Here is a 142,062-nt window from a genome sequence, read left to right as displayed (position 1 = left end):
TGAAGGGGACCCCTAGCATTAGCTTATTTCCATGGGGACAAAAATCATTGTACATAGTTTCTCTCACAAAATTCCAAATCAAACCCTTCTTCCCATAGCCCCAAAACAAAAGCTTCCAAACTTCCAGCTTTGATTCTATTCTAGTACATGCTCAGCAGCTGTCACCAGCTCTTCAACTCGGCTCCCCATTAGTTATTGCCTCACGCGTTACTCTTAGCCTATATAAATACCATCTCTTTGAACAACAAAACTCAACATTCATAAAAAAAAATCCTCTCTTTTCTCTTTTTATCACCCATCCTTGGTTTCCACTTGAAAGAAAAAATGGGTTCTTGTTCTAATGTTGTTTCGATGTCTTTAATGGCTTGTTTGGTCATGAACTCCTTGGTATCCGTCGCCTACGGTGGCGACTTTTACCAGGATTTCGACCTGACATGGGGTGACAGAAGGGGCAAGATTTTTAACGGCGGTAAGCTCTTGTCCTTGTCCTTGGACAGGGTTTCGGGGTCTGGTTTTCAGTCCAAGAAAGAGTATTTGTTCGGGAGAATCGACATGCAGCTCAAGCTCGTCTCCGGCAACTCCGCTGGCACGGTCACGGCTTACTACGTAAGTTGACATTACTGTTGGAACTCGAGAATGAATTCGAATATTACTATATGTAAATCTTTTTTTTTTGGGTTGCAGTTGTCTTCTCAAGGGCCAACCCACGATGAGATCGACTTCGAATTCTTGGGGAATCTTAGTGGTGACCCCTACATATTGCACACAAATGTGTACACACAAGGCAAAGGGAACAGAGAACAACAATTTTATCTATGGTTTGACCCGTCAAGGAACTTCCACACCTATTCCATCATTTGGAAGCCACAGCACATCATGTAAGAGCATCAATTGTCTTCCAATTTGTCTAAAACAAAACACAACTAATAATAACATTAATCTTTGTTGTTGTTCTGTTTTGTCAGATTCTTGGTGGACAACACTCCCATCCGAGTGTTCAAAAACGCCGAGGCGATCGGAGTGCCGTTCCCCAAGAGCCAGCCCATGAGGATCTACTCGAGCTTGTGGAACGCCGACGATTGGGCCACGAGGGGCGGGTTGGTGAAGACCGATTGGACGAAGGCACCCTTCACCGCATACTACCGGAACTTCAATGCCAACAAGGCTTGTGTTTGGTCGGGGACAGGTTCGTCTTGCGGCAAGACGAACTCGGTCTCCGACGGTGCTTGGGAAACGACCGAGCTCGATGCCCCCGGGAGGCGGAGATTGAGATGGGTTCAAAAATACTTCATGATTTACAACTATTGCACCGATTTGAAGCGTTTCCCTCAGGGTGTTCCGCCCGAGTGTAAACGGAGGGCCTAAAAGGAACTTTTGTCATATTCTTTTATGTTTTCTTCTACGTGATCAAGTTGAACTCAACTTGATGCTTGGGGGTCGAATAAGTTATTAATATTCTTTGTTTTCATCCATCTTTTTTTTTCCTTTCAATTTCTGGTTCTAATTTAATGATTTTGTGGTGTTGAAAATAGCTGTAAATCCTCTGTTTCTGGTAATAAATTCTTCATGCTTCGAATATCAAAATAGCTGTTCTTTAATGGGGGCATATGGAAGCATGTTTGAAAAGGCAATTCTTCCCCTGGCACATAGGTAATCTTCCGTGACAAATGCAATGCTACACTTTGATCACATTTCCTCTGTATAGAAAAATCGAATATAATCTCAAACGATTATTATATCACAACACAGTCAGTAGATTAACGTACAACTTAAACTACCATCAATTTTTAACGAAATGGGACGAGTTAAAAATACAATAAACAGTCGGGTGATCATTTTGTAACTTTTAATAGTTAAAAGATTAAAAAAAACGTCTTATAATCAGAGATCATTTATAACTTTTAATAGTCGAAATACTCAATAAAATAATATTCTATAGTCGATGGATCATTTATGTATCTTATCCTAAAATTTATTAACTTTATTATAATTAATTGATTTAGTTGTAACAAATAATATAAAGGGTAAGTTATATAGTTCATTGATTATAGGTTTGTATTTTGTTAAATTTCTCGACTATTACAAATTATAAAATGATCTCTTAATTATAAAGCATTGTTTTGTTGAGTATACTAACTATTAGAAGTTATAAAATGACCACTCGACTATTTATATCTTTCAAACTCATTATTTCCTATTAAAAATTAAAGATTATTCGAGTTGGACTTAACCCACATACCGATATATGATAAAATTATATTTTAATAAAATTTATTAATATCATTGTTACTTTCAAGCATTGAATCGATAATATAATCTTTTAAGCATTAACTAAAAAATATAATGTAAATGAAGAATTGATCTATAAAATACAACTCAAACTATTACGAGATATTATACTTAGAAGAGGCATGGCATGACAAGTGTCAAAAGAAGGTGGTACAAATAATGGGCAAATTTATGGAAGTAGAGAGTCAGAGCCTGTGAAAGGATAAGGGTTTCCTGTCCCAAGGGAAGTGAAGTGAAGAGGATGGCCATGGCCATGCCGATGCATGCATCAACTTTCATCAACTTTATAAAATATACATTACAAGTCCTTCACCCACACTGCAGCTACAGTCCAAAACAATAACTCTATAATAATAATAATCTTACAAGTAGCAATCGCGTCACGTGAAGAGAGCGTGGTGTGTCAATTTCATCCAATATTTGCATGTTTAAAACTTTAGTCAAATTCTTTTACTAGTCCTTATACTACATGTAGGTTGTACTTTTAATTTCTTATACTGTAGGTTATAAATTAAGATTGATATTTCAAATTTTATCAAGTACAATAACATATTAATCAAATTAGAGTATAAACAGGCATGTAAACGAACCAGACGAACACGAATAAAGATATGTTCAAGTTCGTTCGTTTAATTTTAATCGAACAAAAGAACGAATACGAACAATTAAACGAACATAATTATCACGTTCGATCGCTAATGGAATTTAGCTTATTCATATTCATTTTGTTTAACAGTAAACAAGCACAAACGAACGTAAACGAATATAAAATGTAACTTTCTTTTAAATCAAGAAAAAATATTGGGTAAATTATTAATACCTAAACTATCAATTTTGGTACGTTTTAGTACCTAAACTTTCAATTTTTTAAAATCATACCTGAAATTTAGCTTTTGTTTTATTTTAGTACTCGTCATTAAAAACTTCAGTTTTTGTTTCATTTTAGTACCCTGTTCAAAATTGAACGTTAAATTTTAAAAATTGAAAGTTTAGGTAAAAAAAAGGACCTAAATTGGTATTTTAGGTACTAAACACATTAATTTTTTTATATGTCAGGTATTCAAATGAATTGAAAACTAAACGTTATGTATGATTTTGAAAAAAATTAAAGTTTAAGTACTAAAATGAATAAAAATTAATAGTTTAGGTACTAAACGAGTAATTTATCCAAAAATCTTAAAAGAATGTAAATGAAGGCAAATATAAACTTAATTAACAAACAAACATAATCAACAAATTAATAAACATAAACAAACGTCAACGAACGAATTATTGTACATAAACAAACGAATTATCGAACATTAACAAATGTAAATAAACAAATAAACCCTTTGTTCGTATTCATTCACTTATTTAAACGAACAAAAAAATCATATTTATTCATTTATTAAATAAACGAATTTTTCACGAACGATTCACAAAACAATTCATCAAAACATTTGATTCGTTTACAACCTTTACGTATAAATATAAATATCAAATTTATGAGTTTAAACGTACTTGAATCCAATAACGCCTACTATGTGGACAAAAATGTATACATCGATATCAGTCCAAGACCAACTGCTATTCGATACAAATACTCACACTCTCACACCGAATCCAAGTAACATAGCTACTTAGCTAATTACGGAACAACAATCACAAAGAAAGCACTGCAGCTACCATTGCAGTAATGTAAAACTATTTATTTGATGAATCGGCTATCAGAATGATTTGTTCTTCGACATAATTGGCGAATCTCACGCTCGGTCGCAGCCCACACTACATGAGCAACAACTTTGAATTGTTAGACTAGCCATTCTTAAAGTACAAGATGAGTAAACTGTTCAGAGGTGTTGTATGGAGAGCAAAAGCACAAACTATACTCACTGGGATTCTGCAATGAATGTTTAGATCGTAGTTCATTTCGCCGAGACGAGCTTTGGCACGTTCTTCGGCTTCAGAGGCTTTCTTGCAAGCATCTGTAACCTGAACACAGCATATTAGAGATTCGGCACAAGTTTCTGCAAGTATATTGGATTGTATGTGGTATATGTCATTTACCTCATTGATGGATATACTGGGGTGATCATTAGAACCAGAAGCGGATTTCTCCAAGACATTCCGCAGGAACGATAACTCTTTAATCAAATCCAAGGCCACTTCTTCAGCATCTTGCATCTGGTTTCTTGAGAATTCGAATGCTCTCTCCGCGTGAAGCCGGAAAGAAGTGCAATTCAGACAAGAACATATACCTCTGCATCCAGGAGGATTTCTTTTAAGGATCCCCTTTTCGAGACTGACAATAGGAAGTCCTATAGGAAGAGATGCTTCTCCTGAGCAATCAGCTTCGATTAGCTTTACATGATTTGCAAATTTTGCACTAGACTTTGTGGTATCCCCTTCGGTTTCAAAGGTTAGCCGACAAGACACTGACTTAGATTCTTCTTCTCTTTGGAACGGTCCAGAACTGATGAGAGTCAACCACATGATTGGGGCTAGTTTCTAACTTTTGGTTTGCGTCCAATGCAGCATGTTTAATAACCGATGCATGTTCCTGTTGTGAATCCGGTATCAGCAAGGAACCAGCAAGTTGTTTAGGTGGAGATCGTGTCAGTTTATCGTTAGATGAACATCCTATAGCAGTTGCTTCAGTCACAGGCACCCAAATACCATCACCGGTATACTGCTCTACAGAGCAAGTTCTGCCAGAAGCACCTAGTAAAACATCCAAGTAACAGATTACAAATACTTAGGCTCCAAACTAATTCATAAACAATGGAACCATTCGAAAGCAACAAGGGTTCGGCAAGTGGGAGATAGTCAAGGAAGTAAAGGACTCGCAGGAGTTATCATTAGTTAAGTCTATCAGAAACGGAAGCAACCTTCGATAACTGAAAGAACCCGGGATTTTACATAGCTTCGGACGCAACTGCTGGTTTGGGACCTATTCAACATTACAAAGACCAATTACATTAGCATGAAATATGTCTAAGTTTCGCCATTAACTAGTATAGCTGCATATGAACTTATCAGCAAAGTATGCACTGTGAAAATGATCTACCATTATTGAAAATAGTCTGAAAGGTTGATAGCATCTTACCAACTTGTTCTTAGGACTTGAGTGACCACCGTTTCTGTGAAAGGCTCCATTCTTCAACTTTTCACCATCTAGATTCGTTCCTTGAGAAAGGCAATCCACTCCGATGCCTCTGCTATCATCAGTCTCCATTTTAGAAATCATGCCGGAGTCTGGTGGTGTCACTGGCATGCATTGTACATTCAAGTCTTCGACTTTTTCCACAACTTCAGTATCATTGTCTTCAATCTCAGACTGCTTCATTTCCTCGTTGTAATTTTTGGTAACTTCATTATAATCGTTAACCGGAGAAAATTTCCAGTCCAAAACTTGAACATTGCAAGGAGATTCAACATTAGTTTTTGCAACCTCACCATCATCTGCCAACGTTTTATCATTAGACAACACACCAGCTGAATTTTCCCCGTTGAAATGAGAATCCTCAATAGTCGAAGATGAATAATTTTTCAAGCAATTCGAGTTCTGGTCTTCAGTAGAAACTTGCAACTCAAATTTCTTAATCCCTCCATTAACAAGTGAGGTGAAGGAGCCAGTCGCCATAGATTTATCTCCCAGTGCTTCTTCAACATATGAACCCAACAATTGCTTCTCTTCTAAACCCTTTTCAGTTTTCGGACAATGGACCATTATCGGGGAGCCTGTAAAGATCATATGCAAGAATGTTGTAATGCCATGGTTTCTTGTACAACCAATGCTTGAAAGTGGAACAAAATCAAAGCAGGGGAATTACCAGGACACTCTTTTTTTATATCCGTCAAATAAGGAAGCAATCTTTTTAAGCTGAATGAGACTGGCGCTTTGAAAAGCTTCACTCGATAACATGGTCTAAGAACCTACACAAACCCACATATACAATCGCCATTGAATGAAAATTAACTTATTCAGCATCATTGTTAGAGAAATTGGAAACAAAACGACATTAAAATCTTACCGATTTCTTTGAGTAGTTCGTTTCATTTCTATCTTCAGGAGAGCCCTTTTCTTTCTTGATCTTTTCACCTTCATTTCTCACACCCACTTGCTCAACTCCAACGATCTCAACATCAGGTGGAGTTGACTGAAAAAGTTCCTCATTCGACATCTCTGACTTTCTAAAATCCCCATTTCCAGATTCTTCTTTCCTTCCATCCAAACAATTCCCAGAAAGCTCACCTTTTCCCAGATTCTCAGCATCGTCCAAACAATCCCCAGCAAGCTCACTTTTTCCCAGATTATCAGCATCATCCAAACAATTCCCAGCAAGCCCACTTTTTCCCAGATTCTCAGCATCACCCAAAATTTTCACAGCAAGCTCACTTTTTCCCAGATTATGAGCATCAACCAAACAGTTAGGAATAACCCCATCAGTGGAAGAAGGGGAAAAGACCCGTCTTAACCGGAGATCCTTGATGGAAACGGAAGATAAATCGCACCCCACCGAATCTTCAAGTGGAGAGCTTTTTCTGGGCTTCTTGGAAAGCGATCGCAGATCTTGGTGTTTTCCGCCGCCGATGGAGTGGGTTCGAGATTTACCTGACCGATTGCGGTGAACATGGATCTGGGATTTGCTACGAGTTATGATTCCCCTTAAGGAATGGCTAAGTGAACGAGATGACCGCTTCCTTTTCTTAGTGATTCTCTTAGAGCCCGCCATTGTAAACCCTCTCAAAGAAACTGTGTGCGTGTAAGAGAGAGAGAGAGAGTATGAATGGGTTTTGGCGGGGAAAAGAGAGACGATTAGTATAAATGTATATGGTGTCTGAGTTTAGCGGGAAATAATATGTATTTTACGAGCTACATTCAAATATATTCTAAAATTTTCAGAAGTTGTTCTGAGTATAAAGTATTATTTTATTAAATTCTTTAATTATTAAAAATTATAAAATATTCACTAGATTTTTTTAGTTCTAAAATAGTATTTTTTATTAAAATATTAATGATATTTTGAGTTGAACGTTAACTTGTTAATTTTGATATGAGAAAATATGATCTCAGAATTTCAAATAACCATTATATCTTAGTCATCGTATTAACATACGGTTTAAACAATTGCTATTTTTTTAGTGTAAAAAGATTAGTTTGAAACATAATATATAATCGGATGATCATTTTGTAACTTTTAATAATAAAAGACTTAACAAAGTAATATTTTATAGTTAAAGATTTTTTTTGTTGTAAATTTTAATAATCAAAATACTTAATAAAATAATATTCTATAATTAAATATCATTTATGTAATATATTTATAATTTATTTATTTTCAACCTATTAATCGAGAAAAAATATTATTATCAGTAGTATTTTTTTACTAAAATCTTGATGAATTCATTTTCATTATTTTTTTAATTATTTGTCGATTTTTGTAATTTTAGACAAAACTATTTTTGAATATTCTTTATATTAGTATATTTGTAGTACAATTTTTTTAAATTAAATAACTAATTATTTGAAATAAATAATTATTAAATATTTTTATTTCATGTTATTTTAATATTTAAACATTATTTCATATATTTAAATATTTTTATTATTTAATGTGTTTTCAATAACATTATATTTATGATATTTTAAGATTATATTTTAATATATCATCTAAGTATTCAATTTATAGTGTAAATCTTAATCAACCTTAATAATAAAGAAGAGTGTTATTTTTTCTAAAAATTTTAAATTCTAATAATTTTATTTGTATAATATAAATAATCACTTTACATTATTTTAAAAGTTATAAAATAGTCCTTTGACAATAGAGAGTTGCTTTGTTGAGCCCATCGACTATTAAAAGTTACAAAATGGTCATCTGACTATTAAAAGTTATAAAATAGTCCATTGACTATAGAGTGTTGCTTTGTTGAATCCACCGACTATTAAAAGTTACAAAATGGTCACTCGGTTATTCATTATATTCCAAAATCATCTTTTTTGGTTAAAAAATTTGATAGTATTTTGAGCTGAATGTTAACTGATAATTGTGATATGATAAAATATGGCCTTAGAATCTTAAATAACTATCATATCTCAGCCACCATGTTAATGTCCAGCTTAAACAACCACCAAAATTTTAACGGAAATATGATGAGTTTGAAACATAATAAATAGTCGCATAACCATTTTGTAACTTTTAATAGTCGGGTGGCTTAACAAAATAACATTTTATAGTCAAATGATCATTTTATAACTTTCAGTAATCAAAAGACTTAATAAAACACTACCTTATAGTTGGAGACTATTTATGTAATAATAATATATCATTACATATAACTATATAAATATTAATCTAATTTTAATTTCATCCAAATAGATGAGATTTCGGGTATTAAAAAGGAAAGATTTATATCACAAATAAGTAATTAATGTATATAATATTTTCATCTAAATATTTTTTATCAAAAAAATATTTAAAGCTATCCTTTTGGTTAAAATAAGTAATTAAAGATTTTTATGCCAAAATAGATATCTAAATTACTTAAATTTTATTATCTAAATTTTAAAAAAAAATTACATGTGACATTAATTAAAGAAAATTTTATGTATTTAAATAAAAAAATGAATATTTTAAGTATTCAAACAAAATCAACTAATCTAATCACAAATCATCTCCATCTTCTTCGCATTCCGATGATCCTAGATGACCAAAGGCTTGGTCGTCCTGTAAATGAAATCAATCGATTTAAACCTCTTTTTTCTTGGCCGAAGATCTTCGTCTTCTTCCTCGTCAAACGGGTACCGATTGTTCCATCTTCGATTGCTTCTGATTTCGTCGGTTTCTTCTTTCGTCTGCTTCGACCCGTTGTCGTCGATGTATTTATCGCAGAGCTGAATCAGCTGGCGAGCCACGTCTAGTTCCATATCCGAGAAAATCATTGCTTTTGTGGGTTTCGCCGTTATTGTATTGTGTTTAGAGCTTGGAAGGGGATTGATTTCCTTTTTATAGTTGAACTTAAACCGACTTGGCTCTTTAAGCCGACATTGATGATGTTATTTGTGCACGTGTGTTGATACCATTGGACGTAGTTTAGAACAAGACTTTATTCAAAATATCCTGGCGTCCCCGGGGAGAGCTCGGAGGCTATGGGTAACTCTTTGACTCTGGACATAGAAGATTTTAGCTCCATAGTGGGCTTGTTGGGTCATGTTTTTTAGAGGTCTTGTCTTGTCTTGGACTAATCGGTAATGATAGTGATATTTGAGCATGGAAATTAGATAAGGTGATGGTCTCTATTTCTTGGATGTTGACGTTTCCGTATAAGCAGGTTGAGTTCCTTGCGTCCGGCTTATCGGATCATTGTCCAGGAATACAATGTATTGTATGATGTTGAGAGCTTTTTGAAATAGAAATCTAGAGCTCATTGGATTCAGGAAGGAGATCGAAACTCTCGGTTATTCCATTCCATGGTGACGGTTAATTAAAATAGGCAATCGATTCTTACTCTCTCGAATGACCAGGGGTAGATTTTAGAATCGCAAGACCAAAATTCTACAGAAGCTATTGCTTTCTTTGATAGTATGCTTGGTATGCGTGATATTTCAGTTACTGGGGTGGACATTTGATCACTAAAAGAGATTTTTTGGGTCACTTTTTCGGAAGGTACCCAAGACTCTAACGAGGTCCCTGAGCTTGATGGCTATACCTCTACCCTTTTCAAGGTGGCTTGGGACATGTTGGAGAAGATTTGATTCATGTTGTGTTGTATTTCTTTGAGGGTTTATAGCTGCTCTCTGCTTTCAATGCAACCACTCTCGTGTTGGTTCCCAAGAAATTGAACCCTAATCATATGCATGATTTTAGACCCATTTCTTGTTGTAACGTTGTTTACAAGTGTATTTCCCTTATTATGGCTGCGAGGCTCCATAGGTTCTTACCTGAGGTCATTTTGAGCAGTTAAAGTGCTTTTATTTCTGAAAGAAACATTATATATAATATTTTAATGGCCCAGGAGTTGGTGAAGGGTTACAATCGCTCCTCTCTGTCCCCCAGATGTGCTTTAAAGTTGGATCTGTTAAAAAACCTTTTGACTCGATCGATTGGAGGATTTTACTTATTGTGTTTGAGGCCCTTGAAACTCCTAAAGTGATGAATGACTTGATAAGACGATGTTTCCCCACTACTTTTTTGTCTCTCAATGGAGGAGACTAAGGTGGCGAGGGTTAGTTGGACTCAAATATGCAACCTTAAAGTAGAGGCAGGCCTCGGTTTCAAGGACCTCAAAACTTGGAATCAAACTTGCATGGTTAGCTCGATTAGAAAGATGTTATTTAATAATGACCCTATTTCGATGGCCTGGATACATGCTTATATTGTTAAGAACAACTCCTTTTGGGATCTATCTTGTCCTCAAAGTTACAGTTGAACTTGGAGGTATTTGCTGCAACTTTGGGTGAAAGCAGCAAGCATTCAAAGAGGTTGCATGGTCTTGTTTTTACATCAACTCGTGGAATTTGGGACGAGTTGAGAGAGACTATAGTAAAGGTGCCTTGGGAGAGGCTTATGTAGCACTCGGGTCACATTCCTAAGCATTCAGAGTTTTTTTACCTTCCATTTGAACCCGACTCGACTGCACTCCTTAAAAAAACTGGCCCAACCCGAACCTAATTTCTTTTTTTTTAAATCGACCTGATCAGATCGGAACAAATCGAAACTCATCGAATTCGGGTAAAATTATCATCTCTTAGTACCAAGTATGAAGTGTCTACACCAATAGTTCACTCGGAAGAGCATAATATATATATTTTTTGGATAAGAATAACGGTAAGAAATGAATAATATTTTAAACATTTTAATCTTAACTATTAAATCTAGTTAAGCCAACCATCTAAAATAAATACTAAAATTTTAAAATTATATATTGTGTAAATGAATTATAACCTAGGTGGATTTACAATATAAAATTTATTAATTTTATACAACTATAATTATATTAAAGTACATAAATGATCCATCGACTATAGGATACGACTATTAAAAGTTATAAAATGGTCATTCGACTATCGAGTATTACTTTGTTGAGTCAATTGACTATTAAAAGTTACAAAATGATCACATGACTATTCATTATATTCCAAACCCATCCTTTTTCGTTAAAAATTGACAGTATTATGAGTTGAACGTTATAATGTTGACTGTGATATGATAAAATATTATTCCGGAATATCAAACAACTATCATATCTTAGTCATCATTCTAACGTCGAACTTGGACAACCGCTAATTTTTTAACGGAAAATGACTTTGGAACATAATGAATAGTTGAGTAACAATTTTATAACTTTTAATAGTCGATAGATTCAATAAAGTAACATTCTATAGTTGAAAGACCATTTTATAACTTTTAATAGTTGAATGAGTTAATGAAATAATACACTATAATCGAGAAACCATATGTACACTTTACTTTTATAATTATGAGATGAAATTAAATAGATAAATGAAATTATAATTTTATTAATTGACCAACAATAATCATTTTATCAATTATAATTTTTTACTTAAATTAAAATTAAAAAAAATAAATCAATCGACGATATAAACTTATTTATAATAATCATACCGGTCAGATATAAATCAACAAAGTGGCACGTTGTTTTCCTAGCTTGTGACAATACTATTTAATTCCATCTTGCCATGTAACAAACATTGGTCAAAGCTTCATAATTCCATCAGCAAGAGAATATTTTAAATATACACATGTTTATCAATTATAATTTTAAATATACACAAGTTCGAGTAATTGTAGAAAATCCACGCTGGGAGACTCACCTTGATAGATTTATCCGCCAAAACAAGGTGTTAGATCTGGGTCGATCTGAATTAGTCAAGACGAAACCTTGAAAACCAGAAAAACAACAAAAAATAAAAATATTTTCAATAACATTACGATGAACGCGTCTAATATATTTTTCTATTAATCCAATCTGATTTATTTATTTTTCTAAAAAAACTTAATTATTTAATAATAAATGTTTAAATATCATATAATCATTGATTTTCGAACCCGAAGCTTCTAAAAATAAAAATAATATCTTTTATTATTAAAATTGAATAAATATAGTAGTTTAAATGTAAAAAAACCCAAAATATAATCAATGTATAAATATAGATCGACACAAAATTTTATATAAAATAATATAATTTTTTAAAATATACAAAATATAAAATTAAATATATTCTCTTGTATATGTAGATTGCAGTTTAATTACAAAATATAAAATATAAAATTAAAGTATATGCATTTAAAAAATAATAATATAGCCCTCGTACTATTTTTTTTATTTTAATGTGATTTTTTAACATAAAAAAGAATTTAATGTGATTTTTTATCAATATTTTTTTGTCATTGACCAATATTAGTATAAGTCTTTCATCAGTAGGATGTTTTAAGTTAACTATAAATTTATGCAAAAACTATCTCCATGATTCTTTTCATTCCCTTCAACAACTTCTCATGCAACTGAAATCTGATTATTTCTGTCTCTATGAACGGTCACAAGCAGTATTTCCTTTGTAATAAATTTGAGCTTCAGCAGGAATTAACAGGACCATTGGTCAATGACAAAAAAATGTTAATCGAAGAGTCAAATTGAGTTTTTTTTAGTTGAATGATTAAATTGAAAGAAAAAGTAGTAAAGGACCACATCAATTTTTTTTTAAATATAGGGACTTCGTATACCCTTTTGCTGAAATTAAAATATACAAACTTATATATATTTTTAAAAATTGTAATTAAATTATTATTAAAAATATAAAAATTATTTAATTACACCATATGAAAAAATAATAATAATAATAAAAAGGAGAAACACGGTTATCCACAAAAAGGGAATATCACTATAATGGTATCAGCTAATCAACAGCTGTATCTTTTGGTGATATTCCCATTTATTTATTTTAGGACAAAATATATTGGATGTCTCTAAATTATTCTCAAATATTTATTTAATAACTAAACTTTTAAACTTTATAAAATAGTCATTATATTTACCAAAGTGTTATAAAATAATTATTAAGTTTTTTGAATTATTATAAGATGGTCATTCATTTTATCAAACTGTTTCAATATGATCACTAAAACTATAAAATTTCATGGTGACAAAAATGTTGTGATGATCATTTTGAAACAATTCAATAAATTTAACAATTTTTATAATTTTATAAAAATAATGATGAAAAAGATTATTTAAACATAGTTTAGATACTTCTAATTTACTATATCCTTTATTTATAAAATCGAGTATCGATATGTTTATGAATCGATAAAAGTTAAGAAATAAAATAAATTTTTGTAACAATTAGTTGAAATGAATCAAATATATTGATATATAATAAATTTAAAACCAAAATCTAATAGTCCATAGATGTAATAATTTTTAATATTAAAATTCATATAATATTTATTGAATATATATTATATAATATTTACTGAATATATATTTTTAAATAAAGTACATTATCACTTAATTATACTCAAATAATCATTTTCGTCAATAAAATTTAAAAATTAATAAAATAATTATTAGTTTTTCAAAAAAAATACAAAATAATCATTAAACTTTATCTAAATATTGTAAAATAATTATTAAATTTATTGAACTTTTATAATTTATTACAATATTATAGTGACTATTTTGTAATTATTTATTAATTTAATTGCAAAAATGGTATTTGAGTATAGTTTAGTGACATCTGATTTCATTTACTCTTTTTTTTGTTTTCTCTTCTCCTCCCACTAATGACTCTTTATGTTGAAACGGTTTGCTTAATTCTTTGGTTTCATTCCAGCAATGGAAAACATCAACCACCACCGCCACTTCCTCTTCCTACATTTTCTCCTCCTTTCCGCCGTCCTCGCTGCCGCAGACGAAGGCGGTGCTATTCTGAAACTTGCTTCGGCCTTCCGTCCACCTCCCACCGGGTGGTCTTCCACCTCTTCCGACAACTACTGCAGCTGGCCGGGCATCAATTGCGACAAATCCAGCCGCGTAACAGCCATTAACTTAGCTTCCAAATCCCTGTCCGGTTCACTTCCTCCAGAGATGGCTACCTTATCGGAACTTCGCACCGTGTCTCTTCAACACAACTCCTTATCTGGGTCCGTCCCATCTTTCGCCAATCTCTCGAACTTGCAAACGATTTTCCTCGACGACAATGCGTTCACATCGGTGTCCTCCGACGCTTTCTCCGGTTTAACCAGTCTTCAGACGCTGAGTTTAAGTGAAAACACGAAGCTGAGTGCATGGACTTTCCCAGATTTGTCCCAATCGACGAGCCTCGTCCAAGTTCAACTCGACAACACCAATTTGTACGGCGCCTTACCCGATGTTTTCGAATCTTTGAACAGTTTAGAGAGTATAAGGCTGTCTTACAACAACTTGAGCGGCACATTGCCGGCTTCTCTCGGCGGCTCGATGATTAAGAATCTCTGGATCAACAATCAGATCGGTGGGTTCACAGGTACTTTAGATGTTTTATCCAGCATGACACAGTTGTCTCAGGTCTGGGTTCACAAGAACATGTTCACCGGTCAGATCCCAGATTTGTCTAAATGTGTGGGTCTTTTCGATCTTCAGCTTAGAGAAAACCAGTTGACTGGGCCTGTCCCGGGATCTTTGATTAATCTTCCCGGTTTGAAGAATGTTTCATTGTCTAATAACAAATTGCAAGGTCCTTTTCCAAAGTTTCCTAGCTCAGTTGAGAGCGTTGCCGTTAATGGGACCAATAATTTCTGTAATGATAATGGGAATCCTTGTGATCCTCAAGTTACCACATTGATCGAGATTGCTGGTGGTTTTGGGTACCCTGTTTTCCTTTCTGATGATTGGGATGGCAATGATGCTTGCCAAATGGTTTTCGTTACTTGTGATTCGAAAAAAGCTGTGATTACCGTCAATCTCGCGAAGAAAAATCTGGTCGGGACGATTTCTCCGGCGTTTGCGAATCTAACAATGTTGAAGAACTTGAATCTGAATGATAATAATTTAACAGGTCCCATCCCTTATGGTCTTACCAAGCTGAGTAGTTTGCAGCTTCTCGATGTGTCTAATAACAATCTTACCGGAGACATGCCGAAATTTTCGGATAAGGTGACATTTACTTACTCGGGGAATAGTTTACTAGGAAAACCGACGGATTCTGGTGACAGAGGAACTCCAGGTTCTGGAGGATTGAAAGGAGGTTCGGATGGTAACTTGAAAAATGGTGCCAATGGTAAGAATTCCGTACCTTTGATTGTCGGTGTTGTCATTGGTGTATTGGTTTTCGTTGCTGTTGTTTGCTTTGTTTCTTACAAGTATGTGATGAACAAGAAGTATGAGAAATTCGGTAAGATGGATGGCAATGCCAGTGATGCCGAGAAGGGCGTAGTAATGAATGGGGTGATCGGTAAAGCAACGAGTGGCTACGGAGGATTGCCTGGTGAAATGCAAAGCCAGAGTAGCAGTGATCATAGTGATCGTCATTTCTTCGAGGGTGGAAACGTTAGTACCTCGATACAAGTCCTGAGAGAGGTGACTGATAATTTCAATGAGGCTAATGTATTAGGACGAGGGGGTTTCGGGGTTGTGTATAAAGGTGAAATGCCCGACGGCATGCAGATTGCTGTCAAGAGAATGGAGTGTGCGGCGAAAGGTACTAAAGGAATGAATGAGTTTCAAGCCGAAATCGCAGTGCTTACAAAGGTTAGGCACAGGCATTTGGTTGCACTTTTGGGTTACTGTGTTAACGGCAACGAGAGGCTCTTGGTTTACGAGTATATGCCTCAAGGTACCCTCAGTCAGCATCTCTTTGAATGGCGAGAAAAGGGCTTTTCTCCGCTCACCTGGAAGCAAAGGGTCACCATTGCTCTGGATGTCGCAAGAGGGGTTGAGTATTTGCACTCTTTGGCACAACAAAGTTTCATTCACCGAGATTTGAAGCCTTCGAACATACTTCTCGGCAATGACATGAGAGCAAAGGTTGCGGATTTCGGCCTTGTTAAGAATGCACCCGAGGGTAAGCACTCCTTGGAGACAAAACTGGCAGGAACATTTGGATATCTTGCTCCTGAATATGCTGGTAAATTGATTATCTTGAAATTTGTTGAGACTTAATATGATCTGCTTAGCTCTATATTTTCTCTTTCTAAACATATGCTCAATTTTTCTTTCGATCTCGATAGCAACTGGTAGGGTGACGACGAAGGTGGATGTGTTTGCATTTGGAGTGGTGTTGATGGAGATAATCACCGGCCGACAAGCTCTAGACGTAACGTTACCTGACGAGAAATCACATTTGGTGACATGGTTCCGCAGGGTTCTAATCAACAAAGACAACATTCTCAAAGTAGTCGATGAAACAATCAACTGCGACGATGAAGAGACGATGGCGATGATCTTCAAGGTAGCCGAGTTGGCCGGTCACTGCACGGCTCGTGAGCCGTATCAGAGACCCGAGATGGGGCATGCTGTCAACGTGCTTTGTCCTCTCGTCGAGCAGTGGAAACCCACAACCCAAGAGGATGATGGAAACTCTGGTGTTGACCTTCACATGAGCCTCCCTCAGTTCCTACAGAAATGGCAAGCAGATGAAGGTACTTCGACGATGTTTGGTGATTTTTCTTACTCCGAAACCCAGTCGAGCATTCCCGCGAAGCCCTCGGGATTCTCGGCTACATTTAGCTTGTCTGATGGCCGGTGATGGAAATGCAATACCGGACATGATTTCGGAAAGGTATGGGCACAAAAAAGAACCATTTTGAGCTGCTGTCTGAGATGATAGCCAGCAATGACTTTATTGTCATATTATGTTTATCTTTGTTCTTGTTGTTTCTTCAAAAGCTAGCCAATTGATTTGTTTTGTTTAATGGAACATTCACATAGGGGAGAGAGAATTGTGTAATATATTCGAATTCGTTTTATTGTTTCGAAATTTCATGTATCAGATCGAACCGAATCGGTTTCATTTATACCATATATATATATATATATATATATATATATTCATTGAAGGAGACAAGAAGACCTACCATATATAATACTTCATAATCTTTAGGCTTTTCATGTACATTACCAGTAACATAAAATCTTGTTTCATGATCTTCTTGATTGTAATAAACTAAAGAACCTCACCAACATCGTTGAACTAATCTCAGCTACTTCTCACTTAAATTTACCCAAATTTTCATCTTTATAAAGCAAACAACTCTTTAGGGGGCCATATCCATCGCATTACAGAAGACAAAACCTGTTCGGTAATGTCGACAATGGCGGCTCTTCTTGCAACAATCCTCTTCTCCTCTCTCATTGCTGTGTTCTGTAAGTTTTTCAAAGTCACAAATGCTGTCCTTTTATCACACTTTGATTGAGTTTAACCCTGTTGTTTTCCCATGGTGGAACAGCGGCTGATATCTCGAGCAAGATAGGGGTGAACTATGGTCGAAAGGGGGTCAATTTGCCTTCGCCATATCGAACAATCGAGACCGTGAGATCGATGAATGTAGGCCGGATGAAGCTCTATGATTCAGACCATGAAATATTGAAGCTTCTTTCAGGGACCAACATTCATGTGTCCACTATGATTCCAAACAATGATATAATCCGCATTGCGTCGAGCCAAGCAGCTGCTGAACAATGGGTTCAAAGCAATGTCTTGAATTTCTACCCCGACACGATGATCCGGTTCGTGTTGGTCGGCAACGAAGTCCTCAGCCATGACCGGAGAATTTGGCCTAGTCTTGTGCCTGCGATGCGTAGGATTAAGAACTCTCTGAATGCTCATGATATTAAGAACATCAAGGTCAGTACCCCACTAGCGATGGACGTATTGCAATCAACTTTTCCGCCGTCGAGTGGTGAATTCCGGTCTGATATCAGGGATACAGTGATGGCACCGTTTCTGGGGTTTTTGAATGGAACCAAATCATTTTTCTTCATCGATGCTTACCCTTATTTAGCATGGTCTACTAATTCGAGGAACATCAGCTTAGATTTTGCTCTTTTTAGAGGGAGAGTGAACCAAACTGACCATAAAACTGGCTTAGTTTACACAAATCTGTTAGACCAAATGCTCGACTCAGTCATTTTCGCGATGAGAAAACTCGGATATCCCGGTATCAGGCTCACGATTGGCGAAACAGGTTGGCCTACTGCAGGGGATGCCGATCAAGTAGGGGCTAACATCAACAATGCAGCCACTTATAACCGAAAACTGATTCAAAAAATGACTGCTAAGCCAGCATTAGGGACCCCTGCTAGACCTGGTGCAGTCATACCAACATTCATTTTCTCCTTATACGACGAAAACCAAAAGCCAGGTCCAACAACCGAGAGGCATTGGGGGCTGCTGCGTTCGAACGGGATGTTGGTATACGATATCGATATCACCGGCAGGCGGCCACTCTCCAGTTACAAACCACTGCCTGCTGCAAGAAACAATGTAGCATACAGGGGTAAGCTTTGGTGTGAGGTCGCTCCAGGTGCCGATGCGTCGAACTTGACATCGGCATTGGCGTATGCTTGCAGACAAGGCAACCAAACTTGTGCTGCATTGAGCCCCGGGCAACCGTGTTATGAGCCGGTATCGGTGTTCTGGCACGCGAGTTATGCATTCAGCTCGTACTGGTCTAAGTTTCGGAAACAAGGTGCAACCTGCTACTTCAATGGCTTAGCTAGACAAACCAGAAGTAACCCAAGTAAGATCTTTTGATAGTCTGGTTATTACAAGCGATTTGGTCTTAAATGTACCTAATTTGGTTCCTTTTTCTGTCAGGCCGTGGACACTGCAATTTCCCTAGTGTGACTCTCTGAAGAAGATGATCAGCCATGAATTCAGACACCATGGAGTTATATATATATATATATATATAGGAATTTATGTTTCTTGTTAGAATATTGTTAACTCATACTTCTGTAAGGAAATAACAGTGTTTTATGGCTGAAATCGGGTCACGACAACAAGGGTCTGAGTTTCTTTTAATAGGGTGGAAAAAAAAAGTTTAAATATGTGATAACTTTTTTATGGGTAAAGTACATAAATGGTCCCCCGACTATAGGGTGTTATTTTACTGAGTCCTCGGACTATTAAATGTTATAAAATGGTCTCCCAATTATAAAACATTGTTTTTTAAGTCCCCTGACAATTAAAAGTTATAAAATAGTCATTCGAATATTTATTGTATTCCAAACTCATCCTTTTTAATTAAAAAATTGATAGTAGTTTGAGTTGGACGTTAACCTATTGATTGATATATGATAGTCGTTTGAGATTCTGAGATTATATTATATCATGTCTCAGTTAATAGGTTAACATTCAACTCAAATTGCCATCAATTTTTAACAGAAAGGATGAGTTTGGAATGCAATGAATAGACCAGTGGCTATTTTGTAATTTTTAATAGTCAGGGGACTTAAAAATAGTCTTATAATTAAATGATCATTTTATAACTTTCAATAGTCAGATGACTCAATAAAGTAATATCCTTTAATTAAAGGACCATTTATGAACTTTACCCTTTTTTAATTAACGTGTCACTTTATAAAATTATCAAGAAATAATGTCTATTATTTTTACCCCTATCGTATTATTTTAAAATTAAGGATTAAGGATAATCACCTTTTCCCCTTATAGTAGACTTAATTTATTATTTTTATCCCTATAGTATTTTCGTATGAATTTAACCCTCAAATTTATTTAATTGCACAATTTTATACTTTACACCTAACTTAAAACCTTAAATTATAAATCTTAAATTAAGGTTTAGGGTTTATGATTTAGAGATTATGGGTTATGATTTAGAGTTTAGGGTTTATAATTTAAGGTTTTAGGGTATGATATAGAATTAAATTGACACGAAAAAACGATAAGTACGAAAATGATAAATTGAGTTTATTACAAATATAAAAGTTACCCTTTTATCTAAAATCAACTAATAAAATTAAATCGAAAATGATTATTTTTACAATTTACCTTATTTTTATACAAAAATCTTGATCACTCTCTTAATTTTGTAATGCATATTTCTATTTTTTATTAATTTAATATTTAATCTTTAAAAATATAAAGAGAAAATAACCTTAGTAACCAAAAATCCCATATAATATACGATTTTAACCAACTTTTTCCGGATTTGCCAAAATGACCAACAAAATCGCAATGCGATCGCTAATTCGCAACGCGATCTCCATTATCGCAAATTCGCGTTGCATTTCGCGTTGCGATAGTTGGAAATCGCGTTGCGATGGTATACAGTGTCGTTGCGATTTTCCCAATTCGCAATGCGAATAAGTAAATCGCAACGCGAATTGGGAAAATCGCAATGCGATACTGACTATCGCAATGCGATACTGACTATCGTAATGCGATAATACAAAATCGCAACGAGATACTGACTTTCGCAACGCGATTCTGACTTTCGCAACGCGATTTACATAGCGCCATTCGTATTAACGCGTATTTTTTTTTCAAATTCCAAACACGAATTTTTTCTTAATAAATCGGAAACTGAACCGTCCACAGTAATCGCAACTCATAACCTCAAACCCAAAATCACAACACTCAGTCCCATCTCCATCTCTCACTTTCTACGGCGAAATCCATCCCCATCTCCGAAGATTTCCGTCCCCATCACCGGCGAAATCCCTCACAACCATTCACAGTCAAAAATCCCTCACAATCATTCAGAAATGGAAAATCAACCTCCGATGGTTAGTTTTTTTTTTTTTTTAATTTTTGCATTATTTTAGGTTTTTCATATTGAGATTGATGATAAGTTTACTGGTAATTTCAATAATAGATTAACCATTTCACTTAGATTTCTTATTAAATTCATTCGATTGCTGCCAATACTGCTAAACTGTTTAGCCTGTGAAGTTAGTATTTGTCTTTGTTTTGTCTTTTGGTTGAAGTAATGCAGAAGAAGAATAGTTTCGAGAATGAAAATCGCAACGCGGAAATAACTATCGCAACGAGAGAATCGCAACGCGAAATAAAAAACGCAACGCGAAACAAAAATTGCGATTTTCATTTCGCGTTGCGATTTTCATTTCGCGTTGCGATTGTCTGGTCGCGATAGTCATTTCGCGTTGCGGTTCTCTCGTTGCGATTCTATCGTTGCGATAGTCATTTCCGTGTTGCGATTCTCATTATCTCGTTGCGATTTTCATTTCAACCAAAAGACAAAAACAGTGTTACAAATTTTAGTTTCAAGAATAAACTACTATTTATGTTTATTGTTTTGTTTTTGGTATATCTTGACAGTGTAGTTTTTGGTATATCTAACTTGGTATGTTTATTGTTTTTTTGTAGAAATTTTTTTCGGCTTCATTGACATTAAGGAATAAAGTTAGCCTAGCCACTACAATTGCTTCGAAGCTTTCACCTGCACAAAGAAAATTGTTTGAAGAAACCTGCTTCGGGCCATGGCTGAGAGTACAGCATCCGGGTGGAGATGCTAGTTTGATCCATTTGTGGCTTCATACCATGACTAGCGATCTACCCGACAGTATACAACGTGGTGAGGAAGAGATATGGTTTTGGGCGGAAGGAGTTCTGCTTAATCACTGGTCTACGATTCGGACACGATGATGTAGGCCGGTACACTCGTCATATCACCCGCCCATCATGGTTATCCAGGGTTTTTCATGATGAGTCAATAGAGAAGCCGAACTTACACGTCGACGACATGAAGAAATTGTTTAATAAGAAAGATGGTTTTACTCGGATGAATGACGTCGATGTTGTCTGAGTATGCCTTCTACTACTTTTGTATGCCGGCTTTTTAGGCAGAGAGGCCAGACAACCTATTCCTCAGGAGCTAATATTATTGGTAGAGGACCTAAATGCATGGAATCTGTTTCCGTGGGGTTCGTATATATGGAAAGCTACCTGGACTAAGTTGTCGTCTGCCTTTGATGACCGCAAAAGTTTGCGGGGCGATGGGTCGAAATACACTTTATCAGGCTTTGTTTGGGCCTTTAAGGTAAGAATTTCTATATAATGTTTTCAAAATTATAATTAATTATTTAACAATTACTAATGTTTGTTATTATATTGTTTGTAGATTTGGATATTCGAGGCCTTTCCCGCCATGAAGACATATGCAATAAAAACTTCAAATGATATTCCCAGGGCTATTTCCTGGAAGAGGAAACGTCTGTTGGATTGGGAAGACTTAATACCATATGCGACAATAAATAATGTAAGTTAACACAAATACTATCATATATAAACAAGTTATTAATAGTAGACGTTTAACTTTGTTTGAGTTTTTATATTTTTAGGAGGCCAACATTCCATTAATGAGACTGACACCCACGGAGGCTGAGCTTGCCACTGATTGGTGGCAAGCTAGTCAGCGTTTTCTTGATGGCACGAATGATGAGCAGCCTTCACTTCCTCCACTTCGAGAGCCATCACCTCACCTAGAGCCATCACCTGATCGACCCGACTATACACCTCTACAACGAGAGCCATCACCTATCCCGTCACATCATCGAGCCTCTTCTCCACCATCACCTCATGATAGGCGACCGGCAAAGATGCCACGACTTCTATCTCCCTATTCTCCACCTCCACGGGATGAGTCAAGGGAGTTACGTGATGAGGTCAATGTCTAGCGTGAGGAGATCGGTACTCTACTTGATAACGATGGTGCATGGCGTGTGGAGGTGTCTACTTTACGTTGTGAGGTTGCCGCTCTACGTGAGATGGTAGTATCGTTGCAGAATGAGGTTCATACTCTACGCAATGAGGTAAGTTTAAGATTTTCCATATTTAACTTGATGATAAATTTACTCGTAATTTCACTTAAATTAACCATTTCACTTAGATTGCTTAGTAAATTTATTCGGTTGCTGCCAAAACTGCTAAACTTTTTACTTTAACACTGTGAAGTTAGTATTTGTCTTTGTTTTGTCTTTTGGTTGAAAGTTTGAAATATATTTATCTTTGTTTTCACTGTTTAAATATCATGTCTGTTTATTTACTGATATTTGTATTTAATTATTTAGCGGACCGATAAGGTGGATGCTTTACGTCGGGTTTTTCTTGCACGACAGAGTTCACACATCAGACGGCGTGCACGTGCTATTAAGTCTCCGTATACCCCAATAGTGCGAAGACACCGCAAGAAGAAGCCCGACTCGCCTGTCATCCCTCAAGAGTCCACTCCTATCGTTGAAGAGGCCCCTATCATTCCTCGAGAGTCCCCTCCCACCGTTCAAGAGGCCACTGTCATCGTTGAAGAGGTCCCTCCCACCATTCAAGAGCCCGATTCACATGGCGTCATATGTAGGATTCTTGAGAAACCCTCTGACGTGCCGGACATGATGGATTCAAGTTGGCTCTCGTATGAGTTACCGGCCAGTACCATACCGGTATCTGAAGAGGAGAGGAAACAACTACCGGACACAATTCTGGATAACACCCTTTGGGCTAAGACCGCAGTTGATTTTTATCTACATGAGCGAAGCCAGGGGGTGTTTCACTGACATATGCAAGCTCAATGATGATATCTATTTGTTGCTTGATCGGTCTTGGTGGGGAGTATTATTAGGGGTCGAAGACAATGGCTATTTCGATGGAGGGGTAAGTCTTATATTTTTCTTATATTTTCATTTGATTAGTTTTTTTGTAAATTTATGTAAGTTACTAATATATATCTTTTTTTTGTAAAACAGCATATCGATGCGTGGGTGTCACGTCTTCTAATAATTAGGAAACTTAAGGAAAATAAAATAAATACACGATATACAATTATGCCGACGTCTTTTAACGCCGTTCACTTGAAGAATCAACGAGATGAATCATTTGCGTTGGGCAATGGACAAGCTAAACTTTATCTTATATAGTGGGAGGTCGATAAGGTTAGTGTTTATTTTAGATTGAGTTTAAAGGTATTCATAAATAAGTGCGCAAATGAATGAATTATTACTTATGATTGCAGGTGTTTATCCCTGTTTTGGAACGTAACCATTGGCTTCTCGTCGAGCTTCAGATCCCATCCCTTAAGGCAATAGTATATGACAGCATGATAAATTACATATCATTGGCTGATTTAAGAGATATTATTAAGGGATGGAGCTCTTATTTGGCTAAATTCTTGGATGCGATAAATTATTGGACTCGTTCTGGAAACAAGAAGCCAAAGAAGCTCAATATTACAGTTAGCAGAGACGAGACCGCACCACAACAAACGAAAGGACCCAGAGGGGATTGTGGTCCTCTCGTATGCTTGGCGTTGGACCGTTTGATCACAGGAAGTATAAAGTATCTACCTCTCACCGATATAGATAGAGCTGCAGTAGGCTTGTGGTTTCGACATTATATGGCTAGATCGATATATACGAGACGCTGCCTACCTGCATCCGCGTTATAAAAATGTCCATAAACAATTGGTATGTTTATAGGCTTGTGGTTTGAAAATGTTTGGTTAAGTACCTAGAATTCAATAATTTGTTGTTTGTAGGTTTTAGATGTGTAGAAAGTGTTGTTTGAGAAAATGTTTGGTTTATGCAGGCTAATCTCATAAGTGAGCTGCGTGAAAATGATGTATGGCTGCAAAAGTTGATTCAATAGTAGAAGTGTTATTTTCTCTAATAATTATTGCTTATTTTTTGATTGTTTAATTGATTTGTAAAAGGTGATTTATAAAAGTTGATTTGTTTAATTGATGTTAACATAATTCTTATTTGTGCTTGTTTAATTGATTGAAATGTAATGGTTGATTTTGTTGATTTCAATCTGCATTATGTTGAAGGAAAAAAATATTATCGCAATGCGAAATGAAAATCGCAACGAGAGAATCGCAACGCGAAAATGAAAATCGCAACGCGAAATTAAATTCGCATTGCGATTTTCATTTCGCATTGCGATTCCCTCGTTGCGATTTTCATTTCGCATTGCGAAATTAGCGTTGCGATTTTCATTTCGCATTGCGATTCTCTCGTTGCGATAGTAATTTCCGCGTTGCGATAGACATTAAGATGATTGCCTATTAAGTGATAACAACTGAACAGATCATAGCAATTTTCAAACTCAAGTTACTAATACATGCCTAACTGAAAATGTTAAAAGTTCACACATAAAATCTACATAATACAACGTTTGCATTTAAAAATCACCTAAGTTAACAGTCCCAAAAGGTGATGCCAGTTGTGATTGGGATTTTAAAGATGATTACGATTTTGATTGCCTTTGATTTACTAATTAACAATGGACACTTTCATAACGCGGATGCAGGTAGGCAGCGTCTCGTATATATTGCTCTAGCCATATAATGCCGAAACCACAAGCCTACTGCAGCTCTATCTTTATCGGTGGGAGGTAAAAACTCTGTGCTTCCCGTCGTCAAACGTGCCAAGCAAAGGCATACGAGAGGAGCACAATCCCCTCTGGCTCCCGGCGATTGCTGTGGCGCGGTCTCGTCTCTGACAACTGTGACATTGAATTTCTTTGGCTTCTTGTGTCCAAAATGACTCCAATACTTAATCTCATCCAAGAATTTAGCCAAATGAGAGCTCCATCCCTTGAAAATATCTCTCAAATCAGACAGTGATATGTAATTGATCATGCTGTCATACACTATTATCTTCAGGGATGGGAGCTGAAGTTGGACGAGAAGCCAGTTACGACGTTCCAAAACAGGGATAAACACCTGCGATCATAAGTAATAATTCATTTATTTGCGCACTTATTTATGAACACCTTTAAAAAATTTAAAAAATAAACACTAACCTTATCGACCTCCCACCATGCAGGATAAAGTTTAGCTTGTCCATTGCCCAACAAAAATGATTCATCTCGTTGATTCTTCAAGTGAACTGCGTGAAAAGCCGTCGGCATTATTGTATATAGCGAATTTTTTTTATTTTTTCTAAGCTTCCTTATTATTAGTAGACGTGACACCCACGCATCGATATGCTGTTTTACAAAAAAATACATATATTAGTGAATTACATTAATTTTTAAACAAATTAATCAAAATCATATATAAGACAAATATAAGACTTACCTCCCCATCCAAATAGCCACTGTCTTCAACCCCTAATAGCACACCCCACCAAGACCGATCAAGCAACAAAAACATTTCATCGTTGAGTTTGCTGATTTTAGTGTAACACCCTTGGCTCCGCTCATGTAGATAAAAATCAACTACGGTCTTAGCCCAAAGGGTATTATCCATAATTGTTTCCGGTAGCTGTCTCCTCTCCACTTCAGATACCGGAAGGGTACTAGCCGGTAACTCATATGAGAGCTAACTCTCATCCATCATGTCCGGAACCGGTGGGGGTTTCTCAATACTTCGATATATTACCCCATGTGAATCGGGCTCTGGAATGGTGGGAGGGACCTCTTCAACGATGACAGTGGCCTCTTGAACGGTGGGGGGGAATCTTGAGGGAGAATAGGGGCCTCTTGAACGATTGGAGGGGACTCTTGAGGGATGACCGGTGAGTCGGGCTTCTTCTTGCGGAGTCTTCGCACCATTGGGGTGAACGGAGACGTAATAGCACGTCCACGCCGTCTGATGCGTGAACTCCGTCGTGCAAGGAAAACCCGACGTAAAGTATCCACCTTATCGGGCCGCTAAAAAAAATTAATACATAAATCAGTAAATAAACAGACATAATATTAAACAAAGACAAATATGTTTCAAACTAGCATTGTATTCACCCAAATCATTATTCTATCATAGTTCACAAAATGCTCAGATAACATTCCAGAAGTAAGAACTTATATAAACATTTAAAAGGACAATATATATAAACATTCCAGAAGAAGAATAGTTTACTTTCGCAACACGAAACTTAAAATCGCAACGCGAAATGACTATCGCAACGCGGAAATGGCTATCGCAATGCGAAATGAAAATCGCAACGACAAAATCGCAACGCAAAATGAAATCGCAACGACAAAATCACAACGCGAAACACAAATCGCGTATACTCGGACAAATCGAAATGAAAATCGCAACGACGAAGCCGGCATGCAAAAGAATTACAAGGCATACTCGGACAACGTCGACGTCATCCATCCGAGTAAAACCATCTTTATTATTCAACAATCTTGTCAGGTCTTCTACGTGTAGACTCGGCCTCTCCAGCTCAGGAAAAACCCGGGATAGCCATGATGGGCGGGTAATGTGTCTAGTGTACCGACCTACATCATCGTGTCCGAAGCGTAGACCGGTGATTAAGCAAAACTCCTCCCGCCCAAAACACGTATACGCTGGTGGAAAATCAAACCATATCTCTTCATCACGACGTTGTATAGTCTCTGGTAGATCGCTAGTCATGGTTTGAAGAAACAGGTGTGTCAACATCGCATCTCCACCGGGATGTTGTACTTTCAGCCATGGCCCGAAGCATGTATCCTCAAACATTTTTCTTTGTGCAGGTGAAAGCTTCGACACAATTGTTTTGGCCAGGCTGACTTTATTTCTCAAGGTCAATTGAGCCGAATAAAAGTTCTACAAAAACAATAAACATACTAAATTAGATATACCAAAAACTACACTGTGAAGATATACCAAAAACAATAATAAACATAAAGAGTAGTAGTTTATTCTTCAAACTTAAATTTGCAAAACTGTGAATTTCGTATTTGTCTTTGTTTTTTGGTTGAAGTAATGCAATTCATTCAAGTTTCAATTTGCAGAAGAAGAATAGTTTCTGAAAATGAAAATCGCAACATGAAAATGACTATCGCAACGCGAATTTGACTATCGCAACGAGATAATCGCAACGCGAAACTAAAATCGCTTTGCGATTCGCATTTCGCGTTGCGATTCTCGGTTGATTTAATAAGCAATCTAAGTGAAATGGTTAATCTATTATTGAAATTACCAGTAAACTTATCATCAATTTCAATATGAAAAACCTAATAATAATGCAAAAATTTCAAAAAGAAAATAATTAAAAAAACTAACCATCGTTGGTTGATTTGGTTGATTTTCCATTTCTGATTGTGAGGGTGGCTCTGAGAGATGGAGATAGACGGATTTCGCCGGAGATGGGGACGGATTTCATCGGAGATGGGTGAGAGAGTGAGAGATGGAGATGGGACTGAGTTGTGATTTTAGGTTTTAGGTTATGAGTTGCGATTACGGGATATACTGTGGACGGTTCAGTGTTCCAATATATTAATATTCGTGTTTGGAATTTAAAAATAAAATATTTGGCCAGGATACTAATGGCGCTTTGAAAATCGCATTGCGATTATGTATTATCGCGTTGCGAAAGTCAGAATCGCGTTGCGAAAGTCAGTATCGCGTTGCAAAAGTAAGTATCTCGTTGCGATTTTGTATTATCGCATTGCGATAGTCAGTATCGCATTGCGATTTTCCCAATTCGCGTTGCGATTTACTTATTCGCATTGCTATTTTCCCAATTCGCGTTGCGATTTACTTATTCGCATTGCGAATTGGGAAAATCGCAACGACACTGTAGACCATCGCAACGCGATTTTCAACTATCGCATTGCGAAAATGCAACGCGAATTTGCGATAATGGAGACCGCGTTGCGAATTAGCGATCGCATTGCGATTTTGTTGGTCATTTTGGCAAATCCGGAAAAAAAGTTGGTTAAAATCGTATATTATATGGGATTTTTGGTCACTGAGGTTATTTTCTCAAAAATAAAAGATAATTCTTCAATTCTATACATTATTTTTCAAAGATTACACTAATAGAAACTATAAATATATATGCTTAAAAATTCATTTTACTTTTTGGGTAAATTACACATTTAGTACTTAAACTATTAGTTTTAATTCATTTTAATACTTAAACTTTTATTTTTTTTAAAATCATACCTAAAATTTAGATTTTATTTCATTTTAGTACACAGTCGTTAAAAACTTTAGTTTTTAAGTGTTAAAAAGATTGAAAGTTTAGGTACTAAAACAGACCAATACTGATAGTTTAGGTACTAAACAAGTTAAGCTTTTAACGGCGGGTAGTAAAATGAAATGAAAACTAAACGTTAAGTATGGTTTTGAAAAAATTGAAAGTTTAGATACTAAAAATGGATCAAAATTGATAGTTTAGATACTAAATGCGTAGTTTACCTTATTTTTTTATAGCTACTACTAGGTTGTAAAATTGAACAAAGTAGTGAATGATAAAAAAAATTCAAATGAAAATACTATAAGGATTCAATATCACAATATTAAAGTATGAGGACTATATTTTAAATTTTGAAATAATGTATGTACTCTTGTCATATTTAAACCTCAAATAAATAAATAAAACCGAGAGAGAGAGAACGATTCTTTAAAGTTTAAACCGGGTATGCCAATTCTTCATCATCTTCACCAGCTCAAAAACTGTGCCTAGCACCGTTTCATCGTCTCCACCACGCAGCTTCATGCTCATTTCATCAAACTCGGCTCGACTCAGTTTATCCATTTAACCAATACTCTTTTAAATGTTTATGCAAAATGCAACCTCCTTGAAGTTGCTCTCCAACTGTTCTATGAAATGCCCCAAAGAGACCATGTTTCATGGACTACCATTCTTACTGCTCAAAATCAATGCAATTTACCCAAAAAGGCCCTCTCTTTGTTCCCTTCAATGTTGTCATTTGACAGGTTGTTGCCTGATGATTTTGGTTTTTCTAGCCTCGTTAAGGCTTGTGGTAGCTTGGGAGGTAAGCAAGTTCACGGCAACTTTTTAGTATCGCCTTTTTTTGATGATGATGTTGTTAAGTTATCTTTGGTTGATATGTATGCAAAATGTGGATTACCCGATAATGGTCGTTTAGTTTTGGATTCTAATAAGTTGAAAAATATGGCTTCTTGGACTGCTATGATATATGGCTATGCTAGAAAAGGGAGAAAAGAAGAGGCTTTGGAGTTGTTTTCGAGGGTTCCTGTGAAAGATTTGTTTGCTTGGACTGCTTTGATATCCGGGTTAGTACAGAGTGGCGATGCGGTTGATGCATTTGGTTTGTTTGTTGAGATGAGAAGGAAAGGGATTAGCATAATCGACCCTCTTGTCCTTTCGAGCATAGTTGGTGCTTCTGCTAATTTAGCAATGTTGGAACTGGGAAAACAGGTGCATGGTTTCGTTATAAGGCTTGGGCATGAATCTTGCGTGTTTATAAGCAATGATCTTGTGGATATGTATGCAAAATGTAGTGATATATTGGCAGCAAGAGATGTTTTTAGTAGGATGTCACGAAGAGATATTGTTTCCTCAACGTCGATAATGGTTGGGGCCGCTCAGCATGGACAGGCTGAGGAAGCATTGTCTCTGTTCGATAAGATGGTTTTGAGTGGAGTAAAACCAATGAAGTGACCTTCGTTGGATTGATTATGCTTGTAGCCATGTCGGTTTAGTGAGAGGCCACGAACTTTCTAAGTCTATGGTTGAGGATTACGGTATGCATCCTTCCTTGCAGCATTACACATGTTTGCTGGATCTTCTTGGTCAATCCGGATACCTCGAGGAGGCCGAAGCTCTCATAAACTCAATGCCATTTAAGCCCGATGAACCTACATGGGCAGCATTGTTAAGTGCATGTAAACAATACGGAAATGCCAAAATGGCCATTAGGTCTGCTGACCATCTACTTAGCTTTAAACCTGAAGAACCTTCGACCTATATTCTGTTATCCAACGTCTATGCTAGTTCCAGTGCATGGGAACATGCTTCAAAAGCAAGGCACATGTTGGAATCCCTGGAAGTTAGAAAAGAACCCGGTTATAGCTACGTCTATTTCGGCAAAGAAAGCCAAACGTTTTACGCAGGCGAATCATCTCATCCAATGAAGGACGAGATTTTTGGTTTGTTGAATGAGTTGGACATCGAGATGAGAAGAAGAGGTTATGTTCCTGATACCAGCTGGATCCTGCATAACACGGAACATCAAGAGAAGGAGAGGCAACTGTTCTGGCACAGTGAGAGGTTGGCCGTTTCTTATGGGTTTCTTAACTCTTTTCCGGGGACTGTCACACGGATTGTGAAGAATCTCCGCGTGTGCGGAGACTGTCACGCCATCTTAAAACTCATCAGTGATATAGTGAGACGAGAAATCATTGTCCGGGATGCTTAAAGATATCACCATTTTATGGATGGGAAATGTTCATGCAATGACTTGGTGAGTTCCTCATCCGTGTTCATTTCCATTGTTGCCTGTTTAGTTTTACATCCTCTTTTCAATTGCATACGGCGGTATGCTTATTGCATTATAAAAATAAAATGAAAACTAAAAGTTAGGTATGTTTTTTACGGACCCCGTAAACTAACGTTAAAGCCTATCATGCTTTCATTAGTATAAAGGATCAAATTTGATTTCTACACGGTAAAATTATCAATTAGAGTAAAATATTGCAACTTGATTGATTATCGGTGCTTGTAAATCTGAGTAAGACATGTCCAAATATTTTTCAAATGTTAAAATGTAGATCAAAAGATAATTTTTTTTAATAAAATTAACCGGTCGATAAATCTAAAATCGAGTACTATTTTTTCGATGTATTCAAAAAGAGGGGGCGGCTTTTTGCATGTCACTCTCAGCTACACTTGATTCCCAAGAAGCCTATAATCACAGCGGATGTTCTCAATGTTTTTTACAAGCAATCGCCATTAGAGGAACTTTTTGTAAGAAAAAGAAAAGATGGGTGAAGAAAGTGGGTGTTGCAAGATAGCCGGAGGACCAGGAGATGCAAATCCATTGGAAGGCATGTCTTTTACTAGAGAAGCTCTTCTCTATGTTACTTGTGTTTATAATGGTACTTTCCTTTACGTTCTCGATCGGTGACGGATCCATCCTGAATCTAATTTTTTTTTTTGCATGGAATTTTTATAAATGCAGGAACCGGGAGGGAGAAGCCTGATTTCTGGCAACGGCCGACGTCGATCCCAACTCACCCACTTATTCGAAAGTTATACACAGGCTGTCTTTGCCGTATACTGGCGATGAACTTCATCACACCGGGTGGAATTCATGCAGTTCTTGCCATGGTGATCCCTCCGTGACTCGACTTTTCTTCATCTTGCCCGGATTGCTGTAAGATAACATACTCTATATTTGTGGTAAAATGTGTATATATCTTATATTCGTATTTGGACGTGTCACATTCTTTGAGTGTCATGTTTTCGTGTACGATCAGATCTGGTCATGTTTATGTGATCGACACACAGAAGAGTCCGAAGGCTCCGCCGTTGCACAAAGTTGTGGAGCCGGCAGACATCGTTGAAAAAACCAGCTTAGTGTATCCCCATACGTCTCACTGCCTTGCCACCGGAGACATAATTATTTCGTTTCTAGGAGACAAAGATGGACACTCCAAAGGCAATAGATTTCTCCTCCTCGATTCCCAATTCAACATCAAAGGAAGGTAAAAGCAATGAACCCCGAACAACAACACGATATCGTCGATTGAGTCTTAATTCGATTGACAAGAATATCCTAATAACCGTCGCTTGTTGTAGTCTTTCAGGTGGGAGAAACCGGGACCTAAAACTGAGTTTAGCTATGATTTTTGGTACCAACCTCGACATAAAACAATGATTTGTACATCATTTGGGGCACCTTACGCTTTCACACAAGGTTTCAACCTTAAACATGTCGAAGATGGTCTTTAAGGAAGACAACTCTTCGTTTATGACTGGTCTGATGGTCATCTCAAACAAACATTGGATCTCGGTGACAACGGTCTCATCCCCGGAGAGGTTTAATCTTAGTTTCCGACACTAGATTTTGCTCATGTTTATGTTATAATAACATGTTATTGAAAGGACAGACGCATGATTTTATGTTTTTGTTTCTTTGCAGATAAGATTCTTGCATGAACCATCCAAAAACACGGGGTACGTTGAGTGTGTCTTACCAAGCAACGTGGTACGTTTTTTCAAGACACAAGATGGATCATGGGGCCACGAGGCGGCTATCCAAGTTCAACCATTGAAAGTGGAGAATTGGACCCTCCCCGAAATGCCCGGACTTATAATCGGGCTTTTGATCTCGCTCGATGACCAGTTCTTGTATTTCGTCAACTGGTTTCACGGAGATGTCCGACAATACAACATCGAGTACCCTAAAAACCCAGTCTTTGTCGGACAAGTATATGTTGGAGGATTGCTTCAAAATGGAAGCCCTATAGTCGCCGTTGCAGAAGATGGTACAACATGGCAAGCAGATGTTCCTACCATCCAGGTATGTTGCCGGTCTCATACGACTACCAACAAGACTCGAATCCCGGTTTATTACCGTAATGACAAAACATCGATGTTACCTTGTTGGACTGATCATTCATAATGTTGTTCCTAGGGACATAACTACATAAGTTAAGAGGGCGACCTCATATGACACAATTGAGCTAGGATGGTAAAAGGCTATATGTGACGAACTCGTTGTTCAGCACATGGGATCGGCAGTTCTACCCGGATGTCATAGAGAAGGGTTCCCACGTGCTGCTGATCGACGTCGACACCAAGAAAGGTGGTCTTAAGATAAACCCGGATTTTTTTTGTCGATTTCGGAGCCGAACCCGATGGACCTTGCCTGGCTCATGAGATGAGATACCCGAGTGGTGATTGCTCGTCAGACATTTGGATTAAGCATCTCTAAAACCAGTTTAGCCATGAAGAAATCATCCATGGTAGGGCCAATATATTATTTAAAATGTTCGAATAGGATTAAAAAAAACCATTGTTCTTTAATCTCTAAAAGAAATACCCTTATTTGTTTTAATAAAAAAAAATAGATTACAATTTTTCATTCCTTAAAATTATGCGTAAACTATACATTTAATACCTCGACTATTATTTTTGTTTCATTTGTTCACTCAACTATATATTTTTTAAAAGCATACTAAGCGTTATGTTTTAATTTTGTGGTCACTCATTGTTAAAAAAGTAATACAACTGTTGACGTGACATTTTAAAAAAAATAAAGGATGGGGTTGCATTATCTTATGATAATACGTTAGCGTTATCGTTACTATTTTAATAGTGAGTAACTGAAATAAAATTAAAATTATATATTAAATATGATTTAAAAAAAAATAATGGTTGAGATAGACAAATAATTTACCATAAAATTATATATCTTTTTGATAAAGTAGATTTGTTATCCTTTATTTTGACTTACATTTATATTACATTTTGGAAAATGTAATGTAATATCATCTATTAAAATTAATCTCCAATATTTACTACAATGTTTATTTTGTATCATATTCTATTTTTTTGATATATTTTAGCCCAACGTTTTATTTTATAGAAAAAAAAACTTCTAATATTTGGTAGAATAATCCTTGTTTTTTTTACGAGACCCTTAACATTTTATTTTAGGTTAAAGATGTCATATTTTACAACGTTAATAATTTGTTAATTAATATTTTTTTTATCTATAAAGAGAGTTTTTTACTCGAAAGTGAAACGTCGGGAGATCAAAAAAACTTTAAAAAAAATAGAATCCAAAATAACTATTTTGGTAAACATTATGCCTAAAAAAATGTTGAAATTTGTTCATTAGAAGTAATACTTAAAGGAGATGATAATGGCTTCTTGAATTTGGCTGAAGAAGACAGATAACAACAAAAGAAAACAACCCCAATCGAAAACATAGCACCAGCCCCAATCATCGACCCCGAGAGCTTCTCTCTCGCAACGAACCATCTTCCGACCAAAGCAATCCCGTTCGCCGTGAACGAAACCGAGATCTCCACGAGCACACCCATTTTCTCCTTCGAACCACTTCTTTTCCGACCATAAAACCAGACGTAAACGGCGTAAACCAAAAGAACCAAGACCACAATGAAAAACAGAAACCTCCCGAGCCACAAATCGTCCCCATTTTGACCACAAACAGATGCAAGAACAGCGGACACGAACAAAGTATGGTTCCAGAAAAGAGTACCAAATGAGTCCGCCATTGTTAGGAACTTACAGATGATGAAGAAACAGCATGGCATCGAAGCGTAAGATGCCAGCAATGTCGAAGTGTAGGAGAGGCCGAGGGGTTGACAGATGAGAATGACAGAGTGAACGTAGAACACCATGGAAATGAGCAAAGAAAGCTCTGATGGATTGAGTTTGAGGGTTTGCCATGGTTTTGCCATCATTGATGCTGAGAAAGCGAGAGATTGGGGAGCTTTTTGTTTCTGGGTTTTAGATTTATATGAAACCTCATATCTGGATCGGTTGAGTTTTGATTAGTAAATTGTTTTCTGTCAATGGAAGGTGAGATTCGAGGAACAAGTTGGATAAAGATTAGGACAAGTTGACATGTTACATGTTCCACCAGTATGGTGGGAACATGGGAAAATTTTAATACATATTTGTTTTCAAGTCTGGAAAGTATGTTATATGGGTTCAATAGTCAAACATCTACATTATTGTTTTTTTGACATTTATTTTCAATTTTAAATTTAAGATTTTATGCACAAACTAAAGGATCTCGTAAGCAATTATTGATATCTTTCGATGTCTTAGATTCGAACTTTTTAGAGATCGAAAGATGAAGAAATCGAAGAGATCATTATCGATTTGGAGGGATTGAGGTATTTCCCAGTGAAACGGAAGCCGAAATCACATTCATGGTATTGAAAAGGTATAGGCTAGAAAGTTTAGGTTTCGTCGGCCGACGAATGCGATGATCGAGAAATTCATTAACTACTTATTGAATCACTCCTTAATTATTTACTTTTTATTTTGGTCATATAACTATTATTTATTTTAAATCACACTTAATTTACGTTTTGGTCACTAATCTTTAAAAATTTTAACAATGATGTCGACGTGTCATCATAAGATAATGTCATATCATGATTAAAAAATAATTAAAAAAATTCCATTTTAACATTGTTAATTTTTTAAATTGTGAGAGATCAAAATATAACCAAAATGCAAGATTAGCTATGACTTTGGGAAAAAAATCGTAAAGTGACCAAAACATAAATGAAGTGATAGACAAGTGACCAAATAGTTAGTTTACCTTAAATAAAAAAACATGTATGAATTATGTTAAAAATTATATCGATCCACTTAATTTTTTTTTCAGGATTTAATATATATATATATATAATTGTTATATTTTAAATTTTAAAAACACTAATATACAAATTATTTTAGATTTGAGAACAAGTTGGATAAAGATGAAGACAAGTTACAGGTTCCACCTAAACATGTGGAAAAAGAATCTCATATATTTTGACCCAAGTAAATTTTAGTAATTTTTAATTGAAGGAGAGTGTACTAAAGATTTACGGATGAATATTCAACCCACAGCCTAGATAAATTATTTAATGGGTTCGATTTATTACATTATCTATGATCTTAGTGAATGAAAAACGTATATTTTAAAATAATTTTCAAATAACTATATACTTCTTATTTATACCAACGAAGGTTGGCCTGAGTGGAAGGGGCTCTAGTCGCTTAAGCAAGTGGTCTCTAGTTCGAGCCCTTGTAGATGCAATAAACTTTCTTGGGAGAGATCCCCACCTTTAGTGTCCGACAGTACCTCGGAGGATTAGTCTCAAGCGAAGCCTGGGGATACTTTGGGGTTCCCTAAAAAAAAATATACTTCTTATTTATATGTAGAAAAAAAATAAAGATTCACCCTTAGAAAATGATATAGACAAATATTATTAAATGAGATTACAGATGACTTGGTGAGTCGAAACCTTCTAATAATTTCTCCACAATCAAGATGAGAGAGGAAATGTCAATCGAAAGTTTTTAAGCAGATGTAAGAATTTAGTGTAAATTATATGTTTAGCACCTAAATTATTAGTTTTGGTTTGATTTAGTACTTAAACTTTTAATTTTTTTAAAATCATACATAAAGTTTAGTTTTTGTTCTATTTTAGTACCCCATAGTTAAAAATTTTATTTTTTGTTTCATTTTAGTACCCCGTTCAAATTTTAACATTAAGTTTTGAAAAGATTGATAGTTTCTAACGGTGGGGTACTAAAAAAATGAAAAATAAATGTTACGTATAGTTTTGAAAAAAATTAGAATTTAAATACTAAAACAAACCAAAATTTATAATTTAGATACACGTTAATTGTCTTGTTAGATTAGATTAATTTACATATTCTATTAAATTCATAATGAATTCAATAGAACGTGTAAGTTTTGTGGATTAAAATGTTATTATTTTAATATCACATAATCAGTTTATTAAGTTAGTAGTCAAATTTAACATATTGAATTTGTTTAGTGGTCTCAGTGGTTAAAGGGAGCGTTATTCTCCCTGGATATTAACATGTTGATTGAGATCTAATAAAATTTGATCTCAGAATAGTTTAAGTTGTATAGTTGTTTAAGATCTTAAGATTAGATTTTATCATATCTCAGTAAACAGGTGTCGAACTCATACTACCATCTAATTTTTAACAAAAAGAACGAGTTTGAAACATATGAATAGTTAGGTGACCATTTCGTAACTTCTAATAGTTAAATAACTCAATAAAGCAACGGTCTATAATTTAGAAACTATTTTATAAATTTTAATAATTAAAGGACTCAAAAAAGTATCATCCTATAATTCGAGTACCATTTGTGTATTTTACCCTATTATGTTCTTTATAGTGAAAAGTCAAAATTGTCAAATTTCTCCGTTAGGCAACTCGACGACTCTTCCCTTAAAGCTCCCTTCTTCACCAAACAAAAGCGTGGAAATTCGATAAATGGACTCTGCTGCACCCTCCGCATCTGCCGTCGGCGGCGCTGGTGGCGGAGGAGGACCTGCACCTTTCCTTGTAAAGACATACGACATGGTGGACGATTCCTCGACGGACGGCATCGTTTCGTGGAGCTCCAACAAAAAGAGCTTTGTGGTTTGGAACCCTCCTGAATTTGCCCGCCTTTTACTTCCCACCTATTTCAAGCACAATAACTTCTCCAGCTTCATCAGGCAGCTTAATACCTACGTGGGTTTCTTTTTTTTTCTGGGTTTTTTTCTCTAATTATTGAATTCTGTGGTAATTGGGCGAAATTATGTGTTCTTTTTTAGCATTTAACTTCATTTTGCAAAGATTTGGAGTGATTTTAGTTGTATATGATTGTTCCTTGGGAATGGGAAATTTATCCATTTTTTTGTTCATTTCTGATGAGTAAACAACTTCGATTTCATTCTATCAATGCCTTCTGCTGTGATTCATAACGTAAAATATATTAGAATTGAGGTGTTTTCTTAGTCAAAGAACCATGGAGTTTAAGAATCTTCAGCGTAGTTGTTTGACATTTCATTTGTCTTTTTTGTGCATTCCTCAACCAAAATATACTTAATTTCCGCTTGTTTTTGTAATTTGAGGGTATTTAGTCTTGATACCGTATTGTTTGTGTGTTTATCTTCGATGAATGGGGCGGTTGAAAGGAGAACTAAATAGTTTTCTATTAATTATAGTTTGCTTAGTTTAGATGTATGATAATTGAGTGCCTAAGCTTGATCTGGGTGCATATGAATTTAATTCGGTGACAGGGGTTCCGAAAGATTGATCCTGAAAAGTGGGAATTCGCCAATGAAGATTTTGTGAAAGATCAAAGGCATCTTCTTAAGAACATTCACCGCAGAAAGCCTATTCACAGCCATAGTAATCCACCAGGTTCTTTGATAGATCCAGAAAGAGTTGGATACGAAGAAGAAATCGAAAAGCTTTTACGGGAAAAAGCTGCATTGGAGGCTGACGTTTTGAAGTCCAGACAAGAGCGATCGACTTTGAAGCAACAGGTGGAAGAGCTGACACTGCAGGTTGATCAAATGGAGCAGAGGCAGGAGACTTTGTTTAACTTCTTAGAAAAGGCTTTACAAGACCCTTCTTTTGTCGAACACCTTACTCGTAAGATTGAATCTATGGATGATTTTGCTGCATATAATAAGAAAAGAAGACTGCCTGAAAATGATCGAACCAAGCCAGTTGGACAACATAGTCTTTTGGACAACAAAAGCAGTTCTACACCTGAGTTTGGAAATTTTGTCCACCTCGATTTCTCGAACAAGCTAAGACTAGAACTATCATCAACTGTTTCGGATATTAATTTGGTTTCTCAGAGCACACAGAGTTCTAACGAAGATGGAGAAAGTCTGACGAGAAGGAGATCTCAAGGAGAACCAAATGATGTTAATATCAGGCCCGAGGGCATTTCATTCACTCCCGAAACATTAGACCTTTCAGATACGGGCACATCTTTTACATTCAACATGGATTCGTCTTTCACTAAAAGAGTATCAACAAATGAAAGCCCAACAGTGCATTCGCTGCAACAGAGATTAAGTTCCAATGAAGAACCTGATAGTAATATTTCCTGTCAATTGAATCTAACTCTAGCATCTTCGTCATTGCTAGTCAATAAAAGTCCTAGCTTAACAAGGATGTCACAACTAAATTGGGAAGTCGGAAAAGTCCCAGAGTCAAGGTCCAACGCCAACAGTAAGGACACTGATCCCACTCCCAGAGCTTTCGAGAACAGCAGAAACATGATTGATCGGGAAACAACATTGTCTTTGTCAAAAGAAGGCTCTAACAGAAATCAAGAGCCTGCAGCTCCTCCGGTTAGAGTGAATGATGTATTTTGGGAACAGTTCCTCACTGAAAGACCAGGTTCCTCTGACAATGAAGAGGCCAGCTCAAATTATCGAGCAAATCCGTATGAAGAGCAAGAAGACAAAAGGTCAACCCATGGACTAGCCAGGAATCTGAAGAACATTGAGCAGCTTAGTCTATGAGTAGAAAAGTTGTCTTTCCTGGTGACTGGTGAGAAGTCTACAAAGGTATCTTTCATTCCTTTTTTTCTCTTTGTGATATGTATAGTTACTTCATTTATAGGATACAATTTTATATACAACTGCCCAAAATTAGCTTGAATATAATCATGTTGAATTCCATTTGTTAGTGTCATGTTACTATAAGTTCTCAAATTCGAGTGGTGGCAACCTTTTTTCAGTTGTAAAATAGGAAGTTATGTAGCTCTACTTTCTAGTTTTTAAGGTTTCAGTAACTAAGTGACTTTGTTTATCTGCGAAAACGACCTAAACTGCTTTTTCCCCCTATATCAAAACTGTAGTCCACTCTTAAGTGTTTTCAGTGCCTATAACTTTCCTTTTTTGCAAACTGAAACAGAATTGTTGTTTCTGTCTTCTGATGTTCATCTAACAACTTATCCAATACATCTTGGTAATGTTATTTTCTAACATCGGTGTTGAGTTATGACATCGTTTTGTTCATTTCGGCCTATTGTTTCATAGATTGTTCATTAGTTTGTGTAGTGAATGTCATGCGTGATTTTAAGATCTTCTGTCTGTCTCGGACGTCAAGCATTCTTCATCAATGGGGTTTGCCCTCACAAGTCCCATTAATCAATGGATATCGAGAGGTTCATTTTGGTTATATACTTTTATTTATTGAGAATGTTGAGCCCTATTTAAATCCCACATTGCTAATTCTTGATGATGTAAAAAATGTCATTAATGTCATGAAAAATTATTTTTGTCTTATAGATAACAATTTAGAGGTACTTATAGATTTGGTCTAATCAAATTTTATTTAAGGGTTCTTGTAAAAAAAGGCAAATAGTCTCTCCACTGTTACAAAATGGTCATTTGATTATAAAATAGTCCTTTGATTATAGAGTGTTGTTTTCTTGAGTTCTTCAACTATTAAAAGTTACAAAATTGTCACTCAACTATTCATTATGTTTCAGACTCATCCTTTTTCATTAAAGAATTGGTGGTTGTTTAAGCTAGATGTTAACATGATGACTGGGATTTGATAATCATTTGAGACTTTGAGATCACATTTTATCATATCACAGTCAACAAGTTGACGTTCAACTCAAAATATTGTCTATTTTTTAACGAAAAATGATGAGTTTTGAGCATAATGAATAATTGAGTGATTATTTTATAAATTTTAATAGTCGATGAACTCAACAAAACAACACTCTATAGTCTAACTTTTAATAGTTGATAGACTTAATAAAGTAATACCCTATAGTCAGGGACCATTTGCGTTCTTTACCCTTCATTTAACTACTTTGAAATTTTTGAATAAAGCATTGTAGTTTCTCTTAAGTTTTTTTTGGCGTTACTATTTTAAATATTGATTAAGGTTTATTAAATTATTGTATTAGGTTACTATATATTTTTTTGTATTGGACTTTAAGATAGCATTAAATTGGGAGGAGGAGTCTTGTAACTGCACCACTTCAATTCCATGATGAATTAATCAATAATTTAATAAAAAAATGAAAATAATTTCTTAGCTAAGTTCATTAAAATGAGAAATAATATTATATTATTAATTTATATTATATATGTGGCACCTGCAATTATTATGCTACTTATAAGCCAACTGCCAAGCACTCCCAAAATTAAAGGTGTTGACCTAATTCAACTGGCAAATTGAGCACCATCCCAAATAAAAATTACCAATATTTATTCTTGAAATAAATCACAAAGTGTCATATATATATATATTTTTTAAAATAAATAATAAAATGCATATTTTGAGTTTTAAAAATATATTTTCCCATTAATTTACATGAAAATTAAGAAAGAAAGAAATAAAACTCATTTTTCTAATTTCAAAGATGAATTTATCATTTATAATTTATAATCAACGAATTTATTTTGAAACATTTAATTTAATTAAATAAAATTTCAGTCAAATATATTTAAAGATACTATTTTTTTTTTGTATTTGATAAGTTCTAATTTTGTTTGATCGGATAAATGAAAAATTGGTAAATTAAGTGTTAAGTACTTAAACTATCAGTTTTGGTTTGTTTTAGTACTTAAATTTTAAATTTTTCAAAATCATTCCTAAAGTTTAATTTTTATTTTATTTTAGTATTTATGTTCAAAATTTGATGCTATGTTTTAAAAAAATTAAAAATTTAGGTACTAAATGAGTTAAATTTTTAATAGGATACTAAAATGAAATAAAAACTAAATATTAAGTATAGTTTGAAAAAAAAAAGTTTGGATACTCAAATATATTAAAACTAATCATTTAAATACTAAATTCGTAGTTTACCAATAAAAAATTTTATGTTTTGGTTACAAAAATATCCCTTTATTTCAAAGCATAGTGGGATAATTTGGGAGGGAACATAAACATAAGGAAAGCTTGTTCTGTTTCAATGTCTTGTCCTCATTTATCACACCCCTTCATCTACCCTAAACTGTCTTTACTTTCAATACCCCATGAAAGACCCCTAAACTCCAACCTAACTCGTCCAATCCCCAAAAATCCCTAAAAATGGCCCTTCCCAAACTCATATTCACTACTCTTTTTTCTATCCCTCCTTTGCCTCCATACTTATGATGCAGTCTCAGTTCAAGAGCTCCAAGATGCACTGAAATCCAGTGAAGTTGATGCCATGGTAAAAAGGGTTTGCACCAAAAAGCTTGAAGATTGCCTTGGAGAGGAAGAAATGGAGTCCGAGAGCCAAAGGAGGCTGCTTTTGATGCAGAGAAGGTACATTAGTTATGAGACACTGAGGAGGGACATGGTCCCTTGTGAGAAGCCTGGTGCTTCTTATTATGACTGTCATGCTGGTCAAGCTCATCCTTATAGTAGGGGTTGTGAGATTATTACAAGATGTGCTAGAGGGATCCAAGGTGTTGGAACTTAGAACATTAGAAAAAAGACCCAAATTTGATTATTTTTTTTGTAAATGTGACAGCTTTCTGCAAGTGACAAATGGGTTTCTTGAGCTGTTTATGTTGACATTTTTGGGTTATTATTGTATATTTTAGAGATAAACTACCTTGAAACTTCTACGTATAAATGCATGTTTTTTAACTTCAATCTCCAGTACATTTGAGGCTTGCTTGTTAGATTAGATTGGGGGGGGGATAAACTGAGTATTTACTTGCAAAATCTGGGTTTTCAAGATGTTCTATGCTTGAATCAGATGTTTCACTTTTCATGGTTAAAAGTGAAATTCCCCAATAATTGTCTAAAATGTAAGTTTTCTCCACTATTTGTTTTACCTTTTCTGTTGAATAATTCGACTCTTGAGTGGAAAACAGAAGGAAAATGCTGATTTACATTTAAATCTGAGCTGTCCTTTTCTGATGATCAAACTTCAAGGTAAATCCATGGCTTCTCTCAATCCTAACCCTATTTCATTCAATGCATCAATAGTCTCACATGGTTTAGTCTAAGATTATTTGTTTCTTATTTGTATGTGTTATAAGGGTTGTCTGTTAAACCCTATGCCCCGACCGACCTATATTGCCATCACTTCTTTCTCTAGGAAGTTATCCTCTTGATACGCAGCATGTGGGAACTTTTCTTCTCAAGTTCCAGATAGAATTGTCGATTCCATGCGCTGAATAGCAGGCTCTTCATGTATAGTCTCGCTTTCCCGTCTAAGCTCAACCGGATCATCCGCAGTCTCCCTCTCAGACGATTCCCCTGTAAAGAACGTAACAATGTTCATTGATCGCCATTGATATGATTAATCCAACAAGTTGATATGCATGTTAAAACATACCTGGATTTCCGGAACATGTGATTGCCATCGTGTTTCACCATTTTCTGTCACAGCAAGTACAGGGCTTTTGTTTTGAATTAATCCTCCAACCCTTGCTTGGCCAGCCAAGACCAGACTGTTAGGGTCCCCACCTCCTCAGTGTTACACCGATGGACATCTCTGAAAACGATGGTCGAGAAATTAAGAAGTCGGTTTTAAGTCCAGGCAATCTGTGAAGAATCCAGTTCCACTCCTTAAATTTTTTCACTGAGATTGTCATCTGCAGAATTTAAATAAGACATGTAAAAAACCCGAAGACTTGAAAATCTTATCACCAATGGTAATACAAGATTATATGTGCGCACCTTACGGCTCCAATGGTTGAAGTTGTTGCCTACCGTCAACGATCTCAGATACAAACATATACAGTACCAAAAACATGTCACCTGTATGTACCATTATGATCTTGATTCTTGAGTTTGGCAGCCAGGACACTAGGGAGTTTGGCCCTTGCAACGAAACCGAGAGGAAGACGGAAACGATCTTGTCATTCGGATTACTAAACATAAGTCAAACTACCGATGATGTAACTTCTCAAACATAAGCCAAGACACTTACTGCTCATCACGTTTACCAGTTAAGGTACTGCAATGTTATATGATCCTCAGATGAATTCAGCCAAACCCTATCCCATATGAACATTGAAAGTAACTGCAAAATAAAGCATTAGAAACAAAAGTAAATAAGCTTTCAACTTCACAGAAATTCTTGGGAATAAGGGAGAAGGGGCCGAAAATACCTGTTTAACATTGCTGCATCTGTTTCAGTTCCCCCATCTCCCCAACCGGCAATTCCTAATCCGTTTATCATTGTTATGTGAGTCTGTATCAGCAGCATGAGCCGGCTTGAAGAGGATTTCAACTTGCTTCGGAGATGTATTCTCCCAATCAATGATCATTTCAACATCATTCACAATAACTTGAAAGTTATCACAATTTCATATTGCAGATTCCACCCTGCAAGAAGAAAAAAAGGGTCAGGGACCTGAATTCAAAAGAAAATGTACATGCATTGTACTTTACAACAACTATCTTTCAATTAATGCACCTGATGATTTTAAAACATGGATTCTGATGGAGAGCCACCTTGTTCTTCTTCTATTTCTTTTCCATACATTCTGAACTTGTACACCCATTTGTTCCCCAACTCATTCAGCGTTGTATATCCAACACATATACCAACGAACAAACCACTACCATAGCCTACCAAAGCAATTTGCCAACCAGACATAGCATCCAACCATGAATCTTCTTCATCTTCCCCTGAATTAGGTTGCATTTCCTTGACAATGGTGGCCCACATAATTTTGGGTTCCCCTGGTAAGAATCATTTGTAAATGTACTGAATTGGTTGCTTTGTGGTATGCTCCCTTCAAGTTGATTGTAAGACAAATCTAGAGCTGCCAAGAAAGTTAGACTTGCAAGCTGTGGAGGAATCTCCCTAGAGAGCTTGTTCTGTGAGAGATCCAAGGACTCAAGGTCTTTTAGGTTGTCAAGTGCTGATGGGATTTTTCCGGAGAAGCTATTATGGGACAAGTTTAGCACTCTAAGTGACATGAGAACTTGTATTTCTTCTGGTATTCTCCCATGGAAACTGTTGTTGGAGAGGTCAAGACAAGTGAGAATGGTCAAGACTTTCTGATAAAACATTTCAACCCCTTTGTTGACAATTGTCACAGAGTCTTGATAGTACTGCCCTCCAATGTACTCCCTTTGTGCTTTGTCACCATTAGTCATCTGCATCATTGCCTTCAAACTTTGAAAAAATTCAATGCACAAGTCGCCTGAAAAGTTGTTAGAAGCTGTCGAAACGATTTTTTCTTGAAGGTGAAAAACGGTGAGATTTTAAAAACCACATTAATTCTTAATTATCTCTTTCAATTGATTTTTAATTTAAAAACAAATGTGATTTAAAGACCTCTCGTTTCGAAAAATTTTTAGATTTCCTTTACGATCAAAAAAATACAATTCAAAGAGTCGCCACCAATCTTTGATTAGGATGTGATTGGGCACCCAAAAATGATGTCATTTTAAATAAAAGTTAATTTTAATTAAAACAACAAATTGAGGTCTGCGTCACCAAAATCCGAGTTCGGGAGTCGGTTACGTGTGGGGAAGGATTAGCACCCCACAACGCCCTAAATCGGTACCTAGTCGATTAATTAATGTCTTTGCAATGAACTTTACAAATTCGAATTTATTTTGATTTTTGATCTCATAAAACAAAGATATAAATTTAAAAACATTCAAAAGCACTCAAACAAATTAAATTAAAATTACCAAGTCATTTTAGAAAGATAAAGAATTGGAGAAGACGACGAGATTCCTTCTTTTTTATGCTCGAGCAGTATAAGTAAGTCCCAATTCCTTTCAACATTTTAATTTTAAGAACAATCACACATGCATACAACAAAAGAACGAACTGAAAAAAATTAAGAAAATTGGAGAAGAACCCCTAGGAGAAATGTACCTTTATTGCTTTATCTATTTTTGAATTGTATGATTACACTGTGATTTCCTTTCGTATTCTCTCAATACTGCAAAATCGATGATAGTTAATCCAATTTTCTGCTTCCCCCTCGTTTCTGGTAGTTTTCCCCCTTTCTTTGTGTTTTTCGTTGGTTTTCTTTTCACTGTTTTTTTCCTTTTTGATTGTGTTCCCCCCTGTTCTTAATTGTCAATCCAAAAAACTGCCCATACCTCCTCCATTTACAGTTTATTTCCCCCACGTAAAAACTGCACATTTCAGTTTTGATTACCCACGATGAAAAAAATAAAGAAATGGCCTCCCCATTTTCTTTTCTGGTTTTTAACCCCCAAAACTGTTTTCATTTGCAAGTGATATGGGCCCCGGACAAATCAAACATCTACAGCTGCCCCTCTTTGCTTATTGTCGTGTAACGAGAATAGAGCAAAGATTAAAAGATGGTCAAATTTGTCCGGCCATGAGAACTTCAAAAGATTAAAGCACTTTACTGTTACTTCGGGATAAATGAAACTTGAAAAATCTTCAAATGACGAGTCTGCTCCCTATTCCTTCAGGAAGTTTAAGACTCGAACCATCATCATAAAATGTGTCTGCTCTCTATTCATTCAGAGAGTATAAGACTTGAACAATCTTCAATAAAACGGGTCCGCTCTCTATTCCTTCAGAGAGTATAGAACTCGGAAAATCTTCAATAAACAGGTCCGCTCCCTATTCTTTCAGAGAGTATAGGACTCAATCTTTAACAAACGTGTTCGCTCCCTATTCCTTCAGAGAGTATAGAACTCGAGCAATCTTCATAAAACGGGTCCGCTCTCTATTCCTTCAGAGAGTATAGAACTCGAACAATCTTCAATAAACGGGTCCGCTCCCTATTCGTTCAGGGAGTATAGAACTCGAACAATCTTCAACAAAATGGGTCCGCTCTCTATTCCTTCAGAGAGTATAGAACTCGAACAATCTTTATAAAACGGGTCCGCTCCCTATTCGTTCAGGGAGTATAGAACTCGAACAATCTTCAACAAAACGGGTCCGCTCTCTATTCCTTCAGAGAGTATAGAACTCGAACAATCTTCAACGAACTTGTCCGCTCCCTATTCCTTCAGAGAGTATAGGACTCAATCTTCAACAAAACTTGTCCACTCCCTATTCCTTCAGAGAGTATAGGACTCAATCTTCAACGAACTAATTTGCTTCACAACTCTTTCGTGAAGGCTTATAGATGATTTGCTTCAAAGGTCAAACATGAAAATCAAACATTATTCATCATGAATGTATATTTGAAAAATATTATACTAAAAAATTTAGAAGTAGAGAAATTTTTTGAAAATCCATCTCCATCGTGAAAACTTGTCTGGAGCCATTGGATATTTGAATCTGCTTTGACTCAATTTTCGTATAAACATCATTCTTGTCAAAATCTCAAGACCAGTTATCTTCATCTCGATGCTTTCATATCTTCAATCTTCAACTATTCCTGGGAAACCTGTAGATATTTAAGCCATCATGCGATTATGAATGCCATGATCCTACTCATGCCTAAAATGTATGCAATTATGCAATTCAATGCGTTTTCTTCTTTGAAGGAACTCTATCTCCTTTTGATCTCGATGGAACTCGACTTCATCTTGGGCACAGAACGTTTGACCAGTTCACCCCAGTTGATAATCTCAATTCCATATCTCTCGGCTTAACATGACCTTGACTCCTTTCTTTCTTGAAACCCGCCAGTATCCATGACCAACTTCTTGATTAATGGTAACCTCATTGGGTCATCTTTTAATGGCTGAGATTTTCTTTGAATTTGAGGATTTTAGTTTCCTATGGCCACACAAGCTTACATGCTTAAACCATTGTCAACTTCAGAATACCTGCATTTTCCAAAACCTTTTGCACAATAATACAAAATGATCTCATGTACTTCAAGTTAAGCCATATGTTTTGACCTTTCAAAATAAGATGTTTGTAAGAGGGAAATTAACAAGAAACTACATCTCTTTATTTATAAAATGCAGAGAATTTTTAGGTAATTTTATGGCAAACTTTTAACTGGAAACAGTAAAAGAACAAAAGAGTAGGCGTCTTCAAATATCAATAATGCAAATGCTTTTGAACTGGCACGCCGTTAGAATGTCTCGAGTGTAGCTTCTGTCAAAAAGATCTCCAAAATTGTGATGCTTACGAGTATGAAGCTACTTCTAAACTCCCAAATCTCTATCATTGGATGCCCTAAACCAGTATTGAATCTCATATGCATTCAATTTCTCTTGGTTATTTCAATCGAGACTCATTAATCTTTAGTCTCATTCCTGATCACCAACTGTCATTGTTACTATCCATATCAGGAGCTCTTTCCACTTCCAAAATTGATTCAGAACCTTCCACCATGCACGAATTCTGAATTTCAAACTCAACTCAAGTCGCCCTTTGCGGGTTTTCAACTTGAGACCTCATTTGGTTCCAAGACCCCCTTTTCGGGTTTTCATCTTGAACCCTCCTTTTATTTCTTTTTTTTTCTTTTTGTTTTTTATACGTTTTCTTCCCTTTTCCATTTTTTCTTCTTTTTCTTTCTTTTTGTTTTTTCCATCATTTTTCTTTTTTCTCATTTTTCATTTTTTCTCTTTTATTTCTTCTTCAAGCAAAATATCTCTTAACAGCGTCGGAATTCACTGGATATAGTAATTCTGATCCGTCCATTTCAGTTAGGACTAGAGCTCCCCCAGAAAAGGCCTTCTTGACAACATAAGGTCCTTCCCAATTGGGCATCCATTTTCCTCTGAAATCCTTCTGAATAGGCAAAATCCTTTTAAGCACCAAATCTCCCTCATGGAATTCTCGAAGGCGAACTTTCTTACCATGTGCCCGTATCATACGTTTTTGGTACATCTGACCATGACAAATAGCTTTCAATCTCTTTTCTTCAATCAAATTCAACTGGTCATACCTAGCTTGGACCCATTCTGCCTCATCAAGCTTTACCTCTGACAAAATCCGAAGTGATTTTAAAAAGCTTTCTCAAATTCCCAATATGTTCTTCCTCTGTCTTGGCTTTGACGATCATATCATCGACATAAACTTCTATCTCTTTATGTATCATGTCATGAAATAACGTCACCATGGCCCTTTGATATGTTGCCCCAGCATTCTTCAATCCAAACGGCATTACTTTATAGCAAAACGTTCCCCACATGGTAACGAACGTCGTTTTTTCCATATCTTCAGGGTTCATCTTAATTTGATTATAGCCAGAGAAACCATCCATAAAAGAGAACAAAGAATTTCCAGCAGTATTATCCACTAGAGTGTCTATATGTGGCAAAGGAAAATTATCTTTTGGACTAGCTCGGTTGAGATCCCTATAGTCAACACACATTCGAACTTTCCCATCCTTCTTCGGTACTGGGACAATATTAGCTACCCATTCAGGATATTTGGCCACTTTAAGAAACCCGGCATCAAATTGTTTTTTCACTTCCTCTTTAATCTTGAGCAGCATCTCAGGTCTCATTCTTCTCAGTTTTTGCTGTACCGGTTTATATTCAGGCTTTATTGGCAGTTTGTGAACAACCAACTCTGTATCTAAACCCGGCATATCTTCGTATGACCAAGCAAACACATCTTTGTATTCTTGAAGCAATTCTATCAAATCATGTCGACCTCCAACTGACAGAGTGGTACCAATCTTTATTTCTCTCTTATCCTCATCTGTCCCCAAATTCAAAATCTCAGTAGGCTCTGTATGAGGTAGAATCTGCTTATCTTCATTCTCCACCATTTTCAGCAATTCAGAAGGTAATTCACATCCCTCATCATCATCACAATCTTCAATTTCCCCTTGACATATAGGCTTCTCGAAATCAATCTCCGGGTCAGAGTCATTGGCATTCATATTATTGATATTTGAGCTCCTGAAAAAAAATAATGAAAGAGAAGATATATATACATATATACATATGGGAGGATCTTTTCCCATATAAATAAATAGAATGAAATAAATACATACATATATACAACAAAGAATGAATGAATGAAATGAATGGGAAAATGTTTGCCATTTGGAACTAATAGAATGCATCTTTTATTGAAAGCAAGAAAAAACAAACAGCTTAACCCTTTACATAAAATCACCTATTGCCCCAGGGTATGAACAACAGGGAGAAAGTTCCAGTGCATTACTCTGTAAAAGATTTGTAAACTACAGGCAGTTCTTCTGCAGTCCAATTGTTCAACACGAAGCCCGGTGGTGCAGGATAAATGCCCATAGCTCTCATTTCCTCAAATTCATCATCAGTTATAACATTAATGCCTAAATCTCCCAAGGAATTCTCAACCATCACCTCAGTATTCCTCAAATTCCCTTGAAACATATGCCCCCCAGACATGAAAATGCTACTCAACGGCGGGAAAGTCATGGGTTCCCAGCTAAGGTCTTCACCAGCTAATCTGGCCTTTCTGATTTCTTGGCCTTTCTTAATTCCCCTTATCTTATCCCTCGAAGTTGGCTGATATCCCAAACCAAATCGATCTTTTTTAGTAATAGGGCATATGGGATTCACCGGTCCTTGCAACTGTCGGCCTAAACCCTTTCCAACTTTTGCTCCTCTTCCAAGAGTCAATTTAAGCCCCATCTTGGTACAGTTTGACAATCGAGGCTTTGGTATCTTCTTGCCTTCGGCCACAAACGTAGTATTGACAAACTCCAACGATCTGAAAGAACACTCGACGGCTTGCTCATCAACTTCAATATACGGAGCAGTAGTAGAAACAGAAGCAATAATGTCCTCTTCAGCATGAATACATACCAACCTTCCATCAATCACAAATTTCAGTCTCTGGTGTAATGTGGACGGAACTGCACCGGCCTGATGAATCCAAGGCCTTCCCAACAAACAATTGTACGTAGGCATAATGTCTATTACGAGAAATTCCACTTCATAAGTTGCTGGACCAATATTCAGAGGAACATCAATCTTACCCAACACTTCTCTTTTAGTCCCATCGAAAGCTCGAACCACACTTTGACATGTTCTCATAAGTGTACTATCTAATGGAAGCTTCTTTAGAGTCACTAAGGGCATCACATTCAAAGCTGAACCATTATCAACCAAGACCCGAGACAACACATGCCATTTACATTTAACTGTAATGTGAAAAGCCTTCTGACTACCCATCATCCCAGAAGGGATTTCATCCTCAGAAAAAGATAAAAAATTATCAGCTTGTACATTGGAAACTAACTGATCCAACTTTTCAATGGGCAGCTCTTTCGGAACAAAAGTCTGGTTCAAAACCTTTAACAGAGCATTCCTATGGGCCTCTGAACTCAAAAGTAATGATAAAACAGAAATACGGGCAGACAACTTGTGTAACTGTTCCACAACACTGTATTCACTGTGTTTCAGAAACTTCAAAAATTCTACCGCTTCACTCTCGGTTACTGGTTCATTGATAACAGGCTTATCCTCTTCTATCTGCACATCAACCTTTTTCCCCTTATCAACTGCAACCTTCTTCTCAGACTCTTTAGGTGGATTAAGAGAATAACACCTACCACTTCTAGTAAAGCGTCCCACCTCATCTATTTCCTCATTCTCTTTTGTTACATCTCCCATCTGGCAATCATATCTCCAAGGCACTTGTTTATTATCCCGATATGGGAATGGAGATGGAGGTGTAATAACCACTTTCGGGGCTACCTTCTCAGCAACTCGATTTTTGGGAGTAATAATTAGGGGACAACTGGCATTGTATACCCCTTTAGACGATCCTTCTGAAGCGCAAACTTCCGCTTCCTCTTCTTCAGCAATCTCTCTAAAGAACTCAATTTCTTTACTGTCCATCATGTCTTGTACCAAAGATAGGAAGTCAGGACATTGCTGAATATTGTGTCCCTCACTGTTATGATACAGACATACCTCTCCACTGTTAAACTGTTCACCCATCAAACTGGGCTTCAACAATCCTACCTTGACCATCTGGCACCACACCCAACTCATGGGTGATAACACCTCACCAACATTCCTTACAATTCTCTTTCCTTTCTCTTCAGTAATCGCGTTAACTCCTGCCCCTGCATGGCTTGGCAACGGATTCTGAGCTATATTCGGCTGCTCACTGTCACCAAAGTTGATGACATTCCTCGTTCTCAAAGCTTGGACAACCTTCTTAAAAGCAGTACAATTCTCAATGGAATGCCCAGGGTTCCCTGCATGGTAGTCACACTGAGCACTAGCATCATACCATTTGGGAAAAGGAGGTTGCATTGGTGTCACGTGATACGGCGAAACCACATGTCGATCATACAAAATCTGAAACAATTCCTTATAAGTCATCGGAATTGGATCAAATTAAGGCCTCTCTCTCCTCTGGTCCCTTGCCCCTTGTCTATTATCATTTTGTGTTGACGACCCTGCTCCTTGAGGACGGGAAACAGTGATGTTATTAGAATCGTACTGCCTCACATTACTAACTTCGCCTTCCTTTTTCCTCGTTGGTGGCCTCTTACTAGACTCTCCTCCCTCGAGCTTCCCACTCTTAACAGCCATTTCAATCATTTCTCCCGCCGTAACTACATCAGCAAAACTTCGATAAGGATTACCGATAAGATGCGAGAAAAAAGGAGCCTTTAAGGTGTTGACAAAAAGCATATTTGTTTCCTCCTCTTCCAATGGCGGGTGGACTTGCACTGCTACATCTCTCCATCTTTGAGCATATTGTCTAAAACTCTCGTTAGACTTCTTTTCCATTCCTTGCAACATCATCCTGTTGGGCCTAACATCCTTCACATGTTTGCATTGCTCAAGAAAGGACTTAGCCAAGTCTTTCCACGATTTAATATTAGCTCTACTCAGCTGGTTATACCATCGGATTGCCGAGCCAGTTAAGCTTTCCTGAAAGCAGTGTATCAACAATTGATCGTCCCCTATGTATCCGGTCATCTTCCTACAAAACATTGTGATATGTGCAGAGGGGCACTTGGTACCATCAAACTTTTCAAAGTCAGGAACTTTAAACTTTGGAGGCAAGACCAGATCAGGAACTAGACTTAACTCCTTTGCGTCGAATCCATAGACACTGGTATATTCCTTAATGGCTCTGACCTCTCTTTCTAACTGCTTCCATTTCTCTTCCAACAGATCCTTCTTGGCTTCTTCATCAAGGTCCGAAACTTGATGATATTGATGTTCTTCCTGATACGAACTAGATCCAGGCTGTACGTTAACAGAAGCACCGACCGGATTAATGTGTACCTTCCCGACATGAACAGGGGTCACTTGAACATTCTGAGATTATTCTGGGGTTAACCCTGGATGATGAAGTGGGTCTTCAGTTACACCTTCTAGCATAGGGCTTTTCCCATGTTCTGGATTTCTTCCATCCAACATACTCGCAAACTTGGCAAACATCTCCTTTTGGGCATTCATCATATCTTCTTGCATTTTCTTGATATTATCTTTATAAATCCAACTGAGCCTTCTCAATTTGGGCAAGTTTGTCTTCCATAACTTTCTTCCTGGTTCTGTAGATATACTTGGGATTTTCCAGTATTACTCTGTCACAGAGTCATTTTGTTATCGCTGATATTTATTAATGAATATGAAATATATGATTATGAATGAATAAAATGCGATGCAAAAATTAAATGCATTAAAAATGCATATGCAAAATGCAGGGTGTTGATCCTGGAACGACTCCTTAGAACAACTCTTTATATTAGAACGACGTTCAAGTACAAAGTTGTAACACATCACAAATAAATCTGCACCATCTCTCCTATTTGCTGTACATGTGCTAGTAACTCTACAATCTTCTGGTTTTCTTCAGCCTCAGGATCCAGTTCTTCAGTCACATCAGCGGCTTCCTCAGATAGAATGACCAAATATTGAGCTATTCCCTGCGCGTGTTCTAGGTAACAAGCAATAAAGTCTTCTCTTTGCTTAACTCTCGCCTGAGCTCGCTCCCATCGAAAACGCCATTGTATATCCCCCTCATAAGGAACTATCGATAGCTCACTTGCTTGCCTCTGAAAATCTCGAACCATGGCTTCAAGCTCACTCACTTGTTTTTTCAGACTTTCAACCTCCCCTTGGCTCGAGCTACCTTCCCTGTTTCGGTATCGTTGTAGTGCGGTCTCTAAACTTGAAATTTTCTCCTTCAACTTTTCATTCTGGGCTTGACTCTTTTGTAACCGCCGCTCTAAAGAATCCTTTTCTTTCGATAAAATTTTCACTTGGTGCTTGCTTTGCATGAGCTCTTCTTGACTCTCTCCGGCTACCCTTTTGAAGCTCGCCACCTCTTGCCTCAATTCAACAGACTTACTCGAGCTAGAATCTGTCTGAGCTTTTACCATTCGCTGATAAGTTGACCGAAGATCGTCAAAGTCTAGCCGAAGTTGCTTCTCTACTTTTTCAATTCGATCTGCTCTACTCTTCTGAATGTCAATCTCCAATCCCTTTTGATACACATCATCTTCTAGCTTCTGCAAAGTCATTCTCCATTGTCTCAGTTCTGCTTCGAAATCACGCTTGGCTAACTCTAATGGAGATGGCACCACTCTCAACTGTTCCTCCACCGGCTGAATATTTTCAGGATTCACCATCGGGATATTGTCATTTACTCGACCGCTTCTCCACTGCTCGTACTCTTGAGACAACTCGAGATCATAGGTAAACAAATTCACGCGACGAGTTTGCTTCCAGGCCTCAGCAACCCCTTTAACTTTACCCTTATACTGATCTCCTTTGAATGCAAAATCCGATCCTACCAAGTCCCACGTGGCTGGGATGAACTGCCTCGATCCATACTGTCTGGAAACTAGTAGCGGTGCATACCCAACAGAACCCCATATACCTGGCAAAGGAACCCAATCTCGCTCTCCACATCGGTAAAGTATATTCGAAGAGGTATTCCACGAAGCTCGCCACAAAACATCTCCATCTCTGATATCCTTGAAGATGACCATCCATTTTTCTTCAGTAAAACCCCCAGGCCACTCTTTAGAAAGAAAATCTTTCAAAGGCGAAAACCCCTCTAGAAACACTCGCCCTGGTGCTCTTTCAACATGTTTATGATGATTCAGAATCCACACTAGCAGCAAAGGCGCACATCCTATAAAGCGTCCTTCTCCCTCGCGCCTACAAGAACTCAAACACCGGAACGTCTCAGCTAGAATAGCTGGAACAGGATCCACGTGCTTGTCTAATCTTTCAAACAGGTCAACAACTGATACGTCTACATATCCTAGCACTTTTGGAAAAATAACAAGCCCATAAATCCCTAAAGCAAACAAGTCAAGCTTCTTTCTCTTATCAGGATGATGAGCAATTACTTCTTTCAGAGCAGCCCAAGAGATGCACTCACTGTCTCCCTTCTTCTTAATGTTTCTGATTACCCAATCTTCACTCATTCCGGTCATCAATAGTAATTTCTTCTTAAACGAAGGAGTGACTGGCAGCTTGGTATATACTCTATCCATCTGTGACCTCGAACAACGGACCAAAGCTTGATACTCCTCTATTGTTGGTGTTAGATCCACTCTACCAAATGTGAAACAGCTGTAAGCCGGGTTCCAGAACTGTGCCAATGCTCTAAACAGATTTCGGTCAATAGAAACATCCAGAAGATAAGGAATATCGCCGTACAACTGATAAAACATCTCCTTATCGGCTACTGTCCATCTTCCCCATATCTCCTTTAGCTCACTTAGATCATTCTGACGCACGTTGATGTGAGTGTAACCAAATAACTCTGACACATATCCAGGCATCACGCTATCTCCATTGGTCAATTGGGACTGTTCCGACCACCTCAGAACATCTGCATTGTCTTCAACCTCTTTCTGAACCGTTCGTTCCATATTACTGGCCTTCTATATGGACATCGATCCCAAATCAACACCATGTAATAGACAATGCAATGCAAAACAAAAAAGAAACAAGGCAAAAACAACAAAAGATCGGTTAGTAAACATGAAGCAATTAAGTCAGGATAATAATTTATTCAAAAATTCTACCCACATATGTTGACTACCCCATCATGCTTTATCAGATCCTACCCAACATGATATCTACCCCCATGCTTTGTTATCCACAAAAAGAAATCCTAACCGCATGATATCTAATTCGCATGCTTATTCAAAAATAAACCTAACCGCATGATATCTAGTTCGCATGCTTGTTCGAAAAATGAAAATAAATGACTCAAAAAAGATTTTCCTTGTGTACCCTCCTCACGGGATTCTTAAGATTCAGGTTTGGTTCAACCTAAGTTCGGGCTCTACGTTCACTATATGCCGGGTTAGGTTCTAAAGCAATAGGTTCTCGAATTGTCCTTGCCGGTGCCCCCTTTGGCTGCCGAACCCTCAATCCTGGCCCATCACAGGCTTTAGGGGATCGAGTTCAATTTCGAGGGAACACACCTCCTTATGTCCATGCGGAGGTGATTACCATCACGAGGACCATAAGGCATGAGCTCCAGGAGCGATCCACTATCCCATGCGGAGGTGAAAACCACACGAGGGAATAGTCTCTCACTCCTACTTAAATAGGACGGAGCGGGGTTTTAGCTCATGTTATGACAATGCAGCTGTGCAGTGTGTGAGGAAAAGCGAAAAAACAAACAATAAAAACACTCAAAATCAATTCCTAAATTCACACAATTACTCTGAAATCATTAACAAACAAATTAGTACAACTATTTAATTGTCAATCAAATCAAATTAGAAAAATCAAAATACAAACAAAACTTATTAAAAACCAAACAAGGGATCAAAAATCAAATTAAAACGAATTTGTAATTTTCAATTGCAAAGACAATTAATTAATCGACTATCGGCTTGACTCTCTAAAAAAAGTCCCCAGTGGAGTCGCCAAGCTGTCGAAACGATTTTTTCTTGAAGGTGAAAAACGGTGAGATTTTAAAAACCACATTAATTCTTAATTATCTCTTTCAATTGATTTTTAATTTAAAAACAAATGTGATTTAAAAGACCTCTCGTTTCGAAAAAATTTTAGATTTCCTTTACGATCGAAAAAATACAATTCAAAGAGTCGCCACCAATCTTTGATTAGGGTGTGATTGGGCACCCAAAAATGATGTCATTTTAAATAAAAGTTAATTTTAATTAAAACAACAAATTGAGGTCTGCGTCACCAAAATCCGAGTTCGGGAGTCGGTTACGTGTGGGGAAGGATTAGCACCCCACAACGCCCTAAATCGATACCTAGTCGATTAATTAATGTCTTTGCAATGAACTTTACAAATTCGAATTTATTTTGATTTTTGATCTCATAAAACAAAGATATAAATTTAAAAACATTCAAAAGCACTCAAACAAATTAAATTAAAATTACCAAGTCGTTTTAGAAAGATAAAGAATGTTTGATTATTTACAAATATCGAGACCAGATCTTAAAGATATAACAACCTTTTCTCGATATATTTAAATAAACGAACATTTCTTTTTCTCTCGTTCCCAAATTTTAGAGTGATGGATCAATTTTTAGGTTTCACTTTCGGGATACACTTTTATTTTAAAATCATTAAAAGCGGACCTCAAATCAGTTATGACTGCCCACTTCAACAATTTTAAATTAAAAGGGTATTACCCTTAGTCCGATTATGTAATAGGTCGAGTTATGCAAATAAGGCTATCATGCAAATTATACCAAAATGATGTCATGTAAAGACAAAATTAACTAAAATATGCCATGCACTCAAACAAACTTCTAACTCTTATAGATAAAAAAAACAATAAAATTCATATGTATTTACGACACTAACATACATTAGAATAAAACAATATATACAATAAAACATACTATTAATAACTCGACTTCACATTCAAACTTACCATGAAGGACCATAATAAAATAAAATTAAACTAAACATGCAAAATAGGAATTAACTATTAAATTAGAAAAAAAACATGCTAAGTGACTAAATGGTCAAACAACCAAAATTACAAATTACATTTCAAAAATAAAACATAAAAACATTTCAAGACTAAAATGAAAAGCACTCATAAATATGAAGACAAAATTAATAAGGTGCAAAAGATTCGTTCAAGGACCAAAATAAAAGTTCCGTAAATTACATAACCAATGTAAGAATAGTGCAAAAATGGCCCTAATATGGAATTGGACTAAAATATAAAACGTTTAAAATTAAGAGACAATATTAAAATAACAATAAAGCTCGAAATGCCTGATTTTGGGGACCGAAATGGAATGCGCGTATAATACTGGGTCAGAAATAGAAACTAGGAAAGTATCAGCTGAAACGACGGCGTTTAACCTTTAGACACAACCCTAATATCTAACCCAACAAATTCATCGCCGTTCTCTATCACTCTCAACTGTCTAACTCTCATTCTTCCTCACTCACGACCCTCTCTGCTCGCTCGATTCCGGTGACATCTAAACCCGACGAGGGTTTAGCCGCACACAACTCTAGCCGAGAACCAAAATCTTTAAACTTACCTTTGATCCATGAACGCCGCCGAGCCTTTCACCCTATCCTACGAACCCACAACCACACAAAGCCGTCGCATACTCCGATGAAGATTAAATCTACCCTAGTCACTAATCTTGACATAGACGAACCTCAAACAAACTTAAACTCCCAACCCCAAGACCCTTACACTCTGATCTTTACTGCTCGATCCTAAGGTACTGCCTTGCTTCCTTTCTTTATTTTTTATTTTGGTATTATTAAACTAAATCTCACACTTTTTATTTACTACCGAACCCACACAGTGAACAAATGAAGCCGACGAGATTCCTTCTTTTTTATGCTCGAGCAGTATAAGTAAGTCCCAATTCCTTTCAACATTTTAATTTTAAGAACAATCACACATGCATACAACAAAAGAACGAACTGAAAAAAATTAAGAAAATTGGAGAAGAACCCCTAGGAGAAATGTACCTTTATTGCTTTATCTATTTTTGAATTGTATGATTACACTGTGATTTCCTTTCGTATTCTCTCAATACTGCAAAATCGATGATAGTTAATCCAATTTTCTGCTTCCCCCTCGTTTCTGGTAGTTTTCCCCCTTTCTTTGTGTTTTTCGTTGGTTTTCTTTTCACTGTTTTTTTTCTTTTTGATTGTGTTCCCCCTGTTCTTAATTGTCAATCCAAAAAACTGCCCATACCTCCTCCATTTACAGTTTATTTCCCCCACGTAAAAACTGCACATTTCAGTTTTGATTACCCACGATGAAAAAAATAAAGAAATGGCCTCCCCATTTTCTTTTCTGGTTTTTAACCCCCAAAACTGTTTTCATTTGCAAGTGATATGGGCCCCGGACAAATCAAACATCTACAGAAGCAATGTCTAAAATGCGTAGCTTTGGAAAACCACGTTTAGTGTCAAATTTTGCAATTGAACCATAAAATCCGTTGCCTCGTAGAATGAGAACCTTCAAGGAAGGCAACTTCTCCAATTGAAACGGGAATGTATCATGAATCATATTGTTCCTAAGGTCCAGAACCTGAAGTTTTGTGCAATGGGCTAATGATGTTGGCTGCTTCCCTTCCAATTTATTCCCATCGATCTTGAGCGACCTTAGTTAAGTGGCATTAAGGAAATCGATGGATAATTCACCATAAAATTGGTTAGAAGCAATGTCTAACACATCTAAAGTTTGGAAACCAATTTTATGGTTCAACTGATTAATTTGACCATAAAATCTATTTTCCCGTGGTATCAAAACCGCCAAGAAAGGCAATTTCTCCAGCCAAAAAGGGAAGGTATCACGCATCATGTTGTATCACGCATCATGTTGTTTCCCACATCCAAAACTTTAGGAAAGTTTGCTAAGATTCTGCTGAAGTTATTTCCATGAAGATCCAAATATCAGAGCACACTCAAATTACCTAAGCAATTTGGAATTGGGCCACTCAAATTGTTAAGAGATGCATCGAAACTGTCAAGTCGACTCAAATTGCAAACAGGAAGGTAAGGAGGCTTTCAAAGAAGTTAAACTGTGGTTGGGTAAAAGTTGGTCCAAAGATGAGAAATGATTATTAGAAAGATTCAAAACACTCAAACTTTTCTTCCACACCCAGTTTGGTATCTCACCACTTATTTTATTATTTGAAAGGTCGAGAAATTCTACATTTTCTAGACTCCTTAGGAACTCTGGAAATGCACTTATGTTACAGGATTTCAAATATAATTCAAACATATTGGGAAAAGAGGTTGTTAGTGTTAGGTATGGCTCATGCGGAATTGAGCGGAGTTTTGGTAATTATACCGAAGTTTCTTTTATAATATGTAATTGTAACTTAATTGTTATCATTATTGCTAATAATAAGAAAATAGTCGCTCATCACTCCCGAGGACGTAGGCACCTTGCCAAACCTCGTTAAATATTGTGTTCTTTATTTTCTTTATTGTTCGTTTATTTTCTACGTAACTTAGTCTGATTTCCCAACAATTGATATCAGAGCGTGTTGAGATGGCTATGTTAGGTGTGAAATTCGAAGTGATGAAATTTAATGGTCATGTCAACTTCGGATTATGGCAAACGAGAGTAAATGATTTGTTGGCGTAGCAAGGGACTTTGAAAGCTCTACGATCTCAAAAGCTGGAATCGATAAGGAGGAAGATTGGAAATAACTGCAATAACGAGTGACAGGAACCATAAGATTATTTTTGACAGACAAGGTTATGTGTCACGTAATGAATCTGTCGTATCCAGGAGAAATATCAAAAAGAAATTGGAAAGTCAATTTATGTCCATATCTCTAATGAATAAACTGTATCTAAAGCAGATGTTGTATGGGCTGAAGATGCAAGAAGGTCATGATTTGGTGCAACACGTGAATGTCTTCAATCAAATAATTTTAGATTTGACTTAACTTGATGTAAAGATTGAGGATGAAGATAGAGCAATGATTCAGTTGTGTTCATTGCTTTCTTCTTACGAACGCATGGTGACTGCTCTTACATATGGAAAAGAAACAATCAAAGTTGAAGAGATTACTGCAGCCTTGTTGCCTCACAACCAACAGAAGCAAAATACAGGGGAAAGCTCTCATGCTGATAATTTATATATTAAGGGTAATCAAGACGTGGAAGAAAGTCAGAGAAGGAGTTGTCTGAAAAATGAAATTTCATATCAAAGTCTAGGGGCAAAAAGACAATTCATTGCTACAAGTGCAAGGAACCGAGACATATAAAGAGAGACTGTCCAAAGTGGAAAAAGCAAACTGATGAGAAACGTGATGAATCATCCAAGTCTGTGAATGTGGTGTAGGATGACAATACATATTACAGTGATGGTGATATGCTTTGTATTTCAACAACTCAGTTGACAGATGAATGGATTCTTGATTTAGGATGCTCTTATCATATAACGCCTAACAGAGAGTGGTTTTCGACATACATATTAGTTAATTCTGGTTCTGTCTATTTAGGTGATAACAGATGTTGCAATATAGTTGGTATTGGTGAAGTCATAATTAAGATGTATGATGGTACTGTTAGGACATTATGTGATGTTAGACATATACCAGATTTGAAAATGAATCTAATTTCCTTAGGCACTTTGCATAAGAATGGTTTTATTCTTAATGCAGTTGAGGATAGGAAAACCATTATAATTATTAAAGGTGCATTGACTATGATGAAAGGAAAGATGATTGCAGGGAATATCTATAAATTGTTAGGGAGTACAGCTGTAGGTGAAGTTCATTCTGTTGAGTCAAATGATGATAATACAAAACTATGGCACATTCGTCTTGCTATCTTAGAGAACGTGGAATGGTTGAATTTCATAAAAGAAATTTATTGCATGGTGTTAAAAGTTGTAAGCTCGATTTTTGCAAGTTTTGTGTTCTTGGTAAACAGATTAGAGTTAGTTTCACGACTGGAAAGCACAAAACTGAAGGGATTCTTGACTATGTGCATTTTGATGTATGGGGCTACTAGAAAATCATCATTGGGTGGGGCTACCACAAAACTGAACAGGAGTTCTAATCCATTTGGAAGAGCAAGAGATGCAAAACCATTTCGAGTTAATGCGGGCTGAATAATTTGCGAAATAAAGCATTAGCAACAGAAGTAAATTAGCTTTTCAACCACACAACAGTTTATGGGAATAAGGGGCAAAGGGGCTGAAAATACCTGTCTAACATTGCTGCATTTGTTTCAGTCCCCCCAACAGGCAGCAATTTAATCCACTTAGCATTGTTATGTGAATCTGTATCAACCGCATAAGCTGGCTTGAAGAGGATTTCAACTTGCTTCGGAGATGTATTCTCCCAATCAATGATCTTTTCAACATCATTCACAGTAGCTTGAAAGTTGTCATAATTTCATATTGCAGATTCCATGTCCTGTTTCAAATTCATCCTGCAAGGAAAAAAAGGACAGGGACCAAAATTCAAAAGAAAATGTACATCTATCACACTTTACAACAACTATCTTTCAGTTTATAGAGACTCTAGTTTCAAAAGGAAATGCTTACCTGATGATTTTAAAACATGGATTCTGATAGGGTCACCTTGTTCTTCTTCTATTTCTTTTACCATGCCTTTTCAACTTGTAAACCCATCTGTTTCCCAACTCATTCAGCGCTGTATATCAAATACATAGCCCACCTACCAAACCACTACCGTAGCCCACCAAAGCAACTTGCCAAGTAGACATAGCAATTTAATCCACTTAGCATTGTTATGTGAATCTGTATCAACCGCTGGCTTGAAGAGGATTTCAACTTGCTTCGGAGATGTATTCTCCCAATCAATGATCTTTTCAACATCATTCACAGTAACTTGAAAGTTGTCATAATTTCATATTGCAGATTCTGTGTCCTGTTTCAAATTCATCCTGCAAGGAAAAAAAGATCAGGGACCAAAATTCAAAAGAAAATGTACATCTATCACACTTTACAACAACTATCTTTCAGTTTATAGAGACTCTAGTTTCAAAAGGAAATGCTTACCTGATGATTTTAAAACATGGATTCTGATAGGGTCACCTTGTTCTTCTTCTATTTCTTTTACCATGCCTTTTCAACTTGTAAACCCATCTGTTTCCCAACTCATTCAGCGCTGTATATCAAATACATAGCCCAACTACCAAACCACTACCGTAACCCACCAAAGCAACTTGCCAAGTAGACATAGCATCTAACCATGAATCTAATTCATCTTCCCTTAGAGGAGGTGGCATTCGAAGACCAACTTCATTGCATTTCCTTGACAATGGTGACCCACATAATTTTGGGTTCCCCCTGTAAGAATCATTTGAAAACGTATTCAATTGATTGCTTTGTGGTTTGCTACCTTCAAGTTGGTTGCAAGACATGTTCAATGCTGCTAAGAAAGCTAGACTTGCAAGTTGTGGGGGAATCTTCCCTGAGAGCTTGTTGAGTGAGAGATCCAAAGACTCGAGTTCTTTTAGGTTGTCAAGTGCTGATGGGATTTCGCCGGAGAAACTATTATGTGACAAGTTTAGCATTTCGAGTAATATGAGAATTTGTATTTCTTCAGGTATTCTCCCATGAAAACTGTTGTTGGAAAGGTCAAGACAAGTGAAAAGTTGTCAAGATTTTCTTGTAAAGCACATAATGGACCTTCTAAACCACAGTATCCCAAGCTTAAAACTCGTAGGTGGGGAAGTACTAGAGATGTGGTTTCACACCATTTATTACTTTGAGATGAAATGTCCACTCCATCCAAATAAAGTTCTCTAGTTTCAGAGTAGCTACATCATCATAACCATTTCTCCGATAGCAATCATCTTGATAAGAGAGATCAAGAGAAATTAACCTTGTTAAGTATGAGATCTCCGTTGGAATTTGGCCATGGAAACATGAGCTGGAAAGGTTGAGATGAGTTAGATTTGGAAGTTCATCAAACCCATAGGAAAGCAGAGTGGTGCTGAACTTGTTTCCAGCGAGGTTAAGGCGCTGAAGATGATGGTGATCGAAAATAGAGTGAAAGCTACCTGAAAGCTTTTTGTAGCAAAGATCAAGTCCAACGACACGACCAAGAGCATCACAGGTAACTCCTTCCCAAGTGCAACAATCAATGTTGAGATCCCACAGCTCAAATTTGGAAGAGAAAGTAGAATTTGGGGCATAGTACAGATGACGCTGCAACTGCAACTGCAACAACAAGGCAATGTTGTTTTGGGAGGTGAGCTAGAGAAGAGGAAAAGGAAAACACAAGGGAAAGGAAGAGTGAAATGAGGAAATGGAGATTCTTCATGTTTGCTGGCTATGGCTGTGAAGGAAGACTATATGTATATGCTACATATTTATACACAAATCTCTGTGTGAATCTATTGGTACGAGTCTATGGCCCTGCATGCAAATGTAAAAGTCTTTTTCTTCAACAAGTTGGGTAGAACTAGAATGAGAAGGTAGACTTTTTCTTCAAAAGGTTGGGTAGGATTAGAATGAGAACTCAAATTTCATGGATTGTTTAACTTTGTCCTTTTGCTTTTGTCTGCCTCTGTTTTTTGAATTTTTTTTAGACGGTTTGCCTTTTCGAATAAAATACAAATCCATCAACAAACAAAATTGAAGTAAAAAGAGGATGAAACCCTAATAATAAATAAATATTTAAGGTCACAAATATTTAAGTAAATTTTTATTTTTATCATTGATATTTCGAAATTCACAAATCGATTATTAACATTATTATTTATTACAAATTAATCCCTTAATGTTGAACGAAATAGTGATGCGGCACTTTAATATGATTTTTTTTGTCATTTAACCAAATTAGACCATTTTGACCGACCCTTTGTCTTCAACCCAACCCTTTCTTCTTCCTCCGTCGCCATCCGCCGCTTCTTCCCCTTTTGGGCTACGCTTCCACGAAAAGAGTTACCATTTATAAACACAAAAGGTTGATATAAAAACAAAGGCAGACAAGCAATGGAACAAAAACATGTACTGTTATTGGCTTTGGGTGTGGGTGTTGGGGAAGGGATGGGCCTGGGTTTGGCTTCGGGTCAGACCAGATGGACCGGAAGCGGTTCCACCTATTCAACGGGCATCACTTTGGAGAGGATTGAGAAAGAATTGCTTCGCCAAGTCACCTTTGATCAGTTCCCTTACTATCTCAGGTAATGTTTCAATTTTTTTCTCATATTAGCAAAAATAAAAAGGTACATATATGATTGCTTTGAGCTAAGATATAGCTTGGGTTTTGAGCTAAAAGACCAGAGTTTTCCTCAATCACCAATATGAATGCTTAAACTCTTAAGCTGCTTGTTCAAGGCTTGATGCAAATGATTAGCTTTTCATTGTTATTTGTTCGAATGGTGTTTTATTTTATTTGGCAGTGAGAAAACTCAAGCATTGCTAACCAGAGAGCTTGGATTTTCTGGTTTGTATTATCCCAGTTCCATTGTTCTTTCATTTTTTATCTTCTATGGTTGAAGAAGAAGGGGTTAGGTTAAAGAAGGTCATATCAAAATGGTTCAATTTGGTCGAATGATGTAAAAAAAATCATATTAACTTGTCACAGCTTTCGTTACTCTAATAAACGGCTGTTAATGTGGAGGGGTGAATTTATAACAAACGAAAACGTTAGTGACTGATTTGTAATTTTTGAAACATTAGTGGTGAAAATGAAAATTTACTCAAACATTAGTGACCATTTGAGTAGTTTACCCTATTTAAAAATATTATGAGAAAATTAAAAACACATATATAAACATAAGGAAACTGAAAAATCTAGTTTTTAAACTTTTGTAGAATCTCTTCTCATCCGCCAATGCCAAATAAAAAGCATTCTATCTTAAGCATCTCCCTTTGTTTTTTGTTTTTTGTTTTTCCCTCACTTGCATGAAACTAAAAGCAATATCTGAAACAAGAGGGCGCAGAATTAGAATCTGAATTCGAATTTCGAACCTGTTGGGCTGACTATCTTGAACTAGAGATGGGGATAGGATCAGAAGTTGTATACACAGGGAGTATGCCATTGGAACTGTTTCCCATATCTTTGGTTTTGTGGAGGAGGAATGTTCCTGATATTATTGTAATAAATCCACATAGCTCCGTTGCAATCTCTGTCCCACCTTGTGAATCCCAATCCTTTTTTAATCAAAAACAAAAACACAAATTTCCGTGAGTAGGATTGTAAACGAACCGAGTTCGAATTGTCTGTTCATTTATTTCTAGGTTCGTTTGTGTTTGTTAATGAACTTGTTCACGATGTTCATGAAAAATAATCCAACATATTGCTAAGCATGTTCATTTGATGTTAACAAGTTCATTTAATTTATATAAACAGACATAAACAAGCTCAAACATAAACAGGGATCTGGTAAAAATGTTTTAAGAAAACATACCTTAAACATGATCATGCTGACAAAAATGGTGAGTGTTGTGAACATGACATAGTAAACAGGACATACAACAGCAGTGTTAAAGGTGTCCAGAGCCTGCAAAAATCTTAAGCTTTTAGCAGCAACAAGAAAAACAACAATACTTGAACCTAGAGCCAATAGGCATATAAGTTTGAAAAATATGATTTGAAAGAACTCTTTTAAGTATTTTTATCCTATAAGTAACTGGTAAAACAACTCCAATGGTATATGGGGGAGTTGGACAGCACAAATTCTCATCCTCTGTCCACCAAGTCCATTGTTTATCAGCAATTCAAGTGATCCTATTAGATTAACTTATGCTACTCCCACTCTTCATACACTTCTTTTTTCTTAAATACTCATGTCAAACATATAGCAAAACATGTGAATGGGGATATGATTTTTCAAAAATCCTTCCGGTGCATGGAAAAGCTTTTAGAAATAAACATACTCGTGTCAGATAAATACCCATATTTGATAGTGACATCTGATTATGAGTAATAGAGAATTTAACCCTAAAAAATAAAAAAGGAAAAGATATGCAATTATTTACGTCAACTGACAAAAAGGTTAGAGTATCATGCATAATATAATAATAGGCATTGAAATCTAAGTCTCAACACTTACCTTGTTCAAGTAATTTACTTGCAGAAGACAGCAAAAGATCACAATTGCTGTGAATATCCAGGTTTCATAGTATTTAAATTGATCCATGCCTCCAAACGACAGCTTCAGTGCGATTCCTACTGCTTTAACACCCATTACCTATGAGAATGAAAAAGAAGGTTCACAAGAAGTGTTGTTAAAGCCATGGTTAAAATCATTGCTATTTAGATTCTAGTGAGTATCAAATATGGATATATAGTCAACAAAGTCATTTTCCTAAATTTTTCATATATTTAAAGGATCTTTGGACGAACATACAACCGTACCAATATCCATGTGCAAGATGTGGTAAATTAAAAAAAAAAAAAATAAAAGAAGACTCCTTAGAAGTAATCAACAAACCGTAAGAGATCCCATGAGGGAGCAGATCCCGATATAAACTATCAAATGGGTTTGGCCATAGCGTGGAACATATCGAAAAATGATCACTGCTACAACAACCAAAACGACCCAAAAGTATACAATGAATCCTGTCAACGTAAAAATGTATATATTAGATAAATATCGGCGTTGAAAATGGATACTTCAAGAAAAATGAAAAGTTGGACCACATAAATTCTTTTAATGTGAAATCTTAATGTACAAGTAACTAGATTGGAAAGTTCTCACATACCTGGCTCTGTTGCAAGCTGCCAAACTTGTTTGACAGATTCAATATTTCTTTCCTTTGGAGCATGTAAGACAATGGTTGTAGAGCCAACCACACAAAGAGCACATCCAAGCATACCAAAGATGTGTAATCTCTCATTCAAATTAAAATGAGCTAGCACTGCACTGCATAATAATGTTTATCTAGTAAAATTAGTCAAGTCCACAAGCGAAGCCAAGCCAAGCCCAAGCCAAGCCCATAAGTTAGTGAAGTCCACTGAAAAATATGCTATGGTAAACATGTAGCATAAGAAGAAGACAACTAATGTCGTTCAGGCTCTTCATATTCTTTTTATCCATGTTTGACCCTCTTGTCCAAGACTTCTATATAACGGTACGTGTATATAGTCCTTCAAAGTACTTATCTAGCCATATGCTCATTTAATACTCGCAGAAAAGTCTGAGTAACATAATCATAACAACCTAATACAAAGCTCACCATTGCTCAATGGCATTGCATGCAAAGATTTGTTCTTGCTTTTCTCTTTCTTGTAACTTCTTCTGTAGCAGATTTGGTATTATCTTTCAAGTAAAATGTATACAGTAAAACTTGAACATAACACGTAAATTCTCCCATTCCACTTCAGTTCAAAGCACATCTAAAAGTAAATGTATACAGTAAAACTTGAACATAACACGTAAATTCTCTCAAAAGGCTAAGATGTATGTTACTTGGACTTGAAGATAAGTGTAGGATAAAAATATTAATACAACGTATCTATTTATAATCCTTTTTTAAGTTTCTTCAAGTGATCATCTACCTTTTGCTACTCCAATAAGGGCAGAAACAAAGCAATTCTTTGCCTATATTACTTAGATTCTTGTTTTAGAGAAATTACCTTATCAATTAATCTCCTTTACAAGTTTCAACTAATTCTCGTCATTTATAGTTTAAGATTTACAACTTATCAATTAACCTTATAATTAAAACGAAAGAACAAAGAAATGGAACTACAAGAAACCAACAGATTTGAGGTGGGTTTTTAAACTTACTGGTAATCATTCCTGCCCACCACAAAGGTTCATGCAAATAGGAGTGCCCTCCTTGCCCTAACATCAAATTCCAAATATCCATAAACAATAAGAAAAGAGAACACTTGAAATTGAACTCTAATGCAAGTTTTCAACAGATTGAATCAACGAGAATTAAGAGAAAGCAAGAAAGACACCGGCTCTTGGTCCCGATGCTCCAGCTTTCTTCAAGCCCTGCTTTTTGATAATGAAGCTGGATCCAATGAAAATACTCGATGAAACAGCCAAAACGAGACCACGAACATTGTCCGGTGACATTCCTTTTATCATTTTTATACCGAAAAAAGTTAATCTTCTTGCGCAGGGCCAAGATTTTCAATCCGGATGTACCTAAACCCAAATCAAAACATCACTAAGCAATTAAACAAAAAAGTCGGGGAAAAAAACTAAAATTCTTTCCTAATTTGTGTAGAAATCAGTTTTTGTCCGGGTTTTAAATAATAATAATAATATATTTATTATTATTATTATTATTATTTATTATTATATTATTATTATTATTATTAGTATTATTATTATTACTTCTAATAATATTTTATTTTTATTTTACAAGTTATAAAATTGGCTCAAATTACAGATTCAAAATACAAGCCCCAAGCCCAATAGAGATCCAGACTCAACTCGAAGCTCAATCGAAGCCCACCCAGACTACAACAGACCTGAACTGGGCCTAATCAGTAGGCCCAAACCCGATTAGGTTTCATCTTAGCAGCCAGCTGCCTCCCATCTCCAGCCATTGAATCTGGACCCATCCAACGGTCCAGATGCATCCAAAGCTTAGGGTTTGTACCTTTAATATCATCTAGTTGCCGCTGCCGACCAAGAAAGACTGTCCAACCGCCGATTAGTGGCAATTCCTCGAACCATATGTTTTATATTTTAAAAGGAATTCCAAATTTTTCGAAACGAGATGTTTTTGAAACCATATTCACTTTTAATTAAAATTTAATCATAAAGAGATAATTAAAAATATGTGGTTTTTTAAAAATCTCACATTTAAGGAAAAATCGTTTCGACATAAAATACATAGTAAAATCTAAAATATAAGATAATTTTAAATTTTTAACGGGGGCGGCTGCCCTCCATCCACACCCCACTCGATCATAAAAGTTTACAATTGATAAATAGAGTGACATGATTATTACAATTGATAAATAGAGTGATTTAGTTATGATGCTATGAAATATGAAATTTTAATTGTAAACTTAATCATAATACAATGACATATAGTGCAATTTATCCTTGATTTAACGAATTGGCTTAATATAAAATTAAGTACTTAAACTATACTCAAAAATAACTTTTGGTGCTTAAAGAATTTTTCGTTAAAAATCGGTGCATAATACATGTCACATTCAGATTTTTCTAAAGGATATTTTTAAATATATTTTATCTTTTGGAAAAAAAATAAAAAATATAAATGTGAATGTGTTATTTAACATTTTTTTAACGGTAAACACCTAAAAGTGTACCGAAAAAACATTAGTCATCTATTTTTAATAAAAAATTATTTAGAAACTAAAAATAAATTTTAAATATAATTTAGACACTTATTTTTGTATTAAGCCTAACCAATTTTACGACTCCTGCTCCATCGTAATCTAAATTTTAAAATTTGAAAAATAAAAGACAAAATTGATCGAATTACATTAACAATATTAAATTTACAACGTAAACATAACGGAAGGGACTAATAAGAGAATTTAACCTTTTATTTATTTAAAATTTCAATAATCAAATCCCGGTTTTGCCCCGTCTCGTAGCTCTCAACCCTATATATATGAACGTGTGGTTATCCTCCCGGTTTTGCCGTCGGATACCAAGTTAACAGCATAAGGTAACAACGCGCTTTTCCCTTGCATTTTCTTCCCTGTTCCTTCATTTTCTTTGCATCCAAACATGGTCCAATGGAATCCAAAAGATATCAAATCACGAAAAGTAGAATCTCAAATGCTTAATGTTTACGCACTTTCCCCCCTTTTTAGCTTCGAGTTTAAGGACTTGCTTTACCAGTTTGGTTTAGGGTTGCATTTGAATCGTAAATTGAAATTGGTGTAGTTTTTAGCTCTGGAGTCGTCTAGGTTTATTGGAGTAAAATCGATGTATTTTTTCAATATTTGAAATTGATCTATCGTATTTCGCGTTTGGATTTTGAATGGTTGATGATTTTATCTCTCATTTATTCGCTTTTAGAATTTTAGGTGTTTTAGTTTGATGGCCGATCGAAGCTCTGCTGCCACAAAGCCTATATGGATGAAACAAGCGGAAGAGGCCAAGCTGAAGAGTGAAGCAGAAAAAACTGCGGCCGCTAAAGCGGCTTTTGAAGCCACGTTCAAAGATGTTGATAAGAGTCGTAACATGGATGTGGTGGCAGCTTCATCGGATAGTGAGTCTGAGGACGAGACCAGTGACTTGGTGGACAAGCCAATTGGACCTGTGGATCCTGCCAAGTGCATGGCAGCAGGGCCCGGAATAGCGGGTGGCACAGCCTGTGCAGCCTCAACATTTATGGTTGTAACTAAGGATGCAGATGGGAGGAAAGTACAGAGTGGGGGTGCACAGGTTAAGGTGATAGTTTCTCCAGGTGTTGGTGTTGGGGGATCAGATCAGGAGGGCATTGTGAAGGATGTGGGAGATGGGACCTACACTGTGACTTATGTGGTGCCGAAGAGAGGGAACTATATGGTAAACATCGAGTGCAATGGGAAACCCATCATGGGTAGCCCATTCCCTGTGTTCTTCAGTTCAGGTAACATTGTTAAATCTTTGTCTGTTCATTTTTAATTGTCTCTTATGTTGTCACTTGTCATGTAAATTTCTTAATGTTCAGGTATTTGGAGTAGTTGTTGCTTTTCATATGAATTTCAATCTTTAAACCGTAGTATTATTTTCCTTGTTCTGTGTGAAGAAGGCTCGCAAAGTGGAATGAGAAAAGTTCCCGATGTGACTCCCCTTCATATTAGTGCTCATGTGAAGATGTTGAATTTGTTGTATTGCAGGTGCTTCTACTGGAGCTGTACTAGGTGTGGCTCCTTCATCCACATATCCAAATCTAGTAAATCAAACAATGCCCAACATGCCAAATTATACAGGATCTGTTTCTGGAGCTTTCCCTGGCTTGTTGGGAATGATCCCAGGCATTGTATCTGGTGCTTCAGGTGGTGCTATTTTGCCAGGAATGGGAGCATCTCTTGGGGAAGTTTGTCGGGAATACCTCAGTGGCAGTTGTGCTAAAACCGATTGCAAATTGAACCATCCACCCCACAATTTGCTGATGACTGCTTTGGCAGCAACAACCAGCATGGGAACTCTCAGTCAGGTTCCTATGGCACCTTCTGCAGCTGCAATGGCTGCAGCTCAGGCTATTGTTGCTGCTCAGGCCCTTCAAGCTCATGCTGCTCAGGTGCAATCACAAGCTCAGTCAACCAAAGATTCATCGGGTACCTTTTACACTATCTTGTTTTCCACTGCCCTTTTTCTTTTATTTTTTTCTAAGTGCTATTTATTTCAGTTGAGTGCCCAACCTAACAGTAATCTGCTTCTTTTCAGATTCTCCCGACAAAGCTGCTAAGGGTGATTCGTTAAAAAAAACCTTACAAGTTAGCAATCTTAACCCACTTCTCACCGTGGAGCAGTTGAAACAACTTTTTAGCTTCTGTGGTACAGTTGTTGAGTGTACAATCACTGACTCAAAGCATTTTGCTTACATAGAATATTCAAAACCTGAGGAAACAACAGCTGCTTTGGCATTGAACAATATGGATATCGGTGGTCGGCCATTAAATGTGGAGATGGCCAAAACTCTTCCTCCGAAGCCAGCTATTTCGTCAACGACTTCTTCTTCTCTGCCTTTAATGATGCAGCAAGCTGTTGCCATGCAACAGATGCAATTTCAACAGGCTTTGCTTATGCAACAAACATTGACTGCTCAGCAGGCAGCCAACCGAGCTGCAAGCATGAAGTCTGCAACAGAGTTAGCTGCAGCAAGAGCTGCAGAAATAAGTAAGAAGCTAAAAGCTGATGGGTTTGTTACTGAAGAGAATGAAACCAAGAGTAAATCTAGGTATGTCTCCCCATCAGGACTAGTTTACTTCCTTGTATACATGTATAGTTTCTTAAAGTTTAATTTTAATTGAGTCTTTGCTTCCATATTGTTAAAGAACAGAGTTACTTTCATTCGCCATTAAGTTTATTTTATCGTTAGCGGAACAGGTATCTGTTTGCAATGATTCTCTCATGTTTTTGTTTTAAGATGATATTTTTCATATTAGGAACAAAAGGAAATCAAAGTCTCCCCTTGTTTGTCTGTCTGTTAGACTTCAAACCTTATGATAGATCTGAATTCTACTGATTTGTAACTCCTGTTTATAGGTCACCATCCATTTCCCGTGCAAGGCCAAGATCCAAATCAAAATCACCCCTTAGTTACCGGAGAAGATCAAGATCCAAGTCAAGATCACCAATTGTTTATAGGCAAAGGTCAAGGTCCAAGTCAAGATCACCAATCAGTTATAGACGAAGGAAGAGGTCTAGCTCTTATTCACCTCTGCCTCGTTTCCGACGTGATTGTAGGTCCCGATCACCTGTGCGATCTCATCATCGTTCAAGATATGAAAGTGAACGGCGTTCTTATAGAGATAGAGATGACAATGGAAGGCGTAGCAGGCGAGATACAGAGAGATCACGTGATAGTCATTTGTCTATTTCAAGGAGAGATAGGAGTACTAGTCCTCAAACTAGAAAATCTCCTATTGTAGATTCAGACTTCCCAAAACAGAGCAGAGAAAGTTCACCTAAGCTTAGGAAATCATCCCGTCCTGGTTCAACGTCACCAGGGCGTCAGAGAAGAAACAAGTCATCACCTAAGAATGATGATGAAAGAAAATCGAAATACAGAAAGCGCTCTAGGTCAAACTCTTCTGATTCGGATAACAAAAAGAATGAAATACTGGATGAAAAAACAAAACACAGCACTAGAAGGCGATCCAGGTCATTATCTTTGGAAGGTAGGCATCAAAGAAGAAGCAGGTCTTCAAGTTCAGATGAAAACAATTCAAAACACAGAAGGCAGTCCAGATCAGTTTCTGTAGAAGGCAAGGTTCGCTCAAACAGTAAAATTGATGAAGTGAGAAAAGATGAATCGAGACATAGTGAGAGAAGGAGGTCCCGATCAGGATCTGTTGAAGGTAGGCATTATGCCAAAGAGAGGAGTGACAGAAATCGAGATAAGAAATCTAAGCATCGAAATAGAAGGCATTCGAGGTCAAGATCTGCTGACGGCAAGCATCGAGATAGAAGGCGGTCGAGGTCAAGATCTGCTGAAGGAAAGCATCGGGATAGAAAGCGGTCAAGATCAAGATCTGCTGATGGAAAGCATCACAGAGGAAGCAGGCAACCGCCTCAAGGTTCTGATGAAAATAGATTGAAACACCGAAGGCGTTCCAGGTCAAAGTCTACTGAGGGCAAACATCTTTCTGTTGATGAAACAGATGAAAGATCAAAACGCCGTGACAAAAAGCATTTATTATCTGCTGAAGCAAGGCCTGCTAGAGGAAGCAAATCTTCTCCGAGAAGTTCTGAAGACAATGATTCAAGGTCCAGAAGCCGTTCAAGGTCAAAGTCAGCTGAAGGTAAGTAGTATTTTGATGGTAACAATAAGTTCACATTTTGGCAGAACAATAGGAAAAATTGGATATGTTAATGGATGTGCTGCTTACTTCTGTTGTGGATGATTAATAAAATACAGGGGATGGCGGAATTTTGGTTTCAAAAGGGGAGGCTTATGATTCAAAACTTTCAGGAAATGATGATCAGGGACTGAAAAGCAAATATTTACCAAAGTTTGGCAGTGATAAACAACTCTCTCCAAATAGCAGATTGAATGCAAATGAGCAAAACGAACTTGAAAGATCAAGTAGTAAGCAATGGCTTGATAATGGTAATGTAACAATCACTGAAAATTAAATAACATTAATAAAGAAGATATACAGTTGGTGACTAATAGCAACTCCCATATGTTCTTTGCAGGATCAGAAGATCATTCCATTTCACCTCGGCAGAATTGAGCCATGGGCTCTGTGTGCTACTGAACCTTGGGGATTTTCGAGACTAAAGCTGTTCCAAGTTGTCTGAGTGCTCAGTCTCCACTTTAGCCTTGGTTCAATCCAATCTTGTTCAGATATGAACAAGTTATTTAAGTTTAATGAGAGATTTTCGCTCCCATATGAATAGCAGAGCTCACTTAAGACATTGCTTAGTGTTTCTTTTGGTGCTTGGATTTTTCAGACATTTGTTGTTTCTTCATAAATGTATGCCATTGTGCTCTTTTATCCTTTGCAGGCATGTGGAACTGATTGGAATTGAAGTCTTTGAGCTCACGTTTAGAATGGATAAAGTATTTCAAGCAGTGTTCTGCTTTCTTCTGCAATCAACCGTGCAATGTTTGTAGCAAGCTTCTTTTACTGCTATGTGTATGTTGAACCATTATCTCTACTGCTGATCAGTAATTTATTAAGTGTTTATTTGAAAGTTCGCAGCCTGTTTTAGATTTCTCCTCTCTACCTCTATTATGTTTGTGTATGTGTTAGCAAGTGTGCATCCTTGTTTAGATTCAATACTTGGCCCTTGATTGATGTGCTTGATCATGGGTCCACCTTTCTGTTACATCCAACTCATGCAGGTTTATACATGGTGTTCCTGTTGGACCTATCATTGATCAGTTTGGAGGGTTGATTTTTACTTGATCTATGTGGAGGTATGCAGTTGCTTTGTGGCAGTGAGCTAGTGCTATAAAATTTATATTTTGCTTAAATTCCTTTAGTGTTGATTTGTCATATAAGGTGACCGCTTAGGCTTGGTTCTATCTTTTCACTTTGCTTGTATTTTTTCTTCTTTTTCTTTTTCCATTTTTTCTTCTTTTTCCCCCTCATTTCCAAGGAAAGTTAATATCCGAAGCTACTTTAAGGTCCTGTGTAACCAGACTCCATGGGGATGAATAGCATCTATTTTTGAGCCCCATAGCCAGATCGGTTGATCACTTACAAAAATTTCATGGTTTTTTCACAGGTAATCTTTCATGACACCACTTGGCTGAGTTCTTTATATGGTAGTAATTGTTAAGTTACAATTGGTTGCATTTGTACCCTAGATATTAATGCTCTGGCTGTAGTGAAATGAATTTTTTGTTGGCTAAGGCATCGAAAAACACCATGAACTATGTCACTTTTCTCAAATAAGTGGTAAAATTCAAGGAATTTAAACTGTTTTAGCCATTTTTGTTTTTCACTCAATTCAATTGGTAGACAGTTTGATGCTTTGTTTGGGTTGTTGATTATCAGTGGACTCTAACGGCATCGACCAAAACTCACCCTTTTTTGTCTTCCGTCTTTTTTTTCATTTTTTCATTTTTTCAAGTTTCCTTTTTCTTTTTCCTCCCCTACCCTTTTGGGTGTTTTTTTCTTGCCTTGTTTCTTTTCTAGGATCCATGGATATGGTGTCAAACTCTCTGGAAATGGTTTAGCATGCGGCACTATGTTACTTGGATTGGCCATGTGCGAGTGTCGGATACAAATACGTGTTTAACACGAGTATATTACCTCGGTTCGGGTAGCGAGTGTCGAATAGTGCGTCGGGATTATTTTAAAGATTTTTCACGTTTCACTAGAGGATGTGGGGATATTTAGAGGAAGCAAACGTCAAAATGATGTCGCATTTCTGATACTTTAGGTACTCTTTTCCAAACCCTAATTCCCTAACCCTGCAATGAATAGGTAATGAGCTTAGTAGAGATGGATGTCATGCTTTACTTCTTTATAATATCTGACCATTTCTTAACTTCTTTATCTATAGATGGACCTTATACATGCTTTATTAGACTTCTATATGTTTTCGACTTCTAATTTGAATTTAGTTAACTTCTCAATTCTTTTAGGAACGCTTTAATATAAAATCAGTCTATCATTTGAATTTATTTAGTATTTTAAATATTTTTTAGGCAAAAAGATATTAGATTTCCCTATACTTTTTTTTAAAAAAAATAACATGATTCTTATATTATATTTCTCTCAATGTGGCTCTCCAAGTCAGAATATAAGTCTATGGTCATTTGATCAATTTTTTTCGTTATTGATTGTTATAGTGTTGTAACAGTTCATGGTGTCGATATGGTGGTCTACGATGTTAATGTGACAGTCCATTTTAGTTAATAACGTGACAGCTAACATAGTAGATGAACTAAATTGGTAACTCAAACATTGTAGATGGAAATGTTAGTACTGTGGATTGTCGTGTTAGCATTGTGAATTGTCACGTCATCACAGTAACAAACAAACAGCGAAAAATGTTGGTCAAATGATCACATTAGGTTTATTTTATGAGTTAAAAGATCATATTAAAAAAAATACGAGAATCATATTGATTTTTTTAATATTTTTTAAAAAGTAATCTTTTGTCTATTTTTTATTACAAGATACAACTGGTAGAAGTTGGCGAGTTCTATCAAAGTTGCCGACGATTTTTTATATAGTAGCATTTGAGGTAGTTTGTTAAATCATTTAAAAGTTGGTGTAATTTGTTAAAATTTAGGGTTATTTAAGAGAAATAAAGGTGTATAAAAATTATTTATATATATAAGAAAATTTTTGTTTTTATAAAAGTTATTTTCCATTTAGGTTATAAAATAAATTTATTTTAAAAGTCGTCAATTGAGTTGATCTCTTTACTTCTCACAAGCGGCCTTTGTCTGCCCATTGATCGTGTCGTTTAGTTGATTGTGGATTTACAAAGTAGAATTAACAATTATAATATACAATCAATTTTATAATAGAGTAAATTACACTAATCATTATTATTAAATTTTACTTTCTTTTTTATTTAACTTATTGTACTTTAAATTCGTTCAATTTTCTTATTGAATTAATACAATTAGCATTCTTGGTTACTCAATTGTTTCTCACTAAACAACATTATAAATGAGTAGTTATATAAATGTAAAATGAGATCGTTTTGGTGAAAATTTTATTTTTTTCAAAACGAAGTCATTTTAATGTTGTTAAATATTTAATGGTCGAGTGATCAAAAATATTAGGGTAAAGTATAGTAATGGTCACTGAACATTTTTGAAGCTTGCATTTAGGTTCCCCAACTTTTAAAACTTGCAATACAGTTTCAAATATTTATTCCGTTTGCAATATGGTCCCCCAACTTAAACCACCGTTAGAAAATTATGGTAAATTATATAAACGGTCATTGAACTTTTCAGGCACTTGAATTTAGGTCTCCCAACTTTTAAAACTTGCAAAACAATCCTCAATTTCATTCTAAACCCAATTTTCAAAGTAATTCAATTTCATTCTAAACCCTAAATTCCAAAATAATTCAATTAAATTCTAAACCCTAAATTCTAAAATGCTTCAATTTAAGGTTTAGAAAATAAATTTATTAATTATTTCAAATAAACACATTGATATAATATATAATTTATAAAAATTCAGAATATTATTTTACCAGGTCATATTGAACCTAGATCCACCTATTTATAATAACATTTCAATAGAAAGACGTTTCAAAATATTTTAAAAATATATATTATTTTTTACTAAACACGTGACTTTATGGAATTATGAAAGTGGCGTTGTCTTGATGGAATAATTTTTGTCAATGCGTTAAGTGAGTTCGTAAAACATTTGACAGAAAAATATAATCACGTGACAAGGTTGGCCTCTTTGATGACTGCAACTTTTTTTCTTAGTTGTCCTCCTGCATTCTTTTGACATCCTTAATTCACATAGGTTATGCATGGAGTAGACCGGGATATTGTGTGGCTTCAACAGGACTTTGACATATATATATATATGCAATCTCTTTGACACTGGACATGTTTGTATTGTCAACTTGTCACTTCTCTGAACTTGAGGATTTAATTTGATAATTTTCTGTTAAACTCTTAGTGTTTCTATGAAGCTATTTATTGGGGTTATTAGCACTTATCAATAAATTAGGGGGAAGGAAATTGGTATCTCAGACTATACATGACAACTCTGGACTTGTGGTATAGTAACACAAATTTTGGATGATTAAGAAGATGCTAATCTCATTGGAACTCATTGAAGATGCTAAATATATTATAGGCTTGGGAATGTTACTGCTTACTGCATATTAAAGAGCCTAATTACTGTACTTTAAATGCCATTGTCTTTATGGAAATGCTTAGGCATAGTTTTGAGTGCAATTAGATATACATGAATTACTTGCTTGAATTGAAGTGAAAATTTGTGTCGGATACCTACCAATTTGTTGACTCATGCTTTCATTGTTTTAGTCTCCTAATTGCTTTGCTTTTATTATATGTTTTGTGATGACAGATATGCTAGAGAAGACACGCACTATTTGTTGTACATTTATGATTTAATGAGAATCAAATTGCTATAAATACCTATGGAACCTGAACAGTGTGATGCTCCTTTACATATTCCTCTGGCTTTTGACATTCTATTTTGTTCAAGCTTCAATGCATAATCTACAGCTGAGGCTATGTATTCAAAATGTTTAATGCATGTGTAATTTTGTTGATTTCCCCCCTTGAAATTAGCTTCTTGGTCATTGGTTCTCCTATTTTTCAAATAAATTTACATGGATGTATGAATTGAGAACTTTATTGCTTTCGGTATTTATTTTGACCGTTATCTTACTGGCAAAGGTTTTCCTACTAGCAGGTCTACAAGCGTAGTTCTGATGTATGCATACAATATATTTTTCTGTCAAATGTTTTACAAACTCACTTAACGCATTGACAAAAATTATTCCATCAAGACAACGCCACTTTCATAATTCCATAAAGTCATGTGTTTAGTAAAAAATAATATATATTTTTAAAATATTTTGAAACGTCTTTCTATTGAAATGTTATTATAAATAGGTGGATCTAGGTTCAATATGACCTGGTAAAATAATATTATGAATTTTTATAAATTATATATTATATCAATATGTGTTTATTTGAAATAATTAATAAATTTATTTTCTAAACCTTAAATTGAAGTATTTTAGAATTTGGGGTTTAGAATTTAATTGAATTATTTTGGAATTTAGGGTTTAGAATGAAATTGAAATACTTTGGAAATTGGGGTTTAGAATGAAATTGAGGACTGTTTTGCAAGTTTTAAAAGTTGGGGGACCTAAATTTAAGTGCCTAAAAAGTTCAATGACTGTTTATATAATTTACCCTAATTTTCTAACGGTGGTTTAAGTTGGGGACCCTATTGCAAACGGAATAAATGTTTGGGGACTGTATTGCAAGTTTTAAAAGTTGGGGGACCTAAATGCAAGTTTCAGAAATGTTCAGTGACCATTACTATACTTTACCCAAAATATTAATTATATTAAATTTAGTGAAAAAAATTAAAACGAATTTAAAATACAATAAATGAAATAAGAAAAAAAAATTTAGTGATGATTAATATAATTTATCGTTTATAATATAAGCACACTATCATATTTAAAAGCCGCCTCCGATTCGAGGAGTAAATGTAAGGCAAAAAGAAAAGATCAGAGTTAATTTTTATTATTTAAAATTAAAATTACTTTTGAATAATGTATCATCAAATGCAAAATTGGGAATATTTATTTATACACGTTTGAATTCAAGTCGTCCAAATTTATAAAATTCAGACATATAATATCTAAATTTAAAAGTCAGAATTCACTTGAAGGTTAACAATAATCTCTTAACCAAAGTCAGAGTTCACTTGATTCATACTAGATGTTAGATTTTGATTCTATAATTTGTGATATTTCAAATTTACGCACAAACAATCTTATTATTTAGAAAATAATAACAATAATTAAGTAATCTCGGTGGTAGAGAAATTGGTATTATTCCTTCATGTTTTAAGGTGACATTTGGTTCGCTGGAATGTTTATGAGGGAATTGGAATATGGAAGGAATTGGAATCTGTAGAAATTGGAATCCAATTCCATATTCTGTTTGGTTCGCAGACATGTCAGATGAATTTGATTTCAGTAATGTAAAATGACAGAATTGCCCTTCTTATTTTTTTGGCTTTATTTTGGTTTATTTTACAACTTACATGTAGTAATATATTATAAAAAAAATTAAAAATATTAAATTTTCATTTTATTGATTGATTATTCATTTCAATAAATTATAAAAATCATGCAAATAAAATCATAAGTTAAAATTATCGCAATCAAAATATGTTAATAAGTTACCAAAAGATAGAACAATATTTCGATACATTCCAATCGGAGTATGTTAATTAGTTACCAAAAAATATACCAAAAACTATTTTTATTCAATATATGAATTAGAAACTCGACCCGACACGACTCAAAATAATAAAAAATTTATTTTTATTCAATAAAAACATTGACTTAATTGAAAAAATTAAATATAGAGGGATATTATTATAATTATTCCTAAATATATAAGGTAAAATTATATATTTTTTTCGGATCAGTCTGGTTTTTTTCACCCTAACCCCGAACCCGACCCGAACTGACCCGAATATCACACTTAAAAAAACCAACCTGACTCGACTCGAATATCACACTTAAAAAACTCGACCCGAACAGAATAAAGTTTCATCCGACCCGAAAATATGAATTAGAAATCCGACCGACCCGAAATAATAAAAAATTATTTTTATTTAATAAAAACAGTGATTTAATCCGACCTGACCCGAATTATATATATTTTCGGGTCGGTCCGGTTTTTTCAGCCTAAACCCGAACCTAACCCGATCCAACCCGAATATCACACTTAAAAGAACCCGACCCGACTCGACCCGAATATCACACTTAAAAAGCCCGATTCGACCCGGACAAAATAAAGTTTCATCCGACCCGACCCAAAATAATAAAAAATTATTTTTATTTAATAAAAACAGTGACTTAATCCGACCTGACTCGAATTATATATATTTTCAGATCGGTCCGGTTTTTTTCACCCTAAACCCAAACCGACCCGAATATCACACTTAAAAAAACCCGACCCGACTCGACCCAAATATCACACTTAAAAAACCCAATCCGATCCGAACAAAATAAAGTTTCATCCGACCCGACCCGAATATATGAATTAGAAATCCAACCCGACCGACCCGAAATAATAAAAAAATATTTTTATTTAATAAAAACAGTGACTTAATCCGACCCGACCCGAATTATATATATTTTCGGGCGATCCGGTTTTTTTCACCCTAAACCCAAGCCTGACTCGACCCGAACAAAATAAAGTTTCATCCGACCTGACTCGAATATATGAATTAGAAATCCAACCCGACCCGACCCGAAATAATAAAAAAATATTTTTATTTAATAAAAACAATGACTTAATCCGACCCGACCTGAATTATATATATTTTCGGGTCGGTCCGATTTTTTTCACCCTAAACCCGAACCCGACCCGACCCGACCCAAAATAATAAAAAATATTTTTATTCAATATATGAATAAGTTACAAAAGGATTGATGAGAGTAGATTCCCTCCAACCAAACGCCACCTAAGTTTGAACACCAAGATCATCACCAAGAACATCAAGGGAAGAGCGTTCGAGCGTTCAATATCCTCATTTCCTCCAAACAAATCACTTTCATCCATAAACCAAACGGTCTACGTGATAAAAGAATTATTATTATTTTTTAAGGTCTCATGTTCGAGCACAAGAAATTTCAGGACAAAATAGTAAGTGATTAATATCAAATAGTAAAAATTATCTATAAACATATATTACCTTGTATTTACATAAATTAGTAAAAAATTAATTTTATAGAATTATTAAATGAATATTATTTTCATAAAATTATCTAATAATAATTAGGTTTTAGTTCAAATTCGGAATCAACACGTGTCCTCATTCCCTCCAAACAAAATCCCTTTCGTTTTCAGCACCCAACAAATATCATTTTCCTTGCTAATATCCATTTGTTAGAACCTTTCTCCCCTCTCCACACAATCACATTTCCCCTTTTTCTTTTACCATTTTTGCTTCCAAATTTTGTTTCAGTTTTTGCAAATCTCCAACAACAATAAAAAAAATGAACAAAATTCACTTATAATTAGCAAATAAATCGTTTCCAGGGTCTCCTAAGATGCGTTGCGGTTATGGGTTGGCGGGGTTACCGGGTACCGACGCCCGTTTCTTTTCGCCGGAAACTTCCTTCCTCAAACTACCTAGATAAAATTTGGGTCGTTCAAAATCAGGGCGAAGATCGATGAAGCGAGGAAAGGGCTGAGCTTTTACGAGCTGCTGGGGATTCCCGAGAAGGGTACTTTGCTGGAGTTAACGCAGGCGTATAAGCAGCTGGCTAGGAAGTGCCACCCGGACGTGTCGCCGCCGGATCGGATCGAGGAGTATGAGGAGCGATTCATTCGGGTCCAGGAAGCTTATGAGACTTTGTCGGATCCGAGGAGGAGAGCTTTGTATGATAAGAATTTGGCTTTCGGGCTTCACCTTGCTTTCTATGCTAGACGGCGTTACCAATACGATGAGGTATTTTTTATACGTTTTTGTTTCTATTTTTGTATTAATATTAGCTTTGGGGTTCACCCCCCCCCCTGTGGGAGTATTTCGCATCTGGGTTTTGCTTAACTTTCGTAACTTTTAAGTTGGAATCTCAAAATTTTAATCATTTGGGTGTCAATTTGGGGGACTGGATTGATGCTTTGACGAAGTTCTCAAGCTAAATTGTTTTGACTGTTGTTGAAGATAGGAAAGCTCAAAACTGATGGTCAAGTGTTGAAGTTCACATAAGTTTCTTTGATCTTCTTTTGCTTCTTATTTGTGCTTGACTAAAACACAGACAACATATTGTATCTGCTAAGCTTCATGGATATGAAAGGTGTTGACTCAGTACTTCATCCCGTGACTTACTTTACGATTGTTTTGAGGAAATTGAATTTTTCAAACAAAGGATTTTTATGTGAAAATTGATATTTTGTGTTGTTGTGATCATCCTGTAAAATATCTTCGGTCGTTTTTTTTCGTATCTCAAAGCTTGAATTCAATGATTGATCCTTTTTCGCTTTGATTTTAGAAGAGATCGGTCCCTACACGTAAGGAATCTTCCCTTTTTCTACTTTGCTTCATCATGATTTTCAGAAGTGCGACACATTTTCACACACGCACAGGGAAAAAAAGGGCTAATTTTTTTGTTGACCAAGTTATCTCTTGTGAAAGAAATACAAGTAAATACCGAAATTGTTTTCAAGAAATCGTTTTCTTCTGAACAGGTTAACCTTATTGTCTTCGCCTGTAGATTATATCTTTGAGTCTAAGATGAAAGTGAGTAGCTCAGCTGTCTGTTCAAGTTATGTTTGCTTCTTGAATCCATATGAAGTTCCTGTGTAGTTACCGGTACGTGGAATAATAAGCAATCAACTCTATTTCACTATATTCTTTTTATCAATAGGTTGAACTGTACTTTTCTTTGTATGGTTTCCAAGTATGATGAAATTTGCTTTGTTTGTTTCCTTTGCAAATGATAAATTGGTTGTTAGTCATCCTTCTTTGCTATGGTACTTCTTAGTCGGTTCAGTCAGTTCATGATTCGTCGTCTAATCATCGCACTTGTATCATTGTATGCTTAAGATCCCCGGTTTGCAATGGTTATGAGGGAAACAAAAAGGCCTTGTTTGTTACTGCTCTTGCAAATAGGATTTGCCTGGTGTGATTTAATGCTAATGATGAAATCATTAGGTTTTGTCTGGCCTCTTAATTTGGAAAATCTTTATTCCGAATCTTTTACTTTTGGATTGCTTTATTTTCCTGTGAAAGTTGCTTTCCCTTTTCAATCTTGAGCCGGCAAGTGTTTGTTTTGTGCTGAGAAATATGCCTAGTAATCTGGTTAGGAGTTGTCGGACATTCCTATCATATTTTGTTCTTTCGATCCGTTGACAGAATCCGTTACGTTTGCTTTGAATTCTTACATTTCTCTTCACAACCAGAAACTAGAAGATCGGAGTGAGTGGAAAAATCTATGGCAATCTCAGCTATCAGAGCTGAAGAGAAGAAGCATGAACAATGATGCCGGAGGGAGAATGTCATGCGCAGGCAAAGGAAGAAATGTCTAAAGAACTATAAACGAGACTTCCTTTTCACCCTCAAATGTATACACAAAAATCTGGTAGCTTTTTTTGGTCTTTCTTTTGTACAGAAATCTTCCTCGTCTCTCTATATATAGTGGTGATTTGATCATCAGCTCAAGTGCTAATCTGAGAACCAAATGCCACCACTTGTCTTTCAATGTTGTACATAAATCCATTCGAGTTTTACTTGTGTTAAATTTGACTGTTTTCATATATATTTTGGTCTTGGAGCCTCTGTGATTTTCATTTTTTTGGGTCATTCCATAGATTCATAAAGGCGAATGACAAAACGTTCAATAAAACCATATTGTTCACTGGCCGGCAATTCAAAAAGGGCCGACGACTAACTTTCCCGAGAATTTAATCATACTTTTCAATGGATACCAAACGATGCGAAATAACTTTCTTAATAACAACATTCCATCAATCACATTCCATTAAAATGCCCCATAGGAGACAATGCAATAGTCATTCCTCCCAATCAAATGCTTACACAAGGAGAAAGGGATAAGGATTTACAAACTTTATACCTTATTGCATGCATACAAATAATGTCTCCAAAAATGCTTTGCCATACTTGATTTTCCAACAACAGTATAAAAGAGAAGCGATATATACTCGGAAGCTGTTCCTTAAACCGACGTGTGTTCTAGATACGAATATATACCTGCTAATATTGAGGATCTTTGAAAAAGCAGAGGATGTCATATAAGAAAGATTTGAGAACAGGATGTTTCAGACAGAAAAATGGTGTGGTTAATTTCAAGGCCTAGACAAAGCTTTGAAATGGAGCAACAAGGAAACAAGGGGCAAAGGAACACAAAACTCGAATCTGATAAAAACACTAACAGGAGAGGTGAATAAATGAATGCCACTACTTTCCTTTCCCCCTATCTTACATTTATTGTAAATATAAGAGTTCTATGTTACAAATCAAAATTGCAGTGGAATTGCAAAGGCCCACAGCTAGTTCCTCTCACAATCTCAATTAGAAAGAGCATCTCAGCTTTAAGCAATTCAGATAAGAATGCACAAGCTTATACATTACCTTTTCCTAAGGATGGTTGCTTTCATTGCTTCGTGTGATTTGAATGAATTAGTAGTCTCAAACCAGGACGCAAATACACAGCCTACACTTCCAGGAGGTGGAATGACCTGATAAGAGCAAAGTGATGGTTGCCGTGACAGAGCGGTTTGGCAGCCAGTCATTCAAAAACATTCACTGCAACACTCCAGATCGACAACAAAAGAATGCTGAATAGAAAACCAAAGAATCCGCCCCCAAAGGGAAAAACCCAGCTCCAGTGTAGGAAGGTTAACCATGTGCCCACCAATAAAGATAATCAGTATGGAATAACGTATGGAAGAGCATAAATATCAGCTGACTCTATTTGCAGAGCCCCTGCCCATACTTGTGGTGGCTCATCAATCTCCGAAAATCCCACCTTGGGTTTCTTTGATTGAGGATCAGTACTGTGAAATAGCCATGATTGGTCATCAACACCGGACCATTCTTCCATTTTAGGCACAGAAAGTACCTGGCTCAAATACTTCGAATCCGGATGAGGTGACTTGATAGACACTTCATCAATTTGACTAGCTTGTGCACTTGATGATAAATGCTTTGTCGGGGTGACAGATGACAGCTGAGCTTCAACAATATCATTCAACTTGCGTTCTTTATGCTCAACTTTAAGACTGGTTCCTGGTCCCTTGCTATCTAAAGTAAGTGGAATGGGAGCTTGACAATACTCCAATGTCTTTCCATTGCCCGTCAACGATTGAGAGGAAGAAATCTTGGGCAACTTATTGAGTTTAAAATCATCAACTGTAAGAAAAAAAAGAAAGAAAGCAGAACCTGTCACCATGATGGTTATAGAGTTTTCGAACTCCATCCCCTTGTAAGAAAAAAAATGATAATCAAATTATAGCCATTAATGCAATTGCACGGTTTTATTCACAGGTTTTCTAACAGATAAAAGGCACCAAAGGTTCAAGTGATCACCTACCTAAATTAACACCAAAAAATTTTTCAAGTGATCAATGGGATTGTATATACAATCATGGTATAAAACTCACCATGAAGAAATCCATTTTTCTCCATGTCCTTCCGCTTGCGGAGATTTTCCTCAGCAAAAGCACCGTTGTTTCCCTCCTTAGAAGGATGTGATTTTTTCAGATTAACAGTATTAAGAGGGTCATCTTGTTGCTTCCTTTTAAGTTATCCAGCTCCAAATTCCTATGTTCACCTTTCACCTTCACTTCACCTCCTTCGCTTTGTCCCTATCCTTATCTTTCCCGTGACTTTTCTTCTCTCTTTCTTTCTCCTTGCACTTATCCCTGATTTTATCATCACCTTTTTCTTTGATTTTTTCTTTCCCTTCCACATGCCTCTCGGCATTATTCTCCACTTGTTTGGGGATCCCTTCAACTCTAGCTTTAGCTGCTCCAGCAAGGTTTGGAACCATAGCATTTCCACCAGCTCTCGTCTCCTCCCTGATTCCTTGCACATTGAACTTCCTATCGTCGCTTTTCTTGATTGCCTCCTTCTCGTCAGCCAATTTATTAGCAGTCTTAGCCACAAACCTGACCATTCCCTCATCTTTTTTCCGGTCACTAACCATAAACTTATCCACCAATTGGCTTCCAGCTCCTGCACCTTCATCTCTGACCCTCCCCACCAACTCCTGCACCAATTTAGAATCCCGGAAATCTTCAACCAGATAACTATTCTGGCCATTTTTCTCCCCATTATAACCTGAAACATGCCCAGCAAGTTTCTTCTCACCAGAAAAACTGCTTCGATCTGTATCCCTACCCTTCTCTTTCTGCATAAACTTCTCCCCACTGTGACTGTCGGATTTTCCAGGAAATTTTTTATCATCTGAGATCTTCTCCCCATTTTGACCATCGGGATGACCAGGAAATTTCTTTTCCTCTGAATTATCACTTCTATCTTTTTCTTTATCTCGTCCCTTTTCCTTCTTTTTTTCTCTGTCCTTGTGTTTTTCCTTTTTGTCTTTCTTGTCCTTATCCTTGTGCTTCCCATCGCTTCCATCTTTCTCCCTTTTTTCTTTTTTTTCTTTCTTTTCTCTCTTCTCCTTTTCCTTGTCCTTCTTCTCCTTCTTATGACTCTTCTCTTTTTGCTTCTCCTGAAAATCAAGAATAATGATAGAAAAACATAGATTGATTAATCAAATGCAAAAGAAAGTATTTATATACCTCAAAAACTAACAAACAAATCTTCGGTTAACCCGCAAAAATTGAAAGTGATTACTAAAGATAAAGGCTTTATAATCCCCTTCACAATTTTTCAAATACGGGCTCACTTGATCACAGTTTTTCATATAAGAGATCATTTGACCCATGATTCAAACCAGGGGCTCACTCGATTTGAGTCCAATTAGAGGAGCCTATTTTATATATTAGCCAAAGATAAATTGTGCACCAAGTTACAATCAGTCCAAATATAAAGATACCTACGAAAATACCTTAATCAACAAATTACACACCACTCATATGACAAGAATTTTTTTTACAGGATTACTTCAAGGTCATCGTGGAAGATAATTATCTCAAAAGACCCTTTGTTTTTCCATCTTGAAAGGTTATGACAGTGGAAATCGTCGAAGGTATATGATTCAACTGTTCCAGCAGATATTAAGAATGTCAAAACTTGGTAAGAAACCGATTCTTCCAGATATGGTAAAAACAGACCAAGTTTGTTCGTGAATTCTTAATAAATAACTCTAGACTAAAACCAATAGGACAAAGGGTTGATATCATATCCAATATTTTCCCATCGATTACTTTCCAATACATTAATTGAATCATTAATGTGTAGGACCTTACCTCATTCATTAATTGTGAAAGTCATGCTTGTAATGGTGACCAAACTTGAATTGAACAGTAGTTGACACAAAAATAGTGGAGGGGAGCTAAACCCTAGGACAAGCTCGACTACACACTCAACTCCTCACTTATCAAAGGCTTTAAACAAGATCGTCACCCTCAGTAAGAAGTAAGAATAGATGTTAAAAGTAACTCATTCAGAAGGATGACTGATAAATCCTCGAAAACCTAGTGAAAAAACATTAAATTCTTTGTCATGTGATCCCTAGACCAAGCCTAACACCATTTAGTATAATTTTTACTCCAGTGAGGTGAAATAGAAGGTGACAAAAATTTCATGCCATGCATATTTAGAGGTTATAAGTACTTAAATGTATCATCAGAGAACTATAATAGAAAACATGACATATTCATATATACAATATACGATTTCGTTCATTCATAAATATCACCACCAGCCTAATGGTGTGCATATACGATATGCCATTTCACATAAGGCTCCGGTTCGACCACCTATTCCTGTATATATTGAAAAGTATTACTATATGATATGTTCATAATATACAGTCTATCAACCTAATTTATGAAATTATATACAAGCTTCAATCAGCAAGGCATGGCATTACAGAATTACTAGTAAAACTGATCACAAAACATTATGCATACATAAAATACATTTTAAGAGAAGACAGCAAAAACTGTATAGAGCATTTAACATTGCTTGGAAATAAAAACTGAACAGCACAAACTCATATCCAATTCAGATATCAGGGAATCCGTTCTCGTAATGATACTAATGAATGCTGGTTCTACCATAAAAAATAGTACAAAATACACGTAAATAGTGTTAACCTTATTTAGCAAGTCAACATCGTCAGTCCTGCTGGCCTTCTTATCATATCCTGGTGGTGGGAAAGGAAAGCAACGCGACATTTCACAGAAGTTCAGAACACGAAACGAGAATGCCTTCCGAACGCAAAAACACTTGGATTATCTTCCGGTAGCAATGTTCCGGAAAGGGAACAACCAGTAACTATGCTCCTATCCATGCACCATATCCCTACATACATTTCCAGGTTCAATGTTGCCCCATGAACTCCCCAGCCTCTTTTGGTAGATCAAAATAAGTTCCTAAACCCACCAAGCTCTTTAATCTCCCAAACCTCAAATGTAACCCCAATTCAACTATCTAACACTAAACAAACCACTTCAAATGACAAAAATCACCACAGCAAGGTCTCCAATCACTGCTAAACCTACTCTTGTCTTACCCTAAGCTACATCAAGTATGCCCCAAGATAGAAATGCTCTATTGACCAAGAATTGTAGCTAGAAAACTACGACAAACCAAATGGGTTTTCAAGAAACAAAAATAGTCCAGTACAATCTGAGCCTCTCTGTTATCAGCAGCATAATAAAGAATCATCAGTTCATCACCTCCTTCTCCCAACAATAACCCAATGCCAAAATCATCCACCAATTGAGATCAACCACATAAAAATCACTAAAACCCCAAACACCCTTTCGCTTAAAACAACTAAATCCTCAAGTTTTTGAATCACTATCTACGGAATTATACGAAAGCAATCTTCTTCCATGTCCAAAAGCTTTTCAATCACCATTTCCCTTAAGCAATCTGTTTGAAACCTAAACCTAGACAGAGATAGCTCCCCAATTCGGTACTGCAATCAGTTCCCAATTTAGGAAATCCCCCCCCCCCCCAATTTGTTGATCCGGAAGAAAACCCTAGAAAGAAAAATCCAATCAAACAAAACTTCAACTGAGCAAATATCAAGTACCCATTAAACTTTGAGAAACCCCAAATTTTCACCCAACAAATAATCAAAAGAAAAACCTTAAAACGTTTTTTTTATTTAAAAAAAAGAAGCTTTCGTTTCTCCCAGTACCATGAGAGTACATGGGTATCTATCAAAAGCCAAAAGAGAAAGCTTCGATTCGAAGCGTAAACGTTAAACAAAAAATCAGTTCATAAATAAAACAAAATTTGTAGGTAATCAGGAAGATTAGATTAGTACCTTGCCCGCATCAAATTGGGCATTGTAGGAATGAACAAGACAGTTTTTTTTCTTTATTATTGCTGTCGAATTAATAAAAAATATATTATAAAACCATAAATTACAGAAATGAGTAGAAGTAAGCAAAAGTTCAATCCCCAGTTTCTCTCTACCTGTTATGTGATTGTTCTTCTCTGCTTTTTTTTTTGTTATTTTTTTTTTGGTATTTGGAGAAATATAAAGAGCTCTCTTTGTTAGAAGAAGGCCTTATTATTATTATTATTATTATTATTATTATTATTATTATGAGGGTAAAGTATGTGGATACTTCTTATGTTTAGAGATTAATTAATTTTGGTCATCAATTTAAAAATTAGGGAAAAATAGTCTCTAACGTTGTCAATTTGTTCAATTTTAGTTCATCAGTTGTTAATATTTATTAACCATTTTGTTTAAGTCCCTAATTTAGCTAAGGAACTAAAATTGAACAGGAGTTAACTGTTGAGGGACAAAAATCAAACGGATTGATAATGTTAGGGACTAAAATTGAACAAATTTATAATGTTAAGGACTATTCCCCCTTAATTTTTAAATTGATGACCAAAGTCGATCATACCGAAAATAGGAGACTACTTTAATTTTTAATTTTAATACCTTCATAGTTAGGGACTAATCTCTAACTTGGTTGAGGGACTAAAATCGAACGAGAGTTAATTACTGAGAGACTAAAATTTAATGGATCGATAATGTTAGGGACTAAAATCGAACAGATCAATAATATTAGAGATCATTCCTCTTTAATTTTTAAATTAGTGACCAAAATCAACCAGACCAAAAATATAGGGGACTATATGTCGTTTACCCTTATTATTATTATTATTATTATTATTATTATTATTATTATTACTATGCGCGAGAGGAAATTGGAAGAAAATCTAATCCAAACAAAACCAAAATTAATTAATTAATAAAGATAGGCCGAAGAAGAAAGAAAGCCGAAATGGCACATATATATTTGCATATAAGTGACTTTTAATCCTCGACTTTATATTTTTTTAAGGGTGTATTATATTGTTTCTCGTTGAACTTTACTCTCTTATTTTCCTCACCTAATTTTTTATTTGATATTTGTTCATTGAACTTTACAAATTGAATCATTTTGCTTCCTATGTCGTTCACTATTTAACGATATTATGATGTGACACATGCATCAAAACGATGTCGTTTTAAAAAACTCAAATATACTCCAAAACGAATTTGTTTCTGTGAGTAAAATAGGAGAGAGAATAAAGTTTAATGACTCATTGTGTAATTTACCATTTCCCTTCTCTTCTTCATTTTCTCTCATCCGGCACCACATCATTTTCATTCCGGCTACCATCAAACACATTAGATGGTGGTCGTTCGGTCTCAAATTTCATGGGTCGGTTCGTCTTGACCCCTGAGTCCGAATTGGTGGTTGTTTCACCAAAAATTATCCAAAAACCCGTGAATTTAGACTAAAACATTTCAGTTTTCTCACTTTTAATATCAAATATGTGGATTTCGGAGCAAATTCCGACAAAATGGAGGTCAGATTAAAACTCAAGGTGTCGAGGCGAAGCGACCCTCCCATTTTAGGACCGAATGACTATCATCTACGGCGATCGACGGTGACCGATTGACGGAGGTCGACAGTAGCATGGCCACCTTCTGTCTTTATTTTATTATTTTAATTCTTTTATACTAAATAATGATTAAAAATATCACATCATCCGCTGTTAGAGAAAAAATGATCGAGTGTGCAAAATTATTCAATTGTAAAGTTCAGTGAGCAAATTGATCAAATTGAAAGTTGGGAGAGAAAAATATGAGAGAATATAGTTCAGTGAGGAACGATGTAATTTACCCTTTTTAATTTAATCTTTATTTTATATTATTTTTTTTAATTTATAGAATTATAATGTATCATTTGTTTAGAATATTTCTTAGTTATTAATAATATATACAATCCTGTGGACATAACTACTTAAAATCTCTAAACAAAAAACCACTCTGATACTATTAAAATTATTTAATAAGCATGAATCAATAGATCTCAATGATAAATGAATTGTTATTATTCTTTGAGGTATTGAGTTTGAGAATCGAGACTATTAGATCAGTGAGTGTACAAATTTAAATAATTGAGAGTTTTCTTTAAACAAATGATGAGTTGTACTTATCTAAAATAAAAAAAAATTATTTAACAAGTTCAATTTTTATTTTTATATCATATATTAATTTAGGAATTTAAATATATGAACTAGATTAAGAAGTTGTTTTTTTTTGTATTTTTTATATAGTATTTATATAATATTGATTAAATATTTTAATTTACTAAAATAATAATTTAAATCTGATTTTTATCTTCTTTGTTTTTCATCACAATCACCTCTATACTAAAAGTGATTTTTAGAATATTCTATAAATGTAACTACTTGAATCCAAATTTTTTAAGAAGAATGACATTTTATTTAATCGATAAGATCATTTTGTGAATTTATAAGAAATATTTCTTAAAGCATAGCGGTCGTCCGGTCTCTTGGCCAATGACACTCAACTTTGTTCTTACTCTTAATTTTATGTTCTAATTTATTTTTAAATTAATGTATCAATAAATTAAAATATCTATATTTATTAAAACAAATGTGAGTAATTAAAAACATCTATGTGGTTGTAGGCAAATCATGTAGCAACAACTAACAAAGAATATTTACCTTGGCAGTCTGGCATTTTCTCTAAGTAGTGGAGAATAACCACGTGGCAGCACCCCAGCCTATCAAATCACCCATCTGTCCATACACATGTAATCCTATCATTTCCCCTTGGAAAAATAAATGGGGAAACATTGGATGATTGAGTCTCAAGTCTCCCCCCATGTGAACTTGCTTCCTTCAATCACAGTTTCTATAATTAAATTGTTAATACTATCCAACTAGGGTTATGTATTTTAAAAATATATATATAAGAGGTTCATGTAATTTTTTTAAAAAAAGTATCGATGTGGTCATTCAATTAAGAAAGTAAATTTAATTTGGTTATTTGACTACTATATTTTGTCGTTGAATGTTATGGTAATCCACGTTGCTAACATAGTAGTCTAGGGCGACAGATTAACACGATGGATGACATGGTAGATTGATTAAATTAGTAACTCAAACATAATATATAGGCTATCACGTTAGCACCATGGACCATAATGTCAGCACCGTGAACATGCATGCCAGTATTGTAACGATCAACGATGAAAAACGTTGGTCAACGATGAAAAATTGGTTAAAGATTGGATGGTCACATTGAGAGATCTTAGTTCTTTTAATATACAACTTAGCCCAAATCTCGTAAATGTGCATAGTACGAGTCACATTTATGGATGGACATGAGACTCGAACATGATGAGTTTCGATTCGACTCGATTTGGTCAGATTATTTTAAAAAAAATTGAGGTAGGATCGGGTTGGGTTTTTTTAAAGTTATGTTCGGGTTTGAGTTTAAAGTGAAAAATATCTGAACCAAAAAAAGAAAATTTTACCATATATTTTTTGGGATAATTACAATTATACCCCTATATATATTATCTTTCAATTAAATCCTTATTTTTATTGAATAAAGATAAAATTTTTAATAAATATATTATTTCGGGTTCAGATTTTTCTCAAAAAATCAAGTTGGGTCGGGTTAAAGGGGTATATTTTTTGGGGTCAAGCTCGAATCGAGTGGAGGATTTAAAATTCTCAAATCGAGTCAGATGAACCAAAATTCTGACCTAATCTAACTCATGCCCATCCCTAGATACATACAAAAACAGTCAAGCCTCACATCTTATTGAGAGAGTCTTTTTTAATCCCCAATTCATAATTCATTTAGCCTCAACCTTTCTTCATATATTTTATGTGAATATAGTTATTATTATTAATTAAAACTTAAAAATAAAAAAATATCTTTTCATTTTAGTTATCTTATTATATTTTTAATATATCATTGTTAGTTAAATATGCTTAATGCATAACTATTAAATTCATTAGGTCGATTATTATTATCAATAACTTATGTATTATAATTAAATAATTTGAAATTATATATCAATTAAAAATAAAAATAAAAACTTTTCAACTTGTGAACCCTAATCTATGTTATCTATCATGACCTTTGTTTTGAGATATAATTTTCCTCTCACCAATAATAGACTCTCCATCTTTTAAATAATAGAATAAAAATCCCATTTTTAAGAAACCCAAAGTCCAAAATAAACTTGGGTAAATTATATATTTAGTACTTAAACTATCAGTATTAGTCACTTTAGTACCTAAAATGTAACGTTAAGTTTTGAGAAAAATGAAAAATTAGGTACTAAAAAGGACCCAAAATGATAGTTTAGATACTAAAAGCATTAAGTTTTTAACAATGAGTACTAAAATGAAATAAAAACTAAATATTATGTATGATTTTAAAAAATTTGAAAGATTAGGTATTAAAATGGACCTATACTGATATTTTAGGATCAGAATACGTAGTTTCCCAATAAATTTTCTTTTCCAAAAATATGAAGCCCAAATCTACGGACTAATGTGGGGGAAAAAACTAGGGATCAAATTGGGAACACTTTCAAGTTCAATGGCTAATAGCTGCTTTATCCCTTCACGATAATGCAAATTTTACCGAACAAAGCCGACTATAAAATGACAGAAAAAACATATACATAACGGTCCGACCCTTAAACCCTAGCCGCTTGCTTCCATCTTTTGTTTCAAAACCCCTAAAGCCGTTTCCCCAATCTCTCTCATAATTCTGCCTTGTATTCTTCTTCTTAAAGGTAAAAATCGTTGCTTTTGATAATTCGATCTTGATTATACTTACCCATTGGCTCAATTTCGATTTTATTTGGGTTTTTGGTTCCTATTTGTTTTGCCGTTTTAGCCTTTTGTGTTAAATTGCCCTGTTCTGTTGATTTTGTTTATGGGTTTTGTTTTTGTTTCTGTATAAAGTTATACTTTTTAGTGAGATTTTAAGCACTTCTGTACTTAATTTTAAAAAGATTTGTTTTAGGGACCTGAAATCTTCATGTTTTTCTTTGTTTTCTGTATGTTTTGTTTTGGTTACTAGTTAAACTATTTAGCTCTGAACTAACATGGTAGTTTGCTTTTGTTCCTTTTGATGGTGTTGCTACAAAAAAAAATGATTCAGTTGAGCATTATAATGGCACTTTCTAGCAAACTTGGAAGCCTTTTGAGACAAAATGGGCAAACCCCAATGATATCTTCCATGCTGTACTCTCTTCGATGCATGTCGACTTCGAGCAAAAAGCTTTTCATTGGAGGTATTTATACATTTTTGTTTGTTGGTTGGAAACTTGATTTTGGTGTCTTTTGCTTTGTATTTTGACTCAAATTGAATGTTTGGTTCTTAGGTCTTTCATATGGAACCAGTGACCAAACTCTCAAGGAAGCTTTTTCTGGATTCGGTGAGGTTACTGAAGGTGAGTTGTATTGGTAGTTCTAATGACATTATTACGATTGTTTTAGTCAATTATATGAAATAGAAACTACCATTTAATTTGGAACAGATAAACAAGGTTACATTGTATGATATTTGTTGCGGATTGTTGCATAATATATCTCGTATTTAGTCTAGTTCTCTTGTAGAAGTTGATCAATGAGGAGTGCGAGTGAGTGTGTTGCTTTGTATTTTAATCGAAGTTGTAACTAGTTTGTCTCGCGCAGTTTGTTAATGATTTTGATCATTTTGTTTTTTTGTGTACGGATCGATGTTGATATCTATTCTCGTTCTGACTATCTGATCTGTAATTATCAGCTCGAGTTATCGTCGATAGAGAGACTGGGAGGTCCAGGGGCTTCGGTTTTGTTGACTATGCTAACGATGAAGCTGCCAACAATGCCTTGTCAGCCATGGACGGACAAGTGAGGAAAACAAACTTAACTGATAAATGCAAGATGTTTCTGATGAATCACAAAGTAATAGTTTTTTTAACTGAAATTGTAGGAACTCCAGGGGAGAAATATTCGAGTTAGCTATGCTACTGATAGGCCTAGTGGTCCTCGTCCTTCTGGTGGCAACGGTGGTGGAAGAGGCGGCTTTGGTGGGGTTTCAGAATTCTAGGCTCTCGTCTTGGAACTTGTCCAAGGACTTGTTTCTTTAGCAATTAGTTATTAAGATTCAAGGATGTGTGTATTTATTTCAAGGATTGCTGAACGTATGCTATTATTTACTTCATGCTATAAGGTAAAATTTTGCCCATTGTTTGTCCTAATACACTATCTATTTTGGCACGGTAAGCTTTGCTTTCGGGTTTCGACATCCCTCGTTACGATTATAACATATCTTCATTGCAAGTTATCCCGACTTACATTGCAGGGACCTTCATGGAGTCTGCTTGCTTATCGTTAATGCAAACACGGGTACAGGTAAGATCACCGGTCACATACCCGTTGTAGGGTGCAAATTATGATTTTGCTTCGGTCTTTGATGGCGAGTCAAGTCGAGTTAGTGTCGATGCTCGTATCTAGAAATAGTGCAAGATTATCATGCATGATATGTGGGATCTTTGTCTACTTAATTTTTTATTTAATTAGTTATGTAAAAAGCTTGATTATGAAGTCTTCTACCCTGGAAAGTTCATCCAATTATTGTTCTTCCAAAACTCATTTAAGTCACTTTATCATCTTCTTTTGGGGCTTGATATCTTTTTAATAAAGCATAATGGATTATTTAATTTTGGATCTAAACAGTAATAATTTGTGTGATATTATTAGGGTAAATTACAGATTGTATCACTTAACTTTCATTTCATTTATTTTGATCATTAAAATCCCTTTGACATGGAATAAATGGATTTTATTTCATTCATGTTATTTTTTTTCTCTTTTTGATTTTGTTAGATTTCATTGTTTCATTCTTGTGTCCTGATAACGTTGTAATTACTATTTTTTTAATCTAAATTATTTTAAAAAACTTAAAATTTATGTTTTTTTTCAGGTTATATTACCGATTATTTGACTACTATGGAATTAAGGTATATGTAGCTTATTTTAGATTTAAGGGTTACTTCTGTTCTCGTAGTAGACTTAATTTGTATTTTTATCTTTATCGTATATTTGTATTAATTTAACCTTTGAAATTGTTCAACTGTATCAACTTTTAAAATCTTATTATTGTTTAAGGTTTTTAGTTAGGGTTTAAGATATAGTGTTTTGGGTTTGGAGGTTAAAGTTTAGGGTTTAGGGTTTGAAATTTAAATTTTAAGTTAGTGTTAGGGTACAGGTTGATAAAATTAAACGACTCTGAGGGTTAAATTGGTGCGAAAATACGTTTTGGGCGAAAATAATCTTTTTGTTTTCAATCTGATCAATTTTTGTCATCGGTTAACAAATTAAGCCTATTTAATCCCTTAACGATATCGGTTTGTTAGGTTAAAGTCTTTCGATCGTTAGTGTTCATTAACCCATTAATGTTCGTTAACCCATTAATGGAAGTCTTACGTGACACAGCTCTGATAGGATCCAAAGTCTCAAACTCGCTTCACACACTTCCAGTCGTGAATGTGCGTTACGTGGCACTTGCTTAGAAAAAGACTTACGTGGCACTCACTTAGAAAAAGAAGTTGGTTTTTTTATGGATGAACTTAATTTTTGAATCGATGTTTACACGTGACACTTACTTAAAAAAAGAACTTAATTTTTGAATCGATCATCAACAATAACACGATGAAGAATTTAACTTTTGAATCAATGATCAACAATTCAATAATACGATGAAAAAATTAATTTCTGAATCGGTGAACTGTTACACAATGATAAATAAAAACAAAATGAAATATACACTATATTCATAATTAAACAAGAATCTTAATGTCATCATTGTTGTTCAATCACAATATTTTTTTTCCAATTCTTTTCATAAAATAAACGGTCGAGATCTGTCCTTGTTTTAGCAGACCCCACCAAATTATTACACCTCATCTCCACAGATCTACAGTTTCTCAATCCGTATCGTTATTTTTCAATTTACCATTTCACCCCTATATTTCATGAAATTTCTATCAAATATTCTACATCGACAACAGCGGCACCAGATTTGATCCCTTCTTTTTTACATCGATAATTCACCACAACAAAAGAAAAAATGAAGAGAAAATTTAGCAAGAAAATGGCAGCCATGGAAATGAAAATCACGAAGCTCTTAACTGGATTCATCGGCATGTTGGGTTCCCTTCGTCGATTTCGATTCGATCCCGAAGTAATTAACGTACCATTTCACGAATTTTCTCAGCCCGGCAGCTAAATCGGTGGTGGGTTTGTACCCGAAATCTTTGTAAGCTAGGGTTACGTTGGCGTGCGTGAAGGGTACGTCGCCGTTTCTGGGCATCGTGATCACGTGTTTCTTGGCTTTTGTGCCGAGTAATCCTTCCAGGATAGATACCAATCGTCCGACGGGGACCGGCGATGTGTTTCCCAGGTTGTAGACTCTCAATTGGGCCGGTCCTTTCTTTTTTCCGCCGCTTCCGGTGCTTTTCTCCGCCGTGTCTAACGCCCCTAGGCAGCCTTTTACGACGTCGTCGATGTAGGTGAAGTCACGCGCCACCTCTTTCTGGTCGTGGGTTTTGTAGATGTCGATGGGTTTGCCTTGGAGGATGTCTTTGGTGAAGAAGAAATAAGCCATGTCGGGTCTTCCCCATGGGCCGTACACGGTGAAGAATCTTAACCCGGTTAGGGACAGACCGTAGATGTGGTTGTAAGTGTGGGCGATTTCCTCGCCGGCTTTCTTCGTGGCGGCGTAGAGACTCGCCGGTTGATCGGTACGGTCGCGTTCGGAGAATGGGTTTTCTGTTGAGTCCATAAACCGAGCTCGACGAAGCCCAAACAATGGCGGGCTGTGGGTTCGCCGCCTTGGCTACTTCGAGCAGGTTAACGAATCCGGCGATGTTGGATCTCACGTACGACTGTGGGTTTTGCATGGCGTAACGAACGCCAGCCTGAGCCGCCAGGTGAAGGACGTGAGTGAACGGAACGACGTCGAACAGCTTCGTCAACAGCGGCGCGTCGTTCAAATCACCCTCGACGATGAAAATCTGGTGCTTGCTCAAAAGACTCTGCCTCGCCCGTTTCAACGAGGGATCGTAGTAGTCATTAAAGTTGTCGAGCCCCAGAACCCCATCGCCGCGTTTCTTCAAAGCGAGCGAACAGTGTAACCCCACGAACCCGGCGGCGCCGGTGACCAAAACGGAGAACCCATTGAGCCTACGCGGCGTGGAAGAGTGCCGGACTTGTTTCTCCACGAAGCCCCACCGACGAGTGAACTACCGGAGAAAAGCGAGGTGGAAAGGAAGCTGTGGCGGTGGAGGGGAGGAACACGGTGACCATTATCCGAAAGCGGAGGGTAATTAATGGTGAAAAAGAGGATCAAAACCAAAGCAATGAGAAGCGTCACTCGGAAAAGGAACTTAGACGAAGCATTCAACAGCTTCGTGCTATGGAGCTTTCGGACATAGCTTTTGTATCTCTCCAGTTTCATGGTTTTGCTCGTGTCCGGTGGCACTGGCATTTTGGGTTTTCTACCGAAAGAACACAAATTCCTGTTTGGGATGTGAAGAGTGTTGGATGGAAGATTATAAAGAGAGAGAACAGATAAAATAAAAGAGAAAAAGGAGGGGGCAGGGAGTTGGTATTGGTTGGAAACCACTTTCTTTTTTTGGGGTTGTTTTAACTATTTTCCCTTTCCCTTTATAATTTTAGTTTGGTCCTCTAGTTTATAAAAATTAAGAAATTGGTTACTTTAATTTCTTAATTTTTGGTTATTGTACCATACAAAAATTTGGGGTGTACAGAGATGGTCAAAATACCTAATTTCGATCAGTTCTGATCTAAATTGGTTTTTATAAAATTATTATCTTTTAATCATATGAAAGTCTTTAATTTTTAAATTGAGACATAGGGATATTATCAAATATAGAGCAGTTAAAATCACATGAAAATCTTTACTAATAACCAGTTGATCTAGTGAGATGAGACATAGATTTTTTAAATAAGGTTAGAGGTTCGAATCTTCGAATCTTGTTTGCATATGGAACAAAAAGTCGGGAGAGTTACCTTCGTAGTGAGTTTCTATAAAACTCAATATGGAATAATCGATCGAAAGATCAGATACTAGTGATTAGTTAAAAAAAATCATATGAAAGTCTTTAATTTTTTTATTGGGACATAGGGGTGTATAGTTAAAGTGCAAGGAATGACATTGCCACCCTTGAAGAAAAGGCTAAAGTGACAATCAACTGTCTCAAAACCTTTAGAAATAGTCCATGTGTCTACTAACAACATGATTCAACTTTTCAGTTCTCATGAAACACAACACCTGAATTCTAAAATATCAAAGGGACTAACTTTGAAGTTTTCATAAAGTAAAGGGATGAAATTCTCAAATAGATAAATATAAAAACGGGTTGAAGTTTAAGCAAAATAAATACCAAATTGTTGGGATTAAGTTAGGAATGGAAATTGGGTGATGAAAATTGGTATATTTTTATGTTCATTTAATAAACGAATGAACATGAAAACATGTGTGTTCGGTTCGTTTATGTTCATGAACCAGCTCGTTTATGAGCTCCTGTATAAGTTCGTTTATGAGCTCCTGTATAAGTTCGTTTATGAGCTCCTGTATAAGTTCGTTTATGTTCATGAACAAGCTCGTTCACCCAGTTCTCTTTTTCTTTTTATTTTTTTTACATTTTAAATATTGGTGAATGTAGTAAATTGAACACATGATAAAAGTCGAAACTTAAACTATAAATTTAAAGAGTTTAAGAATCTTAGCATAATTTTTCCATTTTTTAAGCTTGCAAATGAAAGTGTAAAACTAAAAATTGAACACGTAAACAAACACTAAACGAACATATTCATGAACATTAAAGTGAACATGATCACGAACATTAAACAAACATGTTTGTGAACAATAAATAAGCGAACATGAACACAATATTAAAAATTTAAACGAATATGAACCGGACATGAACAATTTCAAAAATAAACAAATGAACATGAACAAAAATCTAGTTCGTTCAAGCTCAGTTCATTTATATCCCTAGCTAAATTTAATCAATGATTTGATTACAATTAGATTTTGTTTAAAATTTTAATTTAAAATTCATTTGAGAGAATTTTTGATTAAAAAGAATGTTATTCTTTGTAGATTAAACGAGCATTTACTGTCAAATGATTGAAAATTTTTGAATAAATATTATCCTACATTCACGGCAGACTAATAAAAATCTTATGGTAAAGTACGCAAATAGTCCACTGATTATAAGGTACTAATTTATAAAGTTCCTCGACTATTAAAAGTTACAAAATGGTCATTCAACTATAAAATATTGCTTTGTTAAGTCTCCTGACTATTAAAAGTTGCAAAGTGGTCGCCGACTATTTATTATATTTCAAACTTGTATTTTTCTTTTAAAAAATTGGCAGTTGTCTAAGTTAGACGTTAACATCATAACTAGAATATGATAGTCGTTTGAGATTCTCGGATCAAATTTTATCATATCACTGTCAGCAGGTTAACGTTCAGCCTAAAATACCGTCAATTTTTAACGAAAAATGACGAGTTTAGAACATAATGAATAGTTATGTGACCATTTTGTAACTTTTAATAGTTGAGGGACTCAACAAAGTAACACTCTATAATTAGAGGTCTATTTTGTAACTTTTAATAGTTGAGGGACTTAATAAAGTAGTACCATATAGTCGGAGAACCATTTGCATACTTTACCCAAAATCTTAAATAATTTCCTTTAAAAAATTTGAAGACTTAAGATCCCTCAACTTTAAACAAAAATTGAACCGACCATTTGGGAAACTTGTAGGCAGACCAGTCCATTTAATTCACACAGGTACTAAAAATTTAACATAGAAAGTCCTTTCTAATATTAAATCAATGATCTTATAAGGTATTTTATGGGGAAGGTTAGGTTTACATTTAAGTCCCTAAAATTTAAAAATAATTAAAATGACCTAAAATCATGTGGCACATGAGTCTACTTCTTTTAAACTTTGGTCAAATATTAATAAAAGCCCCCCTGTTTTATTTTTTTCTATTTTCTTACATTTTCGATGTAAATCGATGACCGACAAGAATTTAAGGTTTCTATTTATTTCTTGCAAAAAAAAAATAATTTTTCCATTTTTATATTTGATTAATTAGCTTAATTTAAGTGTATACAATTAGATTCTATTATTGCAGACAAGAAAATTGCCGTGTCGGTGGTCATACTCATGTTGCTTTATTCTTTTTTATTGGTGAGATGGGACCAATTTTTATTTATTAAAATAGTTGGATTTTTATTTTATATTGTTAATTTGGTTACCAATGTTTAATTTTTTTTAATTTGTTTACAAAATTTTTTATTTGTTTTTATTTTAGTCACTCGCCTGTTAAATCATAAGAGTAATCTGGAAGTCGCCTGTGTTGATATGAGTTTTTTTATTGTGTGTATATATATAAGTTTTTCTATTTTCATCCTTGTGTCACATTGACACTACAATTATTATTCTCCCGGTGTCTCCTCACCGATCAAGATATCAACGAATTTGTCTCATTGTCTCCTATCACTCTATTAGTTTAAATTTTCCGTAAATCGCTTAAAAACTCGACCTTAAACTCAAAACTCATGAAACCCTAAATCACTATGATTATAATATCTAGACTCATCCCAAAAGATATGTAGGCCTTGTGCTGCTTTTTAAAATGAGACTTCTAAAATATTTTATAATAAAATAAAATTATAAAATATCAAAATTTAAGAAGATTGGAACTAGGATTGATATAAACAATATTTTTTTCTTCTTCTGGTAAACACCACAATTTTGGTGATTTTTTAGGAAAAAATGATTACAACTGAATTATTAAGATAATAAGGGAGAAAATTAGAATATTTTTTGTTAAATCTTGTTAAAATAATTTCTTTTCTAGGTTAGTACATTTTTTCAAAGTGCGACCCCTCAAATTTTAGAATCATGTGACATTTCACGTGCTACACTTGTCAATTGACGAGTCTGTATCCACAACCCAATCGTCATGGAATCAAGACATACAACTTATTTTTCTCTTTCTCCACTTCCCCTCTGTTAGGATTTGGAAGAGGATGTTTCATCATCGAGGGAGAGTTCAACAATAAGATGAAGAAAAAATTGGAGCCATGTCATGATTTAAAAAAATGTTTAATCATAACGTCTTTAAATATTTAACTGTATGTTGACCAAAACAAGAACAAACCATATATTTAGCGAGTAAATTAAAAAAAAATTAAAACTTAATAATTAAATCAGGATTATTTACCAAATTGAAACCACATGAAATTAATTGCAAGAAAACTGGCTTTGAAACCCTAAATTTATTTTCATGATCACTGCATGAATGTGGCTCGGAAACCCTAGATTTCATCATGGATCATGATCTAGATCTAATATCTCTTTAATAATGGAGGGATCCATTTTTCAATAAAAACAAAAATAATAATTAAATCACAAATAATCATTAATTAATGCAATGAAAAATGAGATAAATAATTTGATTTTGGATAGCTCAATTGTTTTTATGTCGGTAAATAAACGTGATAAATGGAAGGTTTGACGTAGGGCATGGGTCCTACAAACAAGACCAAAAGTGTCCTTATCTTATCCCTATAGTGGCTAAGAGGGAAAATGCATGGGAAGGTTCCTCAATCCATGGGGCAACCTTGAAATCATTTTAGGGTCCGACCCCTCCCCTCTTATTCCGTGTGATAACGTCGGTCTCTTCGTCACACGGGAAAATATAAATGAAAACTTTATATATATATATATATATAATTATTTTAATTTATATCATTTGTATTATTTTTATATACATTCAATATAATACTAGATAAATCACGCGTTTAGTACCTAAGTTATCAATTTTAATCTATTTTAGTATCTAAACTTTTAATTTTTTAAAATTATACCTAAAATTTAATTTTTGTTTCATTTTAGTATCAAACTTTAAAAACTCTAGTTTTTATTTCATTTTAGTATCCCGTTCAAAATTTAACTTTAAGTTTTGAAAAATTGAAAGTTTAGGTACTGAAACGGATAAAATTTGATGGTGTAGATACTAAACACGTTAAGTTTTTAACGGTGAAGTACTAAAATGAAATGAAAACTAAAAGTTATGTATGATTTTGAAAAAAATGAAAGTTTAGGTACTAAAACGTGCCAAAACTGATAGTTTAAGTACTGAAAGTGTAGTTACCATATAATATTTATATAAAATTAAAATAGGGTAAATTATGCTTTTAGTATATAAACTATCAATTTTGGTTCGTTTTAATAGGTATACTTTTAAAATTTTCAAAACCATACCTAAAGTTTAGTTTTTGTTTCATTTAAGTATCCCGTTCAAAATTTAACATTAAGTTTTGAAAAAAATGAAAGTGTAGGTACTGAAACAAACCAAAAGTAATAGTTTAGGTACTAAATTCGTTGAGTTTTTAACGACATTTATTAAAATGAAATAAAAACTAAACATTATGTATGATTTAAAAAAAATGAAAGTTTAGGTACTAAAAAAGATCAATACTAATAGTTTAGGTACTAAAACGGACCAAAACTTATAATTTAAATACTAAATGCGTAGTTTATCCTTAAAATATTCAATAAAATTACAGAGGTTGATATGCCATAAACCCGAATTTCAATATTCAACGAGAAAGGGGAGTGTAAGACATGAGTCTACCCTTTACAGGTTGGGTACTTTATTTTGACTTCCAAATAGCCATTCACATTCTTCTGACTTTGAGTGATATATTTTACCAAATGCAAACAGATTTAGGGTCAACAATTACATGCGGTACCATGTTTATATTTTTCTTTTTCTTAATTTTCACCCTAATTTAGCTCCATTCAGATTTCATCCCATTAATATTATGTTACCAGCATCTTAATAAAAATATGAGTAAATTATAAAATTTAGGGTAAACTACGCATCTAGTACCTAAACTATATGTTTTGGTTCATTTTAGTACCTAAACTTTCAATCTTTTCAAGTCTTAATATTAAATTTTGAACGTGATAATAAAATGAAACAAACAATAAAGTTATTAACGACGGTGTACTAAAATGAAACAAAAACTAAATGTTAGGTATAATTTTAAAAAAATTAAAAGTTTAGGTACTAAAATGAATTAAAACTAATAGTTTAGGTACTAAACATGTAACTTACCCTAAAATTTATCACTCAATTTTTTTTCTCATTCTTATTTTGGCCGTTTAATGTACTCATTAAACTTTCGACTGACTCCTATTTTGATCACATGAATAGAAGGGTGACATGACAGTCACGTATACTGATGTTGAATGCTTTTTGTTGACATGACACCCTTGTCATTTTTCTTTTTAATTTTATCTTTTTCCTCTAAAGATGAAAGTTTTATAATTTCATGCTTGTATCATGTCGACTTCGAAATCACCATTCTTTAGCATCTTCTCCTACCAATCAAGATGATAAAAAATGTAACACTTTCAACTCGATTTAGATGAAAATCGGATCAAATATGTTATCGAAGGACAAAAACCAGATTAATAAAGTCATACATTAACATGCTTTAACATACAATCATCTTATAACCCATACAAAGTGTTATCAACAATCATTAATAATTTTTATGGAGATATCTTGACTATGGACCATTTTGAAACTTTCCAAAATTTCATGGATGAAAATGTAATTATTCAAAGGTTTAGGATCTTAAGAGTAAATATTCCAAAATTAATGACATTATTCTATATACTTCATCCAACTTTATTCGGTGAAAATTTACCTCAATAGTGAACCATAAACATACAATCAACCTTCCAGGATCATATCATAGGATATTCATACAATTGGGACTAGGGATGACAATGGGGCAGTTTTGGGCCGGGGATTGGTCCTCGTCCCCGTTTAAAAAACTCGTATATGTTCCCGTTTAAAAAGTCGCGGGGATTTAAACGGGGATCCCCATCGGGTAATCGGGGGAAACCGCGAGGAAACAGGTATCCCCGTTTAGCATAAACGGTTATTTAAACGGGTAATTTTCACCACGGGGATAACCGCGGTGAAAATTACCCGTTTAAATAACCGTTTATCTTAGATGGTTATTTTTCACCGCGAGGATCCCCGTTACCGTTTAAATTTTACACGATTACACGAGTTATTTAAAAAATAATGTCATTATCAGATCTAAACTTATTTGAAACGTCAAACACCACCAACTGCATCCAAAATATAAAAAACAAAACAATTCAAATAACAAATATAATGACAACAACTAATAATATAATGTTTTAACTTTCATAAACGAAATCATTCTTCCAAAGTTCCAACTTCCAAGTCACATCAACGATACCACCACCGTCATCAAACAGTTGTGACCCCCGATTGCTACAATTACACTTGAGAGCAGCCATAGGGAAAGTGACGAGTAGGTCAAGATGTGTTCTCTTAAATCCTAATCTCCTTTATATATATTTTTAATTTAAATTAAATTTATTAATAATATATATATAATATTTATTTTTAATATTTATCGGATTGAGTATCGGGCCGGTTATTCGGGTATTCGGGGCGGGGATTACCAAACCCGTCATTGTCTCCGTTTAAAAAATTCATTTTTCCCCGTCCCTGTTTATCATCCCCGAACTCGACCCGTTTAATTCGGTTTTCCCCGACGGGTTCGTTTTTTTGCCATCCCTAATTGGGACTAACTTGAATGATTTTCCAAATTGAGACTTTTGGAATCGATACCATGAATATCGATGAACTCACATCATAATCTCTTATCACTCTACTTGTTTAGATTTTGTCAAAATCACTTTAAAATTTTACGAAATTCAACCAAAACCTCAAAATCTGTGAAACCCTAAATCACCATGAAATTCATCATCCACCACCTTATCAACAAGGAATCAAGATATGTGACTTGTTTCCTCCTACTCCACCTCCCACTGTTGAGATTCGGAAGAAAATGTTTTATTGCCAAAAAATCAAAGAGAATATGAAGCCAGGGGGTTTCACGAAAAAGATGAAGAAAGTTACGGGTCCATTTAATAAACTTTTAAATCAAATATTCAGTTATAACACCATCAAATTTTTAACGATAGAGTAATAAAAACAATAATAAATCGAAATTTGAACGAATAAATTAAAACTTTTTGGACTAAATAAAAAGTTCACGTGCCAAATATTGGAACTATAACGCCCTTTTTATGGACTCAATAAGGCATTACAATAAAACAAATCAGATATTTGTAGACACGACAATGGAGTTGTAAAGTCCAACTTGGAAGTGGTTTTGAAAATTTTACAAGTAATAAAAAAACATTTATTTATTATATTATTTGTCTGTTTTCTTAAAAATATATAAAATGAGGTTTAAAGTCAAAGTTTATTTAATTGTTATTAAGAAAATAAAAAATAAATGCAACACATAATCATTTCTTAATCTCATTTATAGAATTAAAAATTGGGTAAAGAATGCAAATGGTCCTCCGACTATATGATATTGCTTTATTAAGTCACTTGACTATTAAAAGTTATGAAAGGGTCCTTCCACTATGGAGAGTTGCTTTGTTGAGTCCCTCGACTATTACAAGTTACAAAATGGTCACCCGACTATTCATTATGTTCCAATCTCGTCGTTCTCCGTAAAAAAATGGATGATATCTTGAACTGAACGTTAACTTGTTGACTGTGATATGATAAAATTTGATCCCAAATTCTCAAACGACTATCATATCTCAGTCATCATGTTAATGTCCAACTTAAACAACTGTCAATTTTTTTAACGGAAAAGAACGAGTCTAGAACATAAGGAATAGTCAGGTGACCATTTTGTAACTTTTAATAGTCAATGGACTCAACAAAGCAACACTCCATAATCGAATGACTATTTTGTAACTTTTAATAGTTAAGGGACCATTTGCGTTCTGCACCCTTAAAAATTTCACCATCAATGTATCGATAATAAAATAATTATTAATACAACAATAGTAAAATAAAAAACTCGATAAGTGGGTATTTTTTATAATCAGAAAAATAATTACGAGTAAATGAAAGAAATTGATCTTTAAACTACGACTATCATTTTATATCGATCCTCAAACTTTTGAGTGTTCCAATTTCATCCATAAACTTTTGAATGATTTTGGGGATGTTATTGAAATATTCAAAAGTTTAAGGATCAATTTATAATGAGGATCATAGTTTGAGGATGAATTTGGAATGCTAAAAAGTTTGAGAATTGATTTAGAATGAGAGTTATAATTTGGGAATGAAATTGAAGATTAATTTAGAATGAGAGTCATGATTCAAAGATGTGTGATGTAATAACTCCCTAATTCATTTATTAATTTTTATTAATCTAATATGCTTACAAGTGTTAGTATCTGTTCTAGATACCCTTAATCATTTGATAATAAATGCTTAAATACCTTGCAGTCTCTAGTGCTCGAACCTATAATCTCTAAGAATAACAATCATTCTTTTAATCGTCGAGGTAACTTAATTCTTGTTAGAGGTGCTTATCGAGCGAGTTGGGCATTGGTCGACTCATGCTCGTTAAAAATTTTGTTGCTCGACTTGAATCGTTGCTCGTTAAGCTCGTTAAAATTTTGCTCGACTCGTGCTCGTAAAAAAATTATTGCTCGACTTGTGCTAGTTAAGCTTGCTACACGTTAAACTCGTTACTCGTCTCGTTGCTCGTTTAGCTCACCAAAATTTTTATCTTACTTTTTTAACTATAGTGAAATCTACTAATATTATATAGATCTTAATATAAACATAAATTGATAAATTTAACAAAAATGATCAAAAGAGTGTATGTAACAAAATGGAAATCTAAACTGCATAATAAAAATCCACAAATACATTAAAATAATAATTAGAGTTTAATTTTTGGGTGTAGTAAAATAATAATTATTAATTAATAATTTAGCATTTTTTTGTTGTTTATTAGAAAATTAATAGATTAGTCTTTTATCATCTATTAGTATATTAGTATTTTTTTAATAACATTTTTAAGATAACTAATAAAAAATTATAAGAAAATTAACGAGCTGTTCATGAACTTATCGAGTTGAGTTGGACTTTGCTCAACTCAACTCGTTAAGGTCTCGAGTCGAACGAGAGTTCAAATCGAGTAAACCTGAATCGAACTTTTATTGAATTTTAACCGAGTCAAATTCGAACCGCTTACAAATAGCTGATTCATCACCTCACCTCACCTCCTGCAACTCTCTAACTTATTTGAATCATACCACAAACTTATTAAATTTGAATTTATAATGGTTAGTGATGTGAGTAATGTGGGTGATGTCCATTTCCCCATGATTTCTTCATATGGATAAGATTGTTAGATCATACCCCAACAGCTATTATATTTTATTTTTGTATGTATTGTTGGGTGATAATTAACCATTCGTACCTGCTTTGAACATAAGCTCTTGCATACTGTTTAGTCTATTTTCTACGTATATAAAGACTCGAATCTTAAAATTTTATTTAAACAATATCAAATTGCTTATTACTTAAACCGATCCTGTCCTAAGTTGGGTTTTTGGAACTGAGGGAATCAATTGTTTTTAAAGGACAAGTTTGGCCTTTGAAATTTATGGCGGTGCGTTTTGGACCTTCAATGACGACGCGTTTAGATGGGTGCCACCTTTCATAAATATCAAAATTTGAGTGTGTTATTACTTAACCAATTTAAAATATGAACAAAAGTCGCGTTTAAATATTAACATATAAAACTTTATTGAATGTAAAAATCAAGCAATTTCGGTGTTTAAGGAATTGTTGTTATTTATTGAAATTTCAGGTTTTAACATGAGGAATGTCAAAGGTGTGGACGTTCTTTTAATTTTGTTAATTTTAACATAAACATTTACTTTTAAGTGCAATTATATCACTCTACCGTTAATTATTTAATAAGATGATGACATGATAGTTGTATGTCGTGATGTTACTGACTTAATTATTTTATCAAAATATTGTCATTCTGATGTGATTGATTTGATGTTCAAAAAAGTCTAAAATTACGTCGTTTTGATTATACAAATAATTTAAATTTTCAACCAAATCTCTTTAAACAAAACATATTTTTAAGTCTTTTTCGGCATCAAAATTGTCACAGCACGAAATCATTTTGGTGAGGTAACCACACCAACAACGTCATGATACACAATTATCATGTTATCGTCTCGTTAAATCATTAATGACAGAGTGATATAATTGCATTTAAAAGTAAATGTCAATACTAAAATTAACAAAATTAAAAGTTTGATGATATAAATTAGTCGACGCTTAAAAATTGATTCTTTTTTAAATTCGAATAATTACGACTATAAGATGTTTGTATGGTGAATACTCAATAAAACTAAAAAGAACGAATAAATAAGAAAAGGAAGATGCTAAAGTGGAGTGGAGCCAACATGTTGACCAAAGTTTCCCCTTTCATATTATCAAAGCAATTGGTGTGGGGCTTTCTCAAAACCTAATGATTCAACTCTCTACTTGAATTGGGGTATAGCTTGCTCTCATGCTCTTGCCTAAATTGCTTTTATTTTTATTTCTTTTCTAAAAGATACCATTAAAAAACAATGGGACCTAGTTTGGTTGACTAAAGGAGTTAATTTCAATGGATGCACAACTTATATAATATCATTAATTCTTTTATCTTTCTCCGAGACGATTATAATATAATATATGTTTATAAGATTTTTTAATGATCAATAATACACATATTTTGCGGTCGTCAATTGATATTGATAAGATTAGAATCCATCGAGTGGTCTCAATATTAAAAGAAAATGTTGTTCACTCCAGAGGTTACGAGTTTAAGCACTTGTGTCTGCAGGGCATGTGTACGTTGTCAATTGATTAAGAACATTATGAATATATACTGTCTTGTAATCACCCAGATTGTTCGAGAAAAGAAATATTGACAAGATTACCTAGCTACAACTTTATTTTTCTTAACGTTGTGTTGAAGTAAGAATGGGATAAAATCACATGAAAATTTTCTACCAAGAAATATCATCAGCATCAAGATGCATTCACATGATATTTCTATTTATAACAATGATTAATATTTTACTACAATTAAGTAAGTTTTTGAATGAAATGTTATCTCACCTAAGTCTTTATTTAAAAATTCACGATCGAATGAGTCCATAAAAATGATTATAAAATTTTTAAGGGTAAAGTATAAAAGTGATACCTCTACTATAAGATATTGCTTTATTGAGGCCCCAATTATTAAAAGTTATAAAATGGTTTCGGAACTATAGGAAATTACTTTTTTTAGTCTCCTGACTATTAAAAGTTATAAAATGGTCGCCCTATTATTCATTGTGTACCAAACTCATCCTTTTTCGTTAAAAATTGATAGCGATTTGAGTTGGACGTTAACCTGCTGACTGAGATATGATAATCGTTTGAGATTATTAGATCATATTATATCATATAACAGTCAACATGTTAACATCCAACTCAAATTACCATTAATTTTTATCGGAAAAAATGACGAGCTTGGAACACAATGAATAGTCGGGTGACCATTTTATAACTTTTAATATTCAAGGGACTTAAAAAAGCAACGTCTTATAATTGGAGGATCATTTTGTAACTTTTAATAGTCAAAGGACTCGATAAAGTAATACCCTATAATCGGGGACTATTTATGTACTTTACCCTATTTTTAAATAATAATTTAGTTGAAATATCTTTCCAAGTTTTAAAAACTCATTTGATTACAAATTTTTTAGATTAAAATTTAATTAAGAGAACATTTCATCCAACAACTTATTTGATTAGTGTCTAATTCGATATTTTGATTAGTGTTTAATTAATGATAAAATTTATCATGTAAGCTTTTTAATAATTAAATTTAAATAAAATTAATTTTAAGCATTAAATAATTTGATACAAACTAAGGAATAGTTAACAATTATCACTTTTATTGCTTTTTTATTTCTTTCTAAATATCAATAAAAATGAAAGTGATGTTATCCTTATCTATATTATATTTTACTTTGATTAGCATAATGGGTCCCTCTTCTTTAGCATTGAACACTAGAAATGAAGATATATGCTATTTAATAAAAATAATTAAATTTGAGAAAGCTTTTTATGACCAACCAATCATGATATCTTTGCTTCAAATTTAGTTACATAGAGATATTTTTTTTAAAATAAGAAAATGATTGATGTTATGTTTAGTTTAATTGTAATAAAGTTAAGTCACTATCTCAAAAAGAAATATTAATTTTTGTTTAATTAATATTAAAACAGGTTTGATTCAATTAACGGGGTTGGTTTAAGTAGTAAGTAGTTTGATTCCATTTAAACAGGTTTCGAGTTTGAGACATTGTGAATGTAGAACATCCTGCTAGGAGAGTCACCCACTAAAATCAGGTGTGCGAAGCTTTGGGACCGGAAGCGAAAAAAAAAAGATTTGATTCATAGAGAGGTTGGTTTTAAGCAGGGGCTACTAGTGTTTCCCCCTCTTAAATTGGTTAAAATTTCAATTTTAAGCCTTCAAAATTTAAAGTGATGAAATTTAAGTTGTTATAAAATCAAATCACATTTTAATCTTTAAAATAGTAAAATTTCAATTAATTTTTCTTAAAAATTATATAATTTTAATTGAAATAATAATATTTTTTTGACTTTTTAAAAATTATATTTTAATTACAGCCTTAGTTTTTATGGTAAAATTACACATTTAATATCTAAGTATCAATTTTGGTATGTTTTAATACCTAAATTTTCAATTTTCAAAACTATATCTAAAGTTTATATTTTGTTTCATTTTAGTACCCCTGTTCAAAATGTAACATTAAGTTTTGAAAAAAAGTTTAAGTACTAAAACAATCAAAATTGATAGTTTAGGTACTAAACACATTAAGTTTTTAATAGTGTACACTAAAATAAAAACTAAACATTAGGTATGATTTTAAAAAAATTAAAAGTTTAAGTACTATAACCGACTAGAACTGAGTACTGTCATCAACTTTTAATAGAAAATGACAGGTTTGAAACATACTAAATAGTCATGTGATCATTTATAATTTCTAATAGTCAGAGACTTAACAAAGCATCACTTTATAGTCAAATGATCATTTTATAGTTTTTTATAATCGAGGGACTCAAAAAAGCTTCATCCTATAGTCGGGGGACCATTTGTGTATTTTACCCAATTTTTATACTAGTTAATCCAAAATAAAAATAATAAGGATAAAACTTAATTTAAACTCTGAATTAATTATGCGGTAATTACAAATTATTATCTACTCATAATTTTCTTATTTCATTGATAATGCATATACATTCAGTTAGCGTAATTGCTCAAACTTATATCATTTAAGAAAAATAATATTTCTTTTTATCACAAATACTACATAATAAATCCGCTATAATAATATCAGAGATGATAATACTTAACAGTAAAATTAAATCGAGACAAAAAGAACGTGTTTCGAAAACAATATGTATAAGATAATTTCCATACCGAACGACTTCATTGCCATACCATAGAGATAAACAGGTTAGGTTATTGATTTCTTATGGGAAGTAAATGTAATCCATTAGATTTGCAACAATGACGGAGCCACAATTTGGTCAGGCATGCACATGTTTATTCTGAAATTCAAATTTTCTTTGAATAATTACTTATTTTACTGGTAGAGTCTATCTTGAGATTTTTCGTACATACTCTGAAATTTGATTTTCATGCATAGAGACGAAGATGGAGACTTAAAACAAGTGGCCGAACACAATAAAGTGGAAAGTGATAAATAGACATCAAGGGTGGAGTTTTGTCTTAATGGGACCAAATTTGTTGTCGATTGATGTGTGTTCGGCCATGTGCTCGGACATGTGGGTTGTTTGAATTTTTTTTAGTAGTTAACAACCTGGGAAATTGGAGGGGGTTCCATTTGCCATGGACCGGACTGCACCACGTCTCTTTTAGCTTCATTTTGATCAAATAATTTATTCTTTCAACCTTCACAAAAGAAATTGTATTTTGAACTGTGTTTCATTTGAAGATTTTAGCTCAACTCTTATCATTTACTACCATTGTCACTATGCTTTGTACTTTACAATAGGGAATTTTATTTTGTCCCCATGGTGGAATGGTATTATTAGAAACATAAACAAGCCAAACTTGCTAAGCTTGACTCGACTCAAAAATTTTAAAATGGAGTTCGACTCGATTCGAAAATTCGCGAGCCTAAAATTTCAAACTCGACTCAAACTCGAAGCCATGAATTGAGGCTCGTAAAAGCTCGAAAAAGCTCGAAATGAAAAAAAAATATTAAACTTAACTTAATTGAAGCTCAAACTTAAACTCGAACCTGAACTTTAAATACATGAAAATCATATACTGTATTTTTTTAAAAAAATCGACAAATAAATGTTAATATTATTAATAATTTATTTTTTTTAAATAAAATCTTAATATATTATATTTTCGAGTTGCTCGCGAGCTTTTCGAGTTAGTATCAAGTAGTTCATTTCAGCTCATTAAAAACTCGAATCGAGCTCGAGTAAAGTTCATTCGAGACGAGTATTTATTGAGCTTTGATTAGCTGATCTTGAGTAACTCATGATCTGTCTTGTCTTGTTTACAACCCTAGCTGTTACGACGATCAACTAACGGGATTAAGTGGACATCAAGTTCCTCGATTGTCGATTTACAATTGATACTATGTTGTAATCATTTTGAACTTGTTCTTTTTTTGAATCTTTTTGATTTCGTTTTCATTTTAGATATTATCTTGTAATGATCTTATATTATTCAAATAAAAATCTTTATTCAAAATTTTGTCAAGCTATAAATCAAATATTAAAATTGATTTGGTGTTAAGTGCAACTATAAATCAAAAATTGAAAGTAAAGTGAGTAAAATAGGAGTAATAATAAAGTTTAGTTACTAAATTTGTAATTTTCCCTTGATATTATTGTAATCTGTCAAGTGAAAACTTAGTGTTTATGCAATTTATCCTAAAAAAAAATGTTTTTGGACGAACAAGTCCATCCGAAGCCCACCGACCTATATTTGTACTTGGATTTTGAATCCCATTAGTTTCCTTTCTCTTATCGGCTGCTCGGCGGCGAGTAAAACGGCGGCAGCTTCGCAAGAACCAGGTTAGTCTTACATCCTTTGTTTTTTTAATTTTATTTCCATTTGCATCAAAGGGTCGATTAGCATAGACTGATTAAACCCCAGTGTGATGCTCTCTTAATTTGAAGATTGATTGTCCGTAAAGCTCTTGGGTTGTTTTAATTTGATGAAAGAATGGATCTTTTCTGCAGTTCATTTTTGAAAGCTTCCATTTTTCGCTTGACTTTTCACCATGAATCGTATGTGGCATATGTATTCAGATTCGAGTTCGAGCAGTTGCGTGCGTGTTGTTAATAATTTAAGAAAAAATCTGAATAGATATTAACTTGTAATTATCCCATGCTGTTCAATAAAAAAATGAATATAGGATACAATCCTCTCAATTTACATTACCATTCAAATTCATGAAGAACTTGGAAAACACATGTTCTTGTACTCGAATTCGAGTCCGATTAACGTAGGTTATCGCTCTTGTGCAAATGGTTCAAACCACGTACGTTGGTTCTTGTTTTCTTCTTGTTATTTAGTCTCCATTTGCTTAAATTGGATGACAGAATGGATGGTTTTACTTCTTTGAGAATCGATTTGAATGTCTTTTGCTAGTGCCATTGAGATATTCCGTTGGTGCTACCACCATTTCCAATTGCATCATGCAACCGGAACTAAATATGGGCGTAATCGAGCTGAGTTGAGCTTTATGTTGTAAGAAACTCTAGCTTAATCGAAACTCGTGGCTCTAAGCTTTGCTTGAGCTTGATTGAGTTTTACTTAAAATTCAATCTACTTGAGCTCACTCGGTGAAGCTCATTTATCTAGTAGCTCAATTATTTGCACTTGAGCTCAAATGACAATGAGATTTTTCATTGATTGAACATATAAAGCTCGATTAAGCTTGTGAGCTACTCATGTCAAACACTACAATACTCTAATTTGGCTTGCTCGGTTGCTCAATCCTTTTTATTCTAACATTAAGTGTGTTCAATTTTAGAAAGTTTTTTCATCTGCTCGAAAAGTCTTTTGAGCACCATATCTGTATACTTATGTCTAGGTATGCTTCGAATGTAAACATTTTAAGGAAAATGACGGATCTGGGCAATATAATCTCTCAAGTATATCTCAATAGCAAAATATTGATTCTTCTTCTTTTTGGTTGAATTGTGTGGTTTAGGCATCAACTCTTGGAAGCTAGTTTTCACTTTCAAGCACGTGTCTGCGTACTAATTTCAGCTTTCACTTCCCTCGCACCAAGCCATCACATCTCACGCATCGCCATAATCAAAAGCGAAAATGGCGAGCTATCTATGGAGAAAATATGCAGATTACGTTTACAACAAATGGGAAAGAACGCTTCTTTGGGACATGTTAGAGCCTTACCGAAGACCCAAATCTTTTACGCCTCTTGTTACTCTTTATATTACAGCTTTTTACACAGGCGTCATTGGTGCCGCCATTACTGAGCAACTCTACAAGGTATTTCCTTTCTGTTGCTTCCCTGGATTTCCTTGCACTATTATGGTAAAGGGTTTGCCTTTCTTTTTTCCTAAAGTGTTGGAAATACATGTTTATTTGAATGAGTTTACGAGTCATTTGAAATGCTTGTGATTTCGAGTTCATACATGTAAACTGGAAATATATGTATTTGGGGATATGACTATAAGGATATCCTCCAAATACATAGAAAAACTTAGAAAAAATTCTAGCCATACCCATGTCGAATGCATTCCCATGTATGACACTTACACCCGAGTTTGAGTAACATAGCTGGATCTCACAGTACGGAATTTTGAAATACTTGCGAATTAATGCGTGTCGAAGTTTTTGAATTCTCAGCTATGGGATTCTCTTTTATATCTGGTAACTGTATTTCAGCAAGCTACAATTAGGCTCCGTGGCCCTGATGTATAGGATGTATAGTAATATGTGTTTGAGAAACCATATCAATCGGATTATTTTCGATTGAACTGGCCTAAAAACCGGGTTATTTTCGATTTTCTGAATATACAACATGATCAATATGTTCATCCAATTCATGAATGAAGGGTGAAACATACAACACAAGCTCATTGAGTCCATGTTGTACTATTGATCAGGAAAAGTACTGGGAAGATCATCCTGGAGAAGCAGTGCCGCTCATGAAGCCGAAATTTTATGGTGGACCTTGGAAGGTGCTCAAAGGTGATGTCCTCCCACCTAATGAATGAAAAGCGAAAGATTTTCTCGACGAAAATGATGCTCGGACACCCGAATCGAGTAATATAGGTTTAGTATGCGTATGGAAAGCAATTCCTTCATTTCTATACATGTAAAGTGACTGATTGAGTATAAGACTTGTGATTTTGTTTTGGGTATAAGACTTGGGCTGAAATTGAACTGATACTTGCGTATATACAATGTACAATGGCATATTGGGACCGAAATGTCTTTTTTTTTGGTGGTTTAAAATTTGTCATCATTCACTAACGTTTTTTCAAAAGTTACAAAATATTTATTATAATGATCAAATTATTATAAAATGGTCACTAAAGCTTATTGAACTGTAATGAAATGATAATTAAATTTATCGAACTTTTCGTCATGAATCTATCATGTATAGCCATCCGTGTCTGTGAGTGTTCTCATAGGTAATGGGTGTTAAAGCAGTAGGGATCACACTGAAGCTGTGGTTTGGCATGAATCAACAAAAATAATATGAAACATGGATATTCACAGTAATTGTCATCTTTTGCTGTCTTCTGCAAATAGATTACTTGAACAAGGTAAGTGTTTTGAGACTTAGATTTCAATGCATATATTATATTATGCATCATACTCTTACCTTTGTGTCAGTTCACATAAACATACGTTGATCTAATATAATCACTTGAATTGCTTATAAACAATAGATTTGGGGGACAAAGGATGAGAAATTGTGCTGTCCAACCCCCCATTTACCACTGGAAATGTGTTTCTAAATAAGTCCTTTGAAATCATATTTTTCAAACTTATATTCCTAATTTACAAATGTTCACTGGCTCTAGCTTCAACTATCGTTGTTTCTTGTTGCTACTATAAGCTTAAAATTTTTGCAGGCTTTGGACACCTTAAACACTGCTGTCTGCTGTTGTATGTCCTGTTTGCAACATTCACCATTATTGCCAGCATGATCATGTTTAAGGAAAGTTTTCTTAAAACTATAAATGCATCGAGCAATTCCAGGTGATTTTTCCAAAGAATTGAAAAGTCATCAATTTTATAAGCAATTTCTTCCTTCTTGTGCTATCTCTCTCAGCCAGCTAAGAGAATTCATAGTTTTGTCTTTATGATGACTATTTCATGCAGTGATGAAGGGGTAAAAAGACTGGAAATTTGCATGCAATTAATTGCACAAAAAGATTTGTTTATAAATATGTTGTATATACACATAATCTTCCTTCACAGCCATAGCCAGCAAACATGAAGAATCTCCATTTCCTAATTTCACTCTTCTTTCTCTTCTCTTGCTTCCTTTCTCTTGTGTTTTCCTTTTCCTCTTGTCAAACTCACCTCCCAAAACAATATTGCCTTGATGACCAGAGATCCTATCTGTTGCACTTGCAGCAGCATCTCTACTATGCCCCGAATTCTACTCTCTTCCAAATTTGAGCTTTGGGATCTCAACACTGATTGTTGCTCTTGGGAAGGAGTTACCTGTGGTGATGCCATTGGTCCTGTCATTGGACTTGATCCAAGATATAACAAATTTAAAGGATCAATACCTTCTTCTTTATTTACTCTTCCATCATTACAGAAACTGTTTCTCCAAGGAAATCAATTGGTTGGGAAAATAGACGAGTTCCTCAATGCGTCCTTTTCAAATGATCATTTAACAGGACCAATCCCCAAGTCAATCCTTCAATTCCCGAGGCTTGAAGAGCTTTATATCGGAGACAATAGCTTTAGTTCCAAGAAGCTTGACATGTCCTTCCAACTCAACAACTTAAGGGGTCTTGACCTATCCAATATAAGCTTGTTAATTGAAAGCCACAAAAGTCTTGCTGAATTTCCCAAACTAGAGAGCTTAGAACTAAGGTCATGCAACCTTCCTGAATTTCCAGAATTCATCAAAACACAAGACAAGTTGTATCGGCTAGATCTTTCAAATAACACAATAAGTGGTGCAGTAAGAAACTGGGCGGGAAGAAAATTTTGCGGTATCTGAATATTTCAAATAACCATCTCTCATCTTTATACCAACTTTTACCCAACCACAGTTTAACTTCTTGCAAGGCTCCTTACCTTCACCTATTTGCAATATGTCGACTTGAGAACGTCGATGCATCTGATAACAATTTGAGTGGCCCAATTCCAAATTGCTTAGGTAATCTGAGTACCCTCCAATATTTGGATCTTCAAGGAAATAACTTCAGTGGAATCTTACCAAAATTTTCAAAAGCTTCCCAACTATGGTTTCTCAAAGTTAGTAAGAACAGATTAGAAGGGAAGTTGCCAAGATCATTGGTTAAGTGCAATGGACTTGGAGTTTTGGGTGTGGGAAACAACATGATGAGTGATACCTTCCCTTTTTGGTTGGAGAAATTGCCTGATTTGGCAGTTCTAATATTGCGGGAAAATAGATTTTATGGTCAAATTAAACATTTGAAGCATAAAATTAGTTTTCCAACTTTAGATGTGTTAGACATTGCTTCTAACCAATTTTCTGGAGAACTAGCCATTGATTACCTGAATGCCACTCAACTAAGATCGCTCAAGATCGGTGGGAATAGATTGGAAGGGAAGCTGCCAACATCATTAGCCAATTTCATAAAACTTGAGGTTCTGGACCTTGGAAACAATATGATTCATGATACATTCCCGTTTCGGTTGGAGAAGTTGCCTTCTTTGAAGGTTCTCATTCTACGAGGCAATAGATTTTACGGTTCAATTGCAAAATTTGACACTAAACGTGGTTTTCCAAAGCTACGTATTTTGGACATTGCTTCCAACAACTTTTCAGGTGACTCGTCCATTGAATTTTTGCAGAGTTTGAAGGCAATGATGCAGGTGACTGATGGTGACAAAGCACCGCGGGAGTACATTGGAGAGGAGTACTATCAAGACTCTGTGATGATTGTCAACAAAGGGATCAAAATGGTTTACGAGAAAGTCTTGACCATTCTTACTTGTCTTGACCTTTCCAACAACAGTTTCCATGGGAGAATACATGAAGAAATACAAATTCTCATGTCACTAAGAATGCTAAACTTGTCCCACAATAGCTTGTCTGGAAAAATCCCATCAGCACTTGACAACCTAAAAGTCCTTGAGTCCTTGGATCTCTCACAGAACAAGCTCTCAGGGGAGATTCCTCCACAGCTTGCAAGTCTAGTCTAACTTTCTTGGCAGCAGTGGACTTGTCTTTCAATAAGCTTGAAGGGAGCATACCCCAAAGCAACCAATTCAATACATTTTCAAATGAATCATACAGGGGGAACCCAAAATTATGTGGGCCACTATTGTCAAGGAAATGCAATGAAGTTGGTCTTCCAATGTCAACTCCTCCGGGGGAAGATGAAGAAGAATCATGGTTAGATGTTATGTCTACTTGGCAAATTGCTTTGGCAGGCTATGCTAGTGGTTTGGTGGTTGGGCTATGTATTGGATATACAGTGCTGAATGAGTAATGGTTTTACAAGTTCAGAATGTCTAGTGGATACAGAGGATATCATGCTATATATATATATACCTAGAGTTGTGTGTGTGCGTGTTTATTTTTATTTTACTTTTAGGATCGATTACTTGCTATTATCTTTTCTAATTTCGTAGCAATTATATCGGAGTGCCACCATGGCTGACTATGTGAGACACTATGAAGAATGTTGGCAATGATCCTAACAAGTTTAATCCACAGATTTGTAGTTTGGCCCTTGTACACAATTTTTCCTTCTATAGTTAACCATGAGTACATAATTGACCAGATTTGGCTGACCATGTGAAGCACTGAATTTGATTTTCAAAGCAACAGAGAGAAACTCGCTTTCATTAAAAACGTACCTACATACAAACACACATGCATGCATGCATTCATACATACATAAGTTGATTCCAGATTCTATGCTTCGAACAGCGGACATGTCGAAAGTACTAAACGTCGAGCTCAAACCCGAGGAAGAGAAGATAATCACAGCACCATCAAATTCCTTCGGTCTATTCAGTAAAGAATTCGCCAAACGACATGGATTACACTTGCTCGGAACAACTTCAACTTGGTTCTTATTAGACATTGCATTTTACAGCTCCAATCTGTTCCAAAAAGACATCTTCACCGCAATCAAATGGCTCCCGAGACCCGAAACCCGAAACCATGAGTGCAACACACGAGATTTATCGAGTCGCGAGGGCTCAAACGCTCATCGCACTCTGTGCACGGTCCCGGGGTACTGGTTCACCGTAGCATAATAATCATAGAATGTATCATGTTGACAACAATTGTTGATTATTAGTTGACTAATGATTTCTATTCCAATAAGAATCATTTTCATCAAAACTGAAATGCTGAAAGTTAAAATAATTTAAAATAATAAATAAGAACCAAAGTGATTACAATATAAAATTTAAAGGTGAATTTTGATATTATACCAAGGAAGAAAAGAAACTATTATCATCGGTCAATATATCTGCACATAATCTACTTGCAATTTAGAAACAAAAATTCTTCTTGCCAAGGGGAGCAATTGTATTTTTGTTTTGGCTGTTCAATATAAGATTTATTAATCGACACTTAGATTAAGAGTCTCGTTAAAAACTTCCTTATACTTAAATGGATGAAAGAGTGCTCTTAATTCGGAAAGAACACAACACTACAACACGCGTAACCTTCAATTACAACAATACTACACTGCAACCACGTAATTCATATCCACACAGTAACACCGACGGCATACCCTCAGCCTAAGAGTCCCGCAGAAGCAAAGGACACACAACAAGATCCATGAAAGCCAAGAAAATACAACCAGCAAACAAACTAACTCCAACTGCATTTAACATTTAAGAAAGACAGCCCACATTAAAGCTTCCTCACATGCAGGTCCGTGGCTAGGTTTTCGGGGCCCTGTATAAATTCTTATAAAGGGGCCCTATTTTTTAGATATATTCGATTTTGGGCAATAATAGTGGCGTTTTTTTGAAAACACGTCGCAATAGGTCCATCTATAGTGGAGTTTATTGGAAAACGCCACTATATATATGCTTTTTTGGCTTTTTTTGGGGGCTGCACAATAATAGTGGCGATTTTTAAAAACAACGTCGCAATAGATCCATCTATAGTAGCGTTTATTGAAAAAACGCCACTATATATATACTTTTTTGGGCTTTTTTGGGCCCCTTCACGGTCGCGCAGTTCGCGCCGCCCCAGCCACGCCCCTGCTCACATGGTGAAGATAGGCGAAGCAGACAATTGATCTAGGAAACGCCTTGTTAAAACCTGTGAACACGAGCTGATACATGCATAGCCCCTCCACAAATCTTTACCCATTACTACATACCAATCACTCCAAAGAAGGAGCAAATGGCTTCAACGGGAACATAAGATACAGCAAAACAGACCAAGTTAAGGCAGCCCCATGCACAAGCAACTGCAACAATTTCACGAGACAACATCAGGCAAGGAGAGCAGAAGAAGAAACCATCAACAAAAGAGCTACCACCAAGCTTTCGAAAGCCCATTCCTCGACGACCCTGCCCAGGCTAAAAGCTGCCAAGTTTTTGGAACCAGCTCTCCCAAACTATTGCGACCCATTCCATCAATTTCATCAGATTCATGGCTAAGCTTGAGATGGATTTCACGATAAGGAGGGCTTTGTCTACCCAACCAGCCTCCACAAAAACCTCCAGAGCCACCTTGAAAGCTATTACGATAGCACCGTTTCCCCCACAGCAATCAATTGGATCTTGGCCAGCACCTGCCTAACACATATTTCAACTCGAAAACTACACAATGTAGCTTGCGCATCATCATCAGCTCTTCTTCCCTCCCAACAACAAAGGCTACCCCTTTATCACATTTTTCTAACAGGCTCATGATATTTTAGAGGCTACCCCTCACCGATGCCTTTTTTTCAAGAAAGACGTTAAGAAAAAGAAATTATAAATATAAAAATTTGATAATTTGATTACATAAATGAACTGAATTAAGCTCATCTAAAAGTGTTATAAAATATATTTCACATTACCATTTATATACTTTATAATTAGATTTAAATAAAATATTAATTTTATTAATAAAAATTACCTTGTTCGAATAGATAAACTATACAAAAGAAAATAATATTAATTATTTTTTTAAGAATAAGTTGTAAAGTAAAGTAGTTCGAATTTCGAAAGGGTTTAAATATGTATGTATTGTTTATTTGAGAATAGATAAATTTTTAATGAGTTAATTGAATCACACATCCTCAAACTATAATCCTTATTTTAAATTGGTTTCCAAACTTTTGAACTTTCTAACTTCATCACCAAATTATGATTTACATTCTAAATTAATCCAAAAGCTTTTGAATATTACAAATTCATCCTTAAAATATGATCATTCTAAATTGGTCCCCAAACTTTAAAAATTTCAATAACATAACCCTAAATCATTTAAAAGCTTGGGGATAAAATTACAACATTTAAAAGTTCATGGATCAATACAGAATGTTCATAGTTTGAGGGATGAATTTGGAATCTTCAAAAGTTATGGACCAATATAGCATGAAAGTCATAATCAACAGATGAAAGTAGAATGTCTAAAAGTTTAGGGACTAATTTAAAATGAGAGTTGTGGTTTAAGGATACATAGTGTAATTAATTCTTTTGTTAATTTATAAGTTTGATACACCATATAAGATATAGAATCCTAATTGAAATCAGAGTACTGATGCTAATCGACATATTTTATATATATATATATATACACACATAGAAGGGTTAAACTCTTTAGTTTTATACATATTTAACACTGAAATCTCGAGCCTATAGTTTCTTCGTTGAGCAAATTGTTTTTAAAGAAAATTCCAGAGTTTGTCAATAGCAAGTAGGGAACTGCGTTTTGAAGTGACGGTAAATCACGATTGGAAACCGAGTACTGAGGCTAAACTACTTAAACCAGAGATATACAGTAGTCCCAGTATCGAATTCAAACTTCAAATTCATACTTTTTTGAGGTTGATAATGGCAATCTTCAATGGGATGTCGAGGAACATGATGACGAAGAGTTAGTTTTTTTGTTGTGTATAGTGTGTTGGCATGTAAGAAAAGTGTTAGTTACAAATGCTCTGATCAGTTTTGTCTTGTTTTGGTTAACTTGTGTAAAGTAACAATGTTATTTTAATGAAAGTTTTAAATTTCCTTGATTTTTCGTCAAGAGTCAAAGTTTGAAAAGTCAATGTGACACCTCAGACTCATATCTGGGTCGGGTACGGGTTGAGGGTGTTATATTTAATGGTATCAGAGCTACGGTTTAGTCGATTCTCGGCATAAACCGAAGTCTAAAGTGTCCCATAAGGTATACATGCCAACAAAATAGTGAGAACTTCTGATATGAAAGAATAGTAAGTATGTTGGTTTGCTAATAGAATAATATGGGTATGTTTTTATAGATATCCGGACATGGTAGCTCTAGAAGTGAAGCGGGAGATGATAGGCCCATTGAAAGTAGCAATTCACCTGCCCTGGCCAGGCAGAGTGAAGATTAGACACCCACTGGAGTGCCTGTAAGTGATCAAGATGTGTTCTTCATAACACTGGACGCGGTATTGGCGCGTTTCCAACCTTCTATTACTTCAACTCCAAGAATGAATGTTGCAAAGGAGTTGAAGGGTTTAGGAGCACCAGAGTTTAGAGGTGAAGCCGAAGAAGGTCCTATTACTGCGAACCTTTGGCTTAATGACGTAAAAATCATGCTTGAGGGACTTCATTGTTCCGATGCTGATAAGCTAGATGGAGTGGTTTCCTTGTTGAGAGAGCAAGCAAGGATTTGGTGGACCAACGTTACATTGAGAATGACTAGTGATCATGTAACATGATCTTTGTTCTTAGAGGAATTTAAACATAAATACATCAGAGATCAATTCATCCGATAAATGAAGTAAGAGTTCATGAACTTGAAGCAATGAAATCGTACAATATATGAGTACGAATGTGAATTCAACAAGTTGAGCCGCTTCGCTGCTGAGTCAATTCCTACAGAAAAGGATGTTTGTGATTGGTTCGTGGAAGGTTTACGTCCAAGACTGAAGGAAATGTTAATTGTGTTAAATCTATCCTCATTTTAAGAAGTGGTGAACCGTGCTAAAGCTCTAGAAAGAGCTCAGAATGAAAGGTTCAGAGATTCTCGGGCTCAGACATCAAAAAGAACAGGTGCATCATCGAGTTCGGTACTATCAAAAAAGGGCAGAGATGCTGGTCCTCGACCCCAAGCGAGATCATTGCATCCTCTGCAAGGGGATCAAATCAGATGAGGGGTCGACAGACACAATCAGTGGGATCTGGAGCTGGGAGATCTAACCTGAGCCAAGTCAGACAATGTTCACATTATGGAAGGAACTATTCGGGGATATACAGGATGATTTCTGGAGCATGTTTTAAATGTGGGGACACCAGACATTTTGTTCGGGATTGTCCCATGTTAGTTGTTGAATCTGCTCAGCCAGAGAGGTCTACCTCGGCTACCCAGAGAGGAAGAAGTAAAGGCAGAGGAAGAAGTCAATCAGAGTCATAAGCTCCACAAGAAATACGTTCTACAGCTCGTGTGAGTAGTCTCAAGACTAGCGAGGATAGAGATGACCCAGAGATAATAGCAGGTATCTTCCAATTGTATGACAAGAATGTATTTGTATTGATGCTACATATTCTTATATTTGCAGTAAGTTAGTGAAAGAATTGAATATTCCGTTAGAATCTACTAACAGTGAGGTAATAGTGACTAATCTGTTAGGACGCAGTGCTCGAGTCAATATGGTGTGTCGAGGGTGTCCCATACAGATTCAGGGAATTGAATTCCCTGCTAATCTGATGGAATTACCTTTTGATGAATTTGAGGTGATACTGGGAATGGACTGGTTTAATCCACTGATTTGTAGTATTTAGTGAATGATGTAACTCGTTGGCTAATGTAATATCAGTGATGTCGGTAAGGAAGTTGTTGCTACAGGGATGTCAAGGGTTTATTGCTACTGTGCTGGATGTGAGAGTAAAAGAAAAAGGGATTGAAGAAATTCCTATAGTCAGAGAGTTTTCTGACGTTTTTCCTGCAGAGTTACCGGGTTTACCTCCAGATAGAGAGGTAGAATTTCAGATTGAAGTAATGCCGGGAACTGCACTTATTGCCATGTCACCATACAAAATGGCCCCAAAAGAGTTACAATAATTAAAGATCCAATTACAAGAATTATTGGATAAAGGGTTTATTAGACCGAGTGTTTCACCATGGGGAGCCACAGTTTTGTTTGTTAAAAAGAAGGATGGATCCATGCGTCTTTGCATTGATTATAGGCAACTTAATAAAGTGACAATCAAGAACAAATATCCCCTCCCCAGAATTGATGATTTATTTGATCAGTTAAAGGGAGCTTCAGTGTTTTCGAAAATTGATTTACGTTCTGGTTATCATCAATTGAAGATTCAAGATAAAGATATTCCAAAGACATCATTCAGAATGAGATATGGTCCCTATGAGTTTATCGTAATGCCGTTTGGAGTTACAAATGCTCCAGCTGCTTTGATGGATCTTAAGAACCAAATATTTCAACCCTATTTGGATCGATTCTTTGTGGTATTCATTGAAGATATTTTAGTGTATTCGAAGTCGGAAGAAGAGCATAGTTCGCATTTGAATATCATTCTACAGACTTTGAGAGAAAAGAAGCTTTATGCCAAACTCTCCAAATGTGAATTTTGGTTGAAGGAAGTGATGTTTCTTGGACATGTGATTTCTGCAGAAGGAATTCGAGTGGATCTCCAAAAAGATTAAAGCCATTTTAGAGTGGGAAGTTCCAAAGAATGTGTCAGAAGTCTGGAGTTTTCTGGGGTTAGCTGGTTATTACCGAAGGTTTGTTAAAAACTTTTCGATAATAGCATTACCCCTAACTAAATTATTGAGGAAAGAGGTAAAATTTGTGTGGACTCCGGAGCGCCAAGAAAGTTTTGAAAGGCTAAAGAAGGTCTTGACAGAAGCTCCAGTGTTGATTCAACCCGAGTCTGGCAAGAACTTCGTAGTGTATAGTGATGCGTCTCATAATGGCTTGGGATACGTGCTAATGCAAGAAAGTAAAGTGGTAGCTTATGCATCGAGGCAACTCAAATCGCATGAAAAGAATTATCCCACGCATGATCTAGAGATAGATGCAGTAGTATTTACACTTAAGATCTGGCGTCACTATTTGTATGGTGAAAAGTGCTACTTGTATATAGATCACAAGAGTTTAAAGTACTTGATGACTAAAAAAGAGTTGAATTTAAGACAAAGGAGATGGGTGGAATTCTTAAAAGATTATGATGTAGTGATTGATTTCCATCCAGGAAAAGCAAATGTGGTACAAGATGTCTTAAGTCGGAAGACGTTTGCAGCCTTGCGAGCTATGGATGCCAGACTATCGTTAAGCGGAGACGGTGCAATATGTGCAGATTTGACTCTCAAGCCATTATGGCTAGATCGAATTAAAGAATTGCAATCTAGAGAGATGAAAAGTGTTTAAAGAAGTTACAGCAGATAAGGAATAGAGAGGCTACGGATTATGAAATGAAAGCTGATGGGAACCTATATTATCAAGGGAGGCTGGTGATTCCAGATGATGATGAGTTGAAGAAAGACTTGTTAACGGAAGCTCATTGTAGTCCATTGACTATGCATCTGGGAGGAAATAAAATGTATATGGATCTCAAGAGTCGATATTGGTGGTCGGGAATGAAGAGAGACATTACAGAATTCGTATCCAGATGTTTGACATGCCAGCAAGTCAAAGCTGAACATCAGGTTCTGTCAAGACTGTTGCAACCTATGTCTATTCCTCAGTGGAAATGGGAGAATGTAACAACGGATTTTGTAACGGGGTTACCTTTAACTCCGAATAAAAGAGATTCTATTTGGGTGATTGTAGACAGATTGACTAAGTCAGCTCATTTTATTCCTGTACGAGTTGACTTTTCCATAGATAAGTATGCTGAATTGGATATCAGGGAGGTTATACGTCTACATGGTGTATCTGTTTCTATTGTTTCGGATCGAGATCCTAGATTTACGTCACAATTTTGGAAATCATTACATAGAGCGTTGGGATCTCGGTTGAATTTTAGTACAGCGTTTCATCCACAAACCGATGGGCAATCCGAGAGAACAATTCAAATTTTGGAGGATATGTTGAGAGCTTGTGTTATCGAGTTCAAAAGGATCATGGGAAAGGTAGTTGCCTCTTGCTGAATTCGAGTACAACAACAGTTATCAATCAAGTATCAAAATGGCACCTTATAAAGCTCTTTATGGAAGAAAATGTCGTACACCCCTAAATTGGTTCGAACTTAAAGACAAAGAAATTCTTGGTCTGGAGTTGATCCAGGAAGTGGAAGAAAAGGTTTTCAAAGTAATCTCAAAGCAACAGCTGATAGACAGAAATCATACGCGGATCTAAAGAGAAAAGAGATAGAATATCAAATAGGAGATAAAGTGTTTCTCAAAGTATCTTCTTGGAAGAAGGTTTTGAGATTTGGTCGAAGAGGAAAGTTAAGTCCTCGATTCATTGGACCTTATGAGATCGTAAAGAGAGTTGGACCAGTGGCATATCAATTGGCGTTACCACCTGAAATAGAAAAGATTCATGATGTCTTCCATGTCTCAATGCTTCGGAAGTATCGATCTGATCCCTCCCACATTGTGACTCCAGAAGAGATCAAGATTCAACCGGATTTAACATACGAGGAAGAACTAGTTCAAATTTTAGCTAATGAGATTAAGCAATTAAGGAACAAGACTATTCCATTAGTCAAAGTATTGTGGATAAATCACAAAGTAGAGGAAGCAACATGGGAGCGTGAAGAGGATATGAGAAATCAGTACCCCCATCTTTTCGTGCAATGAAAATTCGAGGATAAATTTTCTTTAGGGGGAGATTTGTAACATCCTCAATACCAGGTTAATGACTAAATTGTAAAAATTCAGAATTTGATGACTAAAACAGAATAATTGAATAGTATTATAATTTGGTATATGGTTAAATTGCAAAGAAGAAAGAATAGAATGATAGAATAGTCTTTTGCAAGGAAAAATAATTAAAGAATGGATTTATATATTAGCTCCACGTGGAAGAGAATAAAGAAAAATAAGGTTCCAGAGTTCTCTTCTTCTCTTCTTTTCTCCTAAACGTGAAGAGGTCAAAACAAAGGTGAGATTTTTCATGAGTTAATTGTTTGCTGAAATTTAAGTTTTGTTTTGATCCTTAGATGTTAATTAAGCTTAAGGAAAGCTTAATTTGCTTTAAAACAACAACATGAATGGTGTAGGAAGAATTAAAGATTAGGAGTTCTTGAATGGAATTTTGAAATATAGTTCATATTGGAAATCAGATGTTGAATTTGACTTGTCATCGACTTAATTAAGACATACGAAGTGTTAAAATTAGATTTAGAACATGTTGGAAATTGAGGAAGATTCTTAAAATCTATGTGGAGGATTGGATTTTTAAGTTTAAGAGGTATTGAATGGGTATTAATTAGTTTAAGTAGGTATATGCAAGTTAAGGATATAAAAAAAGGGAAATATAAAGTGTTGAGAAGATTATGAAGAGATTTTCGTGCTAAAATAACATTTATGGGCTATGTGCATCGATGTACATTCAATGTGTATCGATGCATCAAGGGTAAAAACCCAGAAATTGTTCAATGTGCATCGATGCACATGAAGTGTATCGATGCACTCCTTTAAAATAAAAACATCAAATGTCATCAGTGTATCGATGCACAAGTGGTGCATCGATGCACCCCCTAAAATACAAACATCAAATGGGATTTATGTACCGATACATAGTTAGTGCATCGATGCACCCGTTAAGGGATGCATCGATACATAGTGTAGTGTATCGATGCATACCTTCATTAAAAGATAAAAATAGCTTTCTTTTTAGCCTAAGGAGTGATAGTTTAGAATATATTAATTAGTATACTGATTAGTACCAATGTATTACTATGTAGATATAGAACGTAATATCATTCCGGAACAAACAAAGGAATAGGATCAAGTCAAAACAAGCAAGGCCAAGGTGAGTGCATATCCTAGATGAAATGGAATTAAGATAAGACTTGCGATAAATCTATCTCTTATCATTGAATTTATGATTCTATATTCATGCACATGCATACATATATAAATGTTAACGTTATAGTGCTTCCGTGCATTTTTCATTCATGATTAACATGATATTATATGAATGAATGACATTATCAGAGAATTCTTCCAAGCATGTGAAATAATGAAAATGTTCATATGAAGTGACTTATGTGTTTACATGGACAGTGATGAAAAAGATATGAAATGAGAAATGTATTTATAATGAAGCCCATGTTATTTAATATGAGTGTTGTATGTATAATTGGCATGCCAAGAGTCGAGGGATTGTCAGTGGTCCTTCGGGAAATAGTGGTTCTTCGGAACAATCAGTGGTCCTTCGGGACATAGTGGTCCTTCGGGACAAATATTCAGTGCCCCTTGAGGGAGTTATACGAGCTGTGGTGACAATATAGTGCACAACCTCTATGTACTCACATACCTTTGTTCTCAATAATGTACATGGGCAATCCAAAGATAAATTAAAGTGAAATTAGCATAAAAATGTATGTTTTATATGTGCATGTTATCATCATATATGTTATAGTGTAATAAATATATGCAAGTCGAAATGTCATGATCACTGGTAAGAATGCATGTTCATAAATTCATTGTTATACATGTGTATACATATATTTATGTTATGCCTCACTAAGTCTGTGACTTAGCGTGTAAGTGATTTACACGTAGGTATCAAGAATCGAGAAGAACAGAAATAGGAGTGGCAAGAATAGCAGCACTGCTAGAAGATTAGATCAAAAGTAACTGATAAAGTAGCTATTTTGTTGTGTATAGTGTGTTGGCATGTAAGATAAGTGTTAGTTACAAATGCTCTGATCAGTTTTGTCTTGTTTTGATTAACTTGTGTAAAGTAACAATGTTATTTTAATGAAAGTTTTAAATTTCCTTGATTTTTCGTCAAGAGTCAAAGTTTGAAAAGTCAATGTGACACCTCAGACTCGTATCCGGGTCGGGTACGGGTTGAGGGTATTACAAAAAAACCTAAATTACGAATTAATAATTACTACTAATTTATTAGTTTTCTAATAAACAATAAGAAAAATAGTAAATTATTGGTTAATATTGATTTACTAGATTCTACATATAGTTAAAAAATAAGGTAAAAATTCTGATGAGTTTAACGAGCAACGACTTGAATCGAGCAACAAATTTTTTTAACGAACATGAGTCGAGCAGTATTCAACCCACGATCGACTTGCTCAACAAATTTTACTAAATTGATAGAAAAGATTACAAAGCCTCAATCTTAGCTCAATATTCAATAGGTTTATATTGCTCTTAATAATATGCTAATCTCTAACTAATCAAAACAACCTAACTGATAGTTCAACAATCATTCCCAGGATTTCTCCCTTTGGCCAGAACTCGTATTCGGATCCCATCGACACCACAACAACGTCGCTCGTATTCGTATTTGTAATCGTATTCGTATTGGATCAATCTCTCTCCAAATCGAACTCGATTGTAGAGAAAGAGAAGAAGAAGAATCGCAATAGTAAGGGATTTGACAACGTGATAAGGTTAATATTTCGAGTTAAAAAGTTTGTGAGGAGGGAATATGATGATGAGTTAGCGGCAGCAATGGCGATGACAATGCGAGAAGCTCCGAGGCTAGTTCCGGCAACAAAAGAATCTATCAAAGCTTGTAGAAGGTTATGGCGAAGGTATTGAGTACGTGATTTGCATGGATTCAACAACTCTGTTGCCGATGCATCTTTATTCACTTTCCACAGCCAAGGTATCATTATTTATCTCCTTGTTTACGTCGATGATATCATTGCTACTGGCAACTCCACGTCCGCTACAACTCAGTTCATTCAGCAACTGTCTGCTCGCTTCTCATTAAAGGATCTTGAACCATTACATTACTTCCGCGGTGTTGAAGTTGTTCTTAAGGAAAGTGTAGTTCAACCAAGTTCGCAGACAAAGTGAAGTTGTTCGTTCGGCATACTTCTCTAGGTTGCTCCACTTCTCACTTTTCTTGTCTGATTCCTTATGTTTGATGTAGATTAAAATGGAAATCTAAAGAAACTACGAAGAGCAGATTGACGAGCTAGCTAAAACAAGCTACAGCCAAGTTATGAACAAGAAACACACTCAACGATACCAACGAAAATAGAGAAATCATAACATACTGACACATCATGCTCTACACAGCAGCCAGACACAAACAACCAACTCACAAGTGAAGAGGAAACTAACCACAACACAGAAGGATTCCACCAGCTTGCATATTGAGAGAGTAATCTGCTTCGACACACCAAAAGGAGAAAAAAAACAGCTCTCCTTCAAACTCCAACAGCCCCGGAAACGCGTAAATACCAACACAAACAGCAGCTATCCTCCCCGACAAGAAGGAAACGCATCACCTCAATCAACGACTCACCTTCAGTCTCCAAGACAACGAAGCTAAAGAAGAGAGCACCGCTACCATCAAGCTGTAAACATTGGCGATCTTGACAAACCAACCACTGGTAACCAAGCAGCCAACCTGCAACCCATTACCACCAAGCTTTGAAAGATTTTTGAATTCGACAAAGCATCTAATGACTACCAAGCAGCCAACCTATCAGAGTTTCTATCTACATGGATAATTTTGAGCTTGCTGATCTGTTTTGAGAGAGAGTCAATTTCCAAGCAGATCGGCCGCATACTCCACCGGCGATGGAATCGATTCTCGGTCCAATAATGCACCATTCTCGAATCAAGTTTCGATACTAATTTCTTCTTCACAACCCACCCCGCCTCCACGAACAGCTCCAAAGCAAGTTTTACAGCCAGCAATTTCTTATGATCTAGCACAACCATCTGAGTCGGCATCGAGAATGCAGCTCTGATTGAACCACTACTAGAACTAAGAACTCCGCCACATCCTCCTCAATCATCCTTAACTATACGCTTATCGAGCTAGGATTAAAGCAGTTCGAAGGTGTCTCCCACCACTCCTCCAATTTAATTATTGTTCAAGTTTGGACTAATGTTGGAAACGAAACTGTGTTGGTTCCTTTGCTTAAGAGAAATTAGCTTACCCTATTCTCATATGTAATGGGGTAAGGGGAGGTAGGATAGTAGGTTGATCCCAACTCTAGGTTGAAGGCAGCTTTCCGTGGGAGACCTCCAGGGTAAGAGAAAATACTTAAATTTATTTTAAAAATTTTAATATAACGTCCTTTATAATAATTGACGTATTAATCAAGTATTAGGGTTTATTTTTCGATCAAGCAAATCTCTGTATATAAATACTTGTATTTTCAGAAGACTGGTTTAGTTTTCAATCAAGCAAGCTTAGGGTTTATTTTTTATAATGGCAAGCAGTCAACCTCTGTTTTCAAGTGACGGTAGATTACTCTCTGACTCCAACCAAGGCTCCTTGCAATTCTCAGATCGAATTTCTACTTCATATTCGTACGTTTCTTGAGGATGATAATGGCGGATTCCAAGAGGATCATTCACAGGATTTCCAGGATTTCTCCGTTTGGCCAGAGTTTGTATTCGGATCCCATCGACACCGCAACAACGTTGCCCGTCGTTTACTCGAAGCCGGATGGCTCGAACAACGCGGCCTTGAAACGATATTGGATCACGCTTTCTCCCAATCGAACTTGATTATAGAATATGAGAAGAAGAAGAAGAGTCGATATAGTAAGGGATTCAACAACGTGATAAGGATAATATTTTCAGTTAAAAAGTATTTGAGTCGGGAACACGATGATGAGTTAGCGACAGCAATGGCTATGGAGTTGTCGATGCAAGAAGCTCCGAGGTTCGTTCCGGCGACGGAAGAATCGATCAAAGCTTTGAAGAAGGTGAAGTTTGTTGAAGGTTATGGCGAGGGTATCGAGTGCATGATTTGCATGGAGAAATTAGTGCAGTCCAAAACGGAGGTTGTAACTTGTATGCCGTGTTCTCATCTCTTCCATGGAGATTGTATCCACAAGTGGCTGAGTACCGGTCATCACTGTCCATTGTGCCGCTTCTCGATGCCGACTGATGACGGAAAACATTAGGATAATTTAATAAGATTTATTTTATGATGTTTACGATAAACTTTGAGATTAATCTATTATGAAAGCATTTATGAACGGATCCCATGATCATGGTCTTTTGTCGAACCAGGTCGACAAGGAAGATGATAACGAAGCTGAACATTATGTGAGAAATCCACGACTGCATTTGGAAGACTACGTGCATGGAGCTAGACGACGACGACATCCACAGTTGGAAAATAGCTCATCATCGTTGCATTTGGCCTCCAATTCAAAAATCGCATGGTGTATAATCCAAATTTCATTTGATTCAATCCAAAAATTCGAGATGTAACTTAGTTGTACTCTCTTTTTAACCTGTCTCAGACATTCTAACACAGAAATGGTATCGATGAATCAGTAGATGAAACTGAAAGCCTGGCAAAATTCATACTCCAATGGTGTGGATTTACAGTTTAATACCGTTACACATCGAAGAGTGTATGTTCCGAATTCGGGCATCCGACCTTAGATTATTTAAAATCCACGCAAAACAATGCATGACGGAAGTATTTAAGATATCGAACGACAAAACCGTAGATGCAGTATACATACCGTCTAAAGAAAAACATTAAAAAGATCGACTCAGACGTTTCTCGTCCTGCAGTGCAATTCTCAATGCCGAATGCTTCGAATCTGCGAAAGGTTGTTCTGAGGTCACTTCAGAATGAATATATATTAAAGGGAAACTCCGTTGTTTTCATGCTGTATTCACTTTAAACGTCTGAGCTTTTTTGCTGCATCGGTGATGCTCTGGCTTATCTCGGGATGTTTGGACTCGAGCAATTTATCAAGTCGAACGGCAGCTTCAGGTATGCGATCCTCCTCAATGCAGGACTCCGAACAAAGACTGAAGATTACAAGGTTGACCTCTCCCTCCAGTTGAAGGCAAAATAGGTGGCTAAAAACCTGAAAGGCAAGCACAACATTACAAACTTTTAATCGTATTATACGGTTATGTGCTTATATATACGTAGTAAACACAAAAAACAAGAAACATTTGTTAATGTCAAGAATTATTGTTACATTTCTTAACTCCTATTCGGTTTAATAAGTTCCGACGGTTAAAATACTTTTAACGGCAATCGTTAGATTTCATCGAAGTCAACAGTAGCATCAAGACTACATAGAATAGTAACAGAGAAGCATTCTTATGAAGTTCTTAATTCTGACCTCTTTCATCCTTGAAACAACGGCATCCTTAATGGCAGGAGACCTTGAGACCAAATTAACAACAAAGAGACCTTGCTCGGAAAGGGCATCTTTTATATTTGTAAGGAAAGATTCTTCCACAAAATCGGCGGCCGGACATCTCAGACCGGAGCTACAAAGACAACATGACAAAGGTGATTAAAAAAATATTTATAAAAAAATATTTATAAAAAAATATTTACACGCTTTCAGATTTTCAACGTAAATCGATGCAATCGTTAATAGTGTCATTCACCTCGAGTCTGAAGAGTCCACATCAACAATAATTATGTCAATATTGGTACTTCTTTGGCTTTCTGGATCTCGAAGTTTGCAACTTCCATTGGAAGAATGAAGCACTTCATTGTTCGAATCATCCTTGTTTTCGTGAAGAGTATCACCAACCGCGGATATGTTTCCTTTGTCCCGGACAAACTGGATGCCATCTGCAATATGTACCTGAAAAGGCATATTTTGAGCGAAAGGTTGAACCAAAAGTCGAACCTTGAATATGCAGAGGCATCAAGGTACAGTCAGTTACCTTCAATCGTTTATCTTCGGTAAAACTAAAATAGTCCCTTGCAAGGTTAAGCATAATAGGATCGAGCTCCACTGCCTGAGGATAAAAATTCCATTGCACTATTTCCATCAAGCGATTCAACTCCAAATCAATGATAAGGGAGCATAGGAAGTAATGTAAAAAATACCTCAATTTGCATAAACTGCATACATCCATGAAGAAACATAGGAAGTAAACCCGCACCAAGACCTATTACAACTGCGTTAACCTGAGATGGATGACTTTAAACATGAGCAGTACATCACGGAAAAAGAGCATAAAGAAAAGTGTACGAGTCTTACTCTATTTCCCGAGGAAGCCACACTTTCCAAATAGGATGAAATCAGAGAAAATCCAGAAATGATCGCCGTATGATAAGAACTAGCCAAATAACCATGATACACCTTCATCTTGCTGCTTGATTCTAAATATGAAGAAAAATAATGTCAGAATGACAAACAAACTCAATCAGCAATCAGCATTATTGAAGAGTTACTCGAGAAACTACCAAAAAATTTGAAAGAAAACATATTACCATTGTTTCTTCTCTGAGTTCCTCTTCGCTTGGATTTTGAAGATGAGCTGGCTTTCTTCATCTCTGTTTCATAAATACTTTTGTCAAACAATCCATCCCTAGTTAGCAAAGCTTCAGACTGTACCAGGCCTTCTGTTCTCTGGAAGATAAGACGACGGAAAGGCAAAGAGCGACTGACATCGCCATCATCATTTTCATAAACAACATCTTCGATAACAATGGGACCGGTTAAAGAAGAAGATCCCTGTATAAAATACAAGTAATCAATGCAGTCAATAAGAAGCATTGACCAAGCAAGCAAATTGTTAAAGAAGATGATCCCCGTATGCTACTTTGCACTCAAATAACAACCCAAGCCACAAAAATATACACCAAACATGTTTAATAAAGGAATATTATCCCATCTATCTAGACCAAAAAGGGCATTGGATAACACTTATTCCAGAATGCAGCCAATCACCGAAGACTTTGCCCTTTTTGAATAACAATGAAGAAAGTCAATAAGAATAGAAACTCTTGCACATGATGCTCAATATGTTGCAAACAGGTCATAATAGAAATAATGCCATAAAAGAACTACAACCTGGTAAACGATGCTTTGCTGCTTGATTCCATCACTTGCTGTCATAAACCTGGTTCAGGAAAACAAGAAAAAACCCTCAAAGAATGAAGAGAATATCATTTTGGATATATAGGTAAGAAACATATAGGGCAGTGAAGCATATAATATTGGCACATGGTAAATAACTAGGCAAAGAAAATAAAACTGAAGCTGCTTATTTCGTACTTCATGGAGGACCCAACATACATGGTAGCTTCAAGTTATAGTCCTTTAAATAAGGGAAAGTGCTTGCTTAAGACAGTTATATGTTACAATGCACGCCAAAACAGAAAATTTCTTAATCAACAATTTCCTGATGTGGCAGCAAAAATGAAGCAATAGTAATGTAATTGTTCCCCATATGTGAAGTCTATAAAGATTAAGAGATCAGTCTGTTTTCTTCTTTTGCAGATGCAATTAACTCTTAATTCTACAAGTCAGGGACCAAAGCAACCAAACATTCAGAATCCATTGCAATCAATTAGACATAAAGCAGGCAAATAGCTAACAGAAAACTTATGAAGTGAACATGAACATACGGAATTTGATTTCCCTTATCATTATCTGCAGGTGCCAGCGGTTTCACTAGAGGAGACAAATCCTTCTGAAAGGGATAGAAATATCATCTAAAGATATTAGTAACCAATAATGAAAGTTGACAAATGCAAGCAATATTTCTGTATCATACCTGGATATCTTCCATATCAGCATTAGCATGGCTGGTCTCTAATAAGATCTTCATTCATGATACAAAATTTTGCTTAGATACTTTCTTCGGACAATGAGTCTCATAAAAGCAGACCTTGGACTATGTATTCAATTGTTCTAAGAAAATTACCATTATTAGACGAGCAGTTTTTGAGCTTTCAACAACCTGCCATTGTCCTTCCTCTGAGGAGAAGAGCCACTCATGAGCCCGAGTCTGAAATCTAAGATTGAGTTACATATTTCAAACAGAATAATATAGTTACCCCAAATTGGGTACAAATATTAAATATAGTAAAACATATAGCAAGAAAATTAAGTGCAATGTTAAAAAGGACACACAAATCCTCACCAACAGTATGCTAGTAAGTCGAAGCCTACACCAATTATTGAAAAATAGAAGAACCAGAGGACACTATGTCACTAACCAACAAAGCAATACTCCCTATTCAATCAAAATAGAGGTGATGTTTATAAGAGAGCAGACTTCATTTTATCTAATTCCGAACACTTTTGCCTCAAAAACTGCATCCAAACCATTTAAAATCATACCTTGGGAACAATAAAGACACCACAGTGAAAAGAAAATGCCTCAGACTGTTGTTTAGCATCAAGCAATACAGCTTTGTAAGAAAAGCGAGAAACCCCTTGTTCACCCAGAGTAAGCTGAACTCGACAACCAGGGCTAAGTTTTGTCAGATCCCCCTTAGCTCCAAGTTGAAGATCTTCAAGAGAATATAGTACGTCAGAGCCACTCAAGTATTCTCCGCGAATTTTATTCTCACTTTCAAGGGCTTCAAGAAGACCAGAAGCCTAAAAACAGATTCATAGATTTACATCAAAACCTTTAAGGTGCTTGGGCTCCAAGGATTTATAATGAAGATCACATTGATAACAAACTATTATAATAAGGAAACTTATTTGACTACTGCCCTTTTAGTGAATCCCTCAAGAAACCTTCACATGAAGTTTGATTGTTATTACATTTCAATGGTTACTATCTGCAATTTTACTCAATTTATGTTGGAAAAAACTTCAAATAATAATAATAATAATAACAACAACAACAACTGGTAATACAATTAGACCCTAAGCACCTGATGCGGATTGCAAGCAAGGGAAGAATGATTGTAACATGACATGATTTGGTGCAGTTCATTGGAGCATTGTTTCTCAGCAACCACCATAAATGTTCGAAGTTCAGGCTTACTAGATGGTTTCTGAGGTATAGCATAGAGACAGACATTCCAGCCAAACCTGAACTTCGGAAAAAGCAAACCTAATAGGGTAAAAGCAACATGTATCTTAGCAAAGCCAGTAATTGATAAAACTATGTAGGAAAAATAACAAGAAAAACAATTAAGAAACTAAATGAATAATAAGGTAAGAACATATATATAACAAAGGTAAGAACATAGAAAAAAGTTCTTTGTTCGATACGGTCAAAAGTACCTAGAACGTGAGATTCTGCCAAGGTAAGACAAATGAATTTCCCCCCGGATTTCAGAACTCTTTTCACCTGAAAAAATGCAACTCTTATGAATTCAACAAGAATTTTAACCTTCTATGACAATAGTAATATGTTACATGTATCAGATAATATATATAAATAAGCTGAATGGAAACTTATAACACCTCCGATAAATATTTACTCCCTAGCTGAGGGCCTAGTTCTGGCTCCATCAAAGCATCCAATCCACCTTTTTCAAGAACAACACCGAAAGTATCATCTGGGAACTGGTAAGCATATAAATATCAGGTGAACGAAAAAGTAAAAGGAAACCACTAATTTATGGAATTGGGACATTGCATCACTAAATAAATAAAAACCCCTTAAATAAGAAGCATTATAAGCACTACGGCAATAGGTTGACATCGGTCAGTGTTACTCAAAACTTCATTGCAAGAGACAATGCTGTTATAGGAATTCAAGCTTTAGTATGTGTCATGAATAACAGAAATCCAGCTGCAATCCAGCTGATATCATATAAGACGAAAACCACCAAACTCCATAGACATTTGAAAGGATTCAGCAATACAGGAACTTGTAAATAATCTCAAAGCATCCCTGTCCTAAAATGCACAATATTAACTCATAAGGTTAAAATGGAACACACATTCAAAACTTGCTCACTTTTCAGTCTATAATAAGTTAAAATTTCAGCTAAGAAATGCTACCAGCAGAGAAAAATTTCACAAAATAAAACTTAGTAGTAAATAAGAATCCCAACAAATTCAGCAAGAAAAACAGCCCAAATTAAGAAAACGAGAAGAAACCTGCATTTGGGTCATGTCCATAACTCGCCAACGCATGTTGGGCCGGTCCCTAACATTACGTCGAAGCATGCCGGAAATGACAACTTTCGAGAAATCAATATTGGTTATATCGCCAAATCCGGCGTCGTATAAATGCTCCGATAGTTTAGAGTTTCCGCAACCAGGCACCAATATTTGCAAGGAGGAAGAGGAAGAGGGTGACGGCTGTTGTTGAAGAAGGGGGAGGAGTGAGTCGCGAAGCTGAGGCCACTCGGCGTACCACTCGAACGAGTCATCGCTGCCTCGGATGGTAAAGAAGCTATCCCAGTTTTCTTTGCTCGTGAAGTCTCCCAGTGTGTTGAGAAGATCGTCGGTTGAGGCTGATGGTTGCTGGTTTTTCTTCTTCCCCATTTCTTTGCTGATTGCTTAGGGTTTAATTTCCAAGGGTTTTTGTTTTTGGAGTTTATATTGTGTTATGTTTTACCCGTTTACTTTTTCATTTTGCTCCACTTTTTATATATGGTAAATTATATATTTAGTAACTAAACTATCAGTTTTGATCTATTTTAGTATCTAAATTTTTATTCTTTTAAAATCATACCTAAAGTTTAGTTTTGTTTCATTTTAGTACCCTATTCAAAATTTAACGTTAAGTTTTGAAAACAAATTGAAAAATTATGTACTTAAACGGACCAAAATT

The 142,062-nt window shown here is 35.3% G+C and overlaps 17 protein-coding genes and 4 pseudogenes across 20 annotated transcripts; 13 read left to right on the top strand and 8 right to left on the bottom strand.

The window, feature by feature from the left end:
- The first annotated feature begins 252 nt into the window (after positions 1 to 252).
- LOC120164112 (xyloglucan endotransglucosylase/hydrolase 2-like) lies at positions 253 to 1,584 on the top strand. Its single transcript, XM_039173866.1, has 3 exons — positions 253 to 606; positions 685 to 878; positions 966 to 1,584. The coding sequence occupies exons 1-3, from the start codon at positions 325 to 327 to the stop codon at positions 1,363 to 1,365; spliced, it is 876 nt and encodes a 291-aa protein (XP_039029797.1). The 5' UTR covers positions 253 to 324; the 3' UTR covers positions 1,366 to 1,584.
- A 2,381-nt stretch (positions 1,585 to 3,965) lies between these two features.
- Positions 3,966 to 5,998, bottom strand: LOC120164135. The gene is made up of 6 exons (XM_039173886.1): positions 5,375 to 5,998; positions 5,071 to 5,218; positions 4,782 to 4,989; positions 4,336 to 4,723; positions 4,162 to 4,260; positions 3,966 to 4,053 (listed from the first exon to the last, which is right to left on the bottom strand). Exons 1-6 carry the CDS (start codon positions 5,996 to 5,998, stop codon positions 3,973 to 3,975), a joined length of 1,548 nt encoding a protein of 515 aa, XP_039029817.1. The 3' UTR covers positions 3,966 to 3,972.
- Positions 5,999 to 6,276: 278 nt separating this feature from the next.
- On the bottom strand, positions 6,277 to 7,054 carry LOC120164117. Its single transcript, XM_039173873.1, has 2 exons — positions 6,668 to 7,054; positions 6,277 to 6,523 (listed from the first exon to the last, which is right to left on the bottom strand). Exons 1-2 carry the CDS (start codon positions 7,002 to 7,004, stop codon positions 6,291 to 6,293), a joined length of 570 nt encoding a protein of 189 aa, XP_039029804.1. The 5' UTR covers positions 7,005 to 7,054; the 3' UTR covers positions 6,277 to 6,290.
- Positions 7,055 to 14,127: 7,073 nt separating this feature from the next.
- On the top strand, positions 14,128 to 17,059 carry LOC120164134 (receptor-like kinase TMK4). Its single transcript, XM_039173885.1, has 2 exons — positions 14,128 to 16,396; positions 16,500 to 17,059. The coding sequence occupies exons 1-2, from the start codon at positions 14,128 to 14,130 to the stop codon at positions 17,015 to 17,017; spliced, it is 2,787 nt and encodes a 928-aa protein (XP_039029816.1). The 3' UTR covers positions 17,018 to 17,059.
- Positions 17,060 to 17,535: 476 nt separating this feature from the next.
- Positions 17,536 to 19,162, top strand: LOC120164113 (probable glucan endo-1,3-beta-glucosidase A6). Its single transcript, XM_039173867.1, has 3 exons — positions 17,536 to 17,634; positions 17,718 to 19,010; positions 19,088 to 19,162. The coding sequence occupies exons 1-3, from the start codon at positions 17,574 to 17,576 to the stop codon at positions 19,123 to 19,125; spliced, it is 1,392 nt and encodes a 463-aa protein (XP_039029798.1). The 5' UTR covers positions 17,536 to 17,573; the 3' UTR covers positions 19,126 to 19,162.
- Positions 19,163 to 29,607: 10,445 nt separating this feature from the next.
- On the top strand, positions 29,608 to 31,522 carry LOC120164133 (annotated as a pseudogene).
- LOC120164108 lies at positions 31,026 to 33,897 on the top strand (annotated as a pseudogene).
- A 3,988-nt stretch (positions 33,898 to 37,885) lies between these two features.
- LOC120164152 (heat stress transcription factor A-5-like) lies at positions 37,886 to 40,325 on the top strand. Its single transcript, XM_039173899.1, has 2 exons — positions 37,886 to 38,205; positions 38,757 to 40,325. The coding sequence occupies exons 1-2, from the start codon at positions 37,963 to 37,965 to the stop codon at positions 39,999 to 40,001; spliced, it is 1,488 nt and encodes a 495-aa protein (XP_039029830.1). The 5' UTR covers positions 37,886 to 37,962; the 3' UTR covers positions 40,002 to 40,325.
- Positions 40,326 to 42,550: 2,225 nt separating this feature from the next.
- LOC120164132 (protein RALF-like 24) lies at positions 42,551 to 43,033 on the top strand (the record flags this gene model as incomplete). The annotated part of the gene is made up of 1 exon (XM_039173884.1): positions 42,551 to 43,033. A coding segment is annotated over one exon (360 nt), but the record flags the coding sequence as incomplete, so codon positions are not given.
- Positions 43,034 to 43,895: 862 nt separating this feature from the next.
- Positions 43,896 to 45,590, bottom strand: LOC120164131 (receptor-like protein 33). The gene is made up of 5 exons (XM_039173883.1): positions 45,040 to 45,590; positions 44,556 to 44,638; positions 44,391 to 44,441; positions 44,213 to 44,315; positions 43,896 to 44,036 (listed from the first exon to the last, which is right to left on the bottom strand). The coding sequence occupies exons 1-5, from the start codon at positions 45,559 to 45,561 to the stop codon at positions 43,896 to 43,898; spliced, it is 900 nt and encodes a 299-aa protein (XP_039029814.1). The 5' UTR covers positions 45,562 to 45,590.
- Positions 45,591 to 66,101: 20,511 nt separating this feature from the next.
- On the bottom strand, positions 66,102 to 68,085 carry LOC120164130 (probable magnesium transporter NIPA1; the record flags this gene model as incomplete). The annotated part of the gene is made up of 5 exons (XM_039173882.1): positions 66,102 to 66,359; positions 66,617 to 66,709; positions 67,262 to 67,399; positions 67,643 to 67,770; positions 67,914 to 68,085. Coding segments are annotated over 5 exons (702 nt in total), but the record flags the coding sequence as incomplete, so codon positions are not given.
- A 2,708-nt stretch (positions 68,086 to 70,793) lies between these two features.
- On the top strand, positions 70,794 to 75,431 carry LOC120164146 (serine/arginine repetitive matrix protein 2-like). 3 transcript variants are annotated; one of them, XM_039173894.1, is made up of 7 exons: positions 70,794 to 70,817; positions 71,174 to 71,729; positions 71,980 to 72,420; positions 72,530 to 73,043; positions 73,352 to 74,610; positions 74,727 to 74,918; positions 75,008 to 75,431. In XM_039173894.1, exons 2-7 carry the CDS (start codon positions 71,195 to 71,197, stop codon positions 75,043 to 75,045), a joined length of 2,979 nt encoding a protein of 992 aa, XP_039029825.1. In that variant the 5' UTR covers positions 70,794 to 70,817; positions 71,174 to 71,194; the 3' UTR covers positions 75,046 to 75,431. The 3 variants fall into 3 exon arrangements, with proteins under 3 accessions (XP_039029825.1, XP_039029826.1, XP_039029824.1); XM_039173895.1 differs by having other exon boundaries at positions 70,802 to 70,817; positions 71,182 to 71,729; XM_039173893.1 differs by lacking the exon at positions 70,794 to 70,817 and having other exon boundaries at positions 74,727 to 74,897.
- Positions 75,432 to 82,953: 7,522 nt separating this feature from the next.
- LOC120164149 lies at positions 82,954 to 85,254 on the top strand (annotated as a pseudogene).
- Positions 85,255 to 85,940: 686 nt separating this feature from the next.
- Positions 85,941 to 87,346, bottom strand: LOC120164148. The gene is made up of 2 exons (XM_039173896.1): positions 87,165 to 87,346; positions 85,941 to 86,913 (listed from the first exon to the last, which is right to left on the bottom strand). Exons 1-2 carry the CDS (start codon positions 87,187 to 87,189, stop codon positions 86,429 to 86,431), a joined length of 510 nt encoding a protein of 169 aa, XP_039029827.1. The 5' UTR covers positions 87,190 to 87,346; the 3' UTR covers positions 85,941 to 86,428.
- LOC120164128 (cilia- and flagella-associated protein 251-like) lies at positions 87,344 to 90,683 on the bottom strand. The gene is made up of 2 exons (XM_039173881.1): positions 89,790 to 90,683; positions 87,344 to 88,237 (listed from the first exon to the last, which is right to left on the bottom strand). The coding sequence occupies exons 1-2, from the start codon at positions 89,868 to 89,870 to the stop codon at positions 87,344 to 87,346; spliced, it is 975 nt and encodes a 324-aa protein (XP_039029812.1). The 5' UTR covers positions 89,871 to 90,683.
- Positions 90,684 to 95,662: 4,979 nt separating this feature from the next.
- Positions 95,663 to 97,214, top strand: LOC120164110 (glycine-rich RNA-binding protein 2, mitochondrial-like). 2 transcript variants are annotated; one of them, XM_039173865.1, is made up of 5 exons: positions 95,663 to 95,786; positions 96,163 to 96,290; positions 96,381 to 96,449; positions 96,785 to 96,891; positions 96,974 to 97,090. In XM_039173865.1, exons 2-5 carry the CDS (start codon positions 96,170 to 96,172, stop codon positions 97,088 to 97,090), a joined length of 414 nt encoding a protein of 137 aa, XP_039029796.1. In that variant the 5' UTR covers positions 95,663 to 95,786; positions 96,163 to 96,169. The 2 variants fall into 2 exon arrangements, with proteins under 2 accessions (XP_039029796.1, XP_039029795.1); XM_039173864.1 differs by having other exon boundaries at positions 95,664 to 95,786; positions 96,158 to 96,290; positions 96,974 to 97,214.
- A 1,667-nt stretch (positions 97,215 to 98,881) lies between these two features.
- On the bottom strand, positions 98,882 to 100,560 carry LOC120164145 (annotated as a pseudogene).
- A 15,515-nt stretch (positions 100,561 to 116,075) lies between these two features.
- Positions 116,076 to 118,574, top strand: LOC120164109 (uncharacterized protein At4g29660-like). The gene is made up of 3 exons (XM_039173863.1): positions 116,076 to 116,185; positions 117,440 to 117,632; positions 118,253 to 118,574. The coding sequence occupies exons 2-3, from the start codon at positions 117,450 to 117,452 to the stop codon at positions 118,361 to 118,363; spliced, it is 294 nt and encodes a 97-aa protein (XP_039029794.1). The 5' UTR covers positions 116,076 to 116,185; positions 117,440 to 117,449; the 3' UTR covers positions 118,364 to 118,574.
- A 283-nt stretch (positions 118,575 to 118,857) lies between these two features.
- LOC120164127 (receptor-like protein 36) lies at positions 118,858 to 121,511 on the top strand. The gene is made up of 4 exons (XM_039173880.1): positions 118,858 to 118,918; positions 119,231 to 119,357; positions 119,739 to 120,300; positions 120,408 to 121,511. Exons 1-4 carry the CDS (start codon positions 118,858 to 118,860, stop codon positions 121,509 to 121,511), a joined length of 1,854 nt encoding a protein of 617 aa, XP_039029811.1.
- A 13,024-nt stretch (positions 121,512 to 134,535) lies between these two features.
- Positions 134,536 to 135,497, top strand: LOC120164126 (RING-H2 finger protein ATL39-like). The gene is made up of 3 exons (XM_039173879.1): positions 134,536 to 134,540; positions 134,746 to 134,752; positions 134,874 to 135,497. Exons 1-3 carry the CDS (start codon positions 134,536 to 134,538, stop codon positions 135,495 to 135,497), a joined length of 636 nt encoding a protein of 211 aa, XP_039029810.1.
- A 403-nt stretch (positions 135,498 to 135,900) lies between these two features.
- Positions 135,901 to 141,773, bottom strand: LOC120164118 (eEF1A lysine and N-terminal methyltransferase). The gene is made up of 16 exons (XM_039173874.1): positions 141,384 to 141,773; positions 140,742 to 140,843; positions 140,559 to 140,625; positions 140,204 to 140,385; positions 139,659 to 139,919; positions 139,240 to 139,323; positions 139,090 to 139,137; positions 138,941 to 139,005; positions 138,384 to 138,432; positions 137,801 to 138,044; positions 137,568 to 137,689; positions 137,414 to 137,494; positions 137,248 to 137,322; positions 136,963 to 137,165; positions 136,689 to 136,839; positions 135,901 to 136,424 (listed from the first exon to the last, which is right to left on the bottom strand). Exons 1-16 carry the CDS (start codon positions 141,771 to 141,773, stop codon positions 136,227 to 136,229), a joined length of 2,322 nt encoding a protein of 773 aa, XP_039029805.1. The 3' UTR covers positions 135,901 to 136,226.
- Between the last annotated feature and the right edge of the window lie 289 nt (positions 141,774 to 142,062).

The sequence above is a fragment of the Hibiscus syriacus genome, unplaced genomic scaffold, assembly GCF_006381635.1.
Source record: "Hibiscus syriacus cultivar Baekdansim isolate YM2019G1 unplaced genomic scaffold, ASM638163v2 tig00111505_pilon, whole genome shotgun sequence".
Classification (NCBI taxonomy): domain Eukaryota; kingdom Viridiplantae; phylum Streptophyta; class Magnoliopsida; order Malvales; family Malvaceae; genus Hibiscus; species Hibiscus syriacus.
This window is presented reverse-complemented; position numbering and strand designations above follow the sequence as displayed.

Excerpts from the sequence above, each read along its gene's own strand:
- LOC120164128 (XM_039173881.1), bottom strand. The coding sequence starts at position 89,870 with ATGTCGCGTTGCTTTCCTTTCCCACCACCAGGATATGATAAGAAGGCC. Across the intron at positions 88,238-89,789 it reads ATGTTGACTTGCTAAATAAG|GAGAAGCAAAAAGAGAAGAG; the intron begins GTTAACACTATT and ends CTTGATTTTCAG.
- LOC120164109 (XM_039173863.1), top strand. The coding sequence starts at position 117,450 with ATGGCGAGCTATCTATGGAGAAAATATGCAGATTACGTTTACAACAAA. Across the intron at positions 117,633-118,252 it reads TTACTGAGCAACTCTACAAG|GAAAAGTACTGGGAAGATCA; the intron begins GTATTTCCTTTC and ends ACTATTGATCAG.
- LOC120164117 (XM_039173873.1), bottom strand. The coding sequence starts at position 7,004 with ATGGCGGGCTCTAAGAGAATCACTAAGAAAAGGAAGCGGTCATCTCGT. Across the intron at positions 6,524-6,667 it reads TGCTCATAATCTGGGAAAAA|GTGAGCTTTCTGGGAATTGT; the intron begins GTGAGCTTGCTG and ends ATCTGGGAAAAG.
- LOC120164148 (XM_039173896.1), bottom strand. The coding sequence starts at position 87,189 with ATGGAGAAAAATGGATTTCTTCATG. Across the intron at positions 86,914-87,164 it reads GAAAAATGGATTTCTTCATG|TTGATGATTTTAAACTCAAT; the intron begins GTGAGTTTTATA and ends TTTTTCTTACAG.
- LOC120164112 (XM_039173866.1), top strand. The coding sequence starts at position 325 with ATGGGTTCTTGTTCTAATGTTGTTTCGATGTCTTTAATGGCTTGTTTG. Across the intron at positions 607-684 it reads GCACGGTCACGGCTTACTAC|TTGTCTTCTCAAGGGCCAAC; the intron begins GTAAGTTGACAT and ends TTTGGGTTGCAG. Across the intron at positions 879-965 it reads TGGAAGCCACAGCACATCAT|ATTCTTGGTGGACAACACTC; the intron begins GTAAGAGCATCA and ends CTGTTTTGTCAG.
- LOC120164110 (XM_039173864.1), top strand. The coding sequence starts at position 96,170 with ATGGCACTTTCTAGCAAACTTGGAAGCCTTTTGAGACAAAATGGGCAA. Across the intron at positions 96,291-96,380 it reads CAAAAAGCTTTTCATTGGAG|GTCTTTCATATGGAACCAGT; the intron begins GTATTTATACAT and ends TTTGGTTCTTAG. Across the intron at positions 96,892-96,973 it reads TGTCAGCCATGGACGGACAA|GAACTCCAGGGGAGAAATAT; the intron begins GTGAGGAAAACA and ends CTGAAATTGTAG.
- LOC120164118 (XM_039173874.1), bottom strand. The coding sequence starts at position 141,773 with ATGGGGAAGAAGAAAAACCAGCAACCATCAGCCTCAACCGACGATCTT. Across the intron at positions 140,386-140,558 it reads GGCAGAATCTCACGTTCTAG|GTTTGCTTTTTCCGAAGTTC; the intron begins GTACTTTTGACC and ends TTACCCTATTAG. Across the intron at positions 136,425-136,688 it reads TTGTTTCAAGGATGAAAGAG|GTTTTTAGCCACCTATTTTG; the intron begins GTCAGAATTAAG and ends CTTGCCTTTCAG.
- LOC120164152 (XM_039173899.1), top strand. The coding sequence starts at position 37,963 with ATGGACTCTGCTGCACCCTCCGCATCTGCCGTCGGCGGCGCTGGTGGC. Across the intron at positions 38,206-38,756 it reads TCAGGCAGCTTAATACCTAC|GGGTTCCGAAAGATTGATCC; the intron begins GTGGGTTTCTTT and ends ATTCGGTGACAG.
- LOC120164131 (XM_039173883.1), bottom strand. The coding sequence starts at position 45,561 with ATGATGCAGATGACTAATGGTGACAAAGCACAAAGGGAGTACATTGGA. Across the intron at positions 44,442-44,555 it reads GATGCAGCAATGTTAAACAG|GGTTTGGCTGAATTCATCTG; the intron begins GTATTTTCGGCC and ends CATATGGGATAG. Across the intron at positions 44,037-44,212 it reads CAAGAATCAAGATCATAATG|ATGACAATCTCAGTGAAAAA; the intron begins GTACATACAGGT and ends TAAATTCTGCAG.
- LOC120164113 (XM_039173867.1), top strand. The coding sequence starts at position 17,574 with ATGTCGACAATGGCGGCTCTTCTTGCAACAATCCTCTTCTCCTCTCTC. Across the intron at positions 17,635-17,717 it reads CTCTCTCATTGCTGTGTTCT|CGGCTGATATCTCGAGCAAG; the intron begins GTAAGTTTTTCA and ends ATGGTGGAACAG. Across the intron at positions 19,011-19,087 it reads ACAAACCAGAAGTAACCCAA|GCCGTGGACACTGCAATTTC; the intron begins GTAAGATCTTTT and ends TTTTTCTGTCAG.
- LOC120164134 (XM_039173885.1), top strand. The coding sequence starts at position 14,128 with ATGGAAAACATCAACCACCACCGCCACTTCCTCTTCCTACATTTTCTC. Across the intron at positions 16,397-16,499 it reads TCTTGCTCCTGAATATGCTG|CAACTGGTAGGGTGACGACG; the intron begins GTAAATTGATTA and ends CGATCTCGATAG.
- LOC120164135 (XM_039173886.1), bottom strand. The coding sequence starts at position 5,998 with ATGGTCCATTGTCCGAAAACTGAAAAGGGTTTAGAAGAGAAGCAATTG. Across the intron at positions 4,990-5,070 it reads CTCCCACTTGCCGAACCCTT|GTGCTTCTGGCAGAACTTGC; the intron begins GTTGCTTTCGAA and ends ATGTTTTACTAG. Across the intron at positions 4,724-4,781 it reads GCATTGGACGCAAACCAAAA|AGAAGAAGAATCTAAGTCAG; the intron begins GTTAGAAACTAG and ends ACCGTTCCAAAG.
- LOC120164146 (XM_039173894.1), top strand. The coding sequence starts at position 71,195 with ATGGCCGATCGAAGCTCTGCTGCCACAAAGCCTATATGGATGAAACAA. Across the intron at positions 74,611-74,726 it reads AAGGTCAAAGTCAGCTGAAG|GGGATGGCGGAATTTTGGTT; the intron begins GTAAGTAGTATT and ends AATAAAATACAG. Across the intron at positions 74,919-75,007 it reads TAAGCAATGGCTTGATAATG|GATCAGAAGATCATTCCATT; the intron begins GTAATGTAACAA and ends TGTTCTTTGCAG.
- LOC120164127 (XM_039173880.1), top strand. The coding sequence starts at position 118,858 with ATGGATATTCACAGTAATTGTCATCTTTTGCTGTCTTCTGCAAATAGA. Across the intron at positions 118,919-119,230 it reads AAATAGATTACTTGAACAAG|GCTTTGGACACCTTAAACAC; the intron begins GTAAGTGTTTTG and ends AAATTTTTGCAG. Across the intron at positions 120,301-120,407 it reads ATAACACAATAAGTGGTGCA|GCTCCTTACCTTCACCTATT; the intron begins GTAAGAAACTGG and ends ACTTCTTGCAAG.